At 41.5% G+C, this 144,179-nt stretch overlaps 2 protein-coding genes across 2 annotated transcripts; one reads left to right on the top strand and one right to left on the bottom strand.

Annotated features, from left to right (window-relative positions):
• The first annotated feature begins 35,293 nt into the window (after positions 1 to 35,293).
• LOC140458265 (ADP-ribosylation factor-like protein 8B-A) lies at positions 35,294 to 133,707 on the top strand. The gene is made up of 7 exons (XM_072552661.1): positions 35,294 to 35,519; positions 53,280 to 53,360; positions 83,596 to 83,669; positions 83,803 to 83,896; positions 116,799 to 116,866; positions 117,891 to 117,961; positions 129,527 to 133,707. The coding sequence occupies exons 1-7, from the start codon at positions 35,391 to 35,393 to the stop codon at positions 129,574 to 129,576; spliced, it is 567 nt and encodes a 188-aa protein (XP_072408762.1). The 5' UTR covers positions 35,294 to 35,390; the 3' UTR covers positions 129,577 to 133,707.
• Positions 133,442 to 136,011, bottom strand: tmem229a (transmembrane protein 229A). Its single transcript, XM_072552660.1, has one exon. The coding sequence runs from the start codon at positions 135,956 to 135,958 to the stop codon at positions 134,894 to 134,896; it is 1,065 nt and encodes a 354-aa protein (XP_072408761.1). The 5' UTR covers positions 135,959 to 136,011; the 3' UTR covers positions 133,442 to 134,893.
• Positions 136,012 to 144,179: the final 8,168 nt, after the last annotated feature.

Raw genomic sequence — 144,179 nt, 5'->3', positions numbered from 1 at the left:
CAGCACCACACTTTTCGACTAGTACTGTATAGACAATCAGCTGTAATGCCTGTGAAGTTGAATAACCCGTTTATACTTATTGTTAAAGCCAGCATGTAAATAATAGCTTATTGGGTACCTGAAGCCTGTGGAGCTGTATTCTATGACATGAAGAATGAGAAATTGAAAGAAGGGAGAGAAAAAAATTGGCATGGTTATGATACTCTCAACTGTAAGTTGAATTTTAAGTAAAAATTGCTCACTGGCTCCATCTGGTGGGTTCTTTCTCCATTTACTGAAATACTTGCGCATGAAAAGAATAAATATTCAAGGAAAAATCACTCTTGCCTTTGGTTGATAGGTTTGATGTTTACTTGCTGTCTTCATGATGACCTTATCCAATGAACAAACAAGGAGACTTGAGGATTGTTCTTCAGTTGGGACCAAAATACATTTGTCTTGAGGGCTACTTTTTGATTCAGGGGATAATTTTTATTTTTCAGGGGCTACTTGTTAATTCTCACCAACTCCTCATTGGGTGAGATACAGTTATATAATTACATTAACTGCTGTGTGGTTTTTTTTGTGTTGATATTTGAGGTACTTGGACACTCTGAATTAGAAGAATTCACTCTTAACCTGAATTAATGGGACACTCTGCTGATTAATTTGCAAGGAATTCATTATCTGTGATTTCAGTTTTTAACGGGCTCCCATTGGTATTCCTTTTAAAAAGCTTTCCTTAGCAGCTTCTCCTTTCCTCTTCTTCGGATCCATTCACTTCTCCCTCCATTCCCTTTTGAAGCCACTCACTTCTGCTTTCTCTCTCCTGTGCAGTGGCTGGCTTCCCTCCCACTCATCCCTTTGCAGCCCCTGACATCTCCTTTCTCTCCTTTGCAGCATCCCTGCCTTGCCTTGTCTTGTCTTGCCTTGTCTCTTTGCACTTTGCCCTTCTGCCAGAGATACGAGGCTCAGATCACTGATGTCTTGCTTTGCCATCTAGCACAGATACAAAGAAAGGAATGTCATCATGGTTGCCAGCAAGTGGTTAGACTTTTCTTTGGGGTCTTGGCACAGGAAATCAAGAGCACCGTCCATGACCAGAAGAGGGGCTTGAACAGTCAGCCACTTTGGGCAGTTAGTATCAGGATGCAGAGATAGAGTAAGTTTCAAACATCAGAGAGAACAATCAGACTGCACTGACTCCATTACATAGAGAGAGTGATCCATGGTGAAGTGGATATCTCTACATCAGAATGTCACATGTCACGAATGGGGAGTGTTATCGAACAAAGAGACTTTGGGGTGTAGCTCCTTGAAAGTGGAGTTGCAGGTAGACAGGGTAGTGAAGAAGGTGTTTGGTGCACTTGCTTTCATTGGCCAGTGCATTGAGTATAAGTGTTGGGAGGTCATGTTGCAGCTGTACAAGACATTGCTTTGGCCACTTCTGGAATACTGCATTCAGTTCTGATCCCTCTGCTGTAGGAAAGATGTTGTTAAACTTGAGAGGGTCCAGAAAAGATTTACAGGGATGTTACCAGTGTTGGAGGGTTTGGGCAATGAGGAGAGGCTGAATAGGCTGGGGCTTCATTCCCTGGAGTGTCCGAGGCTGAGGGGTGATCTTATAGAGGTTTATAAAATCATGAGGGGCATGGATAGGGTAAATAGACAAGGTCTTTTTCCTAGGGTGGGGAATTCAAAATTAGAAGAGGCAGGATTAAGGTGAGAGGGGAAAGATTTAAAAGGGATCCAAGGGGCAACCTTTTTTACACAGAGGGTGGTGCATGTATGGAATGAGCTGCCAGAGAAAGTGGTGGAGGCTGGTACAATTCCAACATTTAAAAGGCATCTGGATGGGTACATGAATAAGAAGGGTTTGGAGGGATATAGTTCAAATGCTGGCAAATGGAACTAGATTAATTTTGGATATCTGGTCAGCGTGGACAAGTTGGACTGAAGGGTCTGTTTCCATGCTGTACAATTCTATGATTCTGTGACTCTATGATGTTATGTAGCTGTCTTAAAGGTGCACTGCTTGTGTGGCTTTGAGTTTATGCCATAATAGAAGAAAAATATTGTTCTACAATTGAACACTGACATAATTTTGTTTTCCTTGTTATGAAACTTATTACTGGTGCAAGCAACAATTCTGTCAGCATATAAATATATTCATGGAAAAATGAATAAAAAGTGGGAAATGATTATTTTTGAGTTAACACTCAAGGGAACGTGGTGAGCCATTACACAAAGACACAAATGAAAACGCTGTAAAAATGAATAAGTGAGGTGGAGAATCACTAATTGACAGTGCAAAACTAGCTGCAAATAGCAAGCCTACAATGGGAAATGGCTAGTGTAAAGGCAAGGAAATTATAAATGAAAATATACAGAATGTGGGAAAAGAGGCAAAATAGTTAATTAAAAGCCAAAATTAATTGTCAGAAAAAGTAGGCAGTAGGAATTTGTTAAGCAAGTGATGTTATGAAAAATGTGCTGCCTTCTGGTGGGGGTGGGAGCCGTGGTGGTGGTGGTGGTTGGGGGAGGGGGGAGGTGAGAGCATGGCCTGGAATTACTTGGTTAAAGAAATCCATTATGCTATCTTCTATTCATAGGACTGCGTTGGGATGTATTTGCTTTGGTGTTCCAAGCCTCATGTTCACCAGGATTGTGCTGTTTGGCTGCAGTGCTGTTGAGTAAGCAAGGGAAAACTGACTTTGAATTGGAACACAATCTCCTCTCAGGCTACAGCAGGTAGAAGGGTTGGTTGAGCTGGGACAAAGTAACAGCATGAAAACAGAAGATTTCTTTGTTCCTGATAAACCTGTGATCCCATGACTGACTGTCTTTAGAGCATGACTTTGGACCATATGAACAGGGGTAGGTCATTCAGCCCCTCCACCCTGTTCCACCATTCAATGAGATCATGGCTGTGGCCTAACTCCAAATACCTACATTTTGGTCCATATCCCTTAATATCTTTGATGTGTTTTGCTTCAGAATTAAGTCAATTGGAGGACCTTGTCAAAGTTTCCCTCAGAACACCAGTTAGGAACCTCTACTACACTTACCCAAACTTTTTGTGTTAGTGGATATTACTCACAATGCGGGGAAGTGACTGTGGCTGATAGGTCAGGAGCAGGTTGGAAGCAGAGATGTACACTGGGCCCACTGAATTTTTGCTTGATTTGAGCCTATCAATTATGCGAAACCTCACTATCCCAAATATTGCTAAATGCCAGACATGTATCTTCAATCTAATACATGCAGTGCATTACTTCATATTGTGTTCTAGGATGAAAGAAATGGATATTCAGCTAGATTTTAACATGCAACAGTGTTGGGAGTAGGTGTGGATGGGGAACGCTAGTCAAAAGCATGCTGGAGATCTGCAAATTTGTGAAACTTTTGTCTCTCTCTGGCTATTTAGCATCGCCACTTCAATACCATCTGAGTTCTGGGTTTTCATCTTTGGGATGAACATATGGTTTACCTCTGATTTACCAGTCTCATTGTCCACTCCTTGTGGAAGAGAACACAGTACACAAGAGAAAACCAGAGAACTGGCCTCCAGCCATCCCATCCTGACAGCTGCTGAGTCTCAATGCAATGTGCCAGGACATTGAAGGTGGGAAGGCAGCCAGACTATGCCACCTACTGGGCAAATTAAATACCAGGAAACCACACCGCATACAACATCCAGTTGTGTTGATTTGATGTTAACAGTGAGTGAAAATTATGTGCATGATGCTAAATCCTTAACTTGAGGATACTTAAGCAGGTCATTTATTCTTTCAGAGCTTTGACACATTGAGCAGGCAGTGGCTGAGATTCCACAAGTCCAACCCTCAAAGGTGCTCAATCCCTTTTCGGGTGCACCATGACATGGATTTGTGCGGGAGATACAGCACACCAGTCACTCACACTTCCCATACCACCTTTAGAGGCATGGTTGGGTTCCCATGAGGTAACTTGCACCCCACAAGTGAATAGCAGTAGATGGTGGAGTCAGGGATGGCAGTGGAGTCTGTGTTGGACAGTGTAGAATTCTCCATGCACTATGACTGGGTGCAGATCATTAACCCGTTGGTTGTTAGTGATCAGGATCTTTCTGGGGCAGTTGCAGAGATTATGCATTATACAACGTTCCAAGTGCCCTGTGCACGATTGCATATCGTTGGGAGGATTCTAACTCAAGTGTGAGTGACATGCCGTAGCAGGACATTGCAGTTTTATATTCATCTTTGGATAGAATGGCCGCCTCTGTGAAACATCAAACGTGACAATTAAATACATGACCACGTGCTGTGCCCATTCTAACCCAATCCAACTTAAACAAAACGAGTAATGCCTTAGCTTTGACTATTCATTGTTTGACTGCTCTGTGGCAATGCACTCTCCAGCACATGACAGTAGGTGATAACAGATGATGGAGAAGGTGAGTAAAGAATCATTGAATCCCTACAGTGTGGAACCAGGCCATTCAGCCATTGAGTCCACGCTGACCTTCCAAACAGCATCCCAACCAAACCTACCCCTCCTACCCTATCCCTGTAACCCTGCATTTCATTTAGTTTAGTTTAGTTTAGTTTAGATTTACAGTGTGGAAACAGGCCCTTCGGCCCAACAAGTCCACACCGACCCGCTGAAGCGCAGCCCACCCATTCCCCTACATTTACCCCTTACCTAACACTACGGGCAATTTAGCATGGCCAATTCACCTGACCCTGCACATCTTTTGGACTGTGGGAGGAAACCGGAGCACCCGGAGGAAACCCACGCAGACACGGGGAGAACGTGCAAACTCCACACAGTCAGTCGCCTGAGGCGGGAATTGAACCCGGGTCTCTGACGCTGTGAGGCAGCAGTGCTAACCACTGTGCCACCGTGCCGCCCATTTCCTGCAGCTAATCCACCTAGCCTGCACATCCCTCCATACTATGTCAATTTAGCATGGCCAATCCACCTAACCTGCACATCTTTGGACTGTGGGAGGAAACCAGAGCATCTGGAGAAAACATACGCAGACACGGGGGGAGAATGTGCAAACTCCATGTAGACAGTCTTCCGAGGCTGGAATCTAACCTGGGTCCCTGGCGCTGTGAGGCAGCAGTGAGTACTTGGCTAAATAGGTTTCAACCAAGTTCTCAACCAAAGTCCTGTCCTTCACCATTCTCTGTGATGGGTGCCTTTCAAGTCCTGCAGTTCGAAACCCCACTTTTATGCAGAGTGCAGCATCCCAGAACGATTCTGGCGATGCCAGCTGGTGTCCACTGAGGAGTTCCTCCAGATCGGTATAGATACCTGAGGCACAGCTTCAGCTTATCAATAGGTTTTTAACGACTCTGCAAAGAAGGTGTTGTTGGGCTGGATGGCTGAAGAACATCCGCTGCATGACAGTCACCCAAGAATACTGTGCACACTTGAATAAAGATCTTTTTGACACCAGCGGAATTTTAATGAGGTGGAAGTCTTTTTGGTAGATGGATGTTACTGAGTGTTTGAAGCAATGTCTCAATGGCCACAATTGTGGTTGGAGATGTCCTGCACCTATGGGAAGCCAGACAGAGCCACAGGTTGGAGCATCTGTTCATTCTGACTGGCATCATCCCTGGAGAAATGGACACAATTAGTGCCCAACAAGCCAGTCATCAATTACCTTTCTGATTCATTTGTGAGATCCAATTGCAAGTCTTCAGCAGAGGGCTTGGGACATCTAGATGCAAAATGATTGATGATGGTGGTCATTTTGATCTCCATTGTTAAAACGATCAAATCCAGTTGGAGGCACTTTGGGACCCTTTGAAAATCCTGATGTTTGGATCTAGCCTGGAACTGCCTGGGAAGTTTTGACTTCAGATACCATAATCCTTCTGAGACTGGCCCCCTCCCTGACATTGCTTGTCATTTTGGTCCTGACATAAACCAGCATAAACATTACCCTTGCTGATCTGATCAGTAGGCACTGTGAGGAACATGTGGCAGGCAATCAGTATCACTGAGAGGAGAGGGCCATATTGGGGACATAGACAAAGGAAAAAAGAGAAATGATGTCCTGCATGGCAGTTATTGAGATAGGAAATTAAAAAGTAAGTGTAAAGTATTCTCGGTGTTGCTGTATGTGGTGCAGGTCAAATTTATTCCCGGTCACCTGAGCCATCTTCCATCTCATCTGGAGACCTAAGATGGACCGTATCCGCAGAGATGCTAAGAATAAAGCTCTGGATAAGGGGAGGAAGAATGTACCCAACGCCGCCCTCATCCTGATGGCCATCTTTCTGTGTGGCTGCACCAAACTGTGCGTAGGCCCTCAGTACACAAACACCAAGTGTCACAATGTACTCAGATTTTACCTGTCCCCAGTGCTACGAAGGACAGGCCTGGGCCTGTTGCTGTGGAACACTCTAAGTTGTTACATCATTCCATATCACCTGTCGCTTGTGGAAAACGTTTCAAATGCAAACACCTTTACCCACGAGTCCATCAGGAAGAGGTTGGCACATAGTGTCTTTGAAATCCTGCAGGAAAAAGAGAGAGTTTATCTTGTCAGGAAGTTCCCCAAACACACTGTCAAAATTATTTGGCAGAATGCCTCATTGCTTGAACTTTCCAACAAGCCCTGAGACATCACTTGGCTGATGGTGAAATGGGTGCTATCTGTGAAATACTTCATGGTCAGAATGGGCCTCCTCACTCTGCCCTTGAAAAGGCTGCAGGAGGGCTAAAGACTGTCATACATCTCCTTCTGGAATGTCTCTTTGCAAAGAGAGAGATGCAATGGTTTTAGTCAAGTTTCGTCCTGAGCCAGCTCCATGATAGAGGACTCTGTGCTCGAGTCAGGTCCCTGAAATGCACCCTGAGACAAGCATTGATTGTGCTTGGAGAACCATCAGCTCAGCGACAAATGCCATTTGGTCTGCGGTATACTTTTGGTTTTGCAGTGTAAAGAGTTGACGTTGACCAAGTGTTGCAGACTGGTACATTCCAAGATCCAGGACGATGTGCTGAGGGAAATATTAAAGCTTGGGACAGCTTCCATCAAGGCCCTGGGTGGGGGGGGGCGGGGGGGCGGCGTGGGGGAAGACTATTGTCTAAGTTCTTTCAGCCAAAATATAACAAGCATCTTTTGAATTGCAAGTACCCCTCATTGTCTTAGCGGGAAGGTCACTAGCTTCCTTTCATGATTTGAAAATGCCTTGAAGTTCTGAAGAGGAATGTCAAATTCCATTGTATTTTCCACAACGTCTGCATGGAACTATTTTGGACCTTTGTCCTTACTCACTGTTAATTTATGAATGAAGTATACTTTTGAAATAAGAGGAAATTGGGGACTTCAAAGCTAATAATCTCCAGATTGCTCCCAGTGCCATGCAGTGGTGTATATAAGATTAAAAGATAGAGCAGACGAACGAATGTCTGCAGAGATGGTGAAGGAGGGAGGGTTTTAGATTCCTAAGGCATTGGGTCTGATTTTGGGAGTGATGGGACCTCCACAAGTTCTATCTGAACAGGATCAACATCTCTGTGGGAGGTTTACTAATACTATTGAGGCAGCTTTACACTGGATTGGGGTTAGGATCCATCATATGGATTATAATGGAGAGAAGCTGAAATGGAACTAAAAGTTAGACCAGGAATAAGTGAGTCCGGAAGGCAGAGGAAACAGGCTAGATGAGAAGTAAGTGAGCTTAGAATGGCTCAATTGAATATATTGCAATGCAAAGAGGCTGAGGAATAAGACAGGTTGGTGAAGAGCGGAGATTCGATGTGGCAGTATGCAATTATAGCTATGTCTGAAATCTGGCTGAAATATGGGCAGGATTTGTAGTTCAACATTCCTGGTTATAAGGTGTTCTCATGATATAGAGAGGGGGATAGAAGAGAAGAAGTTTGCAATATTGATTAAAGAATCAATTATTGCAATTAGGAGAGATTACATCTTCAAAAGATCATCAAATGAGATCCTATGGCTAAAATTCAGAAAACATAATAAGGGCAAACAATCCGTTGAATGTGTACTGCAGCCCCCTAGAGTCAGGGAGAGATAGAGCACCTAATATTAATCAAAGTTTCGAGAAGTGAAAGAATAATAACACAGACCCTTCAAGGGTTTTTAACTACCAGATATTAACTGGATAGCTTTAGTGTTCAAGGTAGGGAGGAGCAATGTTCTTAAATTGCATTCAGGAGAACTTTTCTCAGACAGAACAGGGAAGCCCAACAAAGGTAGGGTCATTCTAGACATGGATTCTGGATTAGTGGTGCTGGAAGAGCACAGCAGTTCAGGCAGCATCCAAGTAGCTTCGAAATCGACATTTCGGGCAAAAGCCATAATGAGCCTGAGCAGGTGGAAGGTGTAACAATGGGGGACCAATTTGGAGACAGTGTTCATAATTCAGTTAGATAATTCAGAACCAGAGGTTCATGTTCTGAGGGATGGGAGTTCAAATAATAGGAGCTGAAATTTGAATTCTGCAATCATCTGGAATGAAAAGCTAGCCAAAATAGCAACCATGTAACCGCTGCCAATTTTCTTAAAACCTAGGGGAGGAAATCTGTCATCCTTACGTGGTCTGGCCTGCATGTGACTACAGACCCGCAGTAAAGTAATTTACCCTTAACTGCCCTTGGGATATTAAGGATATGCAGTAACTGATGGCCTGGCCAGTTGTGCCCACATCCCATGAATGAATAAAAAAGAGATTGTATTCTGCAGATAAGCCTTTTATTTAGTTCACTTTCATCCTTGTCTCCAACTCACTTTCATTGTGGAAGTAAATAAACAACTTACAGCACAAATAGCACCTCTAACACCTCTGAGGACTTTATGAAATTGCTCTACCCATTGTGAACTTACAGACTGTTGTCTCCAAATGTAAATACCTTGCACATCTTTTCAGCAAAACAATCCATAACTTCCTTTGATTTCCAACAGGAAAACCATTCAGGCCAATTTCAGATGACCACTTTCATTTACCATAAATTTCAAGATATAACCTTAAAAGATAATAATCTTACAACAAAACCTCACAATTGTAAAACATCTAAGACCTTTGAGTGGTGCAGAGGTATACACTTACTGGTTTGAAATCTTAAAAATATCCAGCCTTAAATGACCATCTTGTATTCTAGACAATTTAACCTTGTGGATTTTGACTGGTTCTAATTAGCCTTTCTGCTATTTCATGCCATTTATTAGATTTGGCAGCCCTCATCATGAGTACATTTCAAATTGTTCTTTGCTGGGTCTGAATTATCTTTGCCAATCTCCTGTAAGAAGCTATGAGTATATATAACCATCATTCCTATGTCCTCCTGACCAGCTTACTCCCAAACTCTCCTTAAACATGAGCTCATTCAAAGATTTGCTGCTCATTTTTCAACTCATATCAAGTCCCATGCTTTTATGCTTTTTTTAATCTTCATTGGTTCTAGGCCCAACCTCTCCTCAATTTTAAAATGATGAGATCTATATTCAAATGCCCCCTTGTTCCCCCTCCCTCCCCCCCATCTCTGTAACTTCCTGTAGTCCTACAACTTGTTTAGGTTTCTCTACTTGTTCAATCCCTGCTTCTTGTCCATCTCTTGACTGGAATCACTCCGCCACCGATGGCTGTACCTTCAGCTTCCTAGACTCTCAGCATTGCCATTCTCTGCCTAAACCTCTCTGCTTCCCCACCTCTCTTCTTCTCTAAGATCCACCATGAAACCTATCTTGATGACCAAGCATTTAATTGCTTGCTATTGCCCATGTGTCTCAGCATCACGTTTGGATTATTTACGCTCCTGTGAAGTTCCTGCGGACGTTTTGCTACCCAAAATATTTGAATGCAAGTTGTTGTTGTATCCACCTACCACTCATTAAAAACCTTATTATTCACTTTGTGCCAAAAAGGTTATCTGACTGTGATGAATTATAATAGCATTTTAAAGATGCACTTTCTACAGAAAAGTAGATGAAATCATGGGATACATAGAGATTTGGCTGTCTGGATACAGAATTAGCTGGCCCATTGATGACAGAGGGTTGTAGTAGGTGGAAATTATTCAGCCTGGACTCGGTGACCTGTGGTGTTCCGTAGGGATCGATTCTGGGACCTCTGCTCTTTGTGATTTTTATAAATGACTTTGATGAGGTAGTGGAAGGGTGAGTTAGTAAGTTTGCCACTGACACAAAGATTGGTGGAGTTGTGGATAGTGTGGAGGGCTGTTGAAAGTTGAACTGGGACATTGACAAGATGCAGAGCTGGGCTGAGAAGTGGCAGATGGAGTTCAACCTGGAAAAGTGTGAAGTGATTCACTTTGGAGGGTCAAATTTGAATGTAGATTACAGGGTTAAAGTAGGAAGCAGTATAGAGGAACAGAGGGATCTTGGGGTCTACATCCATAGATCCCTCAAAGTTGCCACCCAAGTTGATAGGGTTGTTAAGAAGGCGTGCGGTATGTTGGCTTTCATTAGCAGGGGGATTGAGTTTAAGAGCCGTGAGGTTATGCTGTAGCTCTATAAAGGCCTGGTTAGACCATACTTAGGATATTGTGCTCAGTTCTGGTTGCCTTACTATAAGAAGGAGGTTGGAGCTTTAGAGAGGGTGCAGAGAAGATTTACCAGGATGCTGCCTAGACTGGAGGCAGGTCTTCTGAAGAAAGATTGAGGGAGCTAAGGCTTTTCTCACTGGAGCTAAGAAGGGTGAGAGGTAACTTGATAGAGGTGTACAAGATGATGAGAGGCATCGATAGACTGGATGCCCATTAACATTCTCCCAGGGTGGAAATGGCAAGCACAAGGGGGCACAATTTTAAAGGGGTGGGTGTGTGGAATGCACTGTCAGCAGTGGTAGTAGAGTCAGATACATTACTGACATTTAAACAACTCTTGGATAGGCACATGGATGATAGGAAAATGAAGGGTATGTAGGTTAGTTTGATCTTAGAGTAGGATAAAAGGTCAGCACAACAATGAGTGTCAATGGGCCTGTACTGTGCGTATTGTTCTATGTTTTATATTCTAAACTAAAAACATGGTTTCTGTGCATCTATATGGATAATCCTACTTCTAACTTCTCTCATTTCCCAGCAATTTCATTGGAATTAAACAAGGTATGTGCGTATCTGACAAACTAGTTTATTGTGTGTTCCTTAAAAGTCTCTTTATCGATACATAATCTGTTACTCATCCATAACCAGTCATAATCATTGTCATAAAGATATACAGCACAGAAACAGACCCTTCGGTCCAACTCATCCATACTGATCAGAAGTCCCAACAAATTTTAGTCCCATTCTCCAGCACTCGGCCCATATCCCTCTATAAGCTTCCTATTCATATACCCATCCAGATGCCTTTAAAATGTTCCAATTGTACCAGCCACCACCACATCCTCTGGCAGCTCATTCCATACACGCACCACCCTCTGTGTGAAAAGATTGCCTCTTACGTCCCTTTTATATCTTTCCCCTCTCACCCTAAACCTATGCCCTCTAGTTCTGGACTCCCCTACCTCAGGGAAAATACTTTGTTTATTTATCCTATCCCTGCCCCTCATGATTTTATAAACCTCTATGAGGTCACCCCTCAGCCTTTGATGCTCTGGGAAAAACAGCTCCAGTCTATTCAGCCTCTCCTTATGGCTCAAATCCTCTAACCCTGGCAACATCCTTGTGAATCTTTTCTGAACCCTTTCAAGTTTCACAACATCCTTCCAATAAGGAGGAGACCAGAATTGCACCCAATATTCCAAAAGTGGCCTAACCAATGGCCTGTACAGCTGCAACATGACCTCCCAACTCCTATACTCAATGCCCTGACCAATAAAGGAAGGCATACCAAATGTCTTCTTTACAATCCTATCTACCGGCGGCTTTACTTTCAAAGAGCTATGTACCTGCTCGCCAAGGTCTCTTTGTTCAGCAACACTCACTAAACCTTGCCATTAAGTGTATAAGTCCTGCTAAGGTTTGCTTTCCCAAAATGCAGCACCTCGCATTTATCTAAACTAAACTCCATCTGCCAATCCTCAGCCCATTGGCCTATCTGATCAAGATGCCATTGTAATCTGAGGTAACCTTCTTCAGTGTTCACTACACCTCCAATTTTGGTGTCATCTGCAAACTTACTAACTATATCTCTGTTGCTCGCATCCAAATCATTTATATAAATTATGAAAAGTAGTGGACCTAGCACTGATTCTTGCAGTACTCCACTGGTCACAGGCCTCCAGTCTGAAAAATAACCGTCCGCTATCACCCTCTGTTTTCTACCTTTGAACCAGTTCTGTATCCAAATTGCTAGTTCTCCCTGTATTCCATGAGATCTAACCTTGCTAACCAGTCTCCCATCGGGAACTTTGTTGAAAGCTTTACTGAAGTCCATATAGATCACATCCACTGCTCTGCCCTCATTAATCCTCTTTGTTACTTTTTTCAAAAAACTCAGTCAAGTTTGTGAGACATAATCTCCTACGCACAAAGCCATGTTGACTATTCCTAATCAGTCTTTGCCTTTCCAAATACTTCTATAGGAACACCCTCAGCCTCCTACTCTCTAAAGAAAACAAATAATCCTAGCTTGTCCAACCTCTCCCTATAACTCAGACCTTTGAGTCTTGGCAACATCCTTTAAAATACCTCAGCTGCTTTGTCAAGGATCTTCTCTTCTGACAGAAGGCGGGGGGAGTTTCACTCATCAGTGCACAATGTTTAGTACCATCACGACTCCTCAGATACTAAAACAATCCATGCTCAAATACAGCAAGACCTAGTCAATATCCAGGCTTTGGTAGCTAAGGGCAGAAGTATTGAAACCACACAAGTCTCAAGGAATGACCATCTTTAACAAGGAAGAATCTAACTATAATCTCCAGGTATGCAATGAGCATTGGCATTGCTGAATCCTCAACTATCAACATTTTGGGGATTATCATTGACCAGCGTCTGAAATGGATGAGCCTCTAGTCCCATTTGCAGGCACTGCTGCCTCACAGCGCCAGAGACCTGGGTTCAATTCCCGCCTCAGGTGACTGACTGTGTGGAGTTTGCACATTCTCCCCTGTGTCTGCGTGGGTTTCCTCCGGGTGCTCCGGTTTCCTCCCACAGTCCAAAGATGTGCAGGTTCAGGTGAATTGGCCATGCTAAATTGCCCGTAGTGTTAGGTAAGGGATTGATTTAGATGTAGGGGTATGGGTGGGTACGCTTCGGCGGGGCAGTGTGGACTTGTTGGGCCGAAGGACCTGTTTCCACACTGTAAGTAATCTAATCTAATCTAATCTAATCTAAACTCTTTCTATTCATGAACCCATCCAGATACCTTTTAAATGTTGTAATTGTACAAGCCTCCACCATTCCTCTGGCAGCTAATTCCATACACACACCAACCTCGGTGTAAAAAAGTTGCCCCTTTTGGTCCTTCTTAAATCTTTCCCCTCTCCCCCTAAACCTATGCCCTCTAGTCCTGGACTCCCCCACCCCAGGGAAAAGATCTTGTCTACGTATCCTATCCATGCCCCTCAAGATTTTGTAAACCACTATAAGGTCACCCCTGAACCTCTGACACTCCAGCGAAAACAGCCCGAGCCAATTCAGCCTCTCCCTATAGCTCAAACCCTCCAACCCTGGCAACATCCTTGGAAATCTTTTCTGAACCCTTTTAAGTTTAACAATATCCTTCCGATAGGAGGGAGACCAGAATTGCACGCAATATTCCGAAAGTGGCCTAACCAATGACCTCTACAGCCGCAACCTGATGTCCCAATTCCTATACTCACTGCTCTGACCAATAAAGGCAAGCATACCAAACGCCTTCTTCACTATCTTGTCTACCTGCGACTCCACTTTCAGGAAACTGCACTGCAACGTATCTTCGTTCAGCAACACTTTTGATTTATGTATAAATTTGAGCCACTAACTCTATGCAATTACTTGAAAGTCAAAATAAGAAATTCATACCTTTCCAGCACCTGCTGACATCTCTCCTGAATGCCACCTACTGAATCTAGAGCTTTTACTCCCGTGGAATCCATTCTCTGTTATAGGCATAACAGTCCTGTTAGTAAAATATACTGTGGTGCTCCCAGTTAGGTATGGGTACCCATAACTAATAGAAATGAGCAGCTTTCACAAAATGTTTTTGTTAAAGTTAACTTTGACACCTGATTGTATTGTTGAAGCTGGATTTAAACAGCGTATTATAATGAAGTGTCTTTCAGCATCTCCAAGACTCAGGCACATCGGACATTGGCATCATAAACATGGTGGCTGCTTCTCATTTGGTGGTGGAGTTGTGTTTCAGGATTTTAAATTTATAAATCTTTCCATATCTGACTCTTGCCTGACAATTGCAGCAAAAAGGACTCAATCTCAAATCTATAGCTGCCTGACCTCAGTTAAAGCCAATTTTAAATTACATCCTTATCACAGTCAATTCTTTTAAAATGAAATGGGAGCAGTACGCCTCCACTTCAATGGGACACAGCCTGACACAGCTGGGTGCTCGGTTAAGCGTTTAACTGCCACATGCATTTAAGTGCAACCCCATTTTGTGCTGCATTATTTATAGTTGTGCACCATTTAAATACACACACGGTGAAAGGATAACTGTGAGACATGTACAGAAGAAATAATTGGGCTTATACAGCTGACAGTGGAAAAGATGTATCCAACATGAATATTATTCAGACTCTCAAGGGAAGAGAAAGTAAGGTGACCTGAAAAATAAATAAAATTCCACCCACAGGAACATAAATAGAAAGACAATGAAATAAATTCGGCAAAGCTTTTGTATGCCCAGTGAAATATGGATTGGTTACAATAGTGGGGTAGTGACTGTGTGGAGAAGTAAATGAGATTTGATAAATATGATCCCAATCGCTGCATTGATAACTATAGCGGCACCTGTTTGCACTATTTAATAAAGTAGAATGTGAAGCTCTATACGTCAGTGAGGAGAAGGTATTGTAGCAATACACCATTCCAATGTGAAATCATTTCCTCTCTGCACGACAATAATATGTTGTGGAGGTGCTGGTGTTGGACTGGGGTGGACAACATTAAAAATCACACAACATCAGGTTGTAGTCCAACAGTTTTATTTGGAAGTACCAATTTAAAAGTTGTGTGGTATTTAACTTTGACAATGACACGACAACACAACAGCTTTGTGGAAATTTCATTTGGTTTATCTGCATGTGGTAACATGAGGATCAAATTTGTCATTTTAACAGCGTGGTATTAAATTTTGTCTGATGACCACCTTTTAAAGTGCCACGTGACATATTAATTGGTTAGACACGCTACATAAATGCAAATTAGTTTTGTTAATATGTTAGACTGGTTTGAGCAGTTTGACTTCTGTGTGGGCATATTGATAGCTCCATCTTGTGGCCCAAATAAAAACTGACAGAGATGTCTGCTGAGGACAAGAGATCTCAATGACAAGTGGTGGAATTCTGGTCTATGGATCCAAAATGTGCCTTGGCAGAAGGGAAATGACTTTCTGCCAGAGAAAAAGAAGGACTATGCAGGTACTGTAGGAATCCCCTGAGTGCATTCTTGTCTCCATGCAACATTCAGCTTTAAATACTAGTGACAATGATGGCTTTTGTGGCAAGTCCATCCAGAGTCCACTCTGATGTACCCAAGGTACTTCAGCCATAACATGGTGGGAGAATGAAGGTTAGAAGTACAATAATTAGGCAAAAAGACAAACATTTCTGCTGACAGCATTCTGGTATGTTGCCTCTCTGATGATACCAGGATGGTATGTTGCCAGGGTCACTGATTATCTGCAGAACATTTTGAAGGGAAGGGTGAACAAGCAAGGGCCTTGGCCCATATTGTTAACATATTGAAGAAGTGATGAGATCTCACAGGCAGATTTTACTAAACCATGAAAGGAATCATAAGCAAGAGCTTAAATACAGTAATCAGAAATATTCCCAGTGCTATGCATCAATAATTGGCTGAGTGGAGAGATTTTGCAGGAGGATGTTCTATGGATTTCCAAGGCCACTGGGATTGATTCTGCTGGAGATGCAACTTGTTTGAGTTGGACTGGTTGGACCCTAACAAGACTGGGTCCAATATTGTCATGGAGAGGTTCACCAGTGATGTCGAGAAGAGTTTAAACTAGTATAGCAGGTAAATGAAAATATGAGTATGGATTCAAGCTGGAAATGGAAGGTCAAAAAACAGTCAAGAGAAGTATATGGAAAGAAGAAGAAACCAAGGCTAGAAAATAGATAACAAAGGAGTTTGGTAATACAGGTGTACGGTATATAGCAGTGCAAGGATTCTAGTGAACAGATGGATGAGCTGAGAACACTGACAGACACTTGAATACATGATAATATTTCTAAAACATGAGTTAAAGAAGGCCAGACATGGCAGGTCAGTGTTCCAGTTTTCAGACTAGATACAAAAGGTAATAAAAAGGGGACAGGGGTTGCAATATTGGTTAAATAAACAATTGTGGCTGCGTAAAGGGAACAGATACAATCCATCAGGACTCAGTGGCATACCATGTAGGAAACCAGGCATCCTTTCCCAGAGCCATTACAGAAGTTAAAGATTTTCTTAAAGATGCAAAATTCTCCAATGTACGTGTCTTCGAGACCCAGGCTGACAGAAAGCCTGAACTAGGTTTCTGTACTTAACAAAAATTATAATTGATTTACAAGTAGTTAGACTTTCGCCATGGATAAGCATCTATGAAGTGTTCGCAATTCTATTAATTAAAACTCTAATCCCATTATAAGCTCCTCCTTATGCACACACAAAGAGAAAGACAACACTTAGAATGTGGATGCAGGTTTCAATTGATTAATATGTAAATCCCCAGAACTTCTTTCAAGTCACAGTCCCGAGATAACATGAGGTTTTGTGAAAAAAAAAGCTGACATCTCAGCTCGGACAATGTATTAAAGGGGTGAGGTTAGAGTCTGTCTGTATCCCAACCTTGAGTCAGACTGGTTCTACTTCCAAAGTAGCGAATTTATAAAATGTCACATGGACTGATTGCTTACAGATTATGTGCCTTTTGATCAAAAGAGAGTGTATCTGCAAATACAAGTCTACAAATACAAATTCATCCTGTGGACTTATATGTGTCTGTGTGCGTGTGTGTGTGTGTGTGTATATTTGGTAACGTATATTTGAGCGTGACCGAGTATGTACCTGTGAGAGGGTGTGCATGTGAATGTGAGTGTGTTGGTGGATGTCTGTGTGTCTGAGAGAGTGTGTGTATGAGAGAGGGTCTTTGTGAGTGTGATTGCGTGATCGTGTGTAAGAGTGTGTGTATGTGTGCTTGTGTGTGAATCTGTGTGTGAGAGTGTATGGTGTAGAGGGGTCACCTGTAATGTGACATAAACCCAAGAACTCAGCTGAGGTCTGTTATGAAGGTGAAGGCATGTAGTGTACCTTTAAGAGTGAATGAATGTTGTTCTGCACTGAGAGCCCATAAGAGCACTCCCAGAGTGCACTGAAAAAGTGAAAATATGTAATATTTGGCTGTGAAATAAGTACCTGAGTTGGTTGCTGTTTTGACAACAATTAAAATATAACCAATCAGTTTGAATTATGCCCCAGAATACTAAAACCCAATTGAGTTTGAAATTATTGTTTTGCCAGCATTAAAGCAATGAGATGATCTGATGTTGGGAATATAAAAAAGGCAGGGATTTTGAAAATCAGACAGAATAACTACCATTGAAACAGACTCAAGAAATAAGGAAACACTGTCTACCAAAGGTACCTTTTCATATGAAACATATTTGCAGTAAAAAGAAACAAGACGACCCAGAAACATCTTCAGCCAGTAGAAGGCAGACACTGAAGACAGCAGTCACTGTGTGGTATTGAAATGCAATATTGCATGCAATTCTGGTCTCCTTCATATCGGAAAGATGTTGTGAAACTTGAAAGGGCTCAGAAAAGATTTACAAGGATGTTGCCAGGGTTGGAGGATTTGAGCTATAGGGAGAGGCTGAACAGGCTGGGGCTGTTTTCCCTGGAGTGTCGGAGGCTGAGGGGTGACCTTATAGAAGTTTATAAAATTATGAGGGGCATGGATAGGGTAAATAGGCAAAGTCTTTTCCCTGGGGTCGGGGAGTCCAGAACTAGAGGGCATTGGTTTAGGGTGAGAGGGGAAATATATAAAAGAGACCTAAGGGGCAATGTTTTCACACAGAGGGTGGTATGCGTATGGAATGAGCTGCCAGAGGAAGTGGTGGAGGCTGGTACAATTGCAACATTAAAGAGGCATTTGGATGGGTATATGAATAGGAAGGGTTTGGAGGGATATGGGCCGGGTGCTGGCAGGTGGGACTAGATTGGGTTGGGATATCTGTTCAGCATGGACGGGTTGGACCGAAGGGTCTGTTTCCATGCTGTACATCTCTATGACTCTATGATGTAATTTTAATAAGTGTTTTATTGGAACAGTATATTGTTGTAGAGTTGGAGGCTGGTAATAAGCAGTTAAGAGAAAGGGGGGCTTAGAGTTGTGAATTGTTGTTGTTTAATGTTCACTTTTAGGGTTAAAAAATAAATTTGATAGTATTTTCTTAAAATGATGGAATTTGGGAGTTCGCTGTCACACATATTTTAACAGATTATGAGACAAGGTGAGCTTTTCTGGGTGTTTAGTTTGATTAACAGAGGGGCTCACCATCATGTCATGATAGGCCATTCTCATGGGTATCGAACTTGGCTAACAGCCTCTGTTCGGTGACTCTGCGTTGTTGCTTATCTTGAAGTCTGCCTTGGAGGATGATCACCTGAAGATCTGAGGCTGAATATTCTTGACAGCTGAAGTGTTCCCCGACTGGGAACATCCCTGTCTGGCGATTGTTGTGCGGTGTCCATTCATCCGTTGTTGTCGTGTCTGCTTGCTGTCACCAAAGTACCATGCCTCAGGGCATCCTTGCCTGCAGCATATGAAATAGACAAGGTTGGCCAAGTCACATGAGTACCTGCCATGCTGTGTTGGGTGGTGTCCCCACGTGTAATGTTGGCATCCATGTCAACACTCTGACACGAGTTGCAGTGGCTGCCATGACAGGGCTGTATGGTGTTGTGGTTGATGTTGTCCTGAAGGCTGGGCAGTTTGCTGCAAACAATGGTCTGTTTAAGGTTTGACGGTTGTATAAAGCTGAGAATTGGAGGCGTTGGGAAGATTTTGGCAAGGTGCTCATCCTCATCAATAATGAGGCTGTGAAGAAGATAGTGCCATTTCTCCACTCCCACCACACTCAAACACACTTTACCAAGCATGCACAAACTCACACACACACTCTCAAACACTCTCTCCTTCTCTCCTACTCACACAATTTCTCTCACTTTCCAGATTTGTATTTGCAGATCATTCTATTTTGTTCAAAAAGCACACAATCTGTAGGCAGTCAGTCCATGTGACATTTTATAAATTACTACTTTGGAACTAGGACCAGTCTGACTCAAGGTTGGGATACAGACAGACTCTAACCTCACACCTTTAATGCATTGTCTGAGTTGAGAGGTCACTTTTTTAATACAACCTCAAGTTATCTCGGACTGTGACTTGAAAGAAGTCACATGTTAATGAACTGAAACCTGCAATCCATTCTAAGTGATTAAGACATAACAGCAATGTAGGTTTGTTCAATACATTGCATCAGTTGTATGACGCTTTGATCTTTTACTATAAATTCTGTGTCCTATGATCCTGCCCCACTAGCAACCTAAGGAGTAAGTTGCTCAGATTAGATTCCCTACAATATGGAAACAGGCCCTTTGGCCCAACACATCCACACTGACCCTCTGAAGAGTAACCCACCCAGACCCATTCCCCTACCCTATAATTACTCCTGACTAATGCACCTAATATGATGGGCAATTTAGCATGGTCAATTCACCTGACCGGCACATTTTTGGATTGTGGGAGGAAACCCTCACAGACACAGGGAGAATGTACAAACTCCACACAGACAGTCACCTGAGGCTGGAATCGAACCTGGGTCCCTGGCACTGTGAGGCAGCTGTGCTAACCACTGAGCCACCATGCTGCCCATTACTTCTAAATAAATCTGTTCAATGATAACATGTTGTTGTGTCATTCTTCAGCCGTGGCATTCTTAATTACAGCCAAACAACTTACACACAGCTAGAAGCTACCAACAGCAGTGACCCCCTAATTTGTTTTAGAGTTGCTAGTTTTAGTGACGAACATGTTATGCATTACTGCCTTTCTCCCTTCAATAATCTAACTCCAAAATTCTTCCCAGACCTTTCTGCAATTTACTCAACTTAATTTGCCAAATGAACTAGTAATGGGACAATGCATTGCCCTTCTAAAATTGCTCATGAAAAGCAAATCATTATTAAATTGCACTAGTTATGTCTGAAGACACATCCTCTTCCAGTGCCTCTGTACTGTCCTCCAGCTGAGTGCAACAGTACTCCTCAGGTTCCATTCTTATTTATTTAATTGTGGCCAGAAAATCACTGGCCGTGGCTCTCTTCTTACTCCTATGCAGTTAGATCTGAGTACCCAAGCATGTATGCAAGCATCATCCTCAGTGACACCATTTGAGGACCAGTCACTTTCCACATGTACATTGATGACCATCCACTCCATCTCATTCTACCTCTTTCAAAGCCTCCACTAGACCGTCACACTGTTTGATGCAGTACCGGACGAGCAGGAATATCCTTCTTTTAAAGATCAAGAGGACCAAAGTCATTGTCTTTAGTCCCTGCAACAAATTCCATTCCCTAGCCATTGTCTCCATCTCTCTCATTGTCAAATGCCTATGGCAAAACCAGACAGCTCATAATATTGGTGTTATATTTGACACTGTGATGACATTTCAGTCACATGTTCATGCCATCACCAGCTAGCTACATGCCAATACATTGCCTCTGTCTCAAATTCCATTTGGTGCTTGTGAAATATAGGTAAAGCATGTAGCTATAATAGCTTCTGCAAGGTGATGAACTAACTTACACAATTGTACAATTGTTTCAGCAAAGAGCTGAAGTTACAAAGAGCTGAGTTAGCTAAAACTTACATGCAAACATTAAGATTAGGATGAGCAACAATGGAATATGTTATGGACAAGTAAATAAGGAGGAAAAAGAACACTGAGCCATGCCAGATCAGCAGATTGCATGCAAGTAGGCACAAGAACGAGCCAAATTAGTTGCAAATAAGGGATAAAACAAACAAGAATGAGGGGCGCCAGGCTTAGAGTAGTGGGAGAAGTAAACAAGGGCGGAGTGCAGCTGGGCTGGGGCAGAACACAACAAGGAATAGTGATAGGTTTGACATGTAATATGCTAGGCCAGTGAAGTAAACGGGGAAGTACAGAGAGAGAGACTCAATTAAACTGTATAAATTGTGAAGTAATTTTTGGATCGGCGTGCCTATTTGTTAGACACCCATCTTGCAAGAACATTTCAATAAAATTTGCTGCTTCAGCATTTGACTTGGAGTGAAGTTTATTCTTACGTGAGCTTTGTTTCTCACAATTTGGGGGCTCATCCCCATGATCCATGCATTTGTTTTGCTCGAGATTTGTCTAACATAATTCTGGATAACCATTAGTACAGTCGTCTATAACATGGCTTTCATATCTGAGCATGTCCCAAATTCCATGCATCCCTGTGGTGATTAAAATACATTTGTTTCTGGTTAAGTTTAAGATTTCCAGCCTTCTTTTCAATACCACCCATGGTATTGGTCCTGTCTACCTCTGTAGTTTTCCCTAGACCTGCAATCCTCTGTGATATCTGCTCCAATTCTGTTGTTTTTCCACCAGTTGCAGTTTATTCTGTTATAGTCTAAGCCAGACCACTCAAAACATTCTTAAGCAGGCAGCTCAGCCCATAACTTTGCAATTTATTTTGGTAAGTGTACAGTGAAAATTACCCAAATTAAGTAAGCTAGGTTGACGACTAGATTTTGAAACAGACAAAACTTTATTCACAAAATTACACAATGAAACACAAAGAACAGAATAAATAACCCCTACACAACTCAGCCTATCCAACCAGACTTAATTTTTCTGTTCCGAATATACACAACAGTCCTAAAAGCAAACTCCCTTTAAAAACCAGTATAAATGGAACACGTGCTTATAGGTTGAAGTTGAAGGGCAGAAAAGAGAGAGAGAGAGAGAGAGAGTTTCTACACAGCTCTTTGTTGACCTTCCAACCAGTTCAAGACTGAACTAAAACTGCCCAGCTAGAGACCTGACCACGCCCCTTTCATTATACAGGTCACTTCTAAAACATGACCACCTTGGCCTGAAGTCTCATCTGTTTACATATAAACAAAAGGCCTCTCAAAATCCTTTTCATCTCTGTACCAAACCAGACTGATTGGATCCCGGCCTGGTTTCTTACTCCTCTGAAGAAAATCAAGGACAGAATCTCTTTGAGCCAAGGAACAACTTTTACGAAAAAAAGGGACTAGCTTTGTGACACCTCCCCCATTAAAAAAAATGAATCATCAATACCAAAAGATGGCTTCATTTTTAACCTATCAAAACCCAGTTAGTAATCTAAACACACATATACCCTATACCTACTGTAAGCATGCAAACATGCACAACCACATGCAAATTCAAGTTGCGGTACACCCGCCACCAAACACCTCCATATCGCATTTGAGTCTCGATAATGCATTGGCAATCATGTTTTCGCGACCTGCCACACGCACAATTGTCAAACTGAATGGCTGCAACAACAAACTCTATCTAAACAGTCTGGCATTTTGTCCTTACATTTTTCTACAAATGTCAATGGGTTATAATTAGCGCACACGATTGTCTTAGATGCATTGCTGGTAATATAAATATTGAAATGTTGGAAGGCCAACACCAAGCTTAAAGTCTCTTTCTCCACCATTGAATATTTCTGTTGATGAATGTTTAACTTCCTGGAAAAATACCCGATGGGTCTTTCTATTCCCTCATCATCCTCCTACAGGAGCACCGCACCGACACCCACATCAATGACATCGTTAGCCAGCTTGAAAGGCTTCATGTAACCCGGTGTGTGTAATACTGGGGCAGTGGTGAACATAGTTTTTAGGCTGTCAAATGCCTTTTGGCAGTCCACTGTCCACCGTCTTGCCCTTTTTTAACAATTCGGTGAGTGGAGCAGCCACACTGCTAAAGTTCGGCACAAACTTTCAGTAAAATCCACTCAATCCCAGGAACCATAGGACTGCTTTTTTTGTTGACAGTGCGGGCAATTCCCCAATTACTTTCATTCTCACATCCCCTGGGGCCATTTGTCCATGTCCAATAACATGGCCCAGGAAGGTGACTTGGGCTTTGGCAAATTCACTTCGAGCAAGATTTACCACCAAACCTGCCTTCCGAAGTCAATTCAACAAGTCCGATAAATGCTGTAAATGTTGCTTCCATGAGTGACTAAAAATCACCAGGTCATCAATGTACACCACACAGTTGAGTAATTTGGCAATGACCGTATTAGTCAGTCTCTGAAATGTGGCTGGAGTGTTCTTCATACCAAATGGCATGACTTTGAACTGGTATAGTCCATTTGGTGTTACAAAAGCTGAAATTGCCTTTGCTCTGTCTTGCCAGTAGCCTCTGAGCAAATTCAACTCAGAAATGTAAGTTGCCTGTCTCACTTTTTCGACACAGTCCTCCAACCGTGGAATTCGATATGCATAAGACTTTGTAAAGGCGTTAACTTTGCAATAGTCCACACATAACCATTGGATACCATCTGGTTTTGGCACCATAACTATGGGTGAGCTCCAGTCACTTCAACTCACTTTGATTATGGCACCTTGGAGCATGCGTTCTATCACCTTCTGAACTTTAGAGGGTTATACCTATAAGAATGTTGCTTAATCGGAATAGCATCTCCTATACAGTATCTACATCATGCACAATTATTTCCGCATATCTCCCCATGTGATAATAATAACTCTTTCAGGTCATTTTGATTTTCTTGTGGAAGGTAACTCAATAACTTATCCCAATATTTGACAACTTTCTCATTGTCCAATTTGACTTGAGGATTGTCCAATTCAGAATCCCCTGAACTTGGTTCTTCCTTCTGTGCTGTAATTATTAATAGCTTCTCCTCTTGCTTTCCTTCCCTATCAAAATACCTTTTGAGCATATTCACATGACACACTCTGTGAGATTTCTTCCTATCTGGAGTCCTTATCCAGTAGTTCACCTCACTCAATTTCTCAATTTGATACGGTCCACTAAACCTGGCTTTTAAAGGTTCACCTGTCACTGGAAGTAACACCAAAATCTTATACCCAAATGCAAAATTGTGAATGTGTGATTTCTTATTTGCTTCTTGCTTCATTGTATGCTGTGATACATTTAAATGCTGTCTAGCCAACTCTCCAGCTCTATTCAATTGTTCTCTAAAATTTGATACATAATCCAAATGGGTGGTCTCTGAATTCTGACTTATTAATTTCTCCTTAATCAACCTCTGATCATCTTGTACACTCTGAGGCAGTTGTCTAACTTCCCTTGTGCTTTTTGTTACTATTCCAACAAAAGGTTTTCCTACATCTGGCTTTCTCCTAACCCACCAACACTGTGATTTTGTGTGGCCCACTTTATTATAGTGAAAATGCTGGAGCTTTTCAACTTCTTTGTCCCCCTCAAGGGTTTCTTTTTTTACCCTGTGGTAAGTTACCCTTATGATTTTCACTGAGATCTACCTTTCCCTTTCCACATGAGGATTACTCTTTGCCCCAGTTTCTATCCCTCATGGACTGAGATTGATTCTGGAAGCCAAACTGTGTTTTATGAACCAGCTCGTAATCATCAGTCACTTCAGCTGCTAACCTTGCTGTTTGAACTCTTTGCTTTTCGACATGAGTTTGCACTACTTCCTCACTGAGCCTACCCTCAGCTTTTATCTTCAGCCTTTTAAGCTGATTTTCCTTTTATAGTGTCAGTGTTTGAAGTTCAAAAGCTCTCTCTTTTTCATTCGCTAGTCTCTCTTTTTCCCTCTCTTATGCTTTTAATCATGACTCAAATTGTTTCATTCTGCTGCCCTTTCCTTATCTCTCACCTCTAACTCAAGCTGCTTCATTTGCAATTGAATTCTTGCCATCTCTATAGATTCTGATGGTTTCTCCAGCAAGTTTAAATACTGAGCTACTGTTGTAATTATCTCTCCTTTCCTCACTGAAGCAGACAGTTCCAATTCCAACTTCTCTGCTAATTCCCGCAACTTAGTTTTATTCATTTTCTGCAAAACTTCCAAAGTCACTGCATTCACATCCAGAAAACTTTTGGTAACTGAAAGAGCCATTCCTATCCCAAGCTTTGTCTACCCAAACAAACCAAGACCGAAATAAAGACACTAGCACCTACGACTCGCTGTTTAAAATCCCGCAAAGAGCCCCCAATCTGTTGTGGACTAAGCCAGGCCACTCAAAACATTCTTAAGCATGCAGCTCAGACCATAACTTTGCAATTCATTTTGATAAGTGTCCAGTGAAAATTACCCAGATTAAGTTAGCTAGGTTGACTGCTAGGTTTTAAAACAGACAAACATTTATTCACAAAGTTACACAATGAAACACAAACAACAGAATAAAGAACCCCTACACAACTCAGCCTATCCAACTAGACTTAATTATGCTGCTCTGAATATACACAACAGTCCGAATAAGCAAACTCCCTTTAAAAATCAGTATAAGTGGAACACATGCTGATAGGTTGAAGTTGAAGGGCAGAAAGAGCTCCCTGTAGAACTTCCAACCAGTTCAAGACTGAGCCAAAACTGCCCAGCTAGAGAGCTAACCCTTTCATTATACAGGTCACTTATAAAACATGACCACTTTGGCCTGAAGTCTCATCTGTTTACATATAAACAAAAGGCCTCTCAAAGTCCTTTTCATCTCTGTACCAAACCAGACTGATTGGAGTCTGGCCCGGTTTATTACCCCTCTGAAAAAAATCAAGGACAGAGTCTCCTTGAGCCAAGGAACAGTTTTTCAGAAAAAAATGGGACTAGCTTTGTGACAGTTGTGGATTATTTATCCTAACTGCTCTCCCCTTAATGGTTGTGTTTTTGGTTAACTGAGATTTGGATTTTCCTTTCTCTCAGTTTCTCGACCTCACTTTCCGACAATGAGGTATTCCTTAGAACACAGCTCTTTGACCAAGCTTTTAAACATTTGTTTCAACATTCCCTTATTTGGCTTGATGTCACAGTTTGTTTTTCATTCTCTTGTGAAAATACATTGGGTCCTTTTGTTAAAGGTGCCATATGAATATCAGTTATTGTTGTTTTTGACAGCTTCACTCTTTTATGACTTCAATGCATTTGGTTATTGGGATTGCACTGAATGACACATAAATCTGTGCAATTGAATTTCATGGGCCATTGAAACTGTTGTACCATTAAGTGCTGAAATGGCATTTGACATTACAGCCTGATATTTGATGAAACTTTCTTTCTCCAGCATGTGGTTTTTGATTCCAAAGTTGATCAGGAAGCCTGCTCTATATATTTAAATTAAGTCACTGCTGTGAACATGACTGACAAGATCAACATTTATTGCCAATCCCCGAATGTCTTCAACACGGCGATGATGATTTGCTTTATTTACCACTGCAGTCTGCATAATGTAGATACATTCACAGTGGAATTAGGGACATTGACCAGTAAAAGAATACCTGATTCGCAAAAGCCATTATCTTTACTGCCCAGCAGTAAGCAGGTAGTGTTTACTCACTAAACTGGTCAGGGAGCTCATTATCTGATTTCAACTGTACAGTTTCTCCTTTGAATGTGGAACTTTTACCTGCAATGATAAGGGACACAGATGAGTAAAATATTATTCTGATTTGACATGCACACACATGAGTTTCAGCTATAGTCACAGAGTAATGACGTGGAGCTGGGACCCTTGCTGGTTTATCCCATTTCTAGCCCAGTGGACATGCCTAACTTCTCAGTGGAAATGATATTAAAACCCAGCATCTTCAAGGTCATTATTTTGCCATATTTCACTAGGTATCACATCCCATTCATAACTGTGTCAATGTGGAGATCTCATTTTCTGAGGTCTACCAGATAAGTAAAATCATTGTTAAGAAGTGCAAATACTTTGGCAGTAAGTATCTAACGTAAAGGGGAAAATAGTTACCCTGAATCCTAATTATGTATTGATAAGGTGACAAGAAATGTACTGATGTTTGGTCTATTTTTATAAAATATTTTAACTAATACTACTTGCTGGGTTATGAAAATACCATGACTAACTCTAAAAAAAACGTGATTTTAGAGACACCCTGAGACAAACAATCTAAAATGTTGAGATTATTTTAAAACTATAACCTATAAGATGTATCTCAATTTAAAAAAAATAGATTTCACTTGGAGCATTTTTTTTCTGTATTGTGCTTTTGTTGAGAATTTTCTCAATTCACCGTGCTCCTCTCTTGTTATTGGTCCCTTTCTTGGGATGGACTGGCTATATGGAAAATCAAGACATTTCACATATATTCCTGTGTATAGTCCCCCACAATTCTTCTGAATGCCTTCTTTTTCATGAGAATCCTAAATATCGCTGTGTCTTTTTAAGGAAGCTTATCCCACTAATGTTTCTCACTGAAATACAGTTCAGTAAGCACCGGCATCTTTGAATGATTTGTGGTATTTAAAAGCAAAATATAAAAGCCTGCATGGTTTTCCTAAACTGACATAGAATGTTAGTCCAACCTCAGCTGAAGTATTGCAAGAAGGATATGAAGCCCTTGGACAGGAAACAGAAGAGAATTACTACAACGGTTTCAAAGATAAGGCTTAACAAATACATGAAGATTGGCGATAGTGTGGTCGTTCCCTTTAATAGAAAAGGTTAGGAGGAAATTGGAGAGAGTTCTTTAAAATCATGAAGAGTGTAAGTAGAGTAAGTCAAGAAAAATTGTTTACAACGATAGCAAGAGTGGCACAGATTTATACTGCATGGCATAAAAAAAACAAAAAGATCTGAGGAAAAGTTTAAATGTTAAAAATCGCACAATACCAGGTTATAGTCCAACAGGTTTAATTGGAAGGACTAGTTTTCGGAGCACTGCTCCTTCATCAGGTGGTTTTTAACAATGAATGGTTGGAATTTGGAATGCATTACCAGGTAGGGTGATTGATACAGATTCAGGAGCAGCTTTCAAAACAGAATTGGATCAGTTGTTGAGGGGGAGAAAATGCAGGGAAGTGGAAAGTGGGTGAGTGCTATTGCATGGGCAGACAAGCACACTACATTACACAAGCTGCTGATCAAGAAGAAACTTGCTGACACCATCCTCTTTCAGTTTCAATAAATGGCAGGGGCTGCTTGGTGGTTTTTGGTGGTCTATAGAATCATAGAATTGTAGAGTACAGAATAGGCCCTTCAGCCCATCAAGTCTGTACTGCCAAACATATACTATTACCTACATTAGTCCCATCTTACCACACTAGGCCCAGAGCCATGATTGTTATGACATTTCGAGTGCTCATCCAAGTACTTTTTAAAGATTGTGAGTTTTCCCACCTCAACTACCCTCCCAGGCAATGCATTCCAGAACCTCACCACCCTTTGGGTAAGAATGTTGTCCTCAAATCTCTTTCTCTTCCTCCTGCCTTCCACTTTAAAATTATGCCCCTTGTTAGATATATTCTATGATGCTATTACATGCCTCTGGAGCAGGAGGGTCATGAACCCAAGCGTCTGTGATTCAGAGGTAAGGACACTACCACTGCACCACAAGAGCCCCTACTGTCCCCCCCTCCCACCCCCGTATTGACCCTTTGACAAAGGGGAATATCTGATTTCTATTTACTTTGGGCCCCTCATAATTGTATATACCTCTATCAGGTCTCCACTCAATCTTCTCTGCTCCAAAGAAAATGACCCAAGCTTATCCAGTCTCTCTTCATAGCTGAAATGCTCCACCCCAGCAACATCATGGGGAACCTCCTTTGCGACCCCTCCTTCCGATAGTGCAGTGAACAGGACTGCACACTGTGCTCCAGCTGTGGCCCAACTAAAGTTCTGTACAGCTCCAACATGACCTCCCTGCTCTTAGAATCTATGCGAGGACGGATGAAGGCAAGCCTCCTATCTGCCTTTCTAATAACCCCATTAACCAATCCCACCACCTTCAAGGTTCTGTGGACAAGCAGCACAAGATCCCTCTGTTCCTTTGACCTTCCTAGTGTCTTCTCATTCATTGAGTACTGTTTAACTGTAAGAGTCTGATTTAGTTAACAAGATCCAGTTTATTGCAAGTTAGCAACTAGTACTGAGAATTGAGGTGGACCAGACATTAGGTTCAACTCCTTCGAGATTCTAAGCTGACAAGTCAATGTGATATCCTCATGGTGGGTGGTGCTTATGGCATTCCTCACTCCTTGACAAATCTCAACAGGCTGATTCAATTTTATTTTAGCCCTTTCAGACACATTTGCACCTCTTTTCAAACTTCTTCATTTCATTATTAATTTACACATTTGTATATAAAATTCCATTTACTGCTGCCTCCACCTCCCCACCACCCCCCCTCTCCAACTATAATGTTGCAAATTCAGGCAATTGGAGGTTTCACTATCCACCCAGAACCCATTCTCATTGGATTTGGAAGACTGGTAGTTTGCTGGGTGCAGGACCATTAATTTTGATTCTCTTCCTGATAGACTAAGACTTTTGGGTCAGCTCATTGTTGCATTCCCCATTGGATTTGTCTAATCAATTAGTGGTAGACAATTAACCTGCAGTGGAACAAGGTTCTTACAGTTCCTTTGTGCATTCCTTTTGTTACTACAAACTAGAGTCATAGTCATCGAGAAAACAGCACGGAAACAGACCCTTCGGTCCAGCCGATCAGATATCCCAACCCAATCTAGTCCCACCTGCCAGCACCCGGCCCATATCCCTCCAAAACCTTCCTATTCATATACTCATCCAAATGCCTTTTAAATGTTGCAATTGTACCAGCCTATGTACTTCCTCTGGCAGCTCATTCCATACACGTAGCACTCTCTGCGTGAAAACGTTGTCCCTTAAGTCTCCTTTATATCTTTTCCCCCTCTCATCCTAAACCTATGCCCTCTAGTTCTGGATTCCCTGACCCCAGGGAAGAGACTTTGTCTATTTAATCTATCCATGCTGCTCATAATTTTGTAAACCTCTATAAGGTTCCAACCTCAGCCTCCAACGCTCCAGGGAAAACAGCCCCAGCATGTTCAGCCTCTCCCTATAGCTCAAATCCTCCAACCCTGGCAACATCCTTGTAAATCTTTTCTGAACCCTTTCAAGTTTCACAATATCTTTCCGATAGGAACGAGACCAGAATTGCACACAATACTCCAACAGTGGTCTAATCAACGTCCTGTAAAGCCGCAACATGACCTCCCAACTCCTATACTCAATACTCTGACCAATAAAAGAAAGGATACCAAACACCTTCTTCACTATCCCATCTACCTGTGACTCCACTTTCAAGGAGTTATGAACCTGCACTCCAAGGTCTCTTTGTTCAGCAACACTCCCTCGGCCCTTACCATTAGGTGTATAACTATGTATTATCTCTTCTGGTCTACAGTTCCTTGGATAACCATATCTGTTCTATTCTGATCCATGATCCTCACTGGTCATCCCTGTTCTATAATGTGTTAGCTGTCTTGCATAGCAGCTCCTATTGAGTGGCTTGTACTGCATTCAGGACCACTCTTCATTCCATATGTGTCAATAGTTCAGTGGGCAAAGTATGGACTCAACTTGCTTGATAGAATGGGGAGTTGGGTCTTCAGTTTCTATCCCATCAGCAACACTGGCGTTACTAAATCACATTTAGCAGTGTCAAATGGAAGTGGGTACACAAGTGAGTGACTGAACTGCTATGCTCCTGTATATGGATTTCCAATTTGCTTTGAATTACACCAAGTTCCTCTCCTGCATTAACCTCCAGATTTATGGGTATTATTGGGGTTTTTTTTGTGATGCCTATAGTGAAGAAAGAAGAAAAATATTTATAAACTTCATCCACAATTTGTTTATTATCCATTAGCTCCAAATGCTGTAAGCCAATACAGACACAAGCACACACAAACACATATAAAAGCTTTGTAAATTGATGCATTTTTAAATTCTTGCATTGTGTTAATAACTTTCAATCCTGTAACTGTGCATTTATTTCTTTTCTATTACTGGGTGTACACTAGCTGTGGTGGTGTTGCATTGCTTGGTTTGTCTCATGGCAGAATAAATGGCTCAAGGTTTTGACAGTAGGAAAGCATAATGTGAAAAAGCACGGGTTTTAGCCACATTTTTGTTTGTGATGTTAAAAAGAAGCACTGATGAAATACTGCACCCCATTGTTTCTGAGACCATGAAGATGCCAGAGGTGGATAATCCAGTAACTGAAATGGAACAGTGGACAAAAGGTCCACTTATACACCAATCCCCATATAGACAGGCACATGAATAGGAATGGTTTAGAGGGATATGAACCCCAAACGCAGGCAAATGGGACTAGTTCAGTTTGGGATACCTGATCGACATGGATGAACTGGACTGAAGGGTCTATTTCTGTGTTGCGTGACTTTCTGACTCTATAAGACTGTGGAGAAATGAAACTTAGGAGTCAGGGAAGGGTCATAAGAATTGGGAACACCAAGTAACCTAGATTGTTGTTGAAAAAAAGAAGACAGGGAAATTACTTATATGTAAGACTGTCGTGTTCTTTGTGTGTCTGCTTTTGAGAGCCAGCAGAATGTACTAGTCCTCAGTGGTTTGGTCCTATTTATTTTAAAGCTGTTGAGTGTTTAATGTGTGTGAACTATCTCTATACAAACCACAGGAAAATTGGTCCAATAATAATTAACAATAAAATATAGTTTTCAGTTGTTGAACTCAATTGATTTGCTTGATCTGGATGGAATTTCTAGGAGGATCACTATGGGGTAAGGTTGTAATAAAGTCCAAACTGAACAAGTAAGAAAGTTATGTTCATTCAACAAAAACTTGGAGACATTGTTTCCTTTCCCCCTGAGGCTGTAGGAGACTAATGTTAGTTACCAGTTTGAAAAATCTTTCTTAGAGGAAAAAATGTTGTTAATTTGAATGAGTGCGATGGAGATTGTGTGTATGTGTAAGGAAGTTTCCAGCAGTGATTAGTTTTTGGCATCAGAAAGTCACCTAATGTTCTGGGGACCTGGGTTCGAATCCTGACATGGCAGGTGAAGGAATTTAAATTCAATTAAAAATATCTGGAATTGAGAATCTAATGATGACCATGTAACCATTATCAACTGTTGGTAAAACCTATTTGGCTCACTGATGTCCTTCAGGGAAGGAAATCTGCCATTCTCACCTGGTCTGGCTTACATGTAACTCCAAACCTACAACAATATGGTTGACTCTTAACTGCCGTCTGAAATGGTCGATTAAGCCACACAGTGGTATCAATCACTATAAGGTCTCAACAAAGTAGTGGAACCCTGACATCAACATAGGCACTGGAAAAGACAATGGCAGAAACAGCCCTGCAAAGTCCTCCTTATTAACATCTGGGAGCAAGTGCCATTCCTGGATATGTCCTGTCCCATCAGTACAAAAGACCCAGGAGAAGAGCTGACACAATGGTATACAGTCAGGAGGGAGTTAGTCTGGAGTCCTCAACATTGACTCTGGGCCCCATGAATTCTTGTGGCTTCAGGTTAAACACGGGCAAGGAAACCTGCTGCTGATTACCACGTATTATCCTCTCTTGGATGAATCAGTGTTCCTTCATGTTGAATGACACGAGGTTGGCAAGGGCACAAAATGTGCTCTGGGTGGGGGATTTCAATATCCATCACCTAGAGTGGCTCAGCTACTGAATGAGCTGGTCAGTTTCTAAAGGACACAGTTGCTAGTCTGGGTCTGTGGCAGGTGGTGAGGGAACCAACAAAAGAGAAATAAATCATACTTGATCTCATCCTTACCAATTGTCTGGCTGCAGATGCAACTGCCCATGACAGTATCGGTAAGAGTGGCCAACACACAGTCCATATGGAGACAAAGTCCTGCTTTCACATTCTCCATGTGTCTGCGTGGGTTTCCTCTGGGTGCTCCGGTTTCCTCCCACAATCCAAAGATGTGCAAGTCAGGTGAATTGGCCATGCTAAATTTCCTATAGTGCTAGGTGCATTAGTCAGAGGGAAATGGGTCTTGGTGGGTTACTCTTCAGAGGGCTGGTGTGGATTAGTTGGGCCGAAGGGCCTGTTGCCACACTGTAGGGAATCTAATCTAAAAAAAAATCTAATCCTATTTGCACTGGCCTTTTCAAAGACCAATCCAGGTGATTGAACTTTGTATATAGGTCTGAAAGGGTTAATTCTGAGGAGTGCCCTAAACACTACCTACTATGATGGTTTCAAACAGATTTGTGGGCAGAATCGTTTAGAAGGATAAAGGAGTTGAACCTAATGTCGGGTCCTCCTCAAATTCTCTAGAACAATGACTATCTTTGTCAATGTATTCTGTACCTGAAGATTGCTGTGAAAACTTCAACCTTCTCCTTTGCACTGATGTGCTGGGAATATCCTCCATCATGTTGTGATAAATGGGACAGCCTTTGAACAGATCTAGCAGCTCCAGACTGGAATCCATGAGGTGCCGTGGGCCATCAACAGCAGCAGAATTGTACTCCAACACAATCTGTAGCCTCATGTCCCGGCATATCCCCCATTCATTTGTGATGAAGGGCTTTTGCCTGAAACATCGATTTTCTTGCTCCTCAGATGCTGCCTGACCTGCTGTGCTTTTCCAGCACCACTCTAATTTAGACTATTAAGAGAGGGGATCAACCCTGATTCAATGGAGCGTACAGGATGGCATGCTATGAGCAGCACCAAGCATACGTAAAAATGAGGTGTCAACCTGGTGAAGCTACCAAACAGGACTACCTGCATGCCCCAAACAGAATAGGCAGCAAGTGATGGATAGAGCTATGCTATCCATTATCGATAGATAGAATAGCTCTGTCCATTTCCAATGGGTCAAATCTGAGCTCTGCAGTCCTGCCACACCCAGTCATGAATGGTGGTAGACAATTAAACAACTCACTGGAGGAGGAGGCTCCACAAACATCCCCATCCTCAATGATGGAGGATCCCAGCACATCAGTGCAAAGGAGAAGGTTGAAGTTTTCACAGCAATCTTCAGGTACAGCATACATTGACAAAGATAGTCATTGTTCCAGAGAATTTGAGGAGGACCTGACATTAGCTTCAACTCCTTTATCCTTCTAAACGATTCTGCCCACAAATCTGTTTGAAACCTTCATAGTAGGTCGTGTTTAGGGCACGCCTCAGAATTAACCCTTTCAGACCCATATACAAAGTTCAATCACCTGGATTGGTCTTTGAAAAGACCAGTGCAAATAGGATTAGATTCCCTACAGTGTAGAAACAGGCCCTTCGGCCCAACTAATCCACACCAGCCCTCTGAAGAGTAACCCACCAAGACCCACTTCCCTCTGAATAATGCACCTAGCACTATGGGAATTAGCATGGCCAATTCCCTTGACTTGCACATCTTTGGATTGTGGGAGGAAACCGGAGCACCCGGAGGAAACCCATGCAGACACTGGGAGAATGTGAAACTTCACACAGTCACCCGAGGCTGGAATCGAACCAGGGACCCTATTGCTGTGAGGCAGCTATGCTAACCACTGAGCCACTGTGCTTCCACAACATCTGAAGCATGTACAGCTAATTAGATACTTAATTAGGTAGATATTGCAACGTAGGATAGATGGCATGCAATGCACACACATTGATGCCCCACAGTCAGCGATGAGGCAAATCAATCTGTTTTCAATGTTGTTTGAATGATAAATAATGGCCAGTACATAGGGGAGAAGTCCTATGCTTTTTAATATCTGATGTTAGTGGAATCTGTGATTGGGCTGAGGGAGCAGACTGCACCTTGGTTTAGCACCTCCCAAGAAGGTAGCATCTCTGACAGTGCAGCACTTCCTCTGATCTGCAGTTGGAATGCCAAGCTAAGCTACGTGCTCAATCTCTTGAAAAGTACAACCTTCCAGCTGAGGTTGCCAGTTGAAACATATACAAATAAATTAATTTAAAAATCCTTCGTTTTAAAAGAAATACATGGATTACATTTTCCATTGTTTCATGATTTTAATAAAAAATATATGCACCTGTTTTCAGTTGTTTAGAGTCTCTTTCTCCATGTATTTGTCTCCGGGAGTGTGCCTTAAGCGGTTGACACTTGGACACATTCTCCTCCCTTTAACTGGGCGCAGCTGATGTTACGCTTCCCTCTTGCTCAGCTGTCATATGATCACTGGCTGCGGAGCTGCAGACATAGGGCAAGCTGAAGCTGAATTGGGAGAGCAGCAGAAAGTGGAGAGCAGGGACCAGGGAAGATGAGCATGCTGGTGCTGATTAATAAGTTGCTGGACTGGTTTAAGTCCCTGTTCTGGAAGGAGGAGATGGAGCTGACCCTGGTCGGGCTGCAGTACTCGGGCAAGACGACGTTTGTGAATGTGATCGCGGTAATAGTCAATCTACTTAATCGTGAAGCAGTGTCTAACTGTTTCATTGTGTGTTTGTTAATCATTATTGTTATCATTACTCATCACTTGTCAGTCACCTTTGACCACCAGGAGAGGAAGGAGGCCCTGACTCCAGGGCACAGCCTCTCTCTCTCTCTCTCTCTTTTCACCTCCCCCTCTACCCTTTACCATTGAAACCACTTCGTGTTCAAACGGAAAGCTTACAGAGAGCTGGCGCTTTTCGGGATGGGAGGCAAGCACTGGACTGGTTTCTGTTCTGTGCGGCCTTCCAGGGTTTAGTACCTTGCTCAGGCGTCAGTGAAGAAGAACAGCCCAGCTCCCCTCAATTATATATGCTCCTACTAAATCTGTCCTGGAAACAATCTTATCATTTCCACTCCATGATTGCATAGTGTCGTGCTTTTGCTGTTTATTCCCGTGCCAAAATTTTACAGCTTTTAGTGGATGTAGATGTACATTTCCTTGTTGTGCACCCCACCCATCGCTAATGTGATGAGCATCATTTTGTGTGTACACACATGCACATTATGCTGTCATGTGTGGTCCAATTGATGAGTCACCTGATATTACACAAGCTCTTCCCGGGAAATATAAACAAATCCTGTCAATCATTCATATGTATAACTGATTAGCAACATTGCCAATAATTTTCACTTGCAAATTTGGGGGTGATACTTTTTGAGAAGTTAATATTTGCTTCTTGTCCTCTTTCAATATTTAAAAGTCTGTGCTCTGGCTGTTCAGTAATTTAATTTTTCATAAGCTTATTGTTCTTCCCATAACTTAACAGCAAAATAAAATCCTCTGCTTCCTTGGAAACTTGGAGATTTCTGATATTCTTTATAGAATTTCAGCTAGATGTCCAGGAGGGAATGAATAACGTTCTTTGTGCTGCAATGGAAAATTTTAAAATCCATTTTTGGAGCAAATTACTTGATGTAATTCATTGTTATTTGCCAAGCAGGTTATGAGAAAGCTCACCTCTGTGTTAAGTATAGATTGTCATTGGACAGAATAGTTATTGCAATACTGTAAAACTCAGAATATGGTGTTCTGAAAATGCTCCAAAATCCATATTTGCCTGCAGATGCAAAACTTCTTTTCATTTTGGCATACCTTTTTAGTTCTGTATTTTAGAAAGAGCATATATTTTAAAATATAAAGTCCTGCTGGTGACTGTTTTTAAAGTTTCAATAAAAATGATGCAATAAGTTTGTCACCTCTCAGTCTGGTTGTAAAAATAAGTCAGAAGGTCTAAAGCATTCTTCCTATTATCTTTGCTTTTGGTTGCAACCTGATCTCCAAATGTTTCCAGGATTTATTTCAAAATCACAATAGCACATTCTATCTTTTCCCATAGGCCAGTCCTTTGCTTTTCACCTCCCTCTTGTGGAGATGCTGACTCAGCAGCTAAAAGAAAGATAACCATCTGGTCATTATTCCATATGCGTATGACTGTGACCATGGTAAATCTGTTCCTTCTCATTGTGTGCTGCCTTTTTACATAGTTAACCACTCACCATTCTCTTCCAATGACTTGTCTGTGTCATCCAACTATTGCCATCACCTGGTTCCACTTCTAATTATTCAGTCTTCACTGGAGAATGATCAACATTGATTTCCCTTCCATGTAAGGCTCCACCAAGGATCTATCTGCCCTTCTGTCCAACTTCTCTTTTACATGGTGCTTTTCAGTAATTAGATTTGATTCCCTACAGTATGGAAATAGGCCCTTTGGCCCAAGAAGTCCACAGAGACCCTCCGAAGAGTAACCCACTCAGACCCATTCCCCTACACTATATTTACCCCTGACTAATGCACCTAACACTATGGGCAATGTAACATGGCCAGTTCACCTGACCTGCACATCTTTGAATTGTGGGAGGAAACCAGAGACCCGGAGGAAACCCACGCAGGCACCGGGAGAATGTGCAAACTCCACACAGTCTTCTGAGGTGGAAATCAAACCCAGGTCCCTAGTGCTGTGAGACAGCAGTGCTAACCACTGAGCCACCATGCTGCCCCATACTTAATAATACTTAAGGCCAATGTTCCCCTGTTGGATGAACAGAATTTGCTGTTAACTGAACCCTGGATATTTGGTGTCCAACACAGACTTGGCTCCCTAGTCATTGACTCCACCCCTTTCCTTGGGAGCTCTGAGAGCTTGAACCATGTTGTACACAAACACATACTTGTGCCTCTAATTTCGACCATTTTCAATCTTTTCTCGGGCTATCTTCTGCAGAAACCCTCATCCACATCTTTATTACCTTTTGATTCAACTATTCTAATGCTTGATGGCTGTCTTCCTACTTTGCACCCTATGTAAATGTGAGGTCATCCAAACTTCAGCTGCCTATTTCTAAATTAAAGCAAGTGACGTGCACTGACAAATGTACCTGGGCTCCTCGATAAGCCACGTGTTTATTTTCAAATCCCTTTCTACCTGTGTAGGGCAGATGTTGTTGTTGTGGTAATAATTTCACTTGGCTTGTCACCTAGTGTTTCTGGTAAATGATCCGGGCATGTGGGTTTGCAGCCCACTATTGGAAATAGTGAAATTTGGAATTAAAAGCTAATGTAATGGAAACTACAAAACTTGTTGATGGCATGAGAGACATCAAGAATTGGCTAATGGGCAGGAAACAGTGAGGTGGGGATTAGGGGTTTGTCCTCGGGCTGGTGACCTGTGACTAGTAGGGTTCCACAGGGATCAGGAGAAAGTGAGGACTGCAGATGCTGGAGAGTCATAGTTGAAAAGTGTGGCACTGGAAAAGCACAGCAGCTCAGGCAGCATCTAAGGAGCAGGAGAGTCAACATTTTGGGCATATGCCCTTCTTCATGAAGGGCTTATACCCAAAAATGTCAACTCTCCTGCTCCTTGGATGCTGCCTGACCTGCTGTGCTTTTCCAGCACCACAGGGTGCTGGACCCCAACTGTTTACAATATATATTAATGACTTGAAGGAAGTGAATGTCCTGTTAAGAGGGTAAAAAAATTGGCAAATGGCGTATAATGTGGGACAATATAAGTTCTTCACTTCACTTCAAAAGGCAAGACAAAAGAACAGTACTATTCAAATAGAGAAAATCTGCAGAAAATTGCAACACAAAGTGACTTGACGATACTTGTACGTGAAACATAGAAAGCTAGCATGCAGATGCAGAAGGTCATCATGAAAGCTAATGGAATGTGAGCCCTTACTCCAACCCCCTTAAAATATGAGTCAGAAAGTTGTACTGCAACTGTACAAGGTACTGGTGAGACCACATCTGGAGTATTGTGATTTAGTCTCCTTAGTTAAGGAAAGATATTTCACTGGAGGCAGTTCAGTGAAGGTTCACTGGGATGATCCCTGGAGTGGAGCATTCGTCTTATAAGCAAAGCTTAAACAGGTTGGGATACTGTTCTGGAGTTTAGAAGAATGGGAAGTCACCTCGTGAAAACATACAGGATTCTTTAAAGGGCTTGACCGAGTGAATGCTGAGATGATGTTTCCCCTCATGACAGAATTGAGGACCAGAGGGCATAGTCTCAGGATAAAGGGATACCAGTTTAATACTGAGATGAAGAGGAGTTTCTTCTGAGGATTGAGAACCTTTGGAGCTCCAGAGAGACCTGTGGGGGCAGAGTCCTTGTGTATATTTAAGGATGAGATCGATAAATTCTTGATAAGTAGGGGGAATGAGGGTTATGGGAAAGGGCAGAAAAGTGAGGAATGTTGGATCAGTCATTATATTAAATGGTGGAGAAAGCTTGAGGGGCTGAATGGCCTACTCCTGTTCCTATTTCTTATGGTCCTTGAGAAAAGGAGCTCTGTTGTATTTATCTGCTCTGGTCATGTGACTCCACACCAATGCCCTCTGAAACAGCCAAGCAAATCATTCAATTGTAAAAGGAAAAGGAACAAAGCCAGATGGAGGAATCAGCATCATCCTAGGCCCCAGAAGTGACCATGGCATGTAAAGGAAATCTAAGGAACAAACGCAGTCAAAAATTGACAACATACTTTTGTTTTTGTGCATCATATACGCCCTAAATAATATGACTCCATCCAAATTTATTGCAATGATATGTTATTGTGACAATGCTGCTCCTTTTAACAATATTATGTTGTCCTTGATTTTCTTCAGAAGGGGTTATAAAAGGCAGAGGTGCTATCACGGCAACCAGCGACTGCTGAAGTCAACAATCAGGGAAGGCTTTTTAGGTTTTTTTTAAACAGTTGTACAATGAAAGGGAAGTAGCCAGTTCCCTAGTTCAGGGATTTTTTTTTATAGTTTAGTTTTAGCAGTTAGAAACTGCTGAGGATAGAAAAGCAGCTATAATGAAAAGAGGTTCCATGCTTCAGCAGACGATCTGTGGCTGATCCACACTCTGACATCTCTCCTGTAAGAACTTAGGTTTGAATTTACTTTTTCTGCCAAGTGATGTGTTTGCAGGAATGTTGCAGGAAATTGGAACAACATCATTAAGTGTCAGTTGGGTTTTCATAGAACATAGACTAATGTAACTTCTGTTATCTTTGAATCATTCGGTAGTCTGTAAATACATTCGGTTTTGTTTAAAACTGAGTGGTTTGACCGGCTGCATTGCTCCTGGAATATCTACCTTGCATCTGCCTAAAACAAAAAAAAAAATTAGGATCTGAGGCACTTCTGAAAATATTGGAGTGGGTCTGGCCTGATCCATAACAATATCGCCTGATCAAATGCTTAACAATGCTAAAGGGTTCTGTATCATATTTTCTTGCTTTACAAACTGATCAGCACTTTGTCTTTTCCCTTTTTTATCTGAAGTATATTGCCAAATATTGATTTGAAGTTATTAATTTTTCTTGTGCAATATCTTGTGAAAAACATCTATCAAATTTACAAGCAGAATTATCTGACTTTTTTGAAGGCTTATTTTGGATCTAGTTTGTTGATATTAAGTTTGCAATTCTGGCTCACTTTTTGTCATTTGTCATTTTGATTTTCTCTTGATTACTTTTCCCACAATAGCTGATCTACTGTTCTTCCAAGGGTTTCATGGAGACTCATAACGGTTGTATCTAGTCTGATTCTTCAATGTAGGACTGAGAGAGTACTGCTTTGCTTGAGGTACCTTTTTAGATCAGATGCTAAATGTGGAATCTGTATTCTTGCTTGGCAACTTACGACACTATACATATACAGTATCTCCAGTAGGGGATTTGGCTGTACTGGCCATCTTCAGCTAACATCACTTAAGATACATTTGATGTTAATGGAACTTTGTCAAGTGTAATTTGACTGATGTGTAAAACAAGTGGAGAATTGGTACTTTTCTGCTCCCTGCTTGGCCAATTGGCTGCTTATCCGTTCACTTTGACAAGATTTGGCTTTTGCATCAATTCCTGATCAAAGATTAAATCATCATAAAATATGCTTGGATAAGTCATTACCTGGCAAGGCCAGCGTTTGTTGCCTATCCATTGTTCTTGAACTGAATAGCTTGCTTGGCCATTTCAGAGTGCTGTTAAAAGTAAGCTACGTTGCCGTAGGCCTGACTAGATGAGGATTTTCTTCTCTAAAACACAATGGTTAGCACTGCTGCCTCACAGTGCCAGAGACCCGGGTTCAATTCCTGCCTCAGGCGACTGACTGTGTGGAGTTTGCACATTCTCCCCGTGTCTGCGTGGGTTTCCTCCCGGGTGCTCCGGTTTCCTCCCACAGTCCAAAGATGTGCAGGTCAGGTGAATTGGCCATGCTAAATTGCCCATAGTGTTAGGTAAGGGGTAGATGTAGGGGTATGGGTGGGTTGCGCTTCGGCAGGGCGGTGTGGACTTGTTGGGCCGAAGGGCCTGTTTCCACACTGTAATCTAATCTAATTTAATGAACCAGATGGGCTTTTACAATAATTGATGGTAGTCTCATGGTCACCATTAGCTCTTTTTTTTTTCCTTATGAAATGGATTTGAATTCCATTTGCTGCAGGTATGGGATTTGAACTTACTTATGTTCTCTCCCCACCCCCCAGAGCATTAAACTGGATTACTAGTCAAATCATTGTAAACTCAGGTGATTTTATGAAAGCCTTACTTTGAGAAAGATTACAGATGTGTAACAGCTGTATTATCTATCTGGTCAATGTTGCCTCCCCATGTGTAAATGAAGAAGAAGCAACAATGATGAATTTGATTTACTCTGGAAGTGAGTGAGAGTCTAAAGAGTGGAGAAGTTAGAAAAAGTCTTTGGGTGTTAGGCTGAGTGGTAGCACTTCACTTGTGTCAGAAGGTTGGAGGTTCAAATCACAAATAGGATCTTTGTGTGTGTTCTGAGCTGATATGACAGTGCAACACCCTCTCAGCACTGCACTGCCTGAAGTGCCATCTTTAAGATTGAGGTGTTCAACTGAGCGACAACATCCTCTCTCCAGGTGAACATGAGATATCATGGTGCTGCTTGAATTCAAAGAGTTCTCTCTGGTGTCCTGGCCAATACTTAGTCTTCAATCCACATCACTAGAATTGATTTATATGGCTTTACTGCCTGGGGATTTAAACACCCAGGGGATACTATTTCTTGATATTGCATGGGATAAATCAAATTGTTTGAAGGCTGGCATTAGTGATTCTGGGGACCTCTGAGTGAGGTTAAGATGGATCATCCACTCCGCTCTTTTCACCCAAAGACTGTTGCTAATGCTTCCTCTTTATCTTTTGCACGGCTATGCTGGGGCTCCCCTGTCATGTCAGCTTTGGGATTCTTGAATTAATAGGACTGCTGAACTTTAGATCTGATTTATTTGTTGTGGGATATTTTTTTAGCTCTGTCTATCATTTACTGTTAATGTTCTTTAGCACACAAGTAGTACTGTGTTGCGGCTTTTACCAAATGGCACCTAAGTTTAGATGTGCCTGCTCCCTCCAGTAGTCTTTTTTTTTTTTGAACCAGTGTTGATTTTCTGGCTTGATGGTAATGGTAGATTAGCAGAGATGTCAAGAAATAAAAAGATTGCAAACTGTGCAAATTATGAAATAGCCCTAAAGTGTTTTGAGCTCAGTGTAATCATTTGTTTATTTTAAGTTGCTCTAGTGTTTTTTGTTTGATTTTCTTCTGAGTTTTTCTCCTTCATTGTGGAAGTTTGTCATGCCTGAGTCCTGGTAGGGCTCTGCTACACTGTTCGTGAGGTCATGTTTTTCTGTGTGAGCCTGTTATGTTTGGAGCATTTGTTCACTGTGCTGAAACAAACTCCTGATTTTCCTCTACTTTCGAGTATTAAGTTTTTTTTAAAATTTGTGCCTGGAAGCCTTTTGCTTTTGAGCCACTATCACTGCCTACTTGCAGCAATGGATATGCCTTCAGAAAGGACCATTTTGTCTAATTTTGTGATGTGTACACAGACATTTCTTTCTTTTAGCTATTTCCACAGTCATGAATGTGAAGATTAATGACTGTGTGGTTCAGCAAGCTTTTGATGGACAGACTATATTTACACAGTGAATGACTCTTGTATGGCTGAGAGCAGATGTAGCTATTTTGTACATCACAACCAACTGTGCCTCAGGTAGTTCAACACTTATGTACCCCAGTACCAAGGTTAAAATCTTTTTGTACTCTGCATTTTACATAATGCAATCGATAAGTGTGGAACTGAAATTTGACTTGGGGATATTTTGAATATTTGCGGTAGAAAAATAATTTCCCTTGAGTTTCCTCAAAAGCTTGCACCCAAATGTCAATTTTGTTGGTTCTGGGGTCCATTGACTTGAAGCTTTCTCTACCCTTAAACTCCAGGTTCGAATGTAATGTTTCTGCTGACTGTGACCCCCTGGGGGTGTAGGGAGCCATCATCCAATCCTCTAGGAGACTGACACCTACGGTCATAGATGTCCAACATTAATCACTGAACCTGCAGTGACCACTGACTGATCTGTTTCTTCTCTTGCTACAATTACTTTAGATATTGTTAATAAACCTGTTCTGAGGATATGATATGCCACGGAGTTTTGCCTGGGCCTCCTGGCTCAGATAAGGTCACTAACACTGTGCCACAAAACCCCTCTTGTAATTTATTTTAAGCTTATATTAACATTCAGCCAGTTGAGCAATTTGGGATGGACCTGTGATCAATGGTATTTGAAGCCAGTTCATTTAGGCCACAGATTACTCATGGCCTCACTGGTCTTGAGGGGCTCCTGTACCTGTCTCTAAATGTAGCCTTATGGATGTAGTTATTTAATTAGCATTAATTTGTTAATCAACACTCCACTTTTGCCATAGGATATAAAGAAAAGGGCCTTTCCTTGCAACCTTCAGCCTTACTATCAAGGCAAAATTTTGTTTTCTTTATGGACCAGTGTAACCTTTACCTCAGGAAAACTGGCATATCCAGTGGCTTCTGAATATGTTTCTGTTGACATCTTAGGAAGAGACACAAAACAGTAAGGATCAGGAGAGGATTCTTCACTGGCTAGCTGTTCCTCACAACAAGGAAGATGTGGTTGTTAGGTGATCAGGACATCCTGAGGCTCAGTGCGGTAGTTCCTCAGTCATTTCACAAGTCCAACCAAATTCTCTTGTTTCATCAATGACCTTCTCTCCAAGATATGGTCAGATGCTGAGATGTTCGATCATTCCAGTGTACAGTGTTATTTGCCATCTTCCAATAATGCAACAGACACTATCCATTTCAAGCAAGACTGGAGTTGATCAGTCACAATGTTTGTGCCAAGTAACTAACATGTCCAGCAAGACCAAATCTGCTTGTTGCACTGTGAAATTCAATATTGTTGACTCCTTCACTATCAATATTATTGGGTTACAATTTGAGATGAAACCTAACTGGACTAGCCATAAATAATATGGCTAGAAAAGCAGGTCAGAAGCTAGGAATCCTGTAGTGATTAACTCAACACCTGAGTCCCAAAGCCTGTCCACTACATAAAAGGCACAAGTCAGGATTGTGATGAAATACTAGCTACTTACCTGGATGAGTGCAACTCGAATAATACTCAAGAAACTTGACACCATCAAGGACTAAGCTGCCCAATCTCAATTGGTATCCTGTTCATCATTACCGCCATCAGCATTCTTTACTGTAGCAATGTGTCAGATTGTCATGATGATGGAACAGAAGCCTGAAGTACCATAGACATTTAAACCTTTTTAAGTACAGAAAGTGTTTTTCTTTAAAGGTAGGAAAAGACTGTGGATATAAATTAATTCCTATTTGGCAAACTCTTCTTTGATTTTTGCTGTGAACTTTCTTTCGTGAATGTACAAAATAAAAGATTTAAACTAATAGTACCCTGTTCTTTGTCTATTAGTTGGAGAAGATGTGCTATTTGAACTGAGGCTCATGTTTTAGCATTGGTATGCTGTGAAAGTCACTGTCAGAAGAACTGCCCACTAATCATCCCTGCATTGCAGGTAAAAGGATTCCATTACTTGAAGTGCTAGAAGACAGTCATTGACAAAAGAGAACTAATTGCAAAGCCAAGAATCCCATTATTAAATGTTCAACTATTAATGTTTCAATAATATTTCATAAATCACCCAGAGTGACAGACTTGTAGATCTTTTTAACTTTTTTTTGTCTTTGGATTCCTTTTTAATCTGTGTGCATTATTTCTTTTTGAGTTTAGTAGTTAATAAATGCACTTTTTAAATATTATCTCTAGAAACCCTGATTAAATTGATTCCCTTTAAAACATAAATTTATTTGGTCTGGGAGGAAGGCCTTCATGAGGAAGGGATTCCCCCTTTGAACTAACCACCCCAATGGAACCTTACCTGCAATCTGACAGTGCAACAAAATAAATCCAGTGGAATGTTTCAAATCTGTGACTTTTATCATCTGTGACAAAATCATCAGCTGCCTGCTCCATCTTTTAGTTACATCTCATTCTGATTTATTTTAGTCTGTCATGGGGAGTTTCAAACAGAAGTATAACTACACCACACAAAAGTAATTAGTGATTTCTTCGGGCAGTAAGGGGAATATAAGACCATATTTGTTGGCAAATATCTACACTGATGTATGAAGTGAGAAACAAGCATAGTTCAAAGCTGATGCATTCTAACATGTTCTGGTTTATTAAAGAGCTTGACTTATTCTTGTAACCCTTCAATTATACAAAACAAAAGGGTGACCAGACATCATTAACAATGTAATCTACCAGTGAGTGGGAATCAGTGACCCAAAGATGCTCTCAATACTCAATACAAGGCTTCAATATTGCTTTAAAGTCTTTTTAAGTATAGATATGTTGTACAACTCTTTATCACCCAGTCTCAAAGGTATTAGTATTTAATATTATATCCAGATATATTTGTCCACTATTTTTTAACTGACATGCTCATGATCTGCTGTGGTTTGCACCTGTATGCATTATCTCTCCCATCACCTGGAATTCTGTTTGCCATGCATTTTATCTAATTGCTTGAATTCATATTAGTCTGCATTCTATCATTTTTCTACAGATCACTTTTTGATTTACTATTCAGTTTCATCTTCTCAGAAAATTGGATATTCCACTTGCCCACTAATTGTGTTTAAATTATAATTGAATATTTAGAATGCAATGTATTTCTGGGGGAAGCATAGCTAGGGAAGCTCTCAATTCATATTTAATCACATTTGCTTACCCCTGCAAATGTCACTGAAATCAGTAGCCATCGGTTTTTTTTTGTTTTGCTTCCATTTTAGGAATACTTCTCAGAACTTAGAAAATATTTTCTTCGTCATTCTTCTTTGTTATCTCTCTTCTACTAAGGATATTGAACTCCATATTGGAAAACATGGCGTCATGGCTTCTCCATTTGTGCCTTGATACGGAGTAGTAAAGGGTGATTACCATAGGATTCACTTTGCTATAGAACACCCTTCCTTTAAAAACAAGTCACTGAGTAATCAGATGATATATTCCCCTTCTTTCTAATCTAAGGGTGATTTTAAATCAGTTGTACTAGTATTTGTAGACAACATGCTTGAAAATTGGGTTTTTCTGATCATCTTTTAGGTTTGGTGGCATACTTAAATGGGAGTGCCCCAGCTATATGACATAAAGTAGCTTGGTTTACTAAAGCTAGAAACCAGGAAGTGATTCACATGCCCTGTTGCAGCATGTAGAAAGGGGTGCCATACTGATAATGTTGGACGTTCCCAATCCCATCATTGCAGATGGTGAAACATGAATTCATTGCAATCTTGAATGGAGAACTGGCCTAATAGCAACTAACTATTGATTGTTGGAAAATCCCATCTTGTTCACTAATCCCCTGTTGGGACAGACCTTACCTGATCTGGCCTAAAGTTACTCCAAATCAACAGCAATGTGGTTGTCTTAACTGCCCTCTGGTCAATTTAGGGATGGATAATAATTACTGGTCAAGGCAGTAGTGAGTTAATATTAGAAAAAAATGTATTTCGAAGCAAATTTGTAATATTTTTGAGACTGTAAAATCAGTGCTTTCTTTAAAAATTAAACCAGAGCAAAATGGGCATCTGAAAACAAAACTAAGTGACTGGAAAACTCCGGCATGGCAGTGTCTGTAGAGAGGGAAACAAAAATTAATGTTGAGTTCAATGATTCTTCCTTAAAATGAATCTATTTTATCCTTGGTTTACAGGTCTTGTGTAAAATAATACTTACTCCTCTGCTTCACTAGTGTGTCAAAGTTTGTGGATGACACTAGGGTGAGTGGTGGAGCAAAGTATGCAGAGGACTGTGAAACTCTGGAGAAGGACATAGGTTAAGTGAGTGGGCAAAAGTTTGGCAGATAAGTACAATGTTAATAAATGTGAAGCCATCCATTTTGGTAGGAATAACCATATAAATGACTATTATTTGAGTGGTAAAAAAATTGCAGCATGCTGCTGTGCAGAGGGACCTGGGTGTCCTTGCGCATGAATCACAGAAGGTTGGTAGGCAGGTGCAACAGATAAAATCCATTTTCATTCTTAATTGTCATTCATTGCTGTAGGGATTGAGTTTAAAAGTGGAGCGGTTATGCTGCAGTTGTGTATGGTGCTGGTGAGGCCACACCTGTAGTACTGTGTGCAGTTTTGAGAGGATGTACTGGCACTAGAGGGGGTGCTGAAGAGGTTCACTAGATTGATTCTGGATTTGAGGGGGTTGGCTGATGAGGAGAGACCGAGTAGACTGGGCTTATATTCATTGGAATTTGGAAGAATGTGGAGAAATCTTTTATAGAAGCAGATAAAATTTTGAAGGAAATAGGTAAGATAGAAGTCAAGAAGATGTTTCCACTGGTGGGTGAAACTAGGATGAGCGGGCATAGCCTCAAAATTAGGTGGAGCAGATTTGGGACCAAATTGAGAAGGAACTTCTTTACCTAGTGGCTTGTGAATCCATGGAATTCCCTGCCCACTGAAGTAGTTGAGGCTTCCTCCGTAAGTGTTTTTAAAGCTTATGGATGAGTCCACTTTATTATTTTTTTTGAAGAGTAGGCCACGAAAAGATCAGCCATAATCTTATTGAATGGTGGAGTAGGCTCGAAGGGCCGGATGGCCGCCTCCAGTTCCTGACTCTTATGTTCTTCTGTTTTAGTCCAGTGTGAGGCAAAGAGGAGTCCAGCAATATGCCTAAACCTTTTTTAATACTTTTTATTGGAGGCTTCCTTACTCTGTTATAAAAATAATATTTCTGTTTAGGGAAAAAAAAGTTTTATACAATTAAATATTTTTATGCTTTACTCACTTGTGGAGCAAAATAGAGCCAATATCTTCAGTGTTTGAAAATAGCCATTTGCAACCTGTTGTACTGGGTCAGACAAAATTTGACCCCATACACCACTGAGTTGGTTGTTGGAACTACCTGAGGTGTTTGGAATTCCCTTCCTCCAAAAAGTGAGTGTAAAGCCTTTTTAAGGTCAAGGTGGGTAAATTCTTGATTACCAAAGGTGTAAGATTATTGGGGGGCATGCAGAGATGTAGAGTTCGGGTTAAAATCAGATCAGGCATGACCTTATTGAATCCCAGAGCAGGCTCAGAGGACTGAGTGACCTCCTGTTGCTCCTTGTTCATCTAGTCATATGTTACTGACTTCCTGCTGTGACAGGATGTGAAAGATTTTTGGAAACCCCATTGTGATCAGTGTCCAACATACCCACAATACCTATTCCACAATGGCATTTATCATATACTCCCTTTGATACTATCTTACCCCCTCAAAATAATGCATGTTCTAACTACTGAGTATCGAATGAAAAGTTGGACTCTTCAGCACCTTTTTTCCAACATAATGACTTGGTTTTATTTTCCACACCTGGACCTCTTTATGTTTAAAAATGCTTTGGGCTTATTTTAATTTCAAAACCAGTCTCTAATCTTACTTGAATCTCCTCTTGTTGTGTTACATTTCAATCCTCTCAGTTGGATGCTGTTTGAGTCTGAGGCTTCAGAACACACCCACTCCCTCTGTTCTCCCATCCCACACTGATTGCAAGGCCCTGCTTTGTATCAGAATGATGCCAGATTTCTCCCCTCAGCCCGTCTTCACGTCTGCTCTTTCCAGTGGGAGGGAGGGGGCAGTAGCTCATTTAATTCTAACTGGGAGAGAAAACCTCCCACCCTTAATTTCCACTTCCCCAAAGAGGCAAATCCAGTTGCTCTGCCCACATTTCATGTTATCAGTACCATTTGCAGGGGTTCCATTGGGGAAAGGTCCAGCTTTACCACATCAGCATGGTACATCTCGGACTCGTTTAGTACAGGTCAGCTGTTGTGTATTTGGAGCTCATTGACATCTGACATGGCAATCTTGTTGCCAGGTCACATTGCACTCGGGGACAGACCATCTCATGTATTGGAATAGGGTGTATCTCCAGGCTCTTCGCATACTTTCTTAGTGCTTGCTTGGAGACTCTCACATCTCTCCCTTTTTGCACATTGCCTTTCATTTCTAAACAAAGCAGCACATCATAGTTCTGTCCTGTCTTGCCTTTTGGTGCAGACAGAAAGCCAGGCTGATAGTGATGTTTACCAACATTGACTAGTCGAAGGGGTTGATATGTTGTTTGGCACTGTTGTCATGTCAGTATCATACCTCCAACCCGTAGCAGCACCTTTACAAACAAATGTCCATGTTTGAAAGTTAGAGAGGTAGTCCTGATTCTAGTCACAGGGGACAATAGTGAATGAGGGGGTGTTGTCACTGTTATTGAAGGGCAGCATCTGATCTCCGTGCACCAGGTTGGCCCAAGGCCAGTCAGCCACTTGGCATGATCAGGACTGGGGACTTGTACCATTACAGTCCAGGGAGTGGGTCACCTTCTACCTTGCAGGCCAAGTCTGTCAGGCTGTGTAGAGTTCAGTCAGGGGTCGACCTCCAGTAATGGCCTGACAGCTTCCTAATGCAGAGGTCACAGCTGCGAGTCTACTTGGGATGCAGAGCAAGTTCAGGAGACTACAATCTTCTGACTCAAATGTCATTTCCACTGGACAAACTGTGTGACCCTGGAGGAGCAAGGGCCAGGCATCTCTAGAGTGCCCTGTGCGGTACCTGTGTATGTGGTTCCTCCTCTGGTTGGGTATGTACAGGCCCTACCCTGAGCCTTGAGAGAAAGGGGCACCTAGAGTGAGGTTAGGGTCCCTCATCCGCCTGTTGTCTTGCTGACGGTACTGATCAGTAGTTAACAGGATGGATTGCAAATCTGAGAGCATCTCCCTCACCCGATTATGCATTCTATTGGATCTGGCTCTCCCGTGATGCCAGACCATGCACACACAGACCAGAGCCAGCACAATACTGATGAACATCCATCCCTTAATCCAGTTTACCAAGTGGCTCTGTTAAACCTACTTGCTGTTCCAGCAACTGTTGCATTTTTACAAAACGTACAAATGGACAGCACCATGGGGTCCTCTTCTGCCTAGGTCTGAGCGGATGTCTGGCTTTCAGCAATCCTGAGAGTCAGTGGCCTGGGGCACAATGTCCTTGGCCAGCTGTGGAGATGTGGCATTGATATACTTGCCAGAATGTGTCTGCATGTCTCATTGAGCTCAAGTACCCACTCAGATGACCGCATCTGAGCTGGTGGCAGGTTCAGGAGATAGCCTTGCTGTTGTTTCCTACTGAGAGCTGTGACTTCTTCGTGTGAGGTAGTGGAGGAACTGATGAACAGAGGAGATTGTCCTCCCATAAGACACTTTTTAGTTGCCACAGGTGCCTGGACAAGTCCAGAAAGGGGATGAGTTGCACAATTGGGGGTGGAAGCTTTGAGTTTAAGAGCATCCACAGTGGTGGTAATGGGACAGTAGCACAGTGGAACACTATGAAGTTGACTAGGTTGCTGGAAATTGGAAATCCCTGCATGATCAGGCTTAACCCTCCCAATAATTTAAAGATCCTCACCTCCATAATGGGTGAGAAAAAGATAATGCCAACCAGACCGCCACACTTTTTAGTGTGGGCTAATTTCTCCTGCAGGGAGACGGAGGGAGGGAAGGATTGATTGATTTGGAAATAGTTGCTACATGGAGGAAAGAAAGTGCAGAGGGTAGGAAGGATAAGTAGTCTGGGGAATGCAGTGGGTGTGAGCCATTGAGGGAAGGTGCAGCATGCAATTGAGAGCTGCAGACCATTCGCCTCAATGGGAGGTGGGCACAGTGGCTGATTTTGAGTGAGTGTGAATCAACAGAGATGATGGCACCAACTGCACCTCCCTACTCTCGGCGGAAACCTCCCAGGCCTGGATGGCAACTTCACAGCAGGCTGGCAGGGTCGGGCAGCATGGTTTTCAGGAGAAAGGATAATTCTCCTCCCCAATAGGACCGCCAGGCCCCCCATCTGCGAAGCAGGGTTCCAATTTGCCTCTGTAAGACATCCTCTTCACAATTCCTGAGGTACAAACAGTGAAGAGCAGTTCCTGGCTCAGTGTTTTTAAGTAGTGCTCAGCTGGAGTTTAAACATTTGCCACCAGTGATGTGAATGTTGGAAGTTGCTGGCATCTGGAAGCCATCCTTATTCTGGCAAGCAGTTCTACAGTTCGGCTGCTGAGCGCAAGAGGCCATGTGACAGCCCTATGGTGCTTGCTTAATGAGGTGAGCGGTGTAAAATTACATGAGAAACGTTGCCTGGACTTTTGTGGAGGGGAACACTTCTTCATAAACTCACATTTTTGGCCTCAATTTTAGGAAAATCTTTAACCCATTGAATCACTTGTGTCATAAAAGGAAGCTGTTCATCCCATTTGGGTTTGTGCCAGCTCTCTGTACAGCAATTCCATTAGTTGCACTCCATCACTCTGTCCCTGTAGCCCTGTGAGTTAACTTCCTTCAAGTGTCCATTCAATTTGCTATTGAAACATGCTGAGTGCCGTAGCTTGTAATCTTAGGCAGTGAGTTCCAGATCATTAGCACTAACTGTTTTAAAAACCAACGAGCCTTGCATGAATCCATCTGCACCCATGCCTCACCCTGTTATTTACCCTAAACTTACATCTGTTTTCCTATGGACCTCGTGTGTGTGTGCCTATTCTGTTTTTGGGCTGCTGAAACACACAAATTTGTCTTGGTAATAAATTGTGGCCTTATTTCATTGGAAATAATTACCATAAATTCTTTGCAGCTGAAGGTACCTTGTACAGGAAAGCTAGTGCTTGTTTCTTTGGAATCCTTCAAATGTCAGCATTAGTTGGGAGTCCATTTGGCTTATTGCTGCTGTATGGCTGCTTGCACCACATTTGGAATGGTTTAACTTAATCCAGCCCTGCTTTGCTATCAGTGTTTAATATTTTTCTTTTCCCACAAAATGTTGATCTAATTTTCTTCTCAGCACTGATTCAGTTTTACTCCTTACTCATTTCAAAGCGATTTCTCTTTCGTGGATGAGGGTGTCGCTGGCTAGCCCAACACTTATTGACCATTCTTAATTGCCCAAGAGTCAACAAAATTGCTGTGGTTCTGGAGTCATGTGACAAGGATCACCGTTTCCTTCCCAAAAGGGCAGATGGGCTTTTTCCAACAATCAACAGTGGTTTCATGATCATTATCAGACTCTTAATCCCAGATTTTTATTCATCCATGGGTTGTGGGCATCGCTGGCTAGGCCAGCATTTACTGCCCATCCCTAATTGCCCAGAGGGCAGTTAAGAGTCAACCACAGTACTGTGGGTCTGGAGTTGCATGTCAGCCAGACAAGATGAGGATGACAGTTTCCTTCCCTAAAGGACATTATTGAATCAGGTGGGTTTTTCTGACAATCAGCAATGGATTCATGGTCATCATTAGACCCCTAATTCCAGAATTATATTTTTGTTTAATTCAAATTCTACTATCTGCTGTGGTGGGATTTGAACCTGGGTCCTCAATGTTATCTGGATCTCTGGATTAGTGGTCCACCGATAATCCCACTAGACCATTGCTTCCCCTAACTTGAATAATCCCTTGAACAAAGTTCTTTCAGCTGACTCTTTTGCATCTGTTGCCTATCTCAAATGTATGTTTGTGTGCAGCTGGTTTTAGTTATGCTTCAGTAAAATAACCATCGTGTCTCTTTCAGATCATCTGACCAGTTTACGCTTGATGCTGGCATTAGAATGCCTGAGAGGGGAGGTATTCTATTTCCTAGCATTAATACTGTGGTTATGTACAAAAAGAGCCTTTGATTTCTTTGAAGAATCTAGCTGAAGACAGCACAAATATCCATCCTTCTTTTTCTAAAATGTTTGACTAGATATGTACTAGTAGTCTTACCTTCATATAAATATGAATATTGAGACTGCTATTCCTTTTTTTTTGTGTAGTCTGGTCAGTTCACTGAAGATATGATTCCAACTGTGGGTTTCAACATGAGAAAACTAACAAAAGGAAATGTCACCATTAAGGTAAGCTGCAGGATAAATGTCTACAAATGACAGCAGCTATTTCTGTGTATATAAACATCATATAGGATTTTACTAATAAACTGTAATGATTTTTAATTCTCTATCTTTTTCACCAATGATTCACTTCATTTCAAGAAATGTAATCTGTTCTTTTTCTTATGGTTTCCAAAAAGAATTTAGTGAGTGCTTAATTGGGTAACCAAAGCTGTAGGATGTGTTCAGATGAAATTAATCTTGTCTTCACAGGATTCACATTCTGAAAGCGTCTGCTTATTGAAAATCCCATACCTGTAAAATATGCTTCATCGGTTGTTCATTTGTGGTTACCTGGGGGCCTGAGGATAGTGTAACTCTTGCCACTTGGATTGTTTTGTGTGTTTGTTTTATAATTTCAGTCTCTTCCATTTGTACCTCTGCAATACTTGGAACTGAACTAGTGGAGCGTGAGCAACATATTTGCTTTGTTTGTGGTGCAGATGCAGAGGCATGTTCCTCATGACACCAGTGAGAGTGGCATTGGATCATCTGGTGACATGTCTAATCCATTCTGACAAGTTAAATAGCATCTGAAGTGAACTTTGTGCAGCCAGATGCATTTTACAAAGCCAAGTGTAACAGCTGGGTGACTGCACAATTGAAAGACACCTCTGTTTCGGGAAGATTTAATTTGCTTGAAATATTGAGAAAATTGTTGAAACAGAACTGCTTTGTAAGAACATGTATAAATTGGAGTAGCATTTGGGCATAATAACTTTAAATGGTATAAAGATGAGTGCTTATCTTTCAACCCTGAATTCTAAAGATGATATCATTTCAGCAAACACAAAATTGAAGCTTGGAATTTTTTTTTGCTGTAATGTATTGCTGTCTCTTACACCAGCATATTGTGCTGCATGGTTACAAAGTCATGGAGCATCATCAGTTTTCCGATCCAGTTACAATTTTCAGAATGTTAAGGAATTTTAAGGAAATGTTAAGCATTTCCTGTCACTGCTTCTGGATTTCTTGGTGTTTTACCTTAAACTTTTCCGTTTTGATGTTGTCATTCTCCATGCCTTTTCATGAGAATTTCTCAATTAATATTTAATGCCAGCCTTCACATGAAATGAAATCTTTGTCGGCATAAAATGGCAGCAGCACCAGCTCATGGTAGTGTCAGTTCAGACCGAGAAGCCACAGTATTAGAAATTTGAATAAGGCATGCCATACAGACAGTTTCTCTCCACACCACACTCCCCTCAACTTTTAACTACTTCAACTTACCTGGAAGGAATGGAGAATGGAGACTAGTCCAAATCCAGTCCAGCACGGGAGATAGGTGGCAGGCCGGAGCCCGGAGTGGGATGCAGTTTAAGCTTGGCTCAGCCTGGGAGCTGTGCCCAGGAGAAGGGTCCTGGAGGTGGGTGCCCGGACCCAGTGAGGCCTCGTGTTCTGTAACTTGCTGAGCACAGTCTTAGTGAAAAGGATGATAATTTGAGTACTTTTTAAAGATACTACTTATTCTTATCCTGAACTTTCAGTAAGTCAAGTACTCTTTAAAACTTTGTACTCCTATGCTAAACATTTTTATTTTACTTGTTTCAATTCTGTGACAAACACTTAAAGTATCTGTACCTAAAATGGAACCAAAGCAGTGACATTACAAACCTTTTGACTGCACTCATTCGCGTGCATGTGACAATAAAGGGTATTCTATTCTTTAGTAATTCTTTCGTACAGATACAGGGAGGAGAAAAAGTAGAAGTTAATGAGAGCTGAAATGGAGATCTGAAAACCACACTCAGAACATTAGACATAGCAATTGAATAAGTGGAAATGAAGATTGATCAGCTGGGAGAGAGTAAAACTGTGTTTAGATCCAATTATATATTGATTGTGTGCAAGTACTATGACCAGGAAATGTTGATTTTTATATCGGCCAACTATTCGCAATAGATAGAGGATAAACTCTATTTTTTGATCGTATTGACTTGGATATTTTGTACAGGTTTGCAAATGAGATGTCTATGGGATAATTGTACCAGATGAAATGCATCCCTTTCACTTAAAAAGAAAGGGATAATAATACTGATTGCATCTTTCTTTAAAGAGCAGTGCATAAGGGGTAGAAAATGGTAAGCTTTTAATGTGATCAAATGATCACTTTACTTTTCAGAAGTCAGTAGCAATGTCTTAATAGATAACGCCTTAATTATTGTCAGTGAGTTAAGGAATCAGAGATTGCTGATTAAAGTGTCAATGTAAGGTAATCTCTATCCACTTGCTTTCTCGACCCATATTCCAGTTCCCCTCCTCGCTTTCTGCTGGATCCCAGCAGGATCTATAAACCAAAATAATCTTATTGAACACTCATAATTAAGAAATTACCAACAAGATTCCAGTTTTTGTCGTTTGTTTTTACATTTAATGCGTCTTGGACCCAATGAAAATTATACACGAATGAACAGGCAAATGACACTTCAGCTAAAAGCATAAATTTCACTCTAAATAGTTGATTCAACGACTATGCCTGTGTTGCACAAAATATTCTCCCACAGCATGTATTGTATCACAGTGCTCCACAAAATGCTGTTTCATGGGGGGTAAGTCAGGAGTTCTGTTTGACAGCCTTCACATGTGAGTTTAACAGGTACGTTAATTGTCAGGATGGCACACTTCATTTCACCACCCTCCTTTTCCTTTTAGTCATATATGTCCTGATGGCATAGCTCTCCAGAGTTCCTTGTTAACTAGCCAACCAATGATGCCCTGGTTTATGGTTTAGCTATTTCTGGGGAAACACCCATCTCTTCAACGTCTTTGAGCTATTGACACAGCTTTCCAGCCTTTAAGTTTCTGAGCCAGCTTGCAAAGTGCTTCTAAGTGCTCTTGTTTCCCTTTCAAACAAACAAAATATTCTTCAGCTGCTCAGCTTGTAGCTATCCTTTGCTTCTGTTTGTCAGATGCAAAAAAACTGCAGTTGCTGGAAGAACAAAGCAAGCCGGGCAGCATCAGGAGGTGGAGAAGTCAATATTTCCTGAAGGGTTATACCCAAAACGTTGACTTCAACTCCTCCTAATGCTGCCTGGCTTGCTGTATTCTTCCAGTCTACTGTTTTGCTTGTCAGATGGCTTTATTTCTCAACTTGTGTCCTGTTGCAGGTCAGGAATCACCATGTCTTATGAAAGACCTTCTGGTATTAATTTTTTTTTTGATATTTCAAGGTTCTGTGAAAGGACTGAGGAAGGTAGGCATTTTTTTTTTGTTAAAAGGTCACTAAAAGAATATGACGTACCGCTAAAGACATTGGAAGTCACATGACAAGCTGACTGCTCCAAATTATTTACTGGAAGTCCTATATCGGAGTTATGGTTGTATGGAATTGTTCCTTTATTTTTGAGATTTTAAGAGTTCGATTTGGTGTGTAGTCTGCTGCGAGAAGTCACCCAAACCATCCTCTTCCACATACTTTGGAAAGACTGCTCTGAATCCAGTGAGAGAGCTGGAAGCTGAAACATCTGCTACTTCTGAGAATCCTCCAGAAAGCGCCCTCTCAACATCTCCTGAATGAATGGCTTCTGTAGAAATATTAGGTGTAATCTCATGTGTCTGGTGACTAGCATCTATGGGTCAGTGACACCAGTCTACATGGACAGGAACGCCAGACTGAAAGTTGTCTGGAACCTTCAATATCTCTCTCACTTCAAGAGCTAACCATTATTTGGCCACAGTTCTTTTTTATTTCTAGACCTAATCTCTGCAGAGGAAGTGTGTGTGTCATGTATTTTACGTGGTACATACCAAAACAGTGTTAATACATTTTGCATCTTAATTGAAGAGGCTTCCTTTTTTCTAATATAATACAAAGAGAACTTCTTAAGATAGCAATTTGTTTGCAGAGTTCATTATGTCCAAGCTTGTTAATTATAGGGTATATGTGAAAATTCTCATGGTGTAAATTAGGCAGAGAATGAAGAATGTCTAATGCTTCACAGGGGAGGAGGTGTGGTGTGGTGACTTGCTTAATTGCCTTTAGATAAAATGTTGGTTTCAACTCAGACTCTGTGTAATCCACATTTGTTTTTCATGAAACCTGACCAACATGCAAAGGTCAGGTCATGTCTGCCATTTTAAGCAAGTGCTTTTGATCTTTTTTGTTTGTGTGTGTGTGTGTGTGTGTGTGTGAAAGGTATTAGATCAGCAGATGGAATTCTAAATAAATAGTTCATACTTTGAATTGTTGTGACACAAATATTTGAGTCAAAAGTAACAAGTATTGGAATTTACAGTCCTATCTTAGAGTCCAAAACCACTTGTAGCTGTCAAACAAATTATAAAATGGAAGGCACCCCACTATGGTAATAGATGATTGTGACATTAATCATGCAGCACTAATCCAGTCATAAATCTTCAGACTTGTCAACAGAACAATTTTTTTTAGTTTTAATACCTCCTAGGTATTGTTTACAAAATTTAAACAGCAGCACTTCTAACTATCTTGACACTTCTAACCAGTCCTTTTTTATCTACATTCTTCAGACACGTTTTGACAGGTACTTCTGCCAATTTTGAGAATTGATTTTTGAAAGATCTGACACTTGCAATTAGCTCGAGTTAGTGCGTTGTTTATGTACACTTTTTTTTGTGCTTGCTTTTTATCAATCACAAAGGATACCGCAAAAAGATTTGTATTGAGGTAGTTCATGATTTAACTAGCTTGCAAACTCCACAACTTTGAAGATATGTGAAACTCGACTCATCCTGCCTCCAATCCTACCAATTGATGATGCCAACTTTGGGGGCAGGACATCTGGTTTCTAATTACTTTCAACAACCTTAATGACCAACAAGCCTGCCTTTGTGTTGAACCCCATAGGAGATGGGGGAGATAATAAATGAGTATTACACATAAGTGTTCACTGTGCCATCACGGAAACATGGATAGATGAGGGACAGGAATGGCTGTTGGAGGTTCCTGGTTACAGATGTTTCAGTAAGATGAGGGGGGGTGGCATTGCTAATTAGAAATGGTATAACGGCTGCAGAAAGGAAGTTTGAGGGGGATCTGCCTCTGGAGGTAGTATGGGCTGAAGTCAGAAATAGGAAAGGTGCAGTCACCTTGTTGGGTGTTTACTATAGGCCCCCCAATAGCAGCAGAGATGTGGAGAAACAGATTGGGAAACAGATTTTGGAAAGGTGCAGAAGCCACAGGGTCGTAGTCATGGGCGACTTCAACTTCCCAAATATTGATTGGAAGCTCTTTAGATCAAGTAGATTGGATGGGGTGGTGTTTGTGCAGTGTGTCCAGGAAGCTTTTCTAACGCAGTATGTAGAGTGTCCAACCAGAGGGGAGGCCATATTGGATTTGGTACTCGGTAATGAACCGGGACAAGTGGTGGGCTTGTTAGTGGGTGAACATTTTTGTGATGGTGACCACAATTCTGTGACTTTCACCTTGGTTATGGAGAGAGATAGGTGTGCACAACAAGGTAGATTTTATAATTGGGGGAAGGGAAATTACGATGCTGTAAGACAGGATTTGAGGAGCATACGTTGGGAGCATAGGCTGTCAGGGAAGGATGTGGTGGAAATGTGGAACTTTTTCAAGGAGCAGATACGACGTGTCCTTGATATGTATGTACCTATCTGGCAGGAAAGAAATGGTCGTGTGAGGGAGCCTTGGTTGACGAGGGAGGTTGAATGTCTAGTAAAGAGGAAGAAGGAGGCTTACATAAGGTTGAGGAAACAGGGTTCAGACAGAGCAGTGGAGGGATACAGGATAGCCAGAAGGGACCTGAAGAAAGGGATTAGGAGAGCTAAGAGAGGGCATGAAAAATCCTTGGCGGATAGGATCAAGGATAACCCCAAGGCATTTTATGCGTATGTGAGAAACCTGAGAATGACGAGAACGAGGGTAGGTCCGATCAAGGACAGTAGTGGGAGATTGTGTATTGAGTCGGAAGAGGTAGGAGAGGTCTTGAACAAGTACTTCTCTTCAGTATTTACAAACGAGGGACCGTATTGTTGAAGAGAGTGTGAAACGGGCTGTTAAGCTAGAAGAGATATCTGTTAGGAAGGAAGATGTGTTGGACATTTTGAACAACTTGAGGATAGATAAGTCCCCCGGGCCTGACGGGATATATCCTAGGATTCTGTGGGAAGCAAGAGAGGAAATTGCAGTACCGTTGGCAATGATCTTCTCGTCTTCACTGGCAACGGGGGTGGTACCAGGGGACTGGAGAGTAGCGAATGTTGTGCCCCTGTTCAAAAAAGGGAATAGGGATAACCCTGGGAATTACAGGCCAGTTAGTCTTACTTCTGTGGTAGGCAAAGTAATGGAAAGGGTACTGAGGGATAGGATTTACGAGTATCTGGAAAGACACTGCTTGATTAGGGACAGCCAGCACGGATTTGTGAAGGGTAGGTCTTGCCTTACAAGTCTTATTGAATTCTTCGAGGAGGTGACCAGGCATGTGGATGAGGGTAGAGCAGTGGATGTAGTGTACATGGATTTTAGTAAGGCATTTGATAAGGTTCCCCATGGTAGGCTTATGCGGAAAGTCAGGAGGCATGGGATAGAGGGAAATTTGGCCAATTGGATAGAAAACTGGCTAACCGGTCGAAGTCAGAGAGTGGTGGTAGATGGTAAATATTCAGCCTGGAGCCCAGTTACAAGTGGAGTTCCGCAGGGATCAGTTCTGGGTCATCTGCTGTTTGTAATTTTTATTAATGACTTAGATGAGGGAGTCGAAGGGTGGGTCAGTAAATTTGCAGATGATACGAAGATAGGTGGAGTTGTGGACAGTGAGGAGGGCTGTTGTCGGCTGCAGAGGGACTTAGATATGATGCAGAGCTGGGCTGAGGAGTGGCAGATGGAGTTCAACCCTGCCAAGTGTGAGGTTGTCCATTTTGGAAGAACAAATAACAAATACAGGCTTAATGGTAGGGTTCTTAGTCAGGTGGAGGAACAGAGGGATCTTGGGGTCTATGTACATAGATCTTTGAAGGTTGCCACTCAGGTGGATAGAGATGTAAGAAGGCCTATGGAGTATTATCGTTCATTAGCAGAGGGATTGAATTCAAGAGTCGTGAAGTGATGTTGCAGCTGTACAGGACTTTGGTTAGGCCCCAGTTGGAGTACTGTGTGCAGTTCTGGTCGCCTCACTTTAGGAAAGATGTGGAAGCTTTGGAGAGGGTACAGAGAAGATTTACCAGGATGTTGCCTGGAATGGAGAGTAGGTCGTACGAGGATAGGTTGAGAGTTCTCGGCCTTTTCTCGTTGGAACGGCGAAGGATGAGGGGTGACTTGATAGAGGTTTATAAGATGATCAGAGGAATAGATAGAGTAGACAGTTAGAAACTTTTTCCCCGGGTACAACAGAGTGTTACAAGGGGACATAAATTTAAGGTGAAGGGTGGAAGGTATAGGGGAGATGTCAGGGGTGGGTTCTTTACCCAGAGAGTGGTGGGGGCATGGAATGCGCTGCCCGTGGGAGTGGTAGAGTCAGAATCATTGGCGACCTTTAAGCAGCATTTGGATAGGTACATGGATGGGTGCTTAATCTAGGATAGAAGTTCGGCACAACATCGTGGGCCGACGGGCCTGTTCTGTGCTGTATTGTTCTATGTTCTATGTTCTAAGGATATGGAACATAGAGAATGTGTGGAAATAACTAGCAACTTGTAAAATGTCCATGTTGCAGAGGAGCTGGTGCTGAATATCTTAAAACATGTAAAGGTAGATAAATCTCTAAGACCTGATCAGGGTATCCTAGAACTCTGGGAAGCTAGGGAAGTGATTGCTGGGCCCCTTGCGGAGATATTTGTATCATCAATTGTCACAGATGAGGTGCTGGAAGACTGGAGGTTGGCAAACATAGTGCCACTATTTAAGAAAGGTGGTAAGGAAAAGCCAGAGAGCTATAGATCGGCTAGCCTGATGTCGTGGTGGGTAAGTTGTTGGAGGGAATCCTAAGGAACAGGATTTACATGTATTTGGAAAGGCAAGAACTGATTAGGGTTTGTTAACATGGATTTGTGCGTGGGGAAATCCTGTCTCTTAAACTTGAGATTTTAAAGATGTAATGAAGAGGATTGGTGAGGGTGGAGCAGAGGACATGATCTATGTGGACTTCAGCAAGGCATTCAATAAGGTTGACTGGTTAACAAGGTTAGATCTCATAGAATACAGGGAGAACTAGCCATTTGAAGACCGAACTGGCTCAAAGGTAGAAGACAGAAGGTGGTGGGGCAGGGTTGTTTTTTCAGACTGGAGGCCTGTGACCAGTGGAGTGCCACAAGGATTGGTGCTGGGCCCACTTTTCCTCATTTATGTAAATGATTTGGATGTGAGCATAAGTATAGTTTGTAAGTTTGCAGATGACACCAAAATTGAAGGTGTAATGGACAGCGAAGAGAGTTACCTCAGCGTACAACAGGACTTTGATCAGATGAGCAAATGGGCTGAGGAGTGGGAGATGGACATTATTTTAGATAAATGTGAGGTGCGTATTTTGGAAAGACCAAATTGGGACAGGACTATTGCACTTAATGGGAAGGTCCTAGGGAGTGTTGCTGAACAAAGAGACCTTGGACTGCAGGCTCATGGTTCCTTGAGAGTGGAGTTGCAGGTACATAGGATAGTGAAGGCATTTGGTATGCTTTCCTTTTATTGGTCAGAGCATTGAGTAGATAAGTTGGGCTGCACAGGGCATTGGTTAGGCCACTTTTAGAAAACTCTTCAGTTCTGATCCACCTACTATTGGAAGGATATTACAAAACTTGAAAGGGTTCAGAAAAGATTTGCAAAGAAGTGGCCAGAGTTGGAGGATTTGAGTTAGAGAGAAGCTGAATACACTGGAGTTATTTTCCCTGCAACATTGGAGGCTAAAGGGTGATCTTTATAGAAGAGTTAAAAAATCATGAGGAACATGGATAGGATAAATAGACCAGGTCTTTTCCCCAGGATGGGGGAGTCCAAAACTAGACAGCATAAGTTTAAATTGAGGGGGGAAAGATTTAAAAAAGGTCTAAGGGGCAACTTTTTCATGCAGAGGGTGGTGCTTATATGGAATGAGCTGCCAGAGGAAATGGTGGAGGCTGGTACAATTACAACATTTAAAAGGCATCTGGATGGGTATATGAATAGGAAGAGTTTAGAGGGATTTGGGCCAAGTGCTGACACATTGGACTGGATTAGATTAGGATATCTGGTCAGCATGGATGAGTTAGACCAAAGGTTCTGTGTCCATGCTGTAGAGGTCTATGACTCTATTTGTTTCCTATTGGAAAGAGTCTCAAATTATCAAAAGTCTGAGCCTTTTAATAACTAATTAAGTTCTGGACACCTCTCCATCATTTAAGACCATTTATGTTCACTTCCCTAATAGCACTCCGTTCTGACCTTCCCTCGGTTTATCTGCTTCTGAAAGCCTCCTTGATACTTGTTGCTACTTAGAGACTTGGCTATTCCAATGCGCTCTGTGCTATGTGTGAAGTTGTGGTTGTCAAAATCTCTGCTGAATGTACCCTTACTCCTACCATGTCCCATTCACCAAAGATCCTACTGCTTGCTGACGTTGCTTAGCCTATGGTCAGGCAACACCTCAATTTAAAATGTTTCATCCTTGTTTTCAAAGTTCTTCAGGATTTTGCCCGTCTCTATTTCTATAATCCTTCAGCCCAAGTCTTCAGGTTTTCTGAATTACCAGCCTGTGGGACATTGATTTTAAAATTTGCCTGCTAAGGGCCTCAGTCCTAAGATTTAGAATTCTTACCCAAAACCCTCACTCCACTCCACTTCACCAGATCTCTCTGCACCTTTTAAGATGCTCCTTTGAAACCTACAGCTTTTACCAAGTTTCAATGATCTGCCCTGACTGCTTCTGTGTTAAACCTGTGCTTGGTGTTAAACCTTGATTGTTGACATTCTTAACTCCACTGGGATATTCTACTGAGTTAGAGGAACTAAATAATTGCAAATTGTTGTTACTGAATTGTGAAAAACGATGTTAATACTACAGTGGAACCTTGATTTATCCGAAGGACACAGGTGGGTTGTATTTCGTTAGGTTAATTGAATTCCAGATAATCAAATGCCGATAACTTAGTTTAGCCGAACTTCGGGACCTTGCGATCTTACTGGATAATTCGATATTTGAATAATTGAATGCCAGATAATCCAAGTTTCTCTGTAAATAGTGATAGCTTGGCCAGGGATCTGTGTATTTATAGCCTAAGGATTGCAAGTTGGTAGGTACTATATAATCATCTTGAAACGTTAAATGTTATTCATTTAGTGTCACAGTTAGGTTGCTTTGTACTGTGCTTCATTATCTTTTATGTGGACGATCAGACATTTGAGTTGAACTGATTGGTTTTAATTTTGTAAATCCAATAACAGGGAAAACCTTTCAATCCACGTGGGGAGGATGCAAACATTATTAATGGTCTAGTTAGGATTTTTTTCCACAATCCAGCACTGACATAATCAAGATGGGAAGTGGCATTATGCTGTGGGAGCTAGTTGGAAGAAGGCCTTTGTAGTGATTGGAACAGGGCCAGATGGATCTCATTAACTGAGATTTTTGATTGGCTGAGATTAACAATGCCAAACAGGGAGCCTTGGCTGACAGACAGCTGTAAACAGGAGATTTACATTAGAGCCCGGGTGTCTCTGGAGAAGGAGCATGCAGTGTCCACCAACACCCTGGAGTTGTTCAGGGAGAGGTGGGCACCGCAGGGAGTGAAGTGCATTATTTCCCTCTCCAACTCTATTTTGATTTAACCCCTGCCCTCCCCTTCACTGTTTGACCACGCAGCATTGCTTGTCACTTACCACTCGGGTGTTTCCTTTCTTCCTGGTGGTGGAAACTCAAAGATTCGTGCACCTTGTATCTTTCACTGTCTCTCACATCTGCACACACACACAACATGGGTGCTGGGGAAAAAATAAGCACTACCGCAGTTAGGCGGTAGTGTGGGGGTAATAGAAAGAAAAAGAGAAAAAAAACAAACTGAGGAACTCTTGAACTTGAAAACGACATCAGCCAGTGAAGGAGAAGAAAAAAATAATCAAACCGGAGCTTCAGAGAGTCCCTAATTCTAAGGATCAGCTCTGAGCTGGCTGGACAGAGCCCATGCACCGTACACTTAAATAGAGGCCGGGTATCCCATCACCAGGTCAATGTGTAGTTATTTCCCCTTGAATTTCCAGGCATTTAGTAAAATGCTTTATCTCTCATTTGCGACGAAGAGGGAGTCAACAACGAGTTGACCACGATCTCAGTTTCTGGTTGAGTACATGCAAACGTTGTCTTCATGTGGCAGGTTGATGACTGACTGACTGAGTTTGGAATGAGTTTTGTTTTAAACTGAAGGCAGCAATGGTTGAACAGTTCCTCTGTCCAGTAGATTATTCCATGTCTATGGGTAATTCGCTAGGGTGCGGTGCAGTATTACCAAACATTACCATCCAAAACAGAAAAGAGAGCTGGCACAAGAAACACTTTTTTGCAGAAGTACAGCATCTTTGTTGACCCATGGAAGACCATGACTAGTGACCGACAAAAATGGAGAAAGGTTACTCAGACTGGTACTGAACGTATTGAGAGACTTCATCAGAAACATGCAAAGAAGGTCAAAGTTTAGGAAAGTGTATAAAACTCCGAGCTACTGATCTAGCTGACCCTTCAAGTGCTGCATACCCTATGTCTGACAGAGTTACAGATCACGCATTGACCTTCTCGGACAACTGAGTCTATTGGACTGGAATGGAAGCAAATCATCCTCCATCCTGGGGGATTGCCTGTGAAGTGGATTGTTCTCGAAAGATTTCCTATTAAGGGATTACATAAACAGATTGTTTATGTACCAATCACTGTATTCTACATTCTAATGAGCACCCCATGGGATCAATGCTTCCTGCCTGCTATTGCTGTAGGAAACTAAATGTTACAGCTTTGTGGACAGAAATGCTGCACCCATCTTGTGAAGCCAGGAATTTTCTCCTGGACACTGTTTATTTCCTGAAATGAGATTGAATCGAATCTAGGAACAAAGCAAATCCGGAAATAGCATTAAACTTGGAAGATGTTACATGGCTGAATTGGAGGCAGAAAGGTGATAAAAGCCTGTTTCAATGAAAGAAAGAAAGATAGCAGCGTGAATTGGGAGAGAAGAGTTTTGTGGGCAGTGGAGGGCCAGATAAGTCAATGTGACTGACCGCAGGAGGGAATGAAGTGTCAACTGAGGGAAGATCACTTCACTTCAAACTGAGGCAGAGAGGAAGGACAAAAATATTCTAATGTTCCCGATTTTGGTCATGTCGAAAGGTCAGCTAAATAGCATGTGTCAATGCAGTTTGACAGTTTGTCTGATGGAAATAAGAATTTCTGCAGTGCAGGTGTTGCAGGATTAGCATACCAATGGGTTAAGTTTTAACTAGTCCAGGTCTTACTGTACTTTTCAGGATAATTGCACAATATAAGTTCTTCTTCAAGGTTGTTTTAATTTTGTCTTTGAAGAAATCAGCTTTGCTAAATTTTCTAGTTTGGCCTGAAAGCAAATCTATATGCTTCACTATATGCATTAGTGAGACATTTGAAATCCGATACACGACATCATAAACCTGTGTAGGAGCAAAATGTGGGCAGGATAATCAATTGGTATCCATGACAGGAAATGTAGTGTTTTTGTCTTTTGTTAATACCCTTTAATCTAATTTAGAGGATACATGAACTAAAAAGCATGGAGGTCACCAATCCGTAGATGAGGGGAGCAGTTGAAATGAAGCCTGTTGCCTCCAAAAGCATAAAAACTCAGAGTTCATGACTGTACTGCACTTTTAAATCTGCTGGACAGAAGTCTACCAACTGTCTCAAAGATCTTTTCTGGGTCAATGAAGGAATAGAATCTAGATCTAGCAATATTCCTGGTGTTGTGTTCCTATTTGGTCATGTTTATCTGTACATACCCTGCAATTTTCAATCCCATGCCTACCAGATGCAATTAGATATTTATGCAGTTTTGGAGGTAGAATTAACCAGCAATTTGTTGATATCTTTGTCATATTGCTACTTACCAGTGGGGATGGTGTTCGGTGAATTAAATTTGAACTTTGTGCAATGGTCTGCACAGATGAATTCTGCCATTTTCACCACTTGCTGTTAAGACGATTGTAACCTTACTCTGCACATCACTCAGTACTAAAATGGGGAAGAAAGTGGTTCATGAGTATCTTGGTATGAATATTTCCTGTAGCTTAACTATAAACCCATACATGCAATTTAAAAAATTTAAAATCTACTTAGTTATTAGAAGAGAACTAAATTATATTAAAGCTGTCAGAATTGAGGAATTTGGTATGAATGGAAAGATAGAAATGTGGAATGTTGTGACTGAAATTGAATCAAACAATAGTTTAAAAAAAAGTGATCATTTTATTGTCAGACAAGTACCACATTATTTTTCAGAATCCTAGCGGTGCTATTCTTAAAAAGCACATAACCACTAAAGGTGTCCAGTTTTTAAAAATTGTGGCCTTACTTTGAGAAGGCACAATAATTCCTTGAGCACAGAACTAAATTAGTAGGTATTATCCATTTATAACCTGAACTTTCAGAAGCATTCTTAGTTCCAAATGAGCAGCTTTTAAAGAAGCTTAAGTCAGGTTCAGTGAATTACGTTTTTTAAAAATGTAATGAACAGGCAAATGTAGCAACAAATTGAGAAAGATTTGGAGGTGTGCAAACAATGCAGTTCCTTTTGTATAGTTAGTATTCTTTGCCATTTGTATTATGCAGGGCATATAAGAGTTTTGATAATATTTATGTAATATCTTTTGGGCAGAGTAAGCCAGTGTGCAGAACAGGAAAGTCATTGAACAAAAAAAATTGTTTATTCTGATATATACAAATGTATGAATGACTGTAGGAGGGCGCTAATATATTCCTCCTTTCCTTAAGAAGTTTGGACACAATGTTCAAAGTGCCAAACAACTTGTTTTTTTTTTTTAAAAAAAAGGTAACGTCACCATAGTCTTACCAGACCGTAGAGTGTGCTCTCATGAGAGAGGGATGACTGATGGTGGTTTCTCCTGAAGGTCAATATACGCCAGGCAAGGAGAGACTTTTTTAATGTGTGTCTTTCATGGTAATTGACTCCTAAACAATTTGCGTAGATCTCTTGTTGGAGAGTTCAGCACGCTGTGGATTTGGAATAAAGGATCAATTACTCAGTGTGGATAATGGAGAGCTTATTGTGGCTTTGAAAAAGTTGCCCATTTGCTGCAACTTTGGAGAAGTTTAAGACCATATTAGGCCTGTGTATGTTAATCATGCCTTAATGTCCGGGCTTTAGGAAGGGAAAGGGAACTGGGAAGAATCTTGGGTATGATGTATTGGAGAGCTGGCATACGGGTAGTCTGCCAATAGTTGTTTTAATGGGTTGTGTCTGAAGCTAGTTTAGATCCATGTCAGAGTCTTACAGAGACGTCTGACAAATGGGGCAAATCCAATTCCGGGTCAAGAGCAAAATCACTCCTTGCTGGAGAAAACATCTTAGACTTGGGCCAAAACCGGTCAAGGTGATACTCAAAATTCTGAAAGCTCAAATCAAGAAATAAAACATTCACTTAGGGGTAGGAATCCAGCAATAAAATTAAATTTGAAAATAAATAGGAACACAAGCAACTTGTATACAATGGTTTGAACCAGTGGTGCTGCTCAAGCCTTGATAACAGCATGTCCTTTTGACTTAGCAAAGTCAAGGCCTTTGGTGTTTCACAGATTCTTGGGCCTGTTTCAATTGTAAATATCACCCTTTTTTTCCTTTCCCATGTAGTCTGATTGCTCATTATCAGAAAAATCCAGGATGTTATGATTAACTGTTAATATCTCAAACCATTCCATTTTCATGGTGTTTGAAGGTACCGATTGCACAGCCTGGGCAATGCAGGGCGTATTGCGTAGTCAGTATTTACAAATTTAAGAAGCAAAACTTCAAAGGTCACAATTTCTGCATTTTTTTTTTCCCCCTAAGCCATGTGCAAGTTGACTTGGGGAAGACCACAGTAGAGAGATGAATGTGGGGCTCAAAGGCTGATGTGGAAGAAGTGAGTTCTGGTTCCTGAAGCACTGGATTCAGTCTTGGAAAAGTATTTCGGGTGATTTGTACAGAAGGGACGGTCTTCGCCTGCATTGGGGTCTGATATTTTTGCTAAATGCATGACAAGAGAAGCAGAGGGACAAGGGATCAAATTTTGCTAAGATGTGGTCAACCAAAGATGAGAGTCCAGGCCAAAGAGCAAGGTAAGAATACTGGAAAAGATAAACGCACCATACAAGAAAGGACAAGCAGTAAACCAACAGTTAAGACTAGAATTTACAAACTGAGTAAAAGGTTAAAAATAAAGTCTTTGTACCTACATTCAGATGGACTAACAGTGCAACGTAAATGAATAAGTAAGAGCTAGTAGCCATTAGAGATATAGCTGCAGTGTGATATGGATTAGGACTTGAGTTTAGAAAGGGTACAGGATAAAGAAATCTAGAAAATAGGATCAGAAGCAGGCCATTTGTCCCTTAAGACTTTCTCCGATAATCATTGATTAGTGGATGATTATCCAACTCAGTAGTCTGTTCTTGCTTCTCTCCCATCCTTTTGATCCCTTTTAGGCCCAAATGCAATGTCCAACTCCTTCTCGAAATCCTACAACGTTTGGCCTTGACTGCTTTCTGTGGTAACAAATTCCACAGGCTCACGAATCTCCAGGTGAAGAACTTTCCTCTGACCTCCGTCCTAAAATAGTTTATCCTGTTTTCTTAAACTGTGACCCCGGGTTCTAGATTTTCCCATCATCTGGAACCATCTTCTACATCTACCCTATCTAATCCTTTTAGAATTTTAAAGGTTTCTATGCAATGCCACTCATTCTTGTGAACCCCGATGAATATAATCCTAAGCAATTCGATCCCTCTCTTCATAGATCAGTCACATCTTCTGAGGAATCAGGCTGGTCCACTGCCTCTATGAACAAGAACATTTTGTTTTAATCCTGATGAGATCAGAAATGCCCAGAATATTCCGGATGTGGCCTCTTCAAGGCCATGTATAATTGCAGTCAGACATCCCTGCCCCTGTATTTGAATCTTTTCATTATGAAAGCCAATATACCATTTACCACCATCATTTGCTGCACTGCATTCTTATCTTCAGTGACTGGCCTATGATGACACTCCGGTCTTGTTGCACATTTTCCCCCCTCCATTTATAGCCATTCAGATAACAAGCAGTTTCCTGTTTGTGGCAATAAGATGGATAACCTCACATTGATCCACATTATACTGCATCTGTTATGCATCTGCAGACTTGCTCAACTTATCCAAATCACACTCCACATTTAGGAATGACAAGAAGGTAGGAAGAGGTGAAGGGGAGGGTCTATTACTTGATGATGGTATTAATACAAATGAGAGGGAAGATGTCAGTCCAGGAAACTCTGTAGAAATGATAAAAGCAAGAAGTCGCATCTGGGAGTGGTGTACAAACCCTTAAGGGTAACCATTTCAGTTGGGTGAAGTATAAAAGGAGAAATAATGAGATCCTGTCAGATGGGTACAGCAATAATCATGAGACATCTAAATTGACATATTGACTGGAAAAGTTAGACAAGCAAAGGTAGTTTAATCAGGAATTTTTAAAATGTTTTCAGAATATTTTCTTAAAACACTGTTCTGGAGCTGACTCGACAGCAGTCTATACTAGACCTCATTTTTGCAATGAAGTGGGATTAATTAATGATTAGTAAGGATGCCTTCTGGTAGTAGCAAGCATAATGTGATTAATTTTTCCATTCTGTTGGAGGAAAAGAGGACTGGAACTGAGACTTTTTAAAAACATAATAAGGTGAATTACAGAGGCATAAAGCAGACCTAGCTGAAGTGAACTGTTAAATTATTTTAAAGGATAAGTCCATACAGCTGCAGTGGCAGACATTTTAAGAAGGTATTATAGATTGGAAGCATTCCAACAATAAGAAAAATTCCAAAGGATGGACTCGCTATCCATGCTTAATGAAAAACTTTAAATCCAATATCAAGCCACCTAGTGTCTGTGTGGGTTTCCTCTGGGTGCTTTGGTTTCCTCCCACAGTCCAAAGATGTGCAGGTCAGGTGAATTGGCCATGCTCATCTGCCCATAGTGTTTAGGGGTGCGTAGGTTAGGCGCATTAGTCTGGTAAATATAGGATAGTAGGGTCGGGGAATGGGTCTGGATGGGTTGCTCTTTGGAGGGTGTATATGGATTTGTTGGGTTGAAGGGCCTGTTTCCATACTGTGAGGATTCTATATTTCTATAGGTAGCAAGTCAGAAGATTGGGTAAAATATAATGATTTTAAAAAAAATGAAGAGGGAAAAATTTAAAGTTCTAGAGAAAGCCATTCAGAAATATAAGACAATAGGAGTTTCTATAAATGAGAAGGATTAACAAAGTCATATTGATCATGTAGGAAGCGATATGGAGAATTAGCAATGGAAAATAAGGGAATGCCAAATAAATTGAACAGATATTTTGCATCAGTCTTCATTTATAGAAGATACAAATAATATCGGAGAAGCAATGATAAATCAGGAAATGGAAGGGCGAAAGCAGCTCCGGAAAATGAAACCGCAACGAAGTGATTCTCTGTCAATTGTTGGAGTTATGGGCTGACAAGTGCCCAGGTCAGGATAAACATCATCCTTGGGTCTGAAAAGAAGTAGTTAATGAGATAGTTGATTAATTACTTTAATCTTGCAAAATGCCCTAGGGTCATATGGTCCCATTAGCTTGGAAGACAGTGAATATACCTCCTTTATTCAAAAAAGGAGTAGTATAGAAAGCAGCAAATACAGTTTAGTAATCCATGTGTTACCTTTTTTACAGAATTGAGATAAGGCAAAAAATGTCACGAGTCTTTGTCTAAAAAGGTGGGGGAAGCAGAGTGTCTGAATATTTTTAAAGCAGAGGGAGATAGGTTCTTGGTAAGTAAGGGCGGGAAGGTTAATGAGTCGGCAGAAATGTGGATTTGCATTTGCAGTCGGATCAGCCATGAGCTTATTGGATGGTGGAGAGGATTTGAGGGGCTGAATGGCTGCCTTCTCCCAGTCGTATTCATTGATAGACCCTCCATCAACACTACTTTTCTCAGCCTCTCAACGCTTCTTAATAAAGCCATCTTTGAAGGTCAGGCCATCTGTGTTTACAAACAGTCTTCCCACAAAAACTGGAATTTTGAAATTATTTCTAAGAAAGAAAGATCTTTTCGTTCCTCTATTGGTTTGCTGGATGCTTATCAAACCCAAATTTGTTTGGCTAGAGTATTCCACTATCCTACCTTGTCATCAAAGTGTGATATATGACATTATTACAAATGATAAAGCCGACCTTTGATGAAAGTAAAGTAGACTTTAGATCTGGGTACTTTTAAATAGATGTGGAAAATGAAAGCAAGGGAACTTGGCAAGAGTAAAATGCTGGCAAAATATATTAGTACATCAAATAATTGGAGCCCATTAGATAGGTATCTGCAAAATGTACAGTGGTAACTAATTTGTACAACTTCTTAGGAATCTAATTGGATTTGCATCTTATCAGTTTCTTGTGTTCAGCTAATTATACCTGATTGTTTTTTTTTTGGTGCCAACAATATCAGTAGAATTCTATTTTGTCATTATCTGCAATGTCTTATTACAGATAATTGTGTCTACCTCATGCAGTTATATTTTACAAATTGAATCTTTACCACTATCCCCAACTGTGTTCATCACTTAATGTAAGAGGACACCTTTTTTTCATCAATTCTTGCATGTTATAAATTATAACCTTTTGAAATATAGGAATCTGTATGCAATAGTATGACCTTTTTCTATATTAAAGGTAAGGGTCAGTCTTGATTCAGTTGGTAAGAGGAGACTTTATTGAAACCTCTTGGTACACCTAGTCATAGAGAAGTACAGCGTGGAAACAGACCCTTTGGTCCAAGTATTAAAATTTAAGATATGTACCCTTCTACTTAGAAAATATAGTTTAAAAATTAATATTACTACAATATAATGACTAATGAATAGGAGTATATTAGCACAGTTCAACTCAATCTGATTAAACCCATCTTTGCGTTAGACTGGGTCCCATTTTGAATATCTATTTCATGAAGAAAGTCAAAGCAATGGTTAAGGAACAAAAGGCAAAATAAGGGAGTGGGCCCTGGATTTAAAAAGAGAAAATTAAGCTGGGCAGGTGGAAGGAGTGTCAGTGGTGGAGCACTTTGGTAGAAGTTATCATATTCAAGATAGATTTAAGCTCCTTTTGGAAAAGGACAAATGTAGACCATGAATAAAAGTTCTCAACTTGGAAGAATTTAATTAAACCGAGGTGTGATTTACAGCTACTTGAAGGTAAATCAATGTCAAGTCAGTAGGTGGCTTTCAATGAAATACCCTGAACGATTAGAGCGTGTATGTATCCTTTTTATTAAAAAAAAAAGTGTGGAACTAACCAATCCAGAGCTTGCTGAAAGGTTTAAAGGAGAGGATAAAGATAAAAGGGAACCTTGTGGTACATACCAGAGATTGAAATCCTGCAGTAAACTGGGAGAAGTATACAAAGTATCAGGATAAGAGGAAATTCGGAAAGCAAAGAGAGCACATGAACGTATTTTGGTAATTAAAATCAAAGAAAATTTTTGTTCGTATAGATACTTAAAGAGCAAGAGACCAACTAAAGAAAGAGTACAGCCTATTAAGAATTATATGAATTAGCTGTGTGTATGGAGAGAGTACCTAGGTATGATTCTTAACAAATGCATTGTGCTCGCTCTCAAAGGAGAGGAATGATTCTGGCGCTGCAAATATTGAGTGTAAAATAGCTGGTAGATTTTAACATAGGGTGAGAGGAAGTATTGTGAAGCTTAATATCTATGTTAATGTGTAAATCCTTAGCCCAGGCTGAACTGTATCCTAGCCTCCTAAAGGAAGCAGGAGAAGTAGATTCAGACATCATGTTCTAATCTTCTCTGGCTAGAGATGTGGTGCCAGTGGACTGCAGGTCAGCTAACATGCTATCATTGTTTAGTGCAGTGAAAGGAATAGACTGATTACTGACTAGTCACCCTTTCCTCTGTGGTGAAGAATTATTGTAACAACTTTGAGGGACAGGATATAAATTTAATTTAGAGAGACACTGATTAATGATAGATGATCCCTATGAATTTATTAAAAGAAGGAGGAGCAAGAAACATTAAACTAGGTTAATGCATTTGATGTAGTCCATTTACATTTTGATAAGGTTTGCGATTAGATCTCGCCATTAGTGAACTGGTCATGAAAGTAAAAGACGACAGACCAGGTGATGATTTGGGTCCAAACTTGGATCAGAAGCTAGAATAGTTCTTCCTGATGAAGAGTTTATGCTCAACATTGATTCTCCTGACTGGCTGTGCTTTTCTAGCACCACACTCTCGACTCTAATCTGCAGCCCTCAGCTTCTCCTCAGAAGCTGGAATACAAGAGTAATGACCAATAGGTGTGTTTCATGACGAGAAGGCTGTTTCCACTGGGTCACCACAGGATTCGATGCTAACACCCTTGTTTTTTTGTGTGGTATTGTAGTGATTTGGAACCAGGTTCACCTCATTGACTGACTGACTGACGTCATTGATTGGGGTTGTTAACAACCCCAATCAGGAAAGCAGCTAGAAGGGGCATGGTGTAGAACGACAGCTGGAAGGGGCTAGGGGCGGGCTGCCTTAGAGTGGCCAGAAGGTGGGAGGGACAGATGGCTTGCTGGGGGATGGGGGTCTGTATTCCATGCTCTGTTTTCTTTATCCAATTGGACTGTATTGTATGTTTTTGTTACTGTTCCTGTTTTGTGGTGACTGCAAGTGGGATTTGAGGTTTGTTCTCATTTCCCTGAAAACTGGTTGAACGGTGGGGTTTGGGGCCTGACTTTTTCACTCCTCTCCCTTTTGTAAATCGCTGTTTCTCTGTGTATAGCTGTTAATGTTGGTTGATTGTTTTGTAAACTGTATTGTTTTAAAAAAAATCAGGAAAGCCCTGGCTGACCAATATAAGCAGGAGATGAGAATCTCCTCAGTTGAGGTGACTGACTCTGACTCTGACTCTGAGCTGGCTGGCCCCACAGCCAGTATAGTGTACAAATAAATAAGGGGTGACTTGGTGATGGGATACCGGCCTCTATTCAGTTATTTCAGGGGTGACGAGAGTTGGATTTTTGGATTAACGCTGAATGAGTTGGTGAGTGACCATTTAGTATCTTGGATTAATTGAAGCCTGACTCAACTTCAAACAGGCACTGCGGTTGGCATTGTCAATAGAAAATGTGGCAAGTGGAGCTTTGGGACTACAGGAGCATTCCAATGGAAGTGGACTCCCTCACCTGAGCTGGGGGATCACCATGTGAGTGTAGGCAGTTGCAGAGCCTCACACAGGGAATGCCCTAAGCAGAAGAACTCTGGGCCAGCCCATAGCAGAACCCCACAACAAAGTCAAGTTTTGGCCAAGTGACTAAAATGTTCTTTAGGATCTGGGCCAAGAAGCCATTGTAGTCGTTGTTGGTATGTGGATTCAAGGCAGCAAAGGAATGCTAAGAGGCCTGACCTAAGTAAGAAAACTTTGTAGGCCAGTTCTCAGGAGAGTGCATACTCTGGGAAGTCTTATCTCTCACTCACTCGCTCGCTCAGAGGTGGTATATGGCCAGCATTGGCATTCCTACTGCCTTCTCTTCCCCCCCCCCCCCCCCCCCCCCATTCATGGGAATGGCCAGGAAAACTCTGTCCTTTTCATGGGCTCATTCATAGTTGACATGCAACCAAATCCAATGTTCCTGGTCATTGTGGATGCCCATTTAAAGTGGTTGGATGTGCATATGGCTTGTTTGGCAAACTCCGGGATGATGATTGAGAAACTGAGAGCATCATTTGCAATGCACGGAGGCCAGGAAATGTTGGACATTTATTTACCAGCAGGGAATTTGAATAATTCCTAAAGTCCTCTGGAACTTGGCACTGAAAGGCAGCTCCGCACTGTCCATTGTCCAGTGGTCTAGCAGAAAGAGTGGTCCGAATGTTGAAGGCAGGCTTGAAGCAGCCGATCGTGTCAATTGATACCAAACTGTCCCACTTCCTGTTCAATTATAGGGTCACCCCACATGCAACAACCGGGATAGCTCCAGCCAATTTGCTGATGGGGAGAATACTGTACACCAGGTTAAAGCTAACGTTCCCAAACGGAGGAAGAGCGTGAAATGGCAGCAGGAACACTAATACTGGCAACATCTCTCCTCTAAGCAAGAGAGACAATTTAATTCCGGAGATGAAACCACAGAACCACGGAAATTGCCTTATATGGGGACAAGGTCAGGACCCCACATGACTTACAAAGTTCAGGTCAAAAATTGCATAACACCACCAGGTTATAGTCCAACAGGTTTAAATGGAAGCACACTCTCTTTCGGAGCGACGCTCCTTCATCAGGTGATTCAATCTAAACATCAGGTCATAGACAGAGAACACAGGGGGCTAACACCTGCAACATATTGTCTCGCTATCACCATTGTTAACAGCTAACCCGAGAATGCAATTTTTAAAAAAAAAGTTTTGTGATTTACACATGAAAGAAGTGAAACTATCACTGTATTCTAACAGATGAAAGGCTTAACAGACAATCAATTTTTCAATGTATAATTTCAGTTACATCACACTGTAAATTTTTGCTATAAATTCTGTGTTACGATCGAGCCCTTCACAATCACCTGATGGAGTGTCGCTCCGAAAGCGAGTTTGCTTCAAATTAAACCTGTTGGACTATAACCTGGTGTTGTGTGATTTTTAACTTTGTACACCCCAGTCCAACACCGGCATCTCCAAATCAAAAGTTCAGGTCAATTGTTGCAGTCCTGAACAAACGTGTGGATCGCCTGAAAGCTGTTACTTCGCATACGGGACAGGGGCAAAACATACCTGGCCCCTCAGAACAGTGATGACACTGTTCCTTTACAAGGTTCTATTCTCCTTGTTTTCTTTTGAGAGGTCGTAAAAGCCATAGACTCCGAAAAGTCTAAGCTTAGATCAGAGTGGTGTTGGAAAAGCACAGCAGGTGGGGCAGCATCCGAGGAGCAGGAAAATTGACGTTTCCGGCATCACTCTGATCTAAACTCTGGTTTCCAGCATCTGCAGTCCTGACTTTTTGCCTCCGAAAAGCCTAAGTCAAAGTGTTTTGGGGCTAGTTTGATAATAGAGAGAGCGCTTTTGGAGAGGTTAAATTGTCTGGTATTCTGTTCTCTTTTGTTAGTTTTGAACAAAACAGAATTTATTTACAAGATTATCGAATGAAACGAAGTGGTTTGACCAACTGTATCTCTCCTGGAATATTCGTGTTACACCTGCTGAAAGCAACAAAGTTCAGGTCTGAGCCACTTTCTTGGACTGTTTTTGAGGGGGTCTGGCCTGGTTCATCACAACAATTTTTAAGAAGGCCGGTTGGAAGCCTGTAGGTTCTCCCCCTCCATCTACGGTTCAGCAAACCTCCGTGTCCGAGATGGACACAGCCTCGATACCCTCGCTGCCAGAAGAAAAGGAGGAAACTCTCCCAAGATGCTCTAGACACAAGAGGTGGGCTATGGTCCAGTACATGCTGCCGGTGTCAGAGTCCAAATCAGAGGAAACCAGACCTTTTGGCAAAAACGTCGCAGGAAAGTCTATAAAAGAAAGACCAGGCTGACATCCCTGGACTTGGGAGGGGGAGGGTTGTAGTGATTGGAACCAGGTTGACCTCATTGGTCCAGGTTAACAACCCCAATCAATGACTTCGTAGTCAGTCAATCAGGAAAGCCCGAGCTGACTAATATAACCAGGAGACTCCAATTCTATTTTGATTTAGTCCCTACCCTTCCCTTCACTGTTTTTGTTCACACAGCATTGCCCTGTGCTTTGAAGGGCAGTGCTTGTCACTGGCCACCCGGGTGTTTTTCATATCTTCCTGGTGGTGGAAATTGAATAAAGATTGGTGCACTTTGTGTCTCTAACTGTGTCTCACACCTGCACACACACACCATGGGTGCTGGGGAAAAAAATAAGCACTACCGCACTTAGGCGGTAGTGTGGGGGTAGAAAAAAAAACAAAAAAAAAACAGAAGATTCTAAATAAGCACTACCGCAGTTAGGTGGTAGTGTGGGGGTTAAATAAGAAAAAACAGAAGATTCTAAATAAGCACTACCGCAGTTAGGTGGTAGTGTGGGGGTTAAATAAGAAAGAAAAAAAAAGAGAAAAAAAAAAAAAAAAAAAGAAAAATATAACCAGGAGACTCCAATTCTATTTTGATTTAGTCCCTACCCTTCCCTTCACTGTTTTTGTTCACACAGCATTGCCCTGTGCTTTGAAGGGCAGTGCTTGTCACTGGCCACCCGGGTGTTTTTCATATCTTCCTGGTGGTGGAAATTGAATAAAGATTGGTGCACTTTGTGTCTCTAACTGTGTCTCACACCTGCACACACACACCATGGGTGCTGGGGAAAAAATAAGCACTACCGCACTTAGGCGGTAGTGTGGGGGTTAAAGAAAAAAAAAAGAAAAAAATATAACCAGGAGACCAATACGCAGTGCGGCTGGAGACCGGAAGGCTGACAACCGGCTCGTAGGACAGCGGCCCCGAGGTAGTCTGGTCAGTGCGCAGGGTGACTGGGAGCTGGGTGGTCGAGGACCAGCCTGGAGGAAAGCAGGCCTGGGAGGGTCAGTCAGTTTGCAGGGTGCCCAGAGACTGGAAGGCCACTGACTGTCCTTGGCTAGCCTTCCTGCAGGACAATCTCTGATCAGTATGTGGTGTGGACTGGTGTCAGGAGGTATATAGGGTGCCTGGGGACAGGAGGATGTTGGGAAGAGTTGAGTTATGTACTCAGTGGTTTTCATTGTTAAATGTTGTTTTTGGCTCTGTTGTGTTTTGTAAACTGTATTCTTTTGTGCCTGGGTGCAGGTGATGTGTAAAAGTGTTTGCGATCATATATTATGGGTGTTTTGCCTGCTGTAAACTTTGCGCTGAGGGGCTGAAATGGACTTTTTTTTCTGGATTTCTGTCATTGTGGTATCTTTTAAAAGGACAGTGATCTGCGTGGGAAAAAAAATAACTAACTGGGAGGTAACAATATCGTCAGAAAAAAGGTATAATTGGGAAATTAGAGTCTCCTCACAATAGGCGAATGACTCCAAGCTGTCTGACCACAGCCAGTGTACTGTGCACAAGTAAATAAAGGATGACTTGGTGACTGGATACTGGCTCCTGTGCAGTTATTTCAGGCACCTATCAATGATGTGGACTGGAATGTAGCTAAGTGTGAAGGTTTTCAGCTAATAGAAAATTAAGCCCTCAGCTTAATTAGGAAAGAGAAAGCTGAACACTATAGGAGATTGTCACCAGACTAGTAAAGTTGATGAAACAGTGGCTAATATAGTTCAGTCTAGAGAAAAGAGGATTAGAATTAGCTTTATTGTTGCATGTGCTCACATGAGTACAGTGAAAAGTTTACAAGTCACCCTTATGGTGCCATCTTAGAGACCAAGGTATGTAACTACAGATTCTTAAGAACAAATTCTCAGGGGAAAGAAAATAGAAAAATTAAGTCCAGCAATAAATTAAATGAAAGTAAATAAGAGTTCAGAATAACACTCCTTCCAACTCCAGACCGCGTTGGGCTTCACCTCCAGGTTGGGAGTCTGAGGCTGGGAGTCTGCATTGGCTTCCACTTTGGACATTGTTGATGCTGCCCAAGGATGGGAAGTAAAAAGAAAAGAAATGCAAAAGAAGAGAGGCCAAAAGAAAAATTGGACAGAGCAGAGGAGCTCCGGCTCAAGAATCCTGCTGCGTTGCCATCTTGGAGCTTGAGGGGTAACTCATTTGGGGAAGGCAAATAGGCAAGAGAATATGCAGAAAAATGGAAGAATATGACAATTACGTAGAACAGCAGAAGGATTTGGAGTCTATGTTCGTAGATCCCTGAAGGTAGCTTGGTAGGCAGATAAGGTGTCACAGAAGATGTTCAGGGTACTTAACTTCATTAGCTGAAGCACAGAGTATAGGAGCTGGGAGATTACATCAAAATTGCATAATGTATTAATTAGGCCACAGTTGGAGTTCTGTGCACAGTTCTGGCCACTGCCCTAGGAAAAAAAAAGACCTATTTCTAAGGATATTGAAGAACTGCAGTTACAAAATTGGATGGGATAGGGTTTTTGTTTTCCCTTGAAACCAAGGAAGTTGAGGCAAGACCTGATTGATGTGTACATAATTTGGAGGGGTCCAGCTAAAGTTGGTAGAGTGGCTCCACCCCTCTTGACTGAAGATTGTAATTGGGGACATAGATGTAGTAGGTAGGAAGATAAGAGGATTTTAAGAGGAAAGCTTTTCACCCAACTGGTTGGGATCTGACACTATCTCTGGAAAAAATGGTAGGTAAAAACCCTTTTTGTATTTAGGATGTAAATGGCTATGCACTGAAGTGGCATAGTGGTGGAAAGTGAGATTAGATTGGATAGCTATTCATAAACTGATATGAACCTTTTTTTTTGAAGAATATTTGTAGCTCGGGTTGTGGATCAGGTTGTAAACTTGCTCACTGAGCTGGTAGGTTTGATCTCCAACGTTTCTTCACCATACTAGATAACCTCCATCGGTGAGCCTACGGTGAAGCGTTGGTGTTCTGTCCCACTTGCTATTTATCTGTCTCAGTTTGTTGCAGTGGGTTGGTATCACTTTGGGGTGCTGTTTCTGAGAGGTTGGTAACCGGGGTCCAAATCTGTTTGTTAGTGGAGTTCCGGTTTGAACGCCGGAGGCTCACTGGTAATGTTATGCAGCATGGTGACGAACCATCTGAGAACAAACCTACCAGCTCAGCGAGCAAACTTACAACCTGATCCACAACCTAAGCTACAAATCTTCTCCAAAATCTCAAACACCTACGGGTGCAATACATTCAAATTAGCCCGAAGGTGGGAAACCAATGCCATCCGACTGAGCACCACCCACCAACAACTGTGTTTCCTACAGGAATGCCTCAGGAAACTAGTATTACCATGATGTGTCAAATACAAACTACCTCTCGTCACCCCACAAGCCAGAAAACCGAACAGAGTGGCCACAGGACGCTGCCAGAAATGATGATGCCAATAACTGATTCCACAAATATGAACGAGAAATTTCACACCAAAAAACTCTGTACACTAACATGACTGACCATAAATGGACAAGTATGCTCAAACAAGCCATCAACACAAAACAACGGCAGACCAAGACAATGAAAAGACTAGTCCTACAAGAAAAGCTGGCCAAACTGTCACACAGAAATAATACCGACAATTCAGAGACTTGGATAAAGAACCTGTCTGACCGACCACACTCCGACACAGAAAAAGCAGTCCTCGTACGAGAGATGAACTTCAACCACAGGGACACGGACTAAAAGGACTTCCTAGCAGCACTGGAATCAACCCTGAAAGGCAATGGAATTTCAGAAGAAACCCAGCAGGCCTTCAGACAGAAAGTACCAGCACTAAGCAGAAAGAAAGACGGGATCACCCTCAACATACTGGAAAGAAAAGCCTCAGAAGGACTCAGAAAAGACAAATATTGTAATCCTGCCAGCAGACAAAGGGCGAATGACCATCATCCTGAACCGAATACAATACATTGAAAAACCAAACACGCTACTCAAAAATACCGACACCTACCAGCAGCTAGCAATGGACCCGACTCCACAGCTGGAAAACCGTATTACAGCATCCCTGATGAAACTTCATAAGACAGGTGAAACTAACAATACAGACCTCCAAAGAATGAAACCTGAAGGATCTAACACACCCGGTTTCTCTGGATTGCCAAAGGTACATAAACAAGGGGCCCCCCTCAGACCAATAGTCTCCCTTCCTGGTACACTGACATACAGACGAGGAAAGGAACAGCAAGCAAACTGAAACACAGTAGAAAACTCAACCCACTTCATCCACTGCACCTGGGAATTCCCTAACATCATTAAAGGTAGAGGATGATGAGTTCATGGTCTCCTTTGACATGGTGGCCTTATTCACGTCAATAAATATCACCCTCACCAAAGAAATACTGGCCTCACCTTTTGACAAAACAAGGACACCAACACCTGACAGCGCAACTCCATCAGCAAGGACAGCATCCTTAAACTAGTAGACGTGTACCTCTCAACCCACTTCACCTTCAACGACAAGATCTACAAACAAATCAATAAGACACTAATGGAATGACCAATATCAGGACTTTTAGCAGAAGCAGTTATGCAGAGGTTAGAATGAACAGCCCTTCCCATGATCCAGCCCAAGCTTTGGGTCCACTATGTGCACGGTATCCTTGTCGTCATGAAACTCAACAAAGAAAACCACAAACACAAACAACATCCTGGCCGGTATAAAATTCACCAAAGAGAAAGAACAATAACAGACTCTCCTTCCTGGATGTCACAGTAGAACGAAAAGCCAATGGAGAGCTGCAGACCAGTGTCTACAGGAAAGCCACATTTTCACTGATCAGATACTCAACTACAGGAGCAATCATCCCAACATCACAATTTGAGTTGCATCAGGACATTTTAAATGAGCCACAACACACTGCAGCACCCAGGAACTATGAGAAGCCAAGGAAAAACTCCTGTACAACAATGGTTACCTGATAAGCACAGTCTGCCATTCCTATACAACAGATCCAAACAAGAAGACACCACACGCCCAAAGACTCTAGCCACCCTGCCATACATGAATGATGTCTCTGAGATAACAACCAGACTATTTTGGCCCCTAGGTATCATGATAGCCCACAAACCTACCACCACACTGAAACAGCTCCTGATGAATTTTAAAGGACCCCATATCAACAACCAGCAGAATGAACATCATATACAAAATCCCCCGCAAGGACTGAAATAAACATTATATTGGACAAATAGGCAGAAAACTAGCCACCAGGATACATAAGCACCAACTAGCCACCAAAAGACATGACTAAACATCATTGATATCCATTCGCACAGACTAAGACACCAGTTCAACTGTGACAATACATCCATCCTGGGACAGGCTAAAGAAAGACATGCACAGGAATTCCTTGAGGTCTGGCATTCAAACCAGAATTTCATTTAACAAACAAGTCGATTTGGACCCCATTTGCCAACCTGTTAGAAACAGCACTGGAAGTGATATCACCCACTGCAACAAACCAAGACAAATAAATAGCAAGTGGGACAGAACACCAACGCTTCACCAGAGACTCACCGATGATGTCATCTAGCATGGTGTTGAAACGTCTGAGAACAAATTACTAACTCAGCAAGCAAACTTACAACTTCATATATGAACATTTTGGGCTGATTGGCCTCTTTCAATGCTAGACATTTCTCTGATTTGATTCTATTATCTTTGTGAATATAATATTGGGGACTGAGCGGCTTTAGCAATGAGATTCAAGAAAAGTAGTCTTCTCCACTAGAACAGAGAAGACCGGATGATTGATGAGGTAAGTCGTAAAACATGTATTCTCATTGGTTACCATTTACAATGAGTGGGTACATATTTAATTAATGAAAGAGGAGTTTAGGAGACTTTTGGTACGCACAGAACATTATTAGGAAAACAAATATTCTGAAACTCATAGTGAGGAATTCATAGTGAGGAAATGGATAAATAGAAGAAAACAGGTGTAGGGAAAAGGTAAAGAAATTGGTGTAGAAATGATTTGTGTTTTGAGAGAAAGAGAGGATGCACAGAGAAAAGGGAAACATTCCAAGATTAATCACCTTAGGTTGGCATTTCATGTAATGAAAGTAACAAAATCTGTTTGATTAATTACGGTTGTCTTTTGAATTGTCTTTTCACATGTTTTCTGTTTTTCCACCTTTTTCAAATCCCTTTTGTAGCCTGACTTATATCTTGACTATCCCTGGGTTTACTGCCTCCTGTGGAGCACCTTTAACTTAATCCACCCTTACTGTCTGCCTCAGCTGCCTGAAATATTTAGGTTATGACACTGTCAACCAAGGTATTCTAATCTTGACTGAACTTCTTGTGTGTTAGTGTGTCCCTTTCTCAGACAGTAAACTGGATTAAGTCTCAGTAAACTTTACTGTCCATTTATAAATACAATTTCTATTCTGGTTAATGAAGTACTGCACAAATCTGTGTGTTTTCCTGACAGATCTGGGATATTGGTGGACAGCCAAGATTCCGAAGCATGTGGGAGCGTTACTGCAGAGGAGTTAATGCTATTGTGTAAGTTTTCAATGATAAGTTGTGATCTTTTCACTAGTTTGAATGTCACGTGTCTTACTTTCCTTCCTCCTGCCAACTCACTCCATTCCTTTTTGAGTTATTTTCATGGTTCAACTGTTTGTCTTACTTTTAGCTACATGGTGGACGCTGCAGACTTTGAAAAGATTGAAGCTTCAAAGAATGAACTTCACAACTTATTAGATAAACCACAGTTGCAAGGAATTCCAGTAAGTCTAACTTCTTAATCTTTGTGTTCAAGTTGTCTTGCAAAGTGCCTACATATTCAAATAGGACGATCTTATTCTTAAGTTTTCTAGACCCATTGCATTTAACTATGGAATTTGTATTTTCTATCTGTCAATGCCCTTTTTAAAGCAAATTTTTTTTTGTGCATCCTTCCAACTCCTTTTTTTTTAAAAAAATAATTCAAGCAATACAACCTCCATTGGTGTCTTGCTTGAGAGCAACTGTGTTTTGCATGAAAGTGCTCTTGAGAATTGCGGGATGCCAGTTTTGACATATGGCACAAAACAATGAGCTTCATCTTTCAGTTGTGTCCCCTGTGCCATTTTTAAAATGGAGTCAGACTCTTACACATAAATAGAGCACAAAACTACAATGTTTATGTTATACAGCAAACATTTTATTAACCAGAATGAATACAAGCTGGACTGCACCAGTTGTTCAAGAGATTCATGCTAATCAATATAAATACAAAGACTAAATAATAGAAGCTTCCGAACCTGTGACCTTTACTATCTTGAAGGACGTGGGCTGCAGATCCATGGGATTGCATGAATGATGGCAGATAATTAAGTAACTCAATGGAGGAGGACACTCCACAAACACTCATCTTCAATGATGGGGCTGCCCAACACATCAATGTAAAAGATAAGGCTGAAGCATTTGCAACAGTCTTCAATGTAAAATGCTGAGTGGGTTTTCCACCTTGGCCTCTCTCTATGGTCCCTATCATCACAGGTGCCAGTCTTTAGCCAATTCAATTCACTCCATGAGATATCAAGAAATGAGAGATGCACTAGACTCTGTAAAGGCCGTGGGCCCCTGGTAATATTCCAGCGATAGTACTGAAGATTTGTCCTTGCTATTCCCTTTAAAAAGCTGTTCCAGTACAGCTACAAATATGGTATCTACCTGACAATGTGGAAAATTGTCCAGGTATCTAAAGAAATCAGGGCAAATCTAAGCTCCCGAGTTATTGTCTCATCAGTCAACTCTCAATCATCAGTAAACCGATACAAGGAATCCTCAACTGTGTAATCAACCAGCATTTACTTCACAATAACCTGCTCACTGGCATTCTGCTTGGCTTCCATTTGGGCCATTCAGGGTCATGACCTCATTACAGCCTTGTTCAAACATGGATAAAAAAAACATGGTGGTGAGATAAAAGTGACTGCCTTTGACATCAACACCACATTTGACCGAATGTGGCATCAAGGAGCCCCAGCAAAATTGGAATCCTAGGAATCGGGAGAAAGCTCTCAACTGGTTAGAGTCAAACCTAGCACAAAGGAGGATGGTTGTGGTTGTTGGAAATCAATCAGTCTAGTTATACATCTTCTCTGCAGTAGTTCCTCAGTGCTTTGTCCTTGGCACAACTATTTTCAGTTGTTTTGTCTGCAGTCTTTCCTTCATCATCATGTCAGAAGTTGAGATAATTGCATAATTCACCACTCCTCAGATACTGAATCAGTACATGTCCAAACACAGCAAGGACTGGACAATATCCAGCCTTAAGATGAGAAGTATCAAGTAACATTTGTGTCACATAAGTGCCAGGCAATGATCAGATCCAATAAGAGCAAATCTATCTGTTGACCATTGAATTGCTATTGCTGAATCCCTGGTATCAACATATGTGGGGTTACCATTGACCAGAAATTAAACTGGACTTGTCATATAAATATAGTAGATACGAAAGCAGGTAGAGGCTAGCAATCCTGCAGCAAGTAACTCACATCCTGACTTGCCAAAACTTGCCCATCATCTACATGTTAGATGTCAGAAGTGTGATGGATCCACTTGCCTGGATGAATGCAGTTCCAACAACACTTAGGAAGCTTGACTCTATCCAGAACAAAGCAGCCTGCTTGATTGGCACTACATCACAAAGATTCATTCCCTCCATCAGTGCTCAATAGCAGCAGTGTGTATCATCTATAAGATATATTGCAAAATTCATGACAGTAGCTTCCAAATCCACAACCACTTTTAACTAGAAGGGTAAGAGCATCAAATACATGGAAACACCATTGCCTACAAATTAGTCTTCAAGCCACCTACTATCTTGACTTGGAAATATATCATTATTTCTTTCCTGTCATTGGATCAAAATGCTGGAATTTCCCTTCTATCAGCATTGTTGGAGTACCTACACCACTGAAATCAATTGATCGCTAGCACTTTATCATTGGCAATTGGGGATGAACAATAGTTGCTGGCATGCACCAAATGCTACAAAGGTAGCAATTCATTTACTTTTGCCTTTTGTTAACACATTGAAGCAATAAAATAGGATCTGATAACTATTGTAGAGACCTGACACAGGATGCAAGGATTGAGACTTGAAGACTGAGGGGTATATGGTTCAAGAAAACTGGAAAGCTAGTTGAAGGTGAGGAGTAAACTGTTAACCAAGAATGGAATTTGTGCAGTAGTTGGAGATAACCTTCATTCAGGAGAACAGAATAAAGAATCAGTTTGGGTGGACTTGAGAAATAGTAGAGGAAAGAAGTCACATGGTGGAGTGGTCTCCAGCAAACCCTCGCCCCTCTTGCCACCCCCCGCCCCCAACACCACCGAATCAATAACCAGAATGTAGCACAAAGTATACAGTAAGAAGTATTGATTGCTTGTAATAAAGGACACCAATAAGCACATGTAACATTTATCTGCACGCTAACTGGAAATATCAGATTTACAGTAGTAGCCTGGATGAGGAGTTCATTTGAATGCTTTTGAATTAGTTTCTTAGAGCAGCATATTTTATATATCAGACTTGGTATTGTGTAATGTGACAGGATAAATGAATGACTACCGAGTAAAGGCACCCAGAGGTAGCACTGACCACAACCTGATTTTGAGTTTTACGTTTGTTTGAAAAGGAGAGGATTGGATCTAGGACTGGTATTTTAAACCTAAGTCAGAGCCACTTGTGGATATGAAAACTGTGCTGGCTGAAGTGAACTGGCAATCTATATTCCAACAATTTGAGGCACAATGGCAGGCACTGAAGGAATGTTCAGATTAAGTATATGATCATAAAAAGTAATTCTAAAGGGAGGACCCACCATTCTTGGTTAACTAAGCCAAATATGTAAAACTTCACAAATGATCAGATGATTGGACAAAATACAAAGAATGGCAGAGCATAACTGAACAGTTAATCAGAAGGAAGAAATTAGATTATGGCAAGAAGCTAACTAGTAATGTAAAAATGAATAACTAGTTTCTGCAAAGTTTCTACTTTTAAAAAGGAAAACAGTAAGTGAGTAAGAACAGGAATTTAATAATCAATTACAATGAAATGCAAATGGAATGAATAAATATTTGTTTCTATCTTCACTTTTTGGAGGATATATGTAACCAAGAAGGCTAATGAGACGCTATCCTTTTATTATGAGGAGAACTAAATATAAAAGTAAGAACATTATGCTTAAATTACACTGGGAATTCATAAGATTGCATTTTGACTACTGTCTGCAGTTTTGGCCTTTTTTTTTAATTTGCAGAAGGATGTGAATGCTTTGGAAGTGATTGATTTAGAGGAGTTTAATAGATTGATATCAGGAATGATTGGGCTGTCCACTTGAATTTAGATGAGTGAGGGATGACTTGACTGAAGCGCAGAAAATCCTGAATTGCCTTGACAATGTGTATGTGAGAGCATGTTTCCTCTTGTGGATGAGTCCAGTATGAGGGAGCTCTCTTTTTTTAATTTAGGGGTTGTCCTTCTAGGACACAAACATGGAGAACTTTTTTTCTTTCAGAGGGTTGTGCAACTTTAGACCACTCTATCTCAGATGATGAAATATTGAATATTTTGAAGACAAAAGGCTTCTCACTAGACAAAGAGAATGAAAGCTAATTGGAGGGGCTTGGGAATGTACACAAAAACACAAACAAACCAGCCATGATTATTGAATGGTTGATCACAGGGGCTGAATGGTCCATCACTGCTCCTATTTTGTCTGTTTGTATTTTGTTTAGGTTATTGAACAGAGTCTGAGATAATGCTCTTCTCTACAAACCCTGAAATACCAGGGCAGGGTGGTGAGGTGTGTAGTTGCTCAAAATCAAACATTACATTGACAAAAGCTACAATTTTAAACTGAATTGCCTTTTGGGTTCAACTGTTGGAAGGAAAAAAAATGATAACCCCAGGTATGACCAAACAGAAAGCTTAAAACAACAGTATGACTAAATCGCTATTGTGGATCTCCATGCCATTCCTCCTTGGTCAATAGCTTATTTGGCTAGGAAAAGAGTTTGGGACATCATTTTCTGTGCCAGGGCATCTAATAACACTTTTTTTTCTTTTTTTTTTCCTTTCCTTTTTCCTTTCCCTTTTTTCTTTTTCTTTTTTTCTTTTTCTTTTAAAACTACATTCATTCTTGAGTTGTGGAAGACCATCATTTGGTCCCCCTCTTTTTTTTTTCCCGCTTAATTTAGTCATAGGGTCATGGAGAGGTACAGCACGGAAACAGACCCTTCAGTCCCAGTCCTAGCACCTTTTTTAAGATTTTAAATGAACTTATTCCCAAACTTTAGAAAGTACAAGTTTCCAGTGTTATATTGAGAGAGAAAACAACTAAGACCTGAGTCAACAGAGCATGTCCTTAAATATCAGATTGAAGGATTGCGAAAATAATAGTGCATGGAAGTGCACATTTGAGTGAGTAAATTCAATACCAAATCAGATACATAAAGAGAAATAAACATTAAAAGAAGGATTGGATGACAACAGAGAGGAAAAAAAATAAAGGATATGTATGACAGAATGAATTTGAAATTTATACATTTTGAAGAGCAACAACAATTAATTTGAATGGATGAAATTCCATACTTGTAATGGTTTTGAAAGAGTACTTTCAAAAGTTGATTTGAAAGAGTACTTAGTTCCTGACTAATACAACACTCTGTAGTGAGCTTAAGTTTATATTTGCTGCACATATACAGCAAATTTATACCTTTCACTACTTTTTAATTGTGATGTACCATTTTTCTGAAGCTAACAGTAATTTGTCAGACAGTGACATTTGGACAGCTGTCTTGCCAAAAGTTCCTTTCTACACCATTAATTATTAGTGTCATTAGCCTCACTTAATATGACGGCAAGATATGGAGCACTATTTTATGGATTTATAACAATCCAAACTTCCAAAGTTAGTGCACACACACAATAAAGAATATTAAAACATTTCTAAAAGCTATAGACATCCAGTATACAATACAGACAGGGTTGCCTCATAAGGGCAGTTGGTATGATGCAGTTGCCTGACTCTGCATTCAACTCATAAGACTCTGGTTCAGATCTATACCAATTTGAGAGTGTGAAAATGTCCTTTAATGATTTTGGCATAATAATAATTTAGGGAAAGTAAAGATGGTTGCTGTAGAAAATGACTATTTGTTAGGTCTTTTTGCCTGCTACCCTCTGAGTTCAGTAAGCTGGCCACTGCAAGTGCTGGATTTGCTGTAAACATCTATTGCTTATTGTCAGAGTTTGCAGAATGAGTCCCTGGGGCAAGGCATATTCCTCCCTTCCTTGCGAACATTTAAGAGTGAACCGTGGAGTATGAAAGTCAAAATAGGACAGACCCTATAAGCATGAAGTATTCTCTCATGTTTTCCTGGTGCTAGCCCACAAAGTTATTGAGTTCCCTTTCACGACAATCATGATGGAATTTATCACCACGATTCCCCAGGTCACCAGCTGAGTACTATAACAACGTCACTGTAGCGTCTCACACTCTGCACATACTCAGGTTATTGTATGTATGCAGAACTGAGACTAATACCACAGCTAAACTATGTGGTAATGGTTTTAAAGAAAGAACTTGGTGCTACGTGATGACCATTTGCAAGTTCAAGCACTTTGTAAAGCATGAAAAGTTCTCCGCTAAAGTCGGTGTTAGATGGAAGAATCGCAGCAGCTGATTTGTGTGCAGCAAGAACTCACCAGCAACAATGTAGTTGTTGAAGAATGAGGATTTTTCTTGAATATTTTAAGCACTAAAAAGCACTCTGAGGTGATTAGATAAGGTTTTATGCTGAAGTGCATGTTTAACACAACATGCCATTTTGGTCAAGGAGTTGAAGCTCACTCTCATTCTGAGTGTCTGGAGAATTATTAGGAGCTGATTTCCATTTAAATTCCTGGGCTACCACAAGATATAGGCTGTAGGTCATTTTGGTTGATAATACATGACCTAATAATGTCTCATAACTGAGAAAAGCTGATATCCAGTAATCTAGATGGTGCTGGAGATTGAATTTCTGTTTGTAAAAGACAAATACTCTTAAAGTGTTAATTATCCTGCTGGATGATTGAAGAGAAGATTTTTCTAGCACCGTGTTTTCATCCACACTATTAAAATGTATTGTGGAAATTAATAGAACATAGAACAGTACAGGCCCTTCGGCCCTCAATGTTGTGTTGGCTTTTTATCCTACACTAAGATCAGACTAACCTACGCACCCTTCATTGCATTAACTTCCATACGCCTATCCAAGAGTCGTTTAAATGTCCCTCCTGTATCTTGACTCAAATACACTGCCAGCAGTGTTAGTACACATACCCACCTCTGTAAAAAGACTGCATCTAAAAAGAATTACTACTGTGCTACTCTGTCTTATTTGGACTTCCTTCCTTCTGGTTCTGATAAGGAGTGCTCCTTTACTCACATCTTGCTAGGGGTTTCCTTTGCAAAGGTTACTCCATGAAAGAGGAGTGCATGCTTCCATGCAAGTTTAAATTATAATAATCAACAACTAAAAGCATAATTGCATGGTAAATAGAGATTTGCACACAGACAGTAACCAGCGTCCTCATCCTAATGGGAAGATTGCAAGTCATGACCCATGATTTGATGAGTCATCACAAATGTGAAAATGACCAATTTAATTCTGAAGATTGTTGACTTGACTGAAAGAGACCACTATCTTAAAAAAAAAACAACTCTCACCAAGTTTCATCATTAAACAAGTAAAGCAAACTTATTTAATACAACAAGTGTATCCTGTAAAGTGGCAAAATTAATTGCTCCTAAGGAAATATAAGCTAGGTCACTTTTTAAAAATCAAACATGCAGATGTTAATTCACAAATGTGATATACAAGACAGGGAGCTTTACAGAAATATCATGGGTGGAAACCATAGGTAAACAGGAAGACATTTTTTGTGGATTAAGTACCCAAACTATAAGGTTGGAATATGGCGACTTGCTACAGTCTGGACTTTAGCAAGGAAAATGTCTGCAATGTTTGCAGTGATCCTCCATTCAGTAGCTGGTCAGTTGGACCTAGCTTTTTGCTTGAGTTGAAAGTACTTATCTTCAGAAACTTGTTTTTACTGTTTTTCTTCCACTCTCACGTGGAGGGGGAGGGAGAGAGAAAGAGAGATCTGCCTTGGTTGTCGGCTTTGGAAGATCCTGGCGCTCTTATTTCAGTCCTTTTTAACAAGTTATAACTTAACTAATCAAAAGCTGTTGCTGGCCAGTTTTTATTGTAAAGATGTCTTGTGTCAGCATGTCTCAAAAGGTATCAAATCCAGGATGATCCGTTAAATCCCACTTTCCAAACGTTACATGACCTTGTGTAACCAGTTGATCGGATTGAACATCTTCAACATTCACTCCGATGCAGTGTCAGTACTTTATACTGTCAACACTAAACATCTGTTTTGTACTAGATGCATGCAGCAATTCCCTGAGGCTCCTTAAGCAACACCTTCCAAATCCGTGACCTCTGTCACGTAGACTGACAAATGAGAGTATTGCCACCTGCAGGACATGCACAATTCTTCTGACTTGGAGCTTAATTACTCTTCCTTCACTGTGGCTGGGTTAAAGTGTTGGAACTCCCTTCCTAATGGCACCGTGGGTTTACCTATATCACGTGGACTGTAGTGGTTTAAGAAGACAGCTCAGCACCATAATCTTGAGGGAAATTAGGGATGGGTAACAAATGCTGCAGGCCCAACCAGTGAAGCTCACATCCTGTGAATGAATATAAAAGATATGCATTCTGTGAACTGTGAGCGTACTGCTCTTTAAATCCGATGATCTGCCTCCAGCATTCTACACCCAACTTTTGGTTGTCGTGGATCTATAAAAGTAAACTTGTTAATGTCCCCGCTAAAACTGAATTGAAACAAAATTCAATATAAATGTGTTAAATATTCAAACACCCATCAGAAGTGTTGACTAAGATGCCATACCAGGGGTTAGTAAATAAATTTAGAATGCACAGAACTGGGAAAATATATGGATTAAGAATTGGTTAACTGACAGAAAGTAGGAACTCGCTGACCATTCTTGGGCTGGCAGGCTTTTACCAGTGAGATACCGCAAGGGTCAATGCTTAGTCCACAACTATTTGCGATCTCGCTCAATGATTTGAATGTGGAAACCAATTATAATGTTTCCATATTTGTTGACACCAAACAGTGTGGGAATGTGTGGACATTGGAAAGAGGCTTCAAGGAGGCATAGACTAGATAGGTTTTAACATTTGAGATGGAATTTAATGCGAATAAATATGAAGTTATTCACTGCAGTAGAAAAAAATAGAATATTTCTTAAACAGAGAGAGATTGAGAAGTGCAGGTATGCCAACTATGCTGGGTGTCCTTTTTTTTTCTTTTTGCAAGTCATTAAAAGTCAGTATCTATATGAGGCAAATAATTTAGGGGCCTTCATTGCAAGAGGTTTTCAGTACAGCTATAAAGATATCTTACTGCCATTGGACTGAGCCTTGGTGATATTTCCACCCCCCCCCAACCAAAGTATTGCAGAATTTAGGACTCCTCCTCTAAGGAGGAGTACTCTTGCACATGGAAGGAGTGCAGTGGAGATTTATCGGATTAATCCCTGGGGTGGTGGACTTGTCTATGAAGAAATTGAGGAGACTACATCTGTATTTTTGAGTTTCATAGAATGAGGGGTGGTTTCAGTGAAACTCAAAATTCTCACAGCGTGGCTTTGAATAATATGTTCCCTGGCTGGTGAATCTAAGACTGAGATGAAGAGGAATTTCTTCACTGTTGGGATGGTGGAACTTTGAACTTTTGTGCCCCAGAGAGCTGTGGAAGCTCAATCATTGAGCAGGACTAAGACGCTCATGACATTTAAGGGATATAGAGCTAAGACAGGATAGTGACATTGAGATAGGTAATCTAATTCAATGGTGAATCAGGCTTGACTGGCTAAATGGCCTGTTTCTATCTCTACAATATGATGCTCCTCATGCCTGTCCACCAGAATCCTGTCATTTGTAGCCAAGATGATGATAAGCTGAAATTCATAAGAAATTAAAGAAATATTTCTGATTGCTGGTAACTTGTCAAGATCAGTTATATTTTCACATTGCCAGGCTGGTTCAGGTAAATATAGCTTCAGTTTTGACTGAGAACTGAAACTGCTAAATGCCTTGAAGTGAAAGTATGCAAATAAAATAGTGATTTGTTTACTTATTGGTTTTCTTAGCTGTGATGCTTAACAAATTCAAATGTGATGGCACTGAATGTAATTAAACAACACCTGTTGCTTCTAATACAGGCCCGTTTGTCTTGTTCGTTCATTAACATGCTATCTTTTTGTAGCCAGTGTTAAATATACTCGTAAGTAATTGCATTTCTCAGTAGGGTGGTGGGATAGCAAGATTTGCTAGAGCCACTTCAAGCTTGCCTGCACCACCTAAAACCAGTGTGCAGTGGAATTGCAATCAGTCTGGCAAGGACCTGCAACTGATTGAAGAAGGGATGTGGGCAAGAAAAAGACAGAATGCTTCCACATTTCTCCGATGCTCTACATGCTTTCAGGAGAAGTTGATCGGAGGAGAGGAGCCCTCTACCCATAGCAAATGGGAAGTCCTGTGAAGGCAGTGGGAGAAGATGGCTATAGGTGTGAATGCCAGCAGTCTAGCTCTGCGAATGTTTTTGCTTGTCTAATTTCCCATCTCCCTTCCCACTGCACACCCCTCATCCCGCAAATTGTCTTCTGATTCACAAGCTGCAGATAATGTTAACCATAAGGCCATAAGACATGGGAATGGAAGTAAGGCCATTCGGTCCATTGCGTCCACTCTGCCATTCAATCATGGCTGATGGGCATTTCAACTCCACTTGCCCGCATTCTCCCTGTAGCCCTTAATTCCTTGTGACATCAAGAATTTATCAATCTCTGCCTTGAAGACATTTAGCGTCCCGGCCTCCGCTGCACTCCGTGGCAATGAATTCCACAGGCCCACCACTCTCTGGCTGAAGAAATGTCTCCGCATTTCTGTTCTGAATTTACCCCCTCTAATTCTAAGGCTGTGTCCACGGGTCCTAGTCTCCTCGCCTAACGGAAACAATTTCCTAGCATCCACCCTTTCCAAGCCATGTAAACATTCACCTAGTGCTTTTTCTCAGCTTCCCTCCGCACCAGCCCACCAATGTGCCACCTCCTTCCAAACACTCAAACATTGCAACCCTAAGTAGGCAGTGATTGAGATAAAAAACACTTCCTATCTCTCAGTAACAGTCATCAGCTCAGATTCTTGCAGTCTGCGCACTTCAAAGGACAGCTTGGTGGTGAGATCTGTACAGGGTTAGACATGGATCTCTCTCCTCCATTTCTGGTGACCAGCTCGACACCAACCCACCAACTCCCACAGCTACCTAGACTACACCTCCCCCCACCCCTGTAAAATTACTATCCCATACTCCCAATTCTTCCATCTCTGTCATATCTGCTCCCAGGAGGAGCAACTCCACTCCAGAACTTCCCAGATGGTCTGCTATTTCATGGACCGCAATTTCCCCTCCCATGTGGTCAACAATGCCCTCCAGTGCATCTCCTCCACTTCCCACACCTCTGCCCTTGAACCGCAACAAGGTTAGAATCCCTGCGGTCCTCATCTTTCCACGTTACTAATCTCTAGATACAACTCATTATCCTTTGCCATTTCTGCCACCTACAGTCAGACCCCACCACCAAGGATATATTTCCCTCCCCACCCCTCTCTCTGCAAAATGCTGATACCATTCCCTCTGTGACTCTCTGTGTGGAGTTTGCACATTCTCCCAGTGTCTAAGTGGGTTTCCTCCGGATGCTCCAGTTTCCTCCCATAATCCTAAAAAATGTGCAGATTAGGTGAATTGGCCATGCTAAGTTGCCTGTAGTGTTAGGTGAAGGGATAAATGTAGGAGAATGGGTCTGGGTGGGTTGCGCTTCGGTGGATCGGTGTGGACTTGTTGGGCCAAAGGGCCTGTTTCCACACTAAGTAATCTAATCTCTCATTAGGTTCATGCACCCCACCAATCCACCCTCCACTCCCGGCACCTTTCCTTGCCACTGTAAGAGGTGTAAAACCTGCTCCCACACCTCCCAATCATCGCCTTCAAGGCTCCAAAGGATCCTTTCACATCTGACAGATTTTCCTGCACATCCAAACACCTCAGCTACTGTGTCCATCGTTCTTGATACAGTCTCCTCTATATTAGAGACAGGCCGCCAACTTGCAGAATGTTTCAGGGAACATCTCTGGGACACATGAACTAAGCAGTCTCACCATCCTGTGACCAACCACTTCAACTCTCCCTCCCATTCCACCAAGGACATGCAAACCCTGGGCCTTCACCACCACCAAATCCTAGCCAGCTGATAGCTGGAGGAAGAATGCCTCATCTTCTTCTGCCTTGGGACCCTCTAACCACACCAGATCAATATGGATTTCACCATTTTCCTCATCTCCCTTCCTCCCCACCTTTTATCCCAGATCCAACACTCCAACTTGGCACCGCCATCTTTGAACTGTCCCATCTACCTGCTGAACCCTCCATTCTGACCTATCACCAGCACCCCCCACCTGCTTCTACCAATTACCTTCCAAGCTGCCTTCTAAGCTACCTTCCACCTCAGCCCCATCCCCACCCCCTTTCTCCTATTTATCTCTTTTTTTTCCCGCCCCCCAACATTCCTGAAAAAAAGTGCTTATGCTTGAAACGAAATGTTGACTTTCCTGTTCCTCGATGCTGCCTGACCGGCTGTGCTTTTCCAGCACCACACTCTTGGCTCTGACACTTCAGCATCTGCAATCCTCACTTTCTCCATGATTAGACACTACACAGGAGTGGTCTACAGTGAGGGCAGGGGACAAGAGTTGAAAAGGTAACAGCTTGCCAGAGGGTAAGGTCAACAATGAATTCTACTGCAAAGGCATCATGAAATTTTTGGGGTGGGGTAATGGGAAAGGTTGCTGGTGATGAAATACTTGACCATCCATAAAGTCTGCACTGTCAATGAAATGTCCAACACCAATGTGGCACAAAGTCATAGAGGCCGAGAGATGAGCATCACAGAAACAAACCCTTCCATCCAACTCCTCCATGGCAACCAGATATCCTAAATTAATCTAGTCCCATTTGCCAGCAACCACCTTATTCATATACCCACCCAGAAGCCTTTTAAATGTTGCAATTGTACCAGCCTCTGGCAGTGCATTCCATACCCGTACCACCCTCTGTGTGAAAAGGTTGCCCCTTAGGTCCCTTTTATATCTTTGCCCTCTCACCTTAAACCTATGCCCTCTAGTTCTGGACTCCCTCAACCCAGGGAAAAGACATTAACAATTCACCCTATCACGCCTTGCATGATTTTATAAATCTCTATAAAGGTCACTCCTCAGCCTCTGCCACACCAGGGAAAATAGCCCTAGCGTTTTCAGCCTCTCCCTGTAGCTCAAATCCTTCAAACCTTGCAGCATCCTTGGAAATCTTTTCTGCACTGTTTCAAGTCTCACGATATCCTTCCTATAGGAAGGAGACCAGAATTGCACGCAATATTCCAAAAGTGACCGAACCAATGTCCTGTACAGTTGCAACATGACCTCCCAACTCCTGTACTCAGTATCCTGACCAATAAAGAAAAGCATACCAAACTTTTTCACTGTCCTATCTAGCTGTGACTCTACTTTCAAGGAGCTAAGGAACAAGGTACTTTTCATGCAGAGGGCGGTGTGTGTATAGAATGAGCTGCCGGGGAAGTGGTGGAGGCTGGTACACTTACCCATCCAGATGCCTTTTTAATGTTGTATGTGAGGTAGGAAGGGTTGAGAGGGATATGGGCCAAGTGCTGGCAAATGGGACTGGATTAATTTAGGAGTTGGCATGGACATATTGGACCAAAGGGTCTGTTTCCATGTTGTGCATCTCTATGACTCTATGAAATTTGGTTCCTAAGAAGAGTCTTATTGACTTGATGTTAATTCGGTTTCTCTCTCTCCTCAGCTGCTGTCAGACCTGCATTTTCTGTTTTAAGTTCATATTTCCAGTACTTGCAGTATTTTAATTTTGTATTTCTGTAATTTGATAATATGGTTACTTTGTATGCATGATTTAAAAAAAAATGACATTAAGACTTCCTGAGTGTGATTGATCTGTACATTTGATATGAACTCTTTTATCATGCATTACATGTATTTAGCAAAAGAGCTGTTGTACTTTAAAAAGCATCTAGATGGGTAGATGACTAGGAAGGGTTGAGAGGGATTTGGTCCACATGCTGGCAAATGGGATTAAATTAATTTAGGATACCTGGTTGGCATGGATGAGTTGGACTGAAAGGTCTGTTTCTGTGCTATATATCTCTATGATTCTAAGTGCATTTGTGTTTAGAGTGGTGATTTACTTCCTTCCAGATAATGGGTACACATCCCCTGCAATCTTGTTTCTAAGCAGGTTTTATACAGATGACCCATGCTAGCCTTGCATTAAAATTGAAATGTCAGGAGCACATGATTTCACTCTTCTGATTACAGCAGTTGTTAGTGATTACAAGGTGATGAACGATTAGTATATATAAAAGAAAAGGCTGTTTTAATCATACATTTGTACTTATTCTGATTTCAGATGTAATCCACTACATGTCACACCCAATTCAGTTTTGATTGCTTTTCTTTGTTTTGTAACAAACCTGTTATTGCCATCTTATTTTTTTAAGGTGGAACTCTAAAGGGCAGGAGGTTAAAAACTCTGGATCCTTTTTTATGCAGTGGTTCCTGACCACCGAAATGGGTCAGCCAAGTAAGCAAAACAAGCGTAAAGCATGAATATCTGCCTTATCAGCCTGTACCTTCTTATGCCCCAGTTTCATGTCTTTTTACTACTTTAAGTCTGTGCTTCCCATCATATTCCATACTATTTTTGAGGGCAGAGATGTCTGTACCTGGGCCTGTCTCTCATACTATGTCTTTTGAACTGTTCCACTGTTTTTTTTTTAATCATGGTTTTGATTACCTCTCCTAACTCTGCCACAATTTCTTGATATTTGTTTCTCTCTCTCTATTTGTGGAGTTGTTTTTCTAGTATTTGTGATATTGAAGGTGATGTAGAATTAATGGAAGACTTGAAGTACTTGATGAAAGTGTCTCTTGTAAAGAAGGTTGCAAAATTCTACAATGCAACTTTAACCCACAGCATCTAAGCAGAGCCTCCCCGTGTCTGTGTGGGTTTCCTCTGGGTGCTCTGGTTTCCTCCCACAGTCCAAAAATTTGCAGATCAGGTGAATTGGCAAGGCTAAATTGCCCACAGTGTTGGGTGAAGGGGTAAAGGTAGGGGAATGCTGGGTGGGTTGCGCTTTGGTGGATCGGTGGGGACTTGTTGGGCCAAAGGGCCTGTTTCCACACTAGGTTTTTTTTTAAGATTAGATTACTTAATGTAGGTCTATGTGACGTGTGCTGTGACAAGTAGTCTGGAAAGTCTTATCGCAAAGTCAGAGGCAACTTGCTGCATCTCTTTTGCAATGGCTGTATGGCAAGGCTAGACTCTCACCAGGCATTGTTGAGTTTTCAATCGAGGGGAAATATAACTTGTTAAGCATCTCATTCATACCACAACTTGCCTCATTAATACCCAGCTTCCCATTGACTGAACACACCGAACAAGCTAGATGTCAAGAGTTCTCGACACCGAAGTCAGAGTGGAAACCTTGCAACTTCAGCACACTGCTGGCTATGAGATGGCTCTGTGTTGTTCAGCACCAAACAGCATCTCAGGGCACCGTCCATGGTCATCAGCCAATGTGCACCTCTATGGACTTTAGTAATTGACATTAACCAAGTCCACATGACCATTAATGACACCTCTCTCTGATTCTCTTGGCCACTCAGGAAGTGCAAAGGTATGTTGCAGGCCACATCAAAAGCTTGCATTACAAGACTGTGGCAAGGACGCTTTAATGTGGAGACTGACACCTCCACCTCCTGGATTAGAGCAGGCCATAGCTTGGGGGTTGCTCACTTGTTCTTCTGGTGCTTGCTCACTTAGAGCTTAGCTGCATGTGCACGGCATTCCTGCCTTGCCTTACAGTGTCGATTCGCCCGGTCACAATAACCGAGCAGTTTACTTGCTGGTCAGCAGTCCTCACTCACTTAATGAGGTATACGTCTTGCTGTGTGCTGTGTCAATATAACACTCCCTCCATAAGCAGACAGCTTGTGTGGTAAGCACAGTGCAGGTGCAGCAAGCAGGCAGCCTTGTCTCAAAGTCTTTGGCGAATTGTCCTCACCGAAGATCGTGGAAGTACCTGTTAACACTATAAGGCAGTGAGGCCTCCAGCATCTGGTTGGGGGGACATGGCTCTGCAGTCTATGGAGTGGGTCACAGTCTGTCCTGAGGGTCCACAGCAGCCAATCTGGAGGGTAGGGCTAGTGGGGGTGGGATGGAGATCTACAGCCATTAGCCAGGGATCTGGGCACTTCTTGTGAGGTTGGAGTGGGGCAATAATATTTGTAAGAGGGGTTCCACTGAAATATGAACAGGAAGGGGTCATGCAGAAGCGAGCATTTGTCCACAGTCAATAGCACCCTGGCTTCAAGTGGGGATCGAATCAGTGTGTGCCCACACCAGCCATGGTCATCTCTCCTATGCCAGGGGCAGGTGGGAAAGTTGAAGAGGCTTCCGCAGAAAGGTTGGGGTGGGGACATGAGACAACAAAAAGCCAATGAGGGTCATGGGAACACCTATCGAGGGGAAAAGAAATCTCACCACTACATTCAGGGGGAGGTCAGAATCCATTTACCAAAGAGTGCTCACTATCATCTTCCAGCCTTCTAGTAATCGGATTGATGCATGGGATAGCACGTGCAGCCACACTTGGAATGTTCAGAGTCAGTGATTTTACTGGTGAGGGAGGGGGCTACAGGCACGACAGGTGAGGTATTGTGAAGGGAAACGCCATTACACACAGACCTGTGCCCCATAAGGACACTGACCTGCAGGGCTTCCTAAAAGCTGGTGATCCTAATGCTTCCTGTGTGCCATTCACCTCCTCCTGCCCCAGACACTACAGATCAATTCATTCGTACCAATACCTTTTTATACACCGACACCAGGGAACGTATAGGGGATTTTACGTGGTGCCGACAGGACAAACAAACACATGTCGGACCAAATCATCTCATGATTATAAAAATACCAATTCATGTTCAGCAGAGGCTTCTTAGAATCCTAGAGATGTACAGCACAGAAACAGACCCGCCATTTGAACTTGTCCATGCTGACTAGATATCTTTAAATTAATTTAATCCCATTTACCAGCATTTGGCTCATATCCCTTTTTAAATGACACTTATTCACATACCCATTCGGATGCCCAACCTCCACGACTTCCTCTGGCAGCTCATTCCATACACCATCCCCTGTGTGAAAATGTTGCCCCTTTAGTCCCTTTTAAATCTTTGCCCCCTCACCTTAAACCTATGCCCTCTAGTTTTGGACTCCTGTGCCCTGGGGAAAAGAACTTGGCTATTCACCCCTCAAGATTTTATAAACTTCTATTCAGAATAGGTTGACCAGGATGTTGCTGGGACTGGAGGGTTTAGTTACAAGGGGAGGCTGATAGGCTGGGACTCTTTTTTACTGGAACATGCCAGGTTGAATGGTGACTTTATAGAGGTTTATACAATCATGAGGGGTATAGATAAGGTGAATAGCAAAGGTCTATTCCCGGCGGGGGGGGGAGTTCAAAACTAGAGGGCATATTTTTAAAGTGAGAGGTGAAAGATTTAAAAGGGACAATTTTGTTCACATAAAAGTTGGTTCATCTGTGGATTGAACCATCAGCAGAATTGGTAGGTGAAGGTGCAGGTATGACAGTCAAAAGACTTTTGGATAAGTACATGAATAGGAAGGGTTTGGAGCGATATCGGCCAAATGCAGGGAAGTGGGACTAGTTGAGTTTGGAAAATTAGGTGGCATTGGACCAAGGGGTCTGTTTCCATGCTGTATGAGCCAATCTCGCCAAAGTGTCCTCGTTAGATTTTCTTCTTTTCATCATTCCCACTTATTCTGGATTAGGCCAGACCCCCTCAAAACCTTTTCAGAAGGTAGCCCAGCCCCTAACTTTTTTTTAGGCAGATGTGCAGTGGGTATTCCAGGAGTGATGCGGCTAGTCAAACCACTTAGCTTTAGACAAACAGATTTATTTAAATATTACACATGAGACATGCACAAAAGAAAACAGAATTTAGAACTTAACTTGTTTGATAACCCAACTGATATATTATCGCAACTTAAAGCTGTTCCAATCCCTGCAACATCACATAAACACACTCCTTGGCAAAAGGTAAATTCAAACACAGGTTCTTACAGGCAGGAGTTTTCGGAGAAAAGGTTCAGGTAAGACTCTGTTGAAACATGGAACCTCTTTTCACTGTAGCTGCTTCACTAGGTCCCCAACAGTTTTTGACTCCCTGCTAAAACTAAACCAAACTAGGAAAAAAAAACCTGAAGTGGGAGAACTGGCCACTCCCCTGCCTTTGTTCAAAGTAACAATTTCCAGATAAATCGGCACCTCTGCCTTTATGACCCCTGTTCAAGAAAAAAAACATGGACATTTTTCACATACAGTAGTTCGTATGTGGAATGAAGCTGTAGGAACTATATTTAAAAGATATTTGGATAAGTATATAAATAGGAAGGGTTTGGAGGGATATGGGCCAAATGCAGGTAAGTGGAACTAGTTTAGTTTTGGAAACTTGGTTGGCAAGTTGGACTGAAGGGTCTGTTTCCATGCTGAATGAGATAGTCTCACCAAAGCACCCTCAGTAGATTTTCGCCTTTTTCCTCATTCCCACTTGTTATGGACCAGGCCAGACCCCCTCTAAAAGGGCAGCATTGTCACACACTACATCCTGTAGCACCTGCTTCCTCACTTTGGCTGACAGGAGATCCATTGGCCCTGGAGGTTTGGTTGGGTGACCCCTGGGCATTTGTATCTGCATAGCCCTGACATAGTGAGGGTCTTGTTGCCTCAGACAAGTGAGCCCTCATGAGCCTCCACATGTTGGAGAGGTGAGGCAGAATGTGGTGCAGGGCCTGGCCACCTCCGGTCTATCCTGCAGTGAATGTTCTAAGGGCATGCACATGATACCTCATCTGCCTAGATGGCTCCTGGCATCATCCTGCCTCACTGCGAGCTACAGCCAACTAGAGTGTCATAGAATCACAGAAGTCTACAAAAGGCCCTTCAAAGTTCCAGTCAAAATCAATTGCTGAAATCTTCTACTCTCATTTTCCAGCACTTGGCCAGTAGCTTTTTATGGGTTGCCATCACAACAATGCATCCAAATACTTTCTAAATGTTACGAAGATTCCTGCCTCTACCACCCTTCTGAGCAGTGAGTTCTAGAGAACAGTAACCCTTTGGGTGAAAAATGTCTTCCACGCACCCTTTCTATATCTCCTGCCCCTTACCTTAACTCTATGCCTCCTGGTGATTGATTCCTCCATCAAGGGGAAAGGTTTCTTCCTGTCTACCCTCTCTCTATGCCCACCCCCGCCCTCAGGGTTCTAGGGGGCATGGATGGATGGTGACAGTGGGATCTGTTTGGGGGGGGGGGGGGGGTGGGGGAATGCGGTGTTGGCAGAATGCAGGTGAGTGGCATTGGTGGGGATGGAACTGGTGGGGAACATGGCAGTAGATGGGGGGGGGGAAGTTGCTAAATATGTGACGTCAGCGATGATGGAGGTGGAAGTGATGTCACGTGCGGTGCATGAGGAATCTTGAGGGACGGAGGTGGCCATGATGGGGGCTGAAGAGATGTCATCGATCACCGTGGGGATGGTAGCTGTACCAGCCACACGGCTAATGACGTCTGAGAAGATCCAAAGGCTGGGGGAATCTTCTGGAATGTGTGAGGAGTGCTGGTTATGGAGGTGGGTGTAGAAAAGTTTGTTGTACTTACAGTTTTTGATGTTTTGAGATGGTGTTGAAATACTGTTTGTTGAGAGTAAGAATTCTTCTTAGAATATAGTACAGAGTGGGTCCTTTGCAGTTCTGAGAGAGTGTGGCCCTCAGCTGAGGCAGGGCTATATTTGCGAGTGTGGAGTGGGGGATCCTGAAGGAGAACCGTTGCTGGTGGTTTTGAATTGGTAGTCTGTACTGTCTGTCCTGTTCGGTTACGAACTGTACTGGGTTGAATGTAGTCCGGAGTCCATGTGGGATCAGTTGGTTATGGAGACAGGCACTGAGAAAGCAAATGTGGCTGTGAGTCTGTTTCAGTACATGGCTGAAGAGCTTCAGGGCAGAGGAGATGATCTGGTGGTTGCAGTGAGAGAGAGAGACTCACTGAGATTCTTGTGGAGAGGGGAGGAGAACTACTTCAAGGTAGGCATTCCATCACCTATTGCTACCTCTTTGCTACCTTCTCCCCAGCCACCCTCCATTTATCTCTCCACCCTGGAGGCTTCCTGCCTCTATTCCTGATGAAGGGCTTTTGCCCGAAATGTCGATTTTCCTGCTCCTCGGATGCTGCCTGACCTGCTGTGCTTTTCCAGCACCACTCTGACCTAAACTCTGGTTTCCAGCATCTGCAGTCCTCACTTTTGCCTATATTCTCCTGTAGTCCAAGGCTATCCTCCTCAACTATTTACCACCCGACCAATTTTCCTATCATCTGTGAATTCCTGATCAGTCCTCCCATATTCAAGCTAATTCATTTATATCTCCCATAATCATCAAGAGCCCCAACACAGATCCCTGTGTGACCCCACTGGTCACAGGTTTCCAGCCACAAAAACATCCCTTGACCAACATCCTCTGCTTCCTGTCACTCGGCCATTTTTGGACCCAATTAGCCAGATTTCCTTGGATTCCCTGGGCTCTACCTTTTTGCTACCAGTCTCCCATGCAGCACCTGATCAAACACCTTGCTGAAGTCCAAGTAGATTACAACAAATACATTGCCCTCATCTACACACCTGGTCAACTCTTCAAAAAATTCAATCAACTTGTTCAGGTATGACTTCCCCTTAACAAAACCATTCTTGATTAATCCCTGCCTCTCAAAATGCAGATCAATTCTAACCCTCCGAATTGCAGCCGATTAGTTTCCCCACAACTGAGGTTACTCTAAATAAAAACCAAAAGAACTGCAGATGCTGTAAATCAGAAACAAAAACAGAAATTGCTGGAAAGGCTCAGCAGGTCTGGCAGCATCTCTGGAGAGAAATCAACATTACTATTTCTGGTCATGTGATTTTTCCTCCGAACTGAGGTTAGATTGACTGCCCTGTATTTGCCAGCTTTATCCATTCCTCTCTCTTCTTGAATAATGGCCACTTTGGCTATCCTTCAGTCCTCTGGCATCTCTCCTGTGGCCAGAGAGGAATTGCAAATTATTGCCAGCACCCCTGTTATTTCTTCCATTGCTTTATCCAACAGCCTGGGATATGTTTCATATGTCCCGAGTGATTTATCTATTTGGAAGGCCATTCAGAATCTCTTGTCTGTCTGTGCAAATTCCTTTTAATGATATAACAGTCCTTTTCCCTGACTTCTATAATCACATCATCCCCTGGCACTCGGAGGGCTGCCAGAGACCCCAGGCAGGAGAGGACCCATTGCTGTTTGCAATCAAAGACTTCATCCAAATGTGCAATGGAGGAACAGGAGCAACAGTGTGGGAGGCATTGCCCAAAGGTTCCTGGTCCCCCTTTTGCCATGCCTTCTATCCTGATAACCAATAGCTGGGCAATGGAATGCATGAGTTGGACCTGGCTCTCCAGGGCAACTGCCAAGCTATACATGGAAGCAGCCAGATCGCTATACTCCTGCAGCCTCTGGGCAAAGCCTCCCACACTGCTGCTCCTGTTGCTCCATTGTGCATTTGGATGAAGTCTCTGATTACCAACCACAATGAGTCCTCTCCTGCCTGGAGTTGACCAGCCACTTGGTTTCTGGCAGCTGTCAGAGTGCCAGGGGCCTGGGAAGATTCTTCCTTAGCCAACTATGGAGCAGTCACAGTGAGGTGCTGACTATCTCCTGTGCTACCTAACTTCCTAGCACTACTGTTCCTACTGAGGTGACAGTGTCTGGACTGGTGGAGGAGGGGGGTGGTGAGAAGGGAGTTGCTGGAGCCAGTTTTGCTGATGCTTCCCCTCAGAGCTTGATATTGTCATCCTCCGAGTTCGGGGAGATGGTTTCTGAAGGGAGTTGACCGTTTTTCTGCAGCGTTCGTGGACATCCTGCTGATACTTGCAAAAACAAGGAAGAGAAGGCATTATGGCCAATGGGTAGAAGTGATGTGCAATGAATGAGTCAGAGCCCGGTTACAGTGAGAGTTACTGTTGAATGAAGAGTGGGACTTATTCGGTTGGTGGGAAATGTGTATCTCAGCATTCCAATAGCTCTTTACATGCATAAACTAGGATTCTCTCCTCACAGGGAGCTGAATATTGTGTGCTTTCCACCAGTTCAGGCCCTTTAGGGATGGGCACTAAATACTGCCAGGCCAGTGATGCTGTCATCCCGTGAATGAATAACGGGAAAAAAAAACAATTGGGCCTAAACACCCAGAGGGCAATTAAGAGTCAACCACTTTGCTGTCCTTACCTGGTCTGGCCTGAATGTGACTCCTTACCCACAGCAGTTTCTTTCCCTAAACGACATGACTGAACCAGAAGGGTTTTTTTGACATTCAACAATGGATTCACGGCCATTATTTAGCTCTTGGTTCCAGTCGTTATTGAATTCAAACTCCACCAGCTTGTTGTGGCAGGATTTGAACCTGGGTCCCCAGAACATTAGCTGGGTCTGTTGATGTTCCAGTCCAGCGATAACACCATGGGCCATTGCCTCCACCTATGGGCTGTGAGGGAAAGGGAAGGATTAATTGAGTTGCAAGTGGGTGGCACTGCTATTAGTGCTGGTGCAGGTGGGCACAAGATGGTGCGGTGTCCCAGGTGAGTGAGTAGGCAGTGCAGAGTCTTGTAGGGTTCGTGGTGTAGGAGTTTGGGGAGGGTTGGAGGTGTCTGGTTGAGAGCAAATGAGGGAAGATGTTGCAGACCACAGTGAGAGTGGCGGGGCATGTGACTTGATGGGAAGTGGGTGCAACAGCAGAATGGGTCATAGTCAAGAGAACAGTAATGGCAGAGTGAAGAAAGGGAATTGACTTCCTTGTGGCACTGCTGACCTTCTTACCATTTGAGACCTGGCTCTGATCTGGGTGGCAACCTTAAACCAGGCTCCCCCAGTCCTCTGGAAAGCTATCATCTCTCGTATGCATTATACTCTCTACCAGGACACCACCCAATCTCAGTCGGAGACCTTGTGGTGCCATTTCCCCCTCTCCAACATGTTCAGTTACAGTCTATCAATAAGTGGAGCAGGATTGGAATGCCAGTGCTCATCTAGCAGCACTGTGGCACAGGCTTCAGGATGCTGGTCTTTTGGCAGATGAGTGGTGAGTTGTTGTGGGAATGCTGATGGGGATAGGATTGGGACCTGAATGCATGCTAAGAGTCATGTTTGCTGGGCCTCCTGGCAATCACTGCCCCTTCGCTCCATCCATTTCATTTCTTTTTTTTCTCTTTTTGTGAGTGTGTTTTTTATTTTTTAAACTTTTTACCGCCTGTCCATGGGCAGCCTTGGATTGAAAGCCAGTTAGACTGCTGGCCTCAGCAAAGGATTTGAACTCTCAATCTTAGCATGTACTCGACACCTGTCCTCAAAGTGAAGCCTGGTGCGGTCTGCTTTGGAGGCGCTGTTATTCTGAACTTTTTATCTTCTATTTTTTTTAAAATTAATTTATGAATTTCTTATTTCTTTACTTTTTCTAATGTTTTTCCCCTAAGAATTTGTACTTCAGAATCTGTATCTTTGTACCTAAGATGGCATTGTAAGTGGCAACTTGTAAACGTTTCACTGTACTCATGTGAGTACATGTGACGATAAAGCTAATTCTTGTAATTCCTTTAAAAATACTCGAAGCAAGTTCCACTTAGCCTTCTGACTTGGGGGCATAATTGTGATCTTTGAGCTGAGCTGGCGTTCATAAGCTTCACAGTCTGTTTTAGCTTTATTTAGCTTTTACAGACGTGTAGTCCTTCGTGTTAGGAAGCAGCACTATTTTGGAATTCAGATAAAAATGAAAAATCGCCTGGCCATATCTGATATAAAGAGGTAGGTTGCATAATCATTTTCTGTGTGTTGTTTGGATGTCTCAATTTGTCCGATTTGGCAAGCTAATGAGTCTTCATAGATCTGAGAACTGTTTTTCCATCTGGTTGGATTTTATTCACAATTTTGCATTTTTTTCTTCATAAAACCTCTCTGTGCTGTCAAGAATGTGCATCACCCTTCTCAACTTGTACTCAACATTCATTATGAAAGTTTGTCTGGATTACATGAAATTCAAATGCAAGATCAGTGGGAAATTGCTAAATCGTTCAGTGGGCTTCTGGTGATTATTGATTACAGGATAATAAAATTTAGAGTTTCACCAGCCCTGTTCAAGTCTTCTGGTATTCTAATGAGAACTGAGAAATCTTCAGTGTCACTCTTCTTAGCTTGAGTTCAGAATAAATAAATTATTCTTGTCTTAGTAAATCCCATTCCTTGATGTAATTTCTCATTTGGATAATAGCTGTGGTTAGAGGTGATCAAAAGGGAGTTGTATCCCATTATTTAAACTTTGAACTATTTTCAGGGACAATGACAGGGGGAACTATTTCTGAGGTCGAACAGTAACAATAGTCATTGTGAACTCTGAGATTCTTTTTCAATGTTTCTAAAGAATTTGATCAACGTTAACAGGTTTTATTTCTGTTTAAAGTTGAAGATTTTAGCTAATTATAAACCAATTATTCCCCTAACTGCCTTTCATGGTATAGATCATTTGGGTTCAATTTCAACAGTATTGTTGAATCACTATGACCTTCAATACAGCTTGTCAGCAGACACTAACATGGCTCCTTCTGATAAGTGTCATTGCAAACCACCTACCTTCTCTTGGAGTTTGATTTGTCTATGTATTAACAACATTCTTTCTTTTCTCTCTAATCATTAAACGTGCTGAAAGCTTGTCTGTGTTTTGCTTATTCTCCTAGATAAACAGATTCTTTTCTCCCACTTCATTTTTTGAACAATTACATATTGTCTGTATACGTCAGTTCTCTAGTGAGTTTATTTGTTTAAGCCTGAGTACACTATAGTTATACAGTTTGTATTATTTAAAAATTCCTCCAATGAAAGGAACGTGAATAATCAAAATGATGCACTGAATGAGACGTTCACTGGCCAGTTAAAATTTTTACAGTAATTATCTGAGTGCAGATACAGTTAAGGTTTATAAAGATGAAAGTAGAAGGCCGTGTGAAACGTAATTGTTCCTGAGTTGGTGTTAACATGAAAAATGCATTGAAATAATCAGAATTTTCACTATTCAAGCAAGATACAGCTCCATGGATCAAACAATAAACATCCATTTACCACAGAGTGATCATGATTAAAAAGCCAGTTCGCCAAACATATTGCATTGTAAGGCTGAATTTCCCCAGAATTTTTTCCCACGACAATACAGGCAATGATGAGCCAGTTGACGAGATCAGAAAAATTAGATTTTTAATGTTGGTTTTCCACTCGAGTAGAAGGACACTATAAGCATATTGCTGGCGAGCACTGACCGATCTATTTACATACATTTTAATCTTGTTAGTACTTAATCTTTCTTCGTTTATTCACAATTTCCTATTCTGCCAGATGGTGGAGAGAAACTAGATTGGGGCAGTCCCCAAAATGGAACACCGTATGTGTGTCTGCTCCTGCTCACCACTTGCCCTTTAATGCCTCCATCTTGGCCAGCAGTGGAAACCACTTGAAAGATATGCTCCACATACCAAAACCTTTCATTAAAATGTGTTGCCACCAGGATGTGGATGTATACATATCATGTTGGCTTCAAGTTTCCCATACCCCTCTCCTGCAGCATGGAATTAAATATGTTGACCCCTCTCCTGTTCATCATGTGTAAATATCAAAGACAATGATTTCAATGAACTTGTTTTTGTGTATTTTCTTGTCCTCAACCTCGCTGTCTCTGAATCCATAAATGCTCTGTTTTAACAATTAATGATTATGTTGCCAAAAAACCTTTAAGTTGTGAGAGGTAATATGGTAAATTGTTCATTTGTTTTAAAGGGAGGTAGTTCAGCCTGAAGTCAGGGTGTTATGATTGAAGGATAGACGAGACCTAGATGCTAATGTTAATAAATTACTGAAGATATGCAGCAAGCAGTTAGTAAGGCTAATAGTATTACAAGTGGATTTGAGCACAGGAGTAGTTATGTATCAAACCTTGTTTAAATGCCTGGAATGCAGTTTTGGTCTTCTTACCTTAAGAAAGATATTATTCCTGTAGAGAGAGAGTGCAACAAAAGTCCAACAGATATGTTACTGAAGTGGTAGGACTATTCGATGAGGTGAGATTAGGAAGTGAAGGCTTGTATTCTCTACAGTTTTGAAGAATGAGAGGTGATCTCATTGTAACCTACAAAATACATCCAGGGCCAGACAGGAGAGGGCTGAAAATGTGTTGCTGGAAAAGCGCAGCAGGTCAGGCAGCATCCAAGGAGCAGGAGAATCGACATTTCGGGCATGAGCCCTTCTTCAGGAATGAGGCAAGTGTGCCAAGCAGGCTAAGATAAAAGGTATGGAGGAGGGACTTGGGGGAGGGGCATTGGAAATGCGATAGGTGGAAGGAGGTTAAGGTGAGGGTGATAGGCCGGAGTAGGGGTGGGGGCGGAGAGGTCAGGAAGAAGATTGCAGGTTAGGAAGGTGGTGCTGAGTTCGAGGGTTGGGACTGAAACAAGGTGGGGGGAGGGGAAATGAGGAAATTGGAGAAATCTGCATTCATCCCTTGTGGTTGGAGGGTTCCTAGGCAGAAGATGAGGTGCTCTTCCTCCAACCGTCGTGTTGGTCTAGCGATGGAGGAGTCCAAGGACCTGCATGTCCTTGGTGCAGTGGGAGGGGGAGTTGAAGTGTTGAGCTACGGCGTGGTTGGGTTGGTTGGTCCGGGTGTCCCAGAGGTGTTCTCTGAAATGTCCAGCAAGTAGGTGGCCTGTCTCCCCAATATAGAGGAGGCCACATCGGGTGCAGCAGATGCAATGAATGATGTGTGTGGAGGTGCAGGTGAATTTGTGTGGTGGATATGGAAGGATCCCTTGAGGCCTTGGAGGGAAGTAAGGGGGGAGGTGTGGGTGCAAGTTTTGCATTTCTTGCAGTTGCAGGGGACGGTGCTGTTAGTGGATGGTTGGGTTGGTGGGGGGTGTGGACCTGACGAGAGAGGGAGTGGTGTTTTCAGAACGCTGATAGGGGACTTGCGGAACATTTCAGAGAACACCTCTGGGACACCCGGACCAACCAACCCAACCACCCCTTGGCTCAACACTTCAACTCCCCCTCCCACTCCACCAAGGACATGCAGGTCCTTGGACTCCTCCATTGCTAGCCCATAGCAACATGACGGCTGGAGGAAGAGTGCCTCATCTTCCGCCTAGGAACTCTCCAACCACAAGGGATGAACTCCAATTTCTCCAGTTTCCTCATTTCCCCTCCCCCCACCTTGTCTCAGTCCCAACCCTTGAACTCAGCACCACCTTCCTAACCTGCAATCTTTTTCCTGACCTCTCCGCCCCACCCCCACTCCGGCCTATCACCCTCACCTTAACCTCCTTCCACCTATCGCATTTTCCAATGCCCCTCCCCCAAGTCCCTCCTCCCTACCTTTTATCTTAGCCTGCCTGGCGCATGTTCCTCATTCCTGAAGAAGGGCTCATGCCCGAAACGTCGATTCTCCTGCTCCTTGGATGCTGCGTGACCTGCTGCGTTTTTCCAGCAGTACATTTTCAGCTCTGATCTCCAGCATCTGCTGTCCTCACTTTCTCCCAGACAGGAGAGATGCATGCAAGGCTTTTCCTCTGATTTACGAATCTAGAACTAGGGGACACAATTTCAAAATAAAGAGAGGAAGCCACTTAAGACTGGGTTGAAGAGAAACATTTTAATCAAGGATAGTGTATTTTCGGTCCCTGGTTGTTGGATGTGGGCTTTCCGAATTGAAGGAAATATTTCAGCAATTGTGAAAAGAGGACATTAAGTGGTCATCAGTGGACAATGTAAGGGTTTCTGTCAACCCATTCGTGAGTGAATAGGTTGCGCAAAGCTAATTTTTTAAATTCATTCATGGGATGTGGGTGTCACTGACTAAGCCAACATTTACTGTCGATTGCTAATTGCTCAGAAGGCAATTATAGCGTTCATGTTGCAACAATATCATCTGTTGTTGAATATTAGCAAAAATGATAATTATATAAATCCTGAGTAGTTAGCTATTGATCTAGATGAGGTGTAAATTAGAATTCTGTAGTCTTCCAAAAGCAGCATCCCTGCAACTCTAATAAACTCACCTTGAATCATTTAGTTGCAATTAAAAATGTTCAATACAGCAGGTATAAGATAAAGGTCTATGTACAGTTATTGTGGGATTAGCCCTGTTCCTGTGCTTATATTCTTCAGGAAATATTGAAATGGGTTGGGGGTGGGGAAAAGTTGCGCAGGACGAGGGCGAGGTTTTTAACTTCAGCCCAAATTCGTACACGGTGATTGGCACACCCATTACAACCATCAAGAACCACGGGTGGGAGGCCCAAAGCTGTATTCCGATAGATTGGTGTGGAATGTATTGATTCACTCAGTTCCTGACCTCATTATAGTCTTGGTTCAAACATGGCCAAAAGTGTTGAATTCCAGAGGTGAGGTGAGAGTATAGACTTTTAAATCAAGGCCACAATTGACTGAGTGTACCATCAAGGAGCTCCAGTAAAACTAGAATTAGTGAATATCAAAGGGCAAACTCTCCACGGGTTTCTCAGCTACTGCAGCAGTCCATGTTCAAATGGAACAAAACCTGGATAATATGCAAGCTTGGACTGAGAATCTGCAACTGACATTTGCACCACATAAACGCCAGTCAATGACCATCTCCAGTAAGAGACAATCTAACTACCAACCCTTGACATTAAATGGTGTTTACTGAATTCTCCATATCCACATCCTTGGCATTACCATTGACCAGAAATTCAACTGAACTCACCACATAAACACAATGGCTACAAGAGCAGATCAGAGGCTAGGAATACTGCGGTGAGTAACTCACCTCCTGACTTCCCAAAGTCTGTCCGTCATCTACAAGGCACTATACTCCCCACTTGCCTGAGTGGTACTGCTTCAACAGCATTCAAGAAGCTAGAACTGTCCAGGCCAACTGAGTCCACTTGATTGACACCATATCCACAAACATCTACTCCTTCCACTGCTGACACTTAGAAGCAGTAGTGTGTGCTATCAAAAGTTGCCCTCCAGAAATTCACCAAAGATCCTTAGATAGCACCTTCGAAACTCACAAACACTTGCTTCTAAAAGGACAAGGGTAGCAGATGCACCACCTGCAAGTTCCCCTCCAAGCCACTCATGATCCTGACTTGGAAACATATCACTGTCACTTCATTGCCACTGGGTCAAAATCCTGGAATTCCCTGCCTAATATAGACTGAAGTGGTTCAAGAAAGCAGTTCATCACTACCTTCTCAAGCTGACCTAAGGATGGGTAATAAGTGCTGGCCAGCCAGAGATGTCTATGTTCCATGAGTGAATAAAAGGAAGTAGCATTCCAAACATTGCAGCATGAATTGTAGAGTATTCTAATTATAGCATGTATTCAGACACCTCTGTCTAATTCATCTGTGCAGACCAGATATCGTTGATTTAGTCCTATTTGCCAGCATTTGGCCAATTTCCCTGTAAACCTTTCCTATTCATGTACCCATCCACATACTTTCACCACCTCCTTTGGCTGCTTGTTCTATGCACACACCACCCTCGCTGTGAAAAGATTGCACCTTGGGACCCTTTCAAATCTGTTCCCTCTCATCTTAAACCTATGCCGTCTAGTTTTGGACTCCCCTACCCTCATAAAATGACCTTGACTGTTCATCCTATCCATGCCCCTCATGATATTATAAACCTCTATAAGGTCACCCCTCAGCCTCAGACATTCTGAGGGAAGAAAGCCCCAGCCTATTCAGTCTCTCCCTATAGCTCCAACCCTGCAGTTTCAGCAACATCCTTGTAAAGTTTTTCTGAACCTTTTCAAATTTAACAATATCTTTCCTACAGCAGGAGACCAGAATTGAACGTAGTGTTCTAAAAGGGGCTTCACCAGCGTCCTGTAGAGCCATAACATGATATCCTCGATGCATTGACCAATAAAGGCTGGTGTGTGGATGCCTTCTTTATCACTTGTCTGCTGCAACTCTACTTTCGACGAACTGTGCACTTGCACTCCTAGGTCTCTTTGTTCTGCAACACTCCCCAGGGCCCTACCATTTAAGTGTATATGCCCTGGTTTGTCTTACCAAAATTCGACACTTCACCTTTATCTAAATTAAACTCTTATCTGCCACTCATCGGCCCATTGGTCAAAGAGTGATCAATGTCCTGTTGTATTCTAAGGTGATGTTCTTCACTGTCCACTACATCATCTATTTTGGTGTCATCTGCAAATGTACAAACCATACCAACTATATTCACATGTAAATCATTTATACTTGTTATGAAGATGTGGGTGTGCTGTATCTTTAAGAGAGTTAAAAACTAGCAGAACTACCTGACAGCACCAAGTGTTCTGAATAAGATGCGATGTAACATGTGGTCCAGCAACTAGGGTAGCTGGTTGCCTGGACGCAAAAACAAATTTGAATTAGGCCAATCTGTTTAAGTTATACCCAAAACAAATGTTCTCCCCATGTCTATGTGGATTTCCTCTGGGTGCTCTGGTTTCCTCCTACAGTCCAAAGTTGTGCAGGTCAGGTGAATTGGCCATGCTAAATTGCCCATCGTGTTAGGTGCATTAGTCAGAGGGAAATGGGTCTGGGTGGGTGACTCTTCGGAAGATCGGTGTGGACTTGTTGGGCCAAAGGGCCTGTTTCCACACTGTAGGGAATCTCATCTAATCTAAAACCAAACTCCAATCCAGTTTGAATTTAGTATATTGACAATATTAAAAGCCAATGACACAATCCAATGCTTTGGGGGTATAAGACTGGGGAAAATTGAATACTTGGTGGAGAACTGCCAAAAGACCAACAGATGTAGGCTGCTAGTTAGAACACTCTGAGAGGTACCTGTCTAGAGAAGGAGTTTGCACAGAGAAAAACATAACACTGATCTGGAGAGCAAATCTACAGAGGAAGTTATAAAAAGAAGATTCAATTGCTGGCTGGTTTTGAAATTTGAATTTTTGGTAAATTGTAATCGGGTGTTTTATCAGACGAGTATTGTAGAAGGGGATGGTAAAAGATAGGTTAGAGAAGGGAGTTGGATATAGTTATTATTTCATTATTCTCTGTTATACTTTAAGAAATTATATTGTTAGTTTTTACTTTAAATAGTGACCTTTGGGATAGATCTTGGCCTCTCGAATTTTCACATATTCCTGCATGGGGTAAATCTTTTCTGTGCTACACATTTAAATTTGGAGGGGGGGGGGGTTACCCCTGTTGTTAACATACTGATGACAAAAAGCAGTGGAATCCAGCACCAATCCATGCAGCACACTGCTGGTCACAGGCCTCCAGTCCAATAAACATCCCTCTACTTCTGCCCTCTGTCTCCTACCTTCCAGCCAATTTTGTATCCAGTTGGCTAGCTCCCCCTGGATTTCATGTGATCAAACCTTGTTAACCACTCTACCATGCAGAACCTGGTCGAACGCATTGCTGAAGTCCATATAGACAATGTCTATCGTTCTGCCTTTTTCAATCGTCTTTGTCACCTCTTCAAATAACTCAGTCAAGTAAATGAGGTGTGATTTCCCACTCACAAAACCATTTTGACTATCCCTAATCAGGCCTTGCCTTTCCAAATATGTGTAAATCTGTCCCTCAGAATCACTTCCAACAACTTACCCACCACTGAAGTCAGGTTCACTGATCTTTTCCTTCCCACCTTTCTTAAATATTGGCACCACATTAGATGCCCTCCAGTCTTCTTCTCATCTGCGGCTATCGATGATTCAAATATCTCAGCAAGGGGCGCAGCAATCTCCTCCCTAGATTCCCACACAGTTCCAGGATACACCAGATCATGTCCCCAGGATTTGCCTACTTTTATGCACTTTCAGACCTCCAGCACCTCCTCTTCTGTAATATGGACACTTTTCAAGACATCGCTATTTATTTTCCCAATTTACTAGTTTCTATATCCTTCTCCAGAGTAAGTACTGACTTGAAATATTTGTTTAGTATCTCACCCATCTCCTGTGATTCCACACATAGACAGCCTCATTGATTTTTAAGGGGCCCTATTCTCTACCTGTTACGTTTTTGTCCTTAATATATTATTGGAATCTCTTTGAATTCTCCTTAATGCTATTTGCCAAAGCCACCTCATGTCTCTTTTTTTGCCCTCCTGATTTGGGTTTAATTATTTTAAAGGCTATTGAATAGAACTTGGCTTTGGAATTTTACAATGGTCCATTCGACCTGGAACTGCTGACCTCAATAAAGACATTGGCACCGAAAGAGATTTGTATTCCAATTAATTTTCTTTCTACCAGAATTGAAAGATAGTATTCTGGTGCACTGTGTCACCTACTTTCTCTTCTGGTACATTTAAGGTTATAAAATAAGTCTCTAACAGTAGAGATAGCAATGAAAAGATAAATATTATTATTCAGTTGACAGTTGGACAAAATATTAAATGCACTTTTAACAAAATTATTATAGAATTTCATTTCGAATGGTGTAAAGGATTTTAATTTTCCATGAATAAATTGCTACCCAGCTTCTGTACTGTAAGTGTGTTGTAACTTTCAACAATTGACCTCTGGGACTGAGTGTAGGTTCATGATAATTTAATCAATTAAAACATGTAGAGAGTCTTTTCAATCTAAATAGTAGAAAGGTTCTGAGAAACATGGAGAGAAATTCAGTGTTCTTATACGATGTTGGTCGCATGTACATCTTCACTATCCAAATTCCAATCTTGCTTCATACAAAGATAAACAGATGTCCATTCTAAGTCATAGGTTCATGTTGTTAATATTTACTTTAACCGGTTAAGGATCATTTAATTTTATGGTGGTCTGCCCCAATTCTTATCAGTGACTGTCACTTTCTAAACCCCATTTGACTTTGAATGTTTTGTTAATGCTAACTTCTTGTTTGTACAAGGTTCGCTTACAGATTCCTACTGATACTAACTTCTAGGGATAAATGGTTCACTTGGGAATTTGCTGACTGCTACAGAAGAATAATTGTTTATCCTTTACATCTTACTCCCTCTAACAAGAGCTATAATAACCTTCTTCGATACCATCTTTCATACCTAATTTTGCTGTTCTGCTTATTTATTTGATTAAACCAGAACCACTCTTAAAATGCCTCGGATGTAAAGAAAGGTTTGGACTTCAAAACATATTGGGAAAGGACAAACAATAATGCCTTGATTCTGATTAGAAAGTCCTTCATTCAATTTAATCATCTTGTGCTTCCTTTTAATATAGGTGTTAGTCTTGGGAAATAAGAGAGACCTTCCTAATGCCTTGGATGAGAAACAGCTAATTGAAAAAATGTAAGCCTTTGTTTTTTCTTTTCAGAATATTTTCAAATACAGAGTATTAGTGATGATAAATTGATTAGATTTGCATAGGAATAATCTCACACCTTCCTTACAGAGAAACTAGAATTTTCCATTTTGGCAGGTTTCAGGGATATCTTGGTCAGGACAAAAGTTCTGTCCTTGTAGAGTTTTCTGGGATCAAGCCATATATTTTAAATAAGATTCCTCGTCTCCAAAAAGTTTTTAAAAATTTAATCTTTTTCTTCTAATCAACCTGTTCAGAGATAATATTACACCTCCCAGTCCAGGGCTAGGGACATTACCACTGTGCCACAAGAGGGTGTCTGGTCTCCATTGGGCACTGTGTCTCTTGATATCTTCATGTCACTGAATGAGTTGCAGGTAGTCCATTTTAAATTGAAATCAAGTCTAATTATGCAGCAAATCAAGTCTATGTAAACAAAGCACCACAGCAAGCAATCTTCTGGGGGATAGAAAAAAACTTTATTGAATTACAGTAAATAGAACTTAAAACTGAAATAGTACCAATGTATACTGATAAAAGCAGGATCATCTCTTCAACAAAGTACATGTATGAACAATGAGAATATACACAAAATAATTTCCTTTTTTTTAGCAATGTTGTCCCCGGGCTTGATCAATAGAACAATGTCCCAGTCTCAACTATCCTAGTTGTGTAGAATGATGTCACAATATTCTTGGGGAGTGCATTGGGATTTAGATTGAGCTTAGTTGAAGAGAGCCTTGGGATCTGTCATAGTGCAGAGTGGTGGGCAGTTTGCAGGTTGGACACACAAAGGTATAATCAGAATAAAAAAAATCCTAACAAGGCAAGCAGTCCGAGAGCATAGTTCCCATAGAAAGTCTGGACCTTCATATCCATGGCGGCAGTCTGTCCAATTTTTTTCCAAAATAACCTTAATGGATTCTCTCATACTTGTGTGACTTAGAAGGCATTATAGTTGATATTGAAGTACATTTTTCCTGGATTTATACTGCATATCTTTATTCTTAGGAATCTATCTGCTATCCAGGATCGAGAAATCTGTTGTTATTCAGTGTCCTGCAAAGAGAAGGATAACATTGGTAAGTGTATCTGGTTCTATTTAGCTTTGTATTTCGCATTGAATTCAAACTTCAGCACCATAGACAGCTCTGCCTAGGATAATGGTCCCTCAAACAGGATCACACTTGTAATTAAAGATACATTCGTTCTTAACTGTTAAACCCATCCAATACTGGATGATTTAGAAAAGACAGGTTAACCTCTGCTTTTATGCTTCACTTCCTCCATTGATAATTCATTAAACTTTTCTGTTTTTATAATTATCTACAAATGTGAGGAGCTCATGGATTTCACAATGTTTGTGGTAATATGTTCAATTATCATTGGTGCCTTAACTTCTGTCCACTTTGCCACCAGGTTGAGCCTCTGTCAAGGTGCTGCTTCATCTGACTCTAGTCCCGAACCTGTACCCTTCACTAATTTCTCCAATATCTTCCTTAATGCCCTATATTCCTTCATGCCATCTCCAGCTCATTCTGGTTAAACATAGGGAGACCTGAACAATAATGGTTCTTGTATCAAATGCCACACTTCTTCCTTTGACTTCCTGCTTCCTGCTTCCTGACTTTTGTTTTCTTAGTCCTCTGTCAGAAAGACTGCTTAGTTCATTATATTTCCTGTCTCTGACCTTGCATCAACACAACTGCTAGTAAAACTATAATCTAGATCTTGGTTACCTCAACATTCCATTATGCCATTTTTCTCTTAGCCATTCTTCTGTTATTTAGCTTCTGAAAATGTTGCCATGTCCAAATCGTTCCTGCCCATGTTCTCATCTATATTAGGTCCTTTAAGCTTATCACCATAGTTCTTGATTATCCTCATTGCCTCTTGACCCTCACAACTGCAATTTAAAAACTTGCTGCTCCCCTAAACCTTTTTATTTATTCTGACCCTATTTGTGCATTTCCCTTCACTGCACCATTGACAGCTATATCTTCAGCCATATAAGTGCCATGTGTCTCTAGTTCCTCCCGTAAAACTCTCCATCTCTGTCTGGCTCTCTTTCAATGTCTCTGTCTCTCTCTCTTCCCCCCAACCCCTAAAGACAATCCCTACAACCCACCTCTATAACAAATCTCTTGATCACTCTTTGTAATATCCCCTTCACCTTAGTATCACTTGTAGCTGATTACCTTTAGGAGGCATATTTGTAGCAATAGTGCTGTTTAAATGTTTGCTTTTGTTGCTCAGTAATGATTTCCACATTAAATGTCAGCTAATCGTAGTGGTTAAGTATCAGTAAACATTTTAAAAAGCATATAATTAATACAATGGCCAGGATTGTTGCATTTTATTCTATCTGTTTCCTAGCTTAATTTTCACTGATTCTGCTGTTTATAGGAAATATGAAATACCATGTAATGCTTATGCTTGCCTTTCACTATTACATTTTTAAGGGGAACTAACTTTTTTTAAAAAACTGACATCTTTCCCCAACTTGTACTAGTTCCCCAACTAGCAGCAGTGTAGTTGCTAAGTAGGAAATGTGAGAGTAAGCCCTTTACTCTCTTGTATAGAATGATATAGTCATCTTGCTGTCCCAACCCCATCTTCAAAACAAAGACAAAGCAAGCGAGAGAAACAAACACAGAAAATACTGGAGAAATTCAACAGGTCCAGCAGCATCTTTGCAGAGAGAAACAGTGTTAACATTTCGAGCCTGATATGACTATTGTCTCAAAATGCATAAGCGTCAGAATATACTGTTGGGAAATTGCTATTGTATCCTCTGAAATGACTAGTTTACTTCTGGTCTTCCTGATATTTTTGCTTCGTTCTTTTTGTAAAAGCTACTGAGCTAGGCCTAAGATTTATATTATGGTGAAGTTAACAGCAGTGCACTGCTGCGCAACAGGATAAAGTGCCATTCCTTGCTGTCAATTGGATATTTGTGGTATTTTATGTTTAAATGCTGTGTTTACATTTTGGTATGCCTGTGAAGGAAATAGCCACACAAAATCATGCCAATTTAAGCTGTCTTCTTTTTTGTTTCTTTCTCCTTTCCAATATTTCCCATGAACAGAATAAACCTGTTTGATTTTTGGACAGGACATTAAAGCTCTCTGCATCCAGTAGTGAACTAATTAAATGGAAACTTTGTAAAGCTTCAGTTGTTGTATTAATTCACTTGGGCTGAAGCCCATAACACTTGTGCAGCCTCAGCAAAGAGTAAAGGCCGCTTCAGTTCAGCGACTTGGTCCCTGAAATGAAATCCCACTAGGCAACCAATGACAATGCACAGCAAAGAGCAGTGAACAAGAAGTTGGCCTTGAATGATCATATTCATAACTGGTTGGAAACGTTTTTGCCAAGTCATTGCATTTCATCTGAAAGGGGGAGAACATGACATAAAACAAGTATGGTGAATGACCTCTAAGAACAGCACTTCAATTTAGTGAACTGTGAGAATACAAAGACCAAACCACATAGAGACCTAAGTGAATGCTGAAATGCGTCAATAGATTTGCAGTATTGTATCTTAATCTGTAGTGTGTAGATTCTGCACATTCTAGCAATACTATTTAACTTGTTCAGACATGTTATAACACATCTTCAGAGCAGGTGAGACTTGAAGCCAGGTCTCTGGCCCTGAGGTAGGCAGACTACCACTGCAGCACAATGTGCAGCCTTTTCTGTATGTTCTAAAACGTCACTGAGGCATTTAGTAGAAATCTTAGAGTTAGATCTTAAAGTCATAGAAAGTAAAGTATGTTAATACAAAAGGAAATTACTGCAGATGGTGGAAGTCTGGAGTTAAAGCAGAAAATGTTGGATATACTCAGTAGACCAAACAGCATCTGTAAGGAAGACAGTTAACATTTTGGGGAGATGATGACCATTCATCAGACAAGGGAAAGATTGATTTATAACCGGTTTTGAGTAAGTAAAGTGGGCGAGAGGAATAGAAGAACTGAATGGAAAGTCTGTGACATACTGGGGGCAAGGGAGGCAAATGACAAAATGTTTTGTGGAAGTGGGCAAAGAAATGGAAGGTGTACCGTCTGAATGAGGTTTGAATGGCTGGATGTCAACCATCCTGAGTGCTGGAGGGATGATGATACCCAAAAATTGGTGAAGCTGGCTATAGAGTTATCAAAAGGAAGATAAAACGCTTTTGATTAAAATGCCAACTGAGGTGAATTATGGATTGAAACTGTGGGCCAGTCCAGCTTTGAGCTTGAGTGAGTTTGACCTGCTCAAGAGAGTGCATGTACAGCGTGTGGTGTTGACAGAAGATCTTCAGGTACAGTGCGAACAGCAGTTCAAGGAATTCTGAATATGTAGGAGATAACTGTGGTTCTTCTACTTTCACTTGCGAAAAACATAGATGTATCTATCTTAATAAAAACCAAAAGAGCTGCAGATGCTGTAAATCAGAACCAAAAACACAAATCGCTGGAAAAGTTTCATGTTGAGTTCTGAGGAAGGGTCACTCGATCTGAAACGTTAACTCTGATTTTTGTCCACAGATGCTGCCAGACTTGCTGAGCTTTTCTAGCAATTTCTGTTTTTGTTTCTATCTTTTGTTCAGTTCAGCTGAAGGATCATGATTAACCTGGCTAATTAACATCATTTCTTTCCTCTGTTTCCATCTGACCTCCTGAGTATTTCTATCTTCATAAGCTTATATTTCAAACTGAAGTATGATTTGTGCATTGCATTGGCTGCATAGATGTGGACATACTTTTGCAACTTGCATAAAACCTTGAATCCTGGGCACCAAGATATGTTACTGAGCTACTCAGCTAAAAGTCAGATTTAGTTCTTGTTGCGTCCTGAACTCAATGACCTCAATAGGGGCAGTAGTTAGATATCCCATTTTACTTTTGTACACACCAGTGTCAGGTAGTATTAAGGTATACAAGCTATTGATTAGCCTGGCTAACAATCGCTTTCAGGGTGTGTGTATCTGAACAAAATCCATTTAGGTCAAATATTAGGTGACTGTAAATGTCAATTTGAAGTTTTCTTCAGCAGCAATGATCAGTTGTAGAAAACCAAGACTAGAAAATTTGGGGGTGAGTCTGTTCAATTTAAAAGTAAATTATTAAGTTTTGATTTCTGTGGTTGGTGTTGGGAGAAAACATATACAAAACTGTGAGCAAACTACAATTGCTCATTTACAAAGTTGGATGTGATTATTACAAGGAATAGTATTCAACAAGAGAGTTGTGTTTCTGGTTTCCCTGGTAGTGTGGTCAGTAATCTACAACAAATCCTCAAATTCTTTATTGCCCTTTCTTCATTTTGTTGACATAAGTTGGTTTGTTCTTTTCAAAAATTGCATTTTTCAGGATCTTATTTTAACATTTAAGGGGTAGATTTTCATCTTGGGTAGCGTCTGAAAACAAACATCTTTTCACAGGTCATCCATCAGACCCCTTGCCCCATATTCAACTCCATTCACTTCACTGTCAGGACAAACAGATAGTTAGCCAGTCTAACATAATGTGAAATTGAACTCAAAGCTTCAAAAACTCATATTTCAGTTGGGTTTCAAACACACTCTTACATCCTGATCAGTACAGAAATGTCTGTTGATAAACTTTCCAGAATTTCCCTGCATCTTGGCAGCTGCAAGTATGTTGCATTGACAGTTTATGTTTAAATTCAGCTTGGTTCAGTCAGAAGGATCTTTTTCGTCTGAATCAGAAAGTTGCCAGCTAACCTAACTTGTCACCAGCTCCATCAGGGGAACTGCTTGGAGTGTAATAAGAAACCCGATTGAGAAGGGTCACGCCCAGGGTTTGGAGATGGAGAGGGACCCTAGAAGCCAAAAGGGGAATGAAGTACCGGGTTCTTTTGGGCTGGAAGAAGGTGGAGGTGGTTTCATGTGGAAAATGGGACATCCCCAAAGTGTACAGGGCACCTCCTGGTGAAGAGGTGTCACCTTTCATTCCATGATTTCTTATGTTGGCCTATCCTTTAAAATATTTAAATCCTGTCCACTCCTGTCTGACTGCTTACATCATCAATATTTTGGCACGGTCTGTATTATTCGGATCAATAGATTTGCTACCATTCCTAAATGTCCCTTATTTATTTATTTAAATATGGCTGGGCAGGGCTACTAATGCCAGTGCCTGCCCACTAGCACACTGTGAGGGTAGTTTGGGGGTTGGGTTGGAAGGCAGTGGGCCTATTGCATGTAGCCTATCTGTCACCACCATCCCATCCATCAAAAACACACACTGCTTGTAACATCCTGGCCCCTGTTACAGACTCTAGAAAGTCATAATATGGCCTGAAGTTTCAAAGTCGATGCATTTGTTCAGAATTTAGGAATGATCAAGGAACTATTTGTCTACTGAGTATACCTTAAACACCATCAAATAGGTAACAGGAGATGGTGGAGCACATTCTCCCACCAAGTACCAAACAGTGCAAAGATTACAGAGTCAGGATAACACGGGACCTCAGTTATCCCAATATAGATTCAGAAATTGATAATGAAAAGGGCAGAGGGAGAGAAGTTCATGATTTGCATACAACAAAGCTTCTCAACATCAATATAGTTCCAGAGCAATGAAGAAGGATGTTGCGAAACTTGAACGGTTCAGAAAAGATTTACAAGGATGTTGCCAAGTTTGGAGGGTTTGGGCTATAGGGAGAGGCTGAATAGGCTGGGGCTGTTTTCCCTGGAGCATTGGAGGCTGATGGGTGACCTTGTAGAAGTTTGTAAAATCATGAGGGGCATGGATAGGGTAAATAGACAAGGTCTTTTCCCTGGGGTGGGGGAGTCCACAACTAGAGGGCATAGGTTGGAGAGGAGAGGGGAAAAGCTTAAAAGGAACCTAAGGGGCAACCTTTTCATGCAGAAAGTGATGCGTGTGTGAAATGAGCTGCCAGAGGAAGTGGTCGAGGCTGGTACAATTACAACATTTAAAAGGCATCTGGATAGGTAAATGAATAGGAAGGACTTTGAGGGATATGGGCCAAGTGCTGGCAAATGGGACTAAATTTAGGATATCTGTTTTAGAAATTAGCTAGCTAAAAGAAGACAGAGTGTGGTGGTTGATACGAAATGTTCATCCTGGAGTTCAGTTACTAGTCGTGTACCACAAGGATCTGTTTGGGGTCCATTGCTTTTTGACATTTTTATAGGCATCCTAGATGAGGGCATAGAAGGATGGGTTAGTAAATTTGCGGACGACACTAAGGTTGGTACAGTTGTGGATAGGGCCGAAGGATGTTGCAGGATACAGAGGGACATAGATAAGCTGCAGAGCTGGGCTGAGAGGTGGCAAATGGAGTTTAATGCAGCAAAGTATGAGGTGATTCACTTTGGAAGGAGTAACAAGAATGCAGAGTACTGGGCGAATGGTAATATTCTTGGTAGTGTCGATGAGCAGAGAGATCTCAGTGTCCACGTACATAGATCTCTCAAAGTTGCAACCCAGATTGATAGGGCTGTTAAGAAGGCATACGGTGTGTTAGCTTATATTAGTAGAGAGATCGCGTTTTGGAACTATGAGGTCATGCTGCAGTTGTACAAAGCTCTGGTGTGGATGCACTTGGAGTATTGTGTGCAGTTCTGGTCAGTGCATTCTAGGAAGGATGTGGAATCTTTGGAAAGGGTTCAGAGGAGATTTACCAGGATTAGGGTGTAGGTTTGCTCGCTGAGCTGTAGGTTTGATATCCAGACGTTTCATTACCTGGCTCGGTAACATCATCAGTGGCGACCTCCAAGTGAAGCGAAGCTGTTGTCTCCTGCTTTCTATTATATGTTTGTCCTGGATGGGGTTCCTGGGGTTTGTGGTGATGTCATTTCCTGTTTGTTTTCTGAGGGGTTGATAGATGGTATCTAGATCTATGTGTTTGTTTATGGCGTTGTGGTTGGAGTGCCAGGCCTCTAGGAATTCTCTGGCATGTCTTTGCTTAGCCTGTCCCAGGATAGATGTGTTGTCCCAGTCAAATTGGTGTTTTTTTTCATCCATGTGTAGGGCTACGAGGGAGAGAGGGTCATGTCTTTTTGTGGCTAGCTGGTGTTCGTGTATCCTGGTGGCTAACTTTCTGTCAAGGACTGCCACAAACACTACGTTGGACAAACAGGAGGGATCAGAGTAAAAACGGGGTGCCTTAAAGAAATTTGTACCACTCAAACTGAAGAGTCAAGTATCTATGATGGCCTGCATCCTAGATTGCTGAAGGAAGTAAAGTGGGAAATTGTGACAGTTCTGACTGTAGTCTTCCAAACTGCAGTGATGCTGGAGGACTGCAAATGTTACACATCAGAAAATGAGAGAGGACAAACTCAACAATTGCAGTCTGGCTAATTAAACCTTGGTGGAAGAAACATTTCTAAAGGCAATAGTCTGAAAGAAATTTAGTTGCCATTTGAAAAAATAATAACTGAATGCCAACATTGATTTGGATAGATTCATAGAGATGTACAGCATGGAAACAGACCCTTCAGTCCAACTCGTTAATGCGGACCAGATATTCGAAATAAATCTAGCCCCATTTGCCATCATTTTGCCCATATTCCTCTAAACCCTTCCTATTCATATACCCATCCAGTTGCTTTTAACTTTTAGATCTGGTCTATCCTTTTCCATCATCACTTTAAAATGAATAGAATTATGGTCACTAGCCCCAAAGTACTCCCCCACTGACACCTCAGTCACCTGCCCTGCCTTATTCCCAACAGTAGGTCACATTTTGCAGCTTCTCTTGCAGGTACATACTGAATCAGAAAATTTTCTTGTACTCACTTAACAAATTCCTCTCCATCCAAGTGAGGGAAGTAATATTTGACTTACTTGGCTGTGTTACTTTGTAAAGTAACAAAGAGAGTTGATGAGACGGATCTGGTTGATGCATGTATGGGCTTTCAAACCTCATTTGATAAAGCACAATGTATTAAAATTGAAGCCTATGACTTGAACGATAAAATGTCTGGTGTGGACTAGCTAAGGAACAGAAAGCACCAACTTGTGGTGAGTGATTATTTTGCAGATTAAAGAAATGTATTCAATGTTGTGTTCAGTGCTCATTAATGCAAGGTTTGGAGCTGGTATAACTGGTCTCCCTGATTATATATTGTGTGTATACCTTAGGTAAACAGGATATATAGAACAGCATTATGAGATCAGCCATCAATCACATTGAATGGTAGAACAGACTTGATGGGCTAAATGGCCTACTTCTCTCCTGCATCTTACAGACATCATTTTAAAGTTTGCGTATGTTGTGAGATCTAGAGATATACAGTGCAGTGAGAGGGCAGATAAAAACTCTAGGAAGGCATAGACAGATTGGTGAAATGCAATTTAATGCAAATAAGTGTGAAGTGATTCATTTTGATTGGGAGAGTGAAGAAAAACAATGCAAAGTAAATGATACAATTTAAAATTCACTTTTATGAGAATGTATGAGTCAGAGCAACTTAGAATTTATGTACAGAAGTCTTTAAAGGTGGAAGGCAAGTTTAGGAATCTGTTTAAAAGGTACATTTGATCCTTAGTTTGATGAGTGGAGACATGGAGTATAAAAGGAAGAAATACTAATTTTTTTTGAGCAGAGATTAGTTCCCAGCTGGAACATTGTGGTAAAATTGTCAGCATAACATGTTAGGAAGGATATACAAGCCTTGGAAAGGATGAAGGAGGGGGTTTTACAAGTTTGGAATGATGGTCTTCAGTTACATGGGAAGATGAGAGAACCTGGGGTGGTTCCTTTGGAGCAGAGAAGGTTTTGGAGAGAATTGAGGAGGGGAATTCAAACTCTTGAAGGATTTTGATAGAGTAACTAAAGACGAATTATTTCCAATGACAGATGAGTGGATACCATGAAACAGAGATTTAAGACAGTTGGCTGCATGCCAGGAATGACATGAGGAAAATAAAAATGTGAAGCAAGTTTGTTAATCTGAGATATACTGCCTGAAAATGCTTCCTCTGAATAAGTGTTTGGAGCAGATTAAATGGTAAATTTCAAAAGGGAATTGGGTGAATACTTGTAGGAGAAAAGTTTGCTGTGACATAGCGAATGTGAGAAGGATTTCAACAAGCTGGTACAGGCATGATGGGTTGAATAGTCTTTTTTATGTTGTGTCAATTGTGTTCTTGCTTTGCTTCTTTAAAAATTAGAGCAAATTGTATGTATATTGAAATATGCTTGTGTATCTTTTGACTTGTATCAGTTTTATCAGTGTTTCCCATAGAATCTCAACTCGACTTTTTCTTCACTGTACATTTTCTTAACATGTTCATTAGCTGTTCTATGCAGTTTGAATTTTCCGCAGATTTGACAAGGTCACCCGATATTTTGTTCTCTTTATATAATGGTCGCTTGTATTTATATAGCTTATTTGCTGTTACAAAATATTCCAAGGCATTTTTCAGGTGTATTATCAAACCATGTAGAGAGATATTAGGACTGATGACTAAAAGATTAGTCAGGCGGGTAGCTTTTAAGTAAGTGTCTCAAAGGAGGAAATACAGGAAGAGAGGCCAGGAAATTCAAGATAGGCATTCCAGAACTTACTGACTTGGCATCTGATGGTGTAATTGTCAAAGGTCAAGTGATAAAAATCAGAGATGCTTAAGAGGCTAAAATTGAAACGGCACAGATATCTTGGATATTGCAGGGCTGGAAGATATTATAAAAATACAAAGACATGAGGTCAAATACAGAGAGGACAGAAAGGATGAGAATTTGAAATTGAAGCATTGCTTAACCAGGTGTCAAAGTAGATCAGTGAGCAGAGAGGGGATGGATGATTGGAAGATGGTGAGAGTTAGGACATCTCAGATAACTGTGGATTTATGGAGGTAGAATGTAGGAAGTTAGTGAGGCGTGAGTTGGACAAGTGAATTTGAGAAGTAACAAAGGCATCATTGAGGGTTTCACCAGCAGTTGAGCTATGAAACAGATAGAGTTGGGCAATGTCACTGAGAGAGAAGTCAGTGGTCTGACTGATGGTGAGGCTGTAAGATCAAATTCTTATCTTGAGCTCTGATTGTACTCTAACGTTGTGCCTCAGCCTTAGACAATTGCTGCAAAGAGAGACAGAGTCTGTAATTAACGAGTGGAGTTTAGTGCAGTCTGAAGATGATAATCTTCCCAATATCTTATTGGAGAAAATTTCCGTTCATCTAATGTTGTATGCTGGACAAACAGTCTGATGATTTAGAAACTTTAGAAAAGTACTGGTGAGGTAAAGTAGAATCTCTTCAGCATGCATGCAGAAACTAATATTGTGAGACATCAATTGCCCTTATACTCCAAGGATGTCAGTGAGAGGATTTATGTCGATGAGGAATATGAGAGGACCAGGAAATATTTCTGGCAGTCATCAGAAATGGTGGTACAGGGTAGGAAGGGATGCGATTGCAGCTGTTTCTCTGTCCAAGTCAATGTCTCCCTCTGAAAAATCATATTTAGCCTTCATTTCTAGTTTGCATTTGCTTCCTGTTATAACAATGCAGAATAGCTTGAGAACTCAACAGAGCAAAGGAAGGGGAAATATAACCCCACCAGGCTCCAATTCAGTTGTGTCACATGATGGTCCTCAAGTGGATTCTTCAACTGTTTCTCTGAAGGAAGAAACAGTAATGCTCATTTTCTCATAGAGTAAACAGCTGTAGAATTAGAGATCTTGCATTCAGTAGTTTATACAGCCAACAAAATCTTTTCAATCTTTACTTTCAGGCATGTCTCTGAAAACACTCTGAGCACTAATGGGGGATTATATCTCCAGATCCTTGTTCGGGTATCCCTCAGATGACAGTTAGTATCTCTTTTTTTTGTGGTAGTTTTTTTTTGTTGAGGCTGGACAATTAAGGTCTTGTGCATTTGATGGAAAATTTTGTCTGTAATCCTTATCATTTGATTTGTCCACTTATTAAAATGAAATTCTAAAATATATATTTATTTCAGTGAAGTAAATTTTGTTTAAGATATATTTTCATTAAACTGTTTAGTAGCAACCTCCCTTGGATTTAATTCACATGCTGATGACTTTGAGCCAAAGCTGTGTTGAGCTCCAAAGGTGGGTCCATGGGCAGGTATTTGTTCTGTTTTCCCACTTGTAAATTATAAATTAAACTTGCTTTGCGTTTCTCTTCACAGCCATCATAAAATATTGAAAATGCAGAAGTAACTGTATGAAACTATTCACTAGCTTGAACATACAATGATAGAGTTGAATCATATATATAATAATTCACAAATTAGAACTTAAGCAGGCGCTGCTGTACGTGACTACTTGTGTGAATTTCATTGTACACACATACTGCATTAAATGGAGATTCATGCTACAAACCATCATTAAGCCAACTCGACTTTCCACTGAGACTTAAAATGGTTACAATGATTGTTTCAAAGAATAAGATAAACTTTTTAAAGAAAGGCACCTTCAGCTATTTAAAAGGCAGTTTGATTTTCACAGCTACTTTTCTCTTTGGATAGATGAAACACTTGAAACATTGTGCAGTGTAAGATGAAGGTACTTCAGTAGTTCTCCAGGTAATTTGTGTGTGTTGAGAAATTTCAAGGACAAGCAATTATGCTAATCTTTGATTTGTGCAATATGAATAGTGACAAAATACTATAATTCATATCTTGTCTCCTTGCAGACATCACACTACAGTGGCTTATTCAGCACTCCAAATCCAGGCACTGCTGAGGTTGGTCTCCTGTTGTAGAAGATGGTGAACTGCTTGTCCATCCTATGTACCTTGGAAGGATGTATGGAAGAACAAAACCTAACTCAGCTGGGCCTGAGTCTTTCAATCCCAGTTCTAGTTAATATGGACTTCTAAGATTTCTTCTTTGCGTTCCTTTGACTTCAGGTCATTTTCTACGTTTAAAGAAAATTGTGCCATTCAACAGTAATGCTGAGTAATCATAAATTATTTCTGTAAGCCTTGGGCACAGGGCTTCTTTAATTAAGAGATGCCTTCGGGAAAAAAAAACACAGATAATGGCTATGCCCTTTTTAATAGGATGATATCCTGATTGTGTGTTTCTCATTTTGCATGCGATGTATTAATATAAAACAGTATTTCAATGTATGATTACTGATCAAAAGGAACTGAGCCCTATGTATAACAGGAATGGTTTGCTTGACCAGTGAAGACGTGCTCCTGCTAAATTATAAGTATAATAGTTATATGGATGCAGGAGGAGGGCAGCAACATTTTGTTGATTGATAGGGATGCTTTCATCTTCCTATTTTGACACCATCATGGATTGCACTTTTATACTAACATCAATATAATCTGTCAAATTGTTTCCCATCCACCTCAATAGCTATCTACATCCACAGGGTAGCAGGGAAATTCAACCGACATTACCTTCATAGCTTAATTGCTTTTTTAACTTATTTGCATTCATCAAGACATAAGCCATCAATATAATCTAATGATTTGATGCTAACTTGAAAGAAGACTGCAAATTGATTTTATTGTGTGGAAGTGGTGTGCACCATTCCAAGTTTCATCTTTCATTTCATGAATCTCAATGTGAGAACAGCACAAGGTAAGCCTACTATCAATGTTTTAGTAGACATGGAATATCAGACACTGCCAAGTGGAGGTTAGTAGTATCTGAAATGTACCACAATAAGAGCAAATTTGAAATGCATCCAACAATTGCTTGAAAGTGCAGTCTGATGGTCACAAGCGTGTTCCAAATTGGCGCATTACATTGTGAGAAGCAGGCTTTAGTCCAGTTTTATGTCCTAATTGTCTTTCTATTATAGCACTTAAACAAGACTGAAATCAAGATCTTTTGAAACCAGCTGTTTTCTTTTACAGTACCAGAGACTTTGCCATCTATTTCACATTTCCGTTCCTTTCTATATTTGTTCTTAGAAGAAATTAATTTGCAAACTCATGAGCTGCATGTCACATCATCTTAATCTTTTTTTAAAAATGGCATTCTGCAAAGAAGCATGGGTACATTGACACAAAAATAAGACTTGTCATCAGTGAGAATGAATTTGTGTTCATCAGTACTATAAGTGAATTGTGTAAATTCTAAACCTTTTTTTCTATCCGACCTATCCTCTTGCTGTTAGACCCTTAATGTATTTTGATTATATTAACCAAGGAATAAGAATTGGCCCAGTACGTAAGGATAATTTGCTCCACTTTTATCTTCATGTCTTCATTTTAGATTTCATGTATTTTATGTCCCATAATTAGCAAGACACTTCTTAAAAAAAAGTTGCAGTTTATTATAAAGGATAGAATCTCTCAGTGAAAATTTTTACAAAATCTGTAGTGATCATTTAAATGGTACCAGCCAAAATTCACAATAACTTTTCAGTTAGAAGCCAGTTCCTATGATCCAAGCAGAATCTTGGGGCTAGTGCCATTTTATAAGTTCCAGAGGATGGAATATCTTCCACACTTCCCGTGAAATTTATTTTATGCAATAGGTCAATTACTTTTTGTTTCTATGGCAGTTAAGTAACATTCGGTGATGTAATGACTTGGGCATCATGAAGTTGCTCTTTTCCTGAAGCAACACCAATTACAATAGAACTTGAAATTTAAGCTTGACTACTACTTTATGATGTAACATGTTCTTTAAAATGAATGTATTTGTCAGACACTGGATTTATTACTCATTAGTTATGAACTTTGTCTGCATGTTGCTTGAGCAGAAAAAATACACATCCCACATTTTCTCTTTGTATTATTTATGTGCAATATATTTTCAATTGCTTCTTCCATGAGACATGTACATTAACGATATAAAGTGGAAAAATGAGACATGGCACTAAAGCTTTGATCTCTTGTTCAGTTTTTAAAAAAAACTGGCAATTGGTAATTTGCATTGCAGCTGTTGTGCTGTCATAATTGTATTCAATTTAGGAATGTGGATTTTAACAATGTATTGAAGCAGTTTTGGTCAATAGAATCATAAGCATTTAATCCAGTCTACCATATTGGTGTGGTAGCTCACATTGTTCTACTGTATAGAATGGAACAGATACAGCATATGCCTTCTTTCAAATTTACAATCACTAAAGACTGGTCAGAAACTGTTCTATTGTGTGATTAATTCTACTGAAGTTTCTAAATAATGAATTCACACTCAGAGTCGCTGTCTGCCAACTGAGGAATCACAATATTTCTAAGCAAAAGCAGCATTTGATGAGGGAATGATGAGAAGAGGTATTATGTAGATTGCATTAGAAGAGGCTCATGTGAAGTACAAACACTGGCATCAAAAACATTGGGCTAAATAGCCTATTTCTGGACTTTAATTCTGTGTAAACGCCCTGCTCAGATCTGAGTCCTGGGACTAACTGTACAGTTCTTTCAAACAACTGGCACAGACACAATGGGCCGAATTTCTACGCTGTATGATTCAAAACCAAGTGTCCAACGTAGTTTAAAAAACTGATAGATCTTTCCTTTATCAGCTTTTATTTTGAAAAACTGTTCTGGTTCTTGATCAGTATTCCAAATAATGTTTAGGTGTATGTACAACAGCATCCCAAGTAGATATTTCAGATCGGTGCTAACTGAAGCAACCTGATCTTTGCAATTCTTTTCTTATATTTCCTAGAGGTAGATACATATAAGTAGATGTTAGTGTGCATGCCTGCAAACTAAACTCTAAAAATTCTATATATTAATGAAATGTAATGTTATTGAAGTTTGAGATAAATCTCATTATTTTAACTGTCCAACCGTAATTCAAATGGGTTTCACAAACCTCAAATATGTAGTTTATTTGTTTAATTAAAAAAAACTCTGGAATTTTGCTTAATGTCTCTGACACATCAGCTAAATTATGCATTAGGCAAGAATTTAGGAGCAAAACAATTTGATATGTTATGTGCCATTGAATGTACCTACTACCATGATTATTGTTTAACACCAGAGAGTTGCTGTCCAGCTACTGTAAACACATGTTGGCTGTTCAATTACAATGCTATGATACTGTCTCAGAGCTCAGATAACATAAATCACTCTTACTGTTGTTCATGTCATCTGAATCTTTGTCATCTGAACCTTTGTCTTGTAATTTAAGAGCAGGTACCTAAGATCCTGAAAATACATTGGCGGTGGTTAGCAAAATTATATCTCTAATTGGTACCTTGAAACTTTGCTAAATTTGTAGCTCGTTACAAACATTTTTGTTTTTGTGCCCACTTTAAAAATGAAACAATTCCTAGAGGATGCTACATTAATCTAAAACAACTGGGTATATTAGTTTACAGTGTATGTTGATATCATCCACACACTTCAGTAATCCATTGTTAGATTTCCTTCTTTTAATTTTGTTCTTTAGAATTAAAGTAACATCTTTCTGACACACATGAATTATATTCTTCTTCACTTTGGTCGCTTCAGTATTTGCCCCATTTGATCTCTTGTTTGAATATGGGAAAAGGAAGGGAGGAGAGGGAACATAGCAAGCCACAATTCCAAAGCAGTGTTGCCTCTTGTAAAACATGAATCTCTATTTAATCTATTGTAATTCCTAAATCAGCAGAATATGGAAGCAATGAAAAGCATGGCAGCCACGAATACAATGCAGTCCTCACACTACTTCTTATGTTTTTAATAATGTAATGTATGGATTAATTTTTGCTTAAGCTGCCTGATACAGAAGTGTACAGATTTAAACTGTGGCCTTAGCTTAGCATGTTTACAGTCTCTACCAATAATTACTATTTTTGTTCACTGTACTGTGAAGCCAAATCGTAGAGTTTTTTTTTAAGCAAATTATTGTAGTATCCCAACATATCAGTGACACATGGCTGTTATCAAACAATGTCAACAAAATGATACATATTTCAAATAAAACACAACCGTACAGCATTAAAATTGAACCTGTGTGATTAACATGTCCATTGCCAGAACAGTGTCCGTGATCTTAGAGATTTGAACTCTGCCCTTGTACCTCTGTGTTCAAGGAGTTACGTAGCTCTAGTGCAATCTTTATAATCCACTTTGTATATGTTTTAATGAAGTTAATTTAGTGCCTACATACTGAGAATAATTGATTTTTTTTAAAAAGTAGTGTCTATTCAGCTCTTCCAATTAGAATTATGAACCTTAATATTCAATGTATTAAAGTGAGAGAAAGGTCTTTCACGGATTAGGAAAAACAATTGTCTGTTCTTTTAACCAGAACATTTGGCTAAAAAAACCCTAAAAATACTGTGAAGTACATACAATACATGCTGCAGTACAGTAGTAAGAAACCAATTCTATTATTCATGTTAAGAAATTTTGAATTCAGATAATGGTGCAAATGGTTAGTACCACACCAGTCATTTGATCCTAAAGGGACCCACTATCACCAAATTAATGACATGTCTTTTTAAAAAGTCCACCGCAGCTGCCTTTTTCATTGACGAAATACTGGTCAGTATTTTGTTTTTAAATAGAAATTGATCTTTTAAAAATTGTTCAAGCTGCTAATCTTATCGATCAGAAGTAAGTGATTTCTGAACTGAGTTTGCATTATAGCAGCAGCTGGGTTGGCAGTGATGTACCTGCACAGGCTCATAACAAGCCTTTTTTAAAACTGACCCACAGAGCAGAAGAGTTTCACAATGCCACAACAAGCAGCATTTGTTGCCGAATCTACCATTTTATGTTTAAACAACAAGTACATTAAAAGTGAGAGCTGAGATGGATTCTGAAATTGCTTCATAATCTCGGTCTTCAGAATGTAATCTTCTGGTCACAGATGAGCCCGTTATAGGTCTTTTTCTTTGCAAAGTGGAATGAGTTACTAGCAGCTAATCAAGTTCTCACAATTTGAAGACTGTTACGAATGGAAACATGCATTGACTGGATATTGGGCTTTCTTCAGTTTGTTAGTGGTTATTGTATACGGCTCTCGACACATATCCAAAATTAAAACATACAGCGGTAACTCTGTATCGTGTATCTAAAAAAGTCTCTCCATGGTAAATTGAAATCTCCTAGTTTCAGGTATATTAAAAAAAGAGAAGCTTGGTGCTCCAGTTAAGTTGTTCTGTTTTTCCCGTTAGCACAAGCAGTCTTGGAGTCTTTGGTCTGGGTGTAGTGGACACGTAGTAAGACATTGGACAGCACATCCTGGTAATAGCTGAGCAGCAACCAGCCGGGTAAGTACATCAATGTGATGAGACCCAGGAAGTTGAGCGGGTAGTGAGAGTAATCCCAAGAGCAGGCGTTGTACAGGCGGAGCCCGAGCCCCCAGGTGAGCTCCCAGGTGTAGATGCAGAGGATGTAGACGGGCAGCCTCTGCCAGGTGCTCCAGCCCCAGCGGTAGTGCAGTTGCAGGTAGAGCTTCTCCACCGCGAAGCTGCAGCTGCCGTACATGAGGAAGGACCAGAGCGAGGTGTGACCCAGCAGCCGGCCGTCCGCCGCCTCCACCAGGTTGAAGACGGAAGTGAAGACGATCTCGTCCAGGAAGCCGTGCATGCCGTAGAAGACGAAGCGCAGGGAGCCGGGCAGGCGCTGGGCGGCGGTGGGCTGGAGCTGCCCGCCCGGGGCCGGGCCCGGGCCCGGGGGCGGGGGTGAGCGCTCACACTGCAGCCGCAGGAAGCGCTTGAGGAAGAGCTGCGAGTGGTACAGGGCGAGCGGGTAGTGCAAGAGCAGGAGGCTGGGCGGCGGCAGCAGCAGCTCCTCCCCGGCCGCCAGCACCGCCAACACCGCCTGCAGGCTCACGTAGACCGAGGGGTAGAGCAGCAGGTGGAAGAGCAGCGGGCGCCCCCGGAGCAGCCTCTGCTGTAGGTACAGCCGCTCCAGGCCCCAGTGGGCGAGTGAGTGCAGCACACCCAGCACCGGCGAGGAGAAGCCCAGCATCTTCGGGTCGCCGGTGCGGGCGAAGCGCCGCGCCGAGGACAGCACCACGTCCAGGGCGATGCCGTGCATCCCGTAGAAGTACAGGCGCATCCACGTGGGGAGGCAGCGGCCGCTTTCAGCACCGGACAGATCCTGGAGGCGGCCCGGACCCGGGGCAGCCCGCGGGCGGCTCCTCCCGCTGCCGGCAGCCGGGCGCTCCGCCGACGGCAGCCGCTGAGCGTCGCCCCGTTCGCCGTGCATGCTCCTCGCTTGCTGTCAAACGTGAGCTTCCAGCACTGCCAGCAAAGTGTGCACTCCCACCTCACCCCCCCCCCCCCCCCCACCTCACCTCACCCCCCCTCCTCCTCAGAGGGACACAAGGACGCTCTGCCGTTCGCTGAGAAATAAACACTCATGTAGGAAAACAAACAACCGGCTCATGTTGCCCTTTGCTGAAAACCTTGGAGCACTGCTTACCTGGCAGCAGCACAGGCTCCAACCCTTAACTGGGTTCGCAGCAGCAGCCTCAGCTAATGACAGACGTAACATTTGCACTCGAGACGTCGCACCTCAGACGCAGTTATCTCCCTCCCTCCCTTTCTCCGCCTAAATGTCTCTCGACCCCCAGGAAAACCTACAGTGCAATATACTCCTCCTCCCCCCCCACCCACGGGAGTTTTTGCACCGTTTCCGTGAACATTTTGGTTTTATTTTTGTTCGGTAAATCCTCCACCCTTCCCATGTAAATCTATCTTTCAAAATGCTATTCCCCCCCCCTCCTTCTCCGCTTCGACATCCTGCTCGGAAGTTGCCACCAAAGGGCAGCTGAAGTTGTGTTTGCGATTGTAAACAGCAGCCCTCCAAGAGGGGATCTCACGCCCAGGTTCAGATTGTGTGCAGGTTTCTTGACCGGACAGAGTCACCCCAAGGGTTGTGGCGAATGCATCTTTCATTTTGCGACCATCCACCTTTTCACACATCCACCTGCTTGTTCTGTACGCCAGAGATTTGTTGCTTCTCCGGTATGACTCGGACCAGGCAAAACCATCAAAGTGCGTCACTCCCCCCCCTCAGGCAGGTCACTGAGAAAGGCAGAGATTTAAAAAGATCTTTTTGTCTTCTGACGATGGAATACGTCGGCGCCAAGTTGCTGCTGGCGACATTAATCCATGGGTTTTGTGTAATCTTCCAACAGTGTGAGCTGTTTCTCCTCAAAGGGACTGGCACCTTGATTAAAATAGTGCCAGGCAAATATGTGGAGCGTTGACAAGCAAATTTCCAGTGCTTTACAAATCTGAGCACAATTGACAGAATCGAAACACGGAGAAAATGCTTTCGACACACACAAAAAAACCCCCACAAAAACAAAAGTTGCTGGAATAACTCAGCAGAACCTGCAGCACCTGCGGAGTATTCTTGACCCTTAAAGGGTCAGTGGACCCGAAACTTTAACTCCGCTCTTCACAGATGCTTCTCAACCTGCTGAGGGCTAGGAACATCTCAGGAGAGTGGAGTTAAGGTTTCGGGTCGCCTGACCCTTCAAGGGTCAAGAATACTTTAACTCCACGGGTGCTTCACCAGCAATTTTTGTTTTATGTTTTTTGAAAATGCTTAACGTTGTTTTGGCAGCTCTGTCAAATGAGCAAATGCTAAATAAAAACACATCTATTACTATAAATTCTGTGTCCTATGACCCTGTTCCACCGCTACCTGGTGAAAGAGCAGCGCTCTGAAAGCAAGTGCTTCCAAATAAACTTATTGAACTCTAACTTAGTGTTGTGTGATTTTTAACTTTGTACACCCCAGTCCAACACTGGCACTTTTGCTTCATAAACAAAAACTGAAAGAACTGTGGATGCTGGAAATCAGAAACAAACGCAGGATTTGCTGGAAAAGCTCAGCAGGTCTGGTAGCATCTGTGAGGAGAAATCAGAGTTAACCTTTCAGGTGCAGTGACCCTTCTTTAGAATTCCACAGTAGTTCTGAGAAAGGGTCACTGGACCTGAAAAGTTAACTTTTGATTTCTCTCCACAGGTGCTTGCTGGACCTGCTGAATTTTTCCAGCAATTTCTGTTTGCTTCTGAGAAGTGAGTAGTTTGCTGTGCAAAGCTTTTAGTTTGGTTCCGATTGACAAACACCATGTATTAGTAAACTAGCTTCATTGAGATGACTTTACTGGTATTCTGTACACATTGAAATTGCTCCTTTTAATCTATTTGTAAAAGTTGTTACAAAATAGAGTTTAGTTACTTTGCTGGACACTGGAAATGTGAGGAGAAATTCAGCAATATTTGGTAGGTGGCTGGGCTTTGTTGCTTCTCTATGAGGTCAAACCTCTGCTGGGATTCACTAGAACACTGCCCTGGATATGTATCAAGACACTGAAAGGTTTGCATATGTTGGATGGTTAAACACCATTATGAACCAACTTGCTGAAACTCACTGACTCATCAAGAATGGCCACCTAGCCTCCTTTCCCGTGCTTGTTGACACCTGCAATTTGTAATGAGAGTTACATCATTTAGGGATTAAGGAGGTTTTAGCAATCAGACATCATTTCACAATGTCAAGGCCCTGATGCCAAGTTGACTCATGCATCAAGCTGAAATGTGAGTTCGTTTTCTCTTCCTATAAGTGCTGCTGGCTGACCTGCTTTCATTTATTTCAGAAATTTGCTGGGTTCACCCAGGAAGAGTAAGAAGATTGTTACAGAAGCAAATGTTTCCAAAGCTCAAGCATGCGAGCCATAATTAGGACAGGTCGATATGAGAGCAGGGTGCTACTCCCCATTCATTCTGAAAAAGTACAGAGGATCAGAGGAATCTTGATGAGTATGCCTGTAGATCCTTGAAGGCAGCAAGACAGTAGATAAGGTTGTTACAAAGGTCTGTTCAAGATATTGAATACAAGAACAAGAAGATTTTGATGGAGCTGTATACAACGTTAGCGAAGGCACAGCTGGAATATTGCATGCAGTTCTGTTTGCCACATCATAGGAAGGGTGTGGTTACACTCAAAAGGGTGCAGAAGCAATTCCCCAGGATGTTGCCTGGGTGGAGCAACTCAGCTATGAAGAGAGACTTGATAAGCTGAAGTTGTTTTCCTTATAGCAGAGAAGGCTAAGTGGTTGATCTGATTGAGGCATAGGAAGTTCTGAAGTGCATAGACAGGCTAAATAGAGAGAAAGTTTACCCATGAGTAGAGGGATTAATAACTGGAGGCAGAGGTTTAAGGTAAGGAGAAAGAGGTTTACAAGTGAGTTGAGGAAAAAAAATTATTTACCCAGAGGATATCTGGAACTCACTGCCTAAAAGGGTGGTAGAGACAGGAACCCTAAAACAAGAACTGTTTAGGTGAGCATTTGAAATGTAATAGCATTCAAGACTATGGGCTAGGTGCTGGAAAATGGGATCAGAATACACGGACATTTGATGACCACCTGGATGTGGTGGGTTGATCACCCTCTTTCTAACCTGCAAAAACGTTATGACTCTGTGACTCTATCGTGTCAATTATAAGAATGGGTGTTGTTCCAAAAAAATACTTCTAAATATATCTGAGCTTCGGGATAACATTCGTTTCACAGGCAGCATCCTTCCAAACAAATTATCATCTTATATTTATGTTAATATTTGCTGTCAGCATGTACGTATTGCTGACAAGACCAACATTTATTGCCCATTCCTCAATGCCTTCAAGAGGTGGTGGTTAACGAGCTTCTTGAACAGCTGCAGTCCATGTGATGTAGGTACATCCAGTGCTGTTAGAGGATGGGTTTTAGGATTTTGACCCAGTGAAGGAATGGTGATATCATTCCAGGTCTTGATGGTTTATGGCTTGGAAGGTAACTTGCAGGTGGCAGGGTTCCCCTCTGTCAGCTGCCTTTTTTTTTGTAAATAGGAGAGGTCATAGTCTCGGAAGGTGCTGTCAAAGCTGCTGTAAGTTGATGCAGCACATCTTGTGGAAGGTATACACTGTTGCAATATATGTTGGTGGTGGAGGGAGTGGTGATGATCAAATTGGCTACTTTATCCTGGATGGTGTTAAGCTTCTTGAGCGTTGTTGAAGATACACTCATCCAGGCAGTGGAGATTGTTCCTTCACAATCCTGACTTGTACCTTGAAGATGGAGGACAGGTTTTGGGGAGTCAGAAAGTGAGTTACCCACTATAGAATTCCCAGTCTCCGACCTGCTATAGTCCAGTTCAGTCTCTGATAAACGTTAAACCCCATAACATTGACAGTGGGAGATTCAGCAGTGCTAATTTTGATAGTATTGAGGAGAAATGGTTAGATTCATTCTTGTTGGAGATGGTCTGGCTTTGTGTGATTGAATGTTATCCAAGTCTTGCTGCATATGAACATTGACCGCTTCAGTATCTGAGCAGTTGCAAATGTTATTAACTACCTAGCAATCATCAACAAACATCCCCTCTTCTGACCCTATAGTGAAAGGAAGGTCACTGATGAAGTAGCTGAAGATAGGACACTGTGCTGAGGAAGTCCTGCAGTGATGTCATGGGGCTGTGATGATTGACCTCCAACAACACAATCCCAGAAACTTAATTCAATATTTTCTCTTGGGTGCACCAATGTAATATTAGCAGTGCTACTTCTTCAAACAAATAATTAAATGTGAAGAAATCGGGGATATTTTTGACTCAATAATATGCTATTCTCCATGTACATTATTTGATTCCTTTAATCTTTTACTTTAATCATTTTATTTATAGCCAACATATGTTAACCTGTGTAATCGGCATTTCTGTTAAAGCCCTTAATTTAACACTTCACACTGCCATTCATTTTGATTGGTTGGAAATTGGATCCTTAGACAGATTTATTTTTGAGCAAGCCAATGATAGGGAAAATTGGCATGACTATTGGAGAGCAGCTGAGCCCTTGATCTATTGTGAAATGATTAGATTAGTTTAGATTCCATACAGTGTGGAAACAGGCCCTTTGGCCCAACCAGTCCACACTGAACCTCCGAAGAGCAACCCACCCAGACCCATTTCCCTCTGACTAATGCACTATGGGCAATTTAGCATGGCCAATTCACCTGACCTGCACATCTTTGGACTGTGGGAGGAAATAAGAGCAACCAGAGGAAACCTATGCAGACACGGGGAGAATGTGCAAACTCCACACAGACAGTTGCCCGAGGCTGGAATCGAACCTGGGACCCTGGTGTTGTGAGGCAGCAGTGCTAACCACTGAAAATTTGTAATAAGCAAACAGGCTTACTGCTCTCCCCAACCCATTAGCAAGCTTCTCAAGGGGCTTACAGGAAATTGACAAGCTTGTGTCATTTCACTAGTACACGTGCCTTGAAGTCTGCAATCAAGACTGCAACAAGACATGCCAGGAGCAGTACCAGGCATACCTAAACATCTCGTGTCACCCTGGTGCAGTCATAAACTAGGATTACTTGCATCCAGAGCTAAGCACTGCAGTACTGCCACATGCAGCCATGAACACTGGTGGACGAGGAGGCTCAACAAATATCCCATCGATGAGGGACAGTGCAGAAGACAAGGCTGAAGCATTTGCAACAATCTTCAGCCAGATGTGTTAAGTGGATGAACCAAGTTGGTTGAGGTTGCAAGCATCACAATGCCAGTTCTCAGCCATTCCAATTCATTCCATTAAACATCACAAAATGGCTGGAGATGCTTAACACTGCAAAGGCTATGGGGCCTGACAACATTCCAGCAATATTACTGAAAACGTGTGCTACAGAATGTGCCTGGTCTCTAGCCAAGCTGTTCCGGTACAACACTGGCATCGACCTGACAATGTAATAACTTGCCCAGGCATGTCCTGTGCACAAAAAAGAAGGACAAATCTAAACCTGGCCAATTATCACCCATATGTCTACGCTCAATCATCTGTAAAATGATGGAAGGTACCTTTAACAGTGCTGTCAAGCAGTTCACGAAGGCAGTTCACCATCACCTTCTCAAGGGAGAGTGAGATTGACCCAGGAAGTGATGCCCACATACCATCAATTAATTAAAAAAGTAAAATCCCAGCACACCCAGAGATGTCAGGATACTGAGATACCAACCAGGACCAGTATAGCTCCCCAATCTCAACTCCAAAGGGGATTGAAAATCTCAGCCCTGGTACCACATGAAGGAATCTGTCTAACTATGATAGTGCAAGCTTCAGCTTCTAACTTTCTGTTGATAAACTTGCAGTTGCATTTCTCCAAAGAAAAATAGCAGCTGATTGGACACACAAGAACTGGAGTCAAAAATTATGTATGGGTTCACTATTACACTTTACTTTTGCTGTCTAGAGATATATGTCAGCAATGCTTAAATTTCTTTCAATATTCATTATTTAAAAATTCAAAGGGTTTACCATTTTTGTTAATACATTCCCATGTTACTGATTATTTTCATGGTGTCACTGTGTATTTCAAGCTGTTCCAATAATATCACTTTTGTCAAGTCCCTTCCAAGATTTGGGGCTAGAAGATCTTGTGTGGATTCAGTCACTAATATTCACAAAAAGCGTCAGTATAAGTTGTGATTCAGTGCTTCCAAGCCAGGAGATCATTGGCTCAAATTCCACCAGAGATGTGAGCACTAAATCTAGGTTAACGCTCCAGTACAGTACTGAAGTACAAGTTTTCCTTTTATATTCACCAAATCACAAATCAAAGAACATTAGTTGCTAGGAGAAGCATTTCAAAGCAGAATGTGTCACATCCTAACTTCTGGGCCCCAATTCGCAGTACAAAGTCCAGAGAATCTGTTGTAAGAACCAAAGAGGAAGCATTTTTCTTGCAGACTACTGTTACTTGGTGTGATCACTTATCAAACAATGTATTACAGTTGTTTCACATTACTTCAGCACTAGTAATTGGGGAACAACAAAATGAAAATGCAAAAGGCCATTATGAGCTGGGAGAGTCCTTTCTGGCAAACTTGAGAATTCAGAAACACAAAAGCAAGAACTGAGCCTTGTTGCTTATGTGTTTGGGCCACAGCCATTTTGAATGCTTACCCTGCCCAGCCCCTTCAAAGACAAAATCCTGAAAAGCTTTGCCATTGGAATTCTTCCAGCTTCTTAGAATAAATCCTTAGAAAGGCACTTTCTGTCAAACGCTTGTGGAACTAAGATGTGTTGGAATTCTGCTTTTAATGACCAGAAATATTTAAATGCCAAGTGTTATGAAGAATTTCCCTCTACTGAAAAGGTTGACTTTTGTAATGTTAAACACATAAATATCTTAAAAATTTCAAATTGGTCTACATGCAGTTTGATGCCCTACTTTAAATTGCTCCACAGTTTATTAGTTGCAACAATCTCTTTGTTGCTGTTAATCTGACTGCAAGCAACAAGTTTATGCTGATGGTCAAGTCCAATTTATTCATTGCTATGGCAACAGCTCAGTTTAACTAAGCTGCTACCTTAATCACACTGACTGACTCTAACTCCTCCTCTCAGGACAGAAAGGCCATTCATTGATTGGTGTGGCTTATTGGAATAGCATCATGCAAGATATTTGGAAGAGGTCATTGAGCACAAAGCAAAAATAGTTAACTAGTTTTTGGCTGTTTGGACAGTTTGCTTCAGACCTTTTAATATCTCCCATGGAAACATAGCTTTCAGCAAAACATAAAGTCCTTCATTTCACTGAGATCCTGTGACTGTGCTTCGTGTTCTATACTGTCAGGAGGATGGTCATAAATGGTACAAACGTACCAAGAACAACCTGTGTCGGGTTATCTGAATATTGTAGAAATAATGTTTTGCCTGAAGTTTTTTTCCATAAATTGCAAATTTGAAGAATTACTGTGAAATAATAATTGAAAAACTTCAAAGAATACCTTATGCCAATCAGTCCACAAAGGTTTGATATTAAAGATAAGAACAGAACTGCATATGTTGAATATCAGATATGAAAACAGAAATTGCTGGGAAAACTCAGCAGGTCTGGCAGCATCTGTGGAGAGAAAGCAGAGTTAATGTTTTGGGTCCGGTCACCCTTCTTCATTGGGAAAGCATTTCAAGATATGAGAGTGAAATTCATTCTAAGTGTAGAAATGGTGAGCAAGTAGCCTTTTGCTGTTGGTGCACTCAGATGGGCCTCCAGTGTCCATTATATTGTCTTGGCCATTTGCGAGCAATGAAAGATAGGTGGTAGGGTTTGGGAGCGTCAGGTAAAGTCTTAGTCTCAGAGCAGTGAGGAAGTGGTCATGGAGTCATCGAGATATATTGCACGGAAGCAGATCCTTTGGTCCAACTCATCCATGCTGATCAAGTTTCCCAATCTAAAGTAATCCCACTTTTGTCCATATTTCTCAAAATCCTTCTTATTCAAGGACCTATCCAAATGTCTTTTAAGTGTTCCAACTGTATCTGTATCTACCACTTCCTCTGGCAATTCATTCACATATGAACCACTCTCTATGTGAAAATGTTGCCCTTCAGGTCCCTTTCAAATTTTTCCCTTCTCACCTTAAAA

Source organism: Chiloscyllium punctatum, chromosome 32, assembly GCF_047496795.1.
Source record: "Chiloscyllium punctatum isolate Juve2018m chromosome 32, sChiPun1.3, whole genome shotgun sequence".
Lineage (NCBI taxonomy): Eukaryota > Metazoa > Chordata > Chondrichthyes > Orectolobiformes > Hemiscylliidae > Chiloscyllium > Chiloscyllium punctatum.
This window is presented reverse-complemented; position numbering and strand designations above follow the sequence as displayed.

What these genes read in the sequence shown, in the direction of transcription:
- LOC140458265 (XM_072552661.1), top strand. Translation starts at nt 35,391, where the DNA reads ATGAGCATGCTGGTGCTGATTAATAAGTTGCTGGACTGGTTTAAGTCC. An exon ending in CACAGTTGCAAGGAATTCCA is followed by an intron (nt 83,897 to 116,798) that starts GTAAGTCTAACT and finishes CTTTTAATATAG; the next exon opens with GTGTTAGTCTTGGGAAATAA. An exon ending in AAACAGCTAATTGAAAAAAT is followed by an intron (nt 116,867 to 117,890) that starts GTAAGCCTTTGT and finishes CTTTATTCTTAG; the next exon opens with GAATCTATCTGCTATCCAGG.
- tmem229a (XM_072552660.1), bottom strand. Translation starts at nt 135,958, where the DNA reads ATGCACGGCGAACGGGGCGACGCTCAGCGGCTGCCGTCGGCGGAGCGC.